The sequence below is a fragment of the Diospyros lotus genome, chromosome 7 (genome assembly GCF_014633365.1).
Source record: "Diospyros lotus cultivar Yz01 chromosome 7, ASM1463336v1, whole genome shotgun sequence".
Classification (NCBI taxonomy): domain Eukaryota; kingdom Viridiplantae; phylum Streptophyta; class Magnoliopsida; order Ericales; family Ebenaceae; genus Diospyros; species Diospyros lotus.
Window position 1 is genome coordinate 30,235,624 of NC_068344.1, and position 144,179 is coordinate 30,379,802.

At 35.2% G+C, this 144,179-nt stretch overlaps 9 protein-coding genes across 14 annotated transcripts; 4 read left to right on the plus strand and 5 right to left on the minus strand.

Moving 5' to 3' along the window:
* Nucleotides 1–13,402: 13,402 nt before the first annotated feature.
* LOC127806636 (gamma-glutamyl peptidase 3-like) lies at nt 13,403–15,068 on the plus strand. Its single transcript, XM_052344049.1, has 4 exons — nt 13,403–13,804; nt 13,941–14,105; nt 14,577–14,744; nt 14,869–15,068. Exons 1-4 carry the CDS (start codon nt 13,472–13,474, stop codon nt 14,965–14,967), a joined length of 765 nt encoding a protein of 254 aa, XP_052200009.1. The 5' UTR covers nt 13,403–13,471; the 3' UTR covers nt 14,968–15,068.
* A 3,082-nt stretch (nt 15,069–18,150) lies between these two features.
* LOC127806496 (AP2-like ethylene-responsive transcription factor At1g16060) lies at nt 18,151–21,752 on the minus strand. The gene is made up of 9 exons (XM_052343838.1): nt 21,632–21,752; nt 21,249–21,413; nt 21,060–21,142; nt 20,871–20,879; nt 20,338–20,426; nt 20,139–20,212; nt 19,983–20,033; nt 19,401–19,477; nt 18,151–18,967 (listed from the first exon to the last, which is right to left on the minus strand). Exons 2-9 carry the CDS (start codon nt 21,407–21,409, stop codon nt 18,462–18,464), a joined length of 1,050 nt encoding a protein of 349 aa, XP_052199798.1. The 5' UTR covers nt 21,410–21,413; nt 21,632–21,752; the 3' UTR covers nt 18,151–18,461.
* A 3,936-nt stretch (nt 21,753–25,688) lies between these two features.
* Nucleotides 25,689–53,651, minus strand: LOC127806021 (protein REDUCED CHLOROPLAST COVERAGE 2). 4 transcript variants are annotated; one of them, XM_052342970.1, is made up of 25 exons: nt 53,365–53,651; nt 53,209–53,237; nt 52,908–53,035; nt 52,542–52,603; nt 52,318–52,410; nt 51,259–51,331; nt 50,616–50,984; nt 49,256–49,320; nt 48,999–49,130; nt 48,817–48,858; nt 48,214–48,738; nt 47,942–48,099; nt 47,213–47,732; nt 46,963–47,025; nt 46,780–46,881; nt 44,390–44,710; nt 44,177–44,269; nt 43,995–44,096; nt 43,805–43,909; nt 42,608–42,741; nt 30,981–31,164; nt 30,065–30,196; nt 29,866–29,978; nt 28,478–28,559; nt 25,689–28,382 (listed from the first exon to the last, which is right to left on the minus strand). In XM_052342970.1, exons 3-25 carry the CDS (start codon nt 52,975–52,977, stop codon nt 26,232–26,234), a joined length of 5,691 nt encoding a protein of 1,896 aa, XP_052198930.1. In that variant the 5' UTR covers nt 52,978–53,035; nt 53,209–53,237; nt 53,365–53,651; the 3' UTR covers nt 25,689–26,231. The 4 variants fall into 4 exon arrangements, with proteins under 4 accessions (XP_052198930.1, XP_052198929.1, XP_052198928.1 ...); XM_052342969.1 differs by having other exon boundaries at nt 52,908–53,237; XM_052342968.1 differs by lacking the exon at nt 53,209–53,237 and having other exon boundaries at nt 53,303–53,651.
* Nucleotides 53,652–58,288: 4,637 nt separating this feature from the next.
* LOC127806719 (uncharacterized) lies at nt 58,289–58,859 on the minus strand. The gene is made up of 2 exons (XM_052344184.1): nt 58,579–58,859; nt 58,289–58,489 (listed from the first exon to the last, which is right to left on the minus strand). Exons 1-2 carry the CDS (start codon nt 58,815–58,817, stop codon nt 58,357–58,359), a joined length of 372 nt encoding a protein of 123 aa, XP_052200144.1. The 5' UTR covers nt 58,818–58,859; the 3' UTR covers nt 58,289–58,356.
* A 6,405-nt stretch (nt 58,860–65,264) lies between these two features.
* On the plus strand, nt 65,265–91,724 carry LOC127806590 (uncharacterized). Its single transcript, XM_052343973.1, has 6 exons — nt 65,265–65,635; nt 75,813–76,088; nt 76,169–76,342; nt 76,472–76,578; nt 83,724–84,052; nt 90,843–91,724. Exons 1-6 carry the CDS (start codon nt 65,477–65,479, stop codon nt 91,442–91,444), a joined length of 1,647 nt encoding a protein of 548 aa, XP_052199933.1. The 5' UTR covers nt 65,265–65,476; the 3' UTR covers nt 91,445–91,724.
* Nucleotides 91,725–92,947: 1,223 nt separating this feature from the next.
* LOC127806591 (autophagy-related protein 11) lies at nt 92,948–105,190 on the minus strand. 3 transcript variants are annotated; one of them, XM_052343977.1, is made up of 6 exons: nt 105,018–105,190; nt 103,420–104,874; nt 99,571–101,251; nt 95,980–96,197; nt 94,491–94,704; nt 92,948–93,232 (listed from the first exon to the last, which is right to left on the minus strand). In XM_052343977.1, the coding sequence occupies exons 2-6, from the start codon at nt 104,361–104,363 to the stop codon at nt 93,158–93,160; spliced, it is 3,132 nt and encodes a 1,043-aa protein (XP_052199937.1). In that variant the 5' UTR covers nt 104,364–104,874; nt 105,018–105,190; the 3' UTR covers nt 92,948–93,157. The 3 variants fall into 3 exon arrangements, with proteins under 3 accessions (XP_052199937.1, XP_052199934.1, XP_052199935.1); XM_052343974.1 differs by lacking the exon at nt 92,948–93,232 and adding an exon at nt 93,265–93,917 and having other exon boundaries at nt 105,018–105,187; XM_052343975.1 differs by lacking the exons at nt 92,948–93,232; nt 105,018–105,190 and adding an exon at nt 93,265–93,917 and having other exon boundaries at nt 103,420–105,011.
* A 10,643-nt stretch (nt 105,191–115,833) lies between these two features.
* On the plus strand, nt 115,834–126,052 carry LOC127806149 (serine carboxypeptidase II-2). Its single transcript, XM_052343235.1, has 10 exons — nt 115,834–116,269; nt 117,022–117,129; nt 117,813–117,908; nt 118,008–118,100; nt 119,557–119,642; nt 119,726–119,989; nt 120,964–121,097; nt 123,578–123,673; nt 124,570–124,675; nt 124,772–126,052. Exons 1-10 carry the CDS (start codon nt 115,993–115,995, stop codon nt 124,931–124,933), a joined length of 1,422 nt encoding a protein of 473 aa, XP_052199195.1. The 5' UTR covers nt 115,834–115,992; the 3' UTR covers nt 124,934–126,052.
* LOC127806150 (uncharacterized) lies at nt 125,877–130,419 on the plus strand. Its single transcript, XM_052343237.1, has 5 exons — nt 125,877–126,049; nt 126,867–126,940; nt 127,207–127,310; nt 127,455–127,520; nt 129,806–130,419. The coding sequence occupies exons 1-5, from the start codon at nt 125,877–125,879 to the stop codon at nt 130,061–130,063; spliced, it is 675 nt and encodes a 224-aa protein (XP_052199197.1). The 3' UTR covers nt 130,064–130,419.
* A 398-nt stretch (nt 130,420–130,817) lies between these two features.
* On the minus strand, nt 130,818–134,771 carry LOC127806148 (pentatricopeptide repeat-containing protein At4g30825, chloroplastic). Its single transcript, XM_052343234.1, has 2 exons — nt 131,534–134,771; nt 130,818–131,255 (listed from the first exon to the last, which is right to left on the minus strand). The coding sequence occupies exon 1, from the start codon at nt 134,427–134,429 to the stop codon at nt 131,619–131,621; it is 2,811 nt and encodes a 936-aa protein (XP_052199194.1). The 5' UTR covers nt 134,430–134,771; the 3' UTR covers nt 130,818–131,255; nt 131,534–131,618.
* Nucleotides 134,772–144,179: the final 9,408 nt, after the last annotated feature.

Consider the following 144,179-nt stretch of genomic DNA (forward strand, 5'->3'; position numbering starts at 1 on the left):
TTAAAAAATCATCGCTAAATTTAATTTTTTAATGAATTTTGAGGCGATTTTTAAAAATGGCTACAAATATTAATTTAATTTTAATTTTAAATTATTTTTTTTTAATTTAGCAAAGATTTTCGAAAATTGCCACTAAATTTAATTTTTTAATGAATTTTGCGACAGTTTTTAAAAACCGCCACAAATGTTAATTTAATTTTAGTTTTAAATTATTTAATTTTTTTTGAATTTAGCTACAATTTCTCAAAAATCGCCGCGAAATTGAATTGAATTTTTTAATTATTTAATTTTTTTTAAATTTAGCTACAATTTTTTAGAAACCGCCGCAAAATTAAATGTTTTACAAAATTTTGCGATAGTTTTATGAAACCACCACAAAATTTTAAAAAAATCGCCGCAAAACACCATGTTTTGCAGCATTTTTTAAAACTACCACAAAAAAATTGTCGCAAAAAATCAATTTTTTTATAGTGAACCCAATGCGTGTAAATGCATTAAGAATTGCCATCAACCATCGTGGTCGGTGGCTTTTGGCAATAAGAGGCAATCACCCAACACTCTTATCTTCATTGACTAATATATCCAAAATTTAGAATTTTTTAAAACTTTAGGGTGGGCATTTAGAAAAAAATAATTAAAAAATACTAAATTATTATATATAATAATTTTTTAAAAAATCCAGGGTGGGCAGTTGCCCACCCTTAGCTGTATGTGGCTCTGCCACTGTCTAAAATCTTATGATTCGAATTTACGATATAATTTTATGGATGATATTTCGATCTCACTTAAAATCTCAATTTTAACTATCTTGACTTTCATAAAATAAGTATAAAGATATAAGATGTAAAATAAAGATAAAGATATAAGATGTATAAATATATAAGATGAAAAGAAAAGGAAATAAATAAAACAGCACACAACAAAATTTATAGTGGTTTGGTTCAACCAGTTTACTCTACTCCCTTAGCTTTTCACCAAGGATTTTAACCAACTCACTAGGTAGCTTTTAAAATGAGATCTGCTACTAATCACTTAACAGTTTTTTAAGACTCAGTTGAAACCCATACCTTTCTAAAGGATTAGGCGAAATCTCTTGACTTGTAGGGATCAAGCGGAACCACAGAAAACTCACAAGAAGTAATGGTGAAAATGATGCAAGAGAAACTTATAAAGAAAAATCACTCTATTTGTTTTTACAACCAATTGAAAATGAAACCTTGAGTAGGTTTCTTTGGGTTAAGACTAAAGTATAAAGAATTAGAACTGCTACTTTTTTCTTTGGTCTTTTTTTCCTTTGTATACTTGTTGATGGATATCTATAGAAAAAACTTTCTTTTCTCTCCAACAAATGATTAGAATTGTATAAGGGCTCACTTTAGGATATCCCACTAGCATAAAAATTTGAAAAGAGGTCCCCACAAAATTGATACAAATATAACTCAATATGGTTACAACCCTAATTTACTTATTAACAACCGTCCAAAATATAGATTACAACATCATTCAGTTAACGTTCTCTTTGGCTTAACGCCCATACAACCCCAAAATTAAAAAAAAAATCACAAATTAAAACACAAAATAAAATTACTCCAACAAGCTCTCAACACAGCTATCCAAGGACCTTTTTGGTTGGGACATCTTTGTATATATACTTTACTCAGTGACTTCAGCTTCACTGGACTCACCCCCAATAATCTCTTTCCCCTTACTTGGAATGACTCAAAGAAGCATGGTGAGCTATAAAGCTCAACAAGTATAATATATGAAGCAAGTGGGAGCATTTGAATCAAGGCATGAATAATTGAAATCGAAATAGATTAGAGCTACACACAACAATTACAATAATTAATAACATGTCTCACAACTATATATGTATCAATCATGCACCCACTTCATTATTCATATATGGCCCTTGGCCCACATATATCATATCAGCCCTTAAGGCCTAAAAATACATAAACAATCATAGCCTCAATACATTTATCAAATCGTGGCCGGAGATCCACTTACCGGGCTTAGTTGTAGCTCGCCCACATTGAGTGTTTTTCCACATTATTTTTGGATGTCATTTTCCCTCGCAAGGAACATAGTAGTCGCGCAAAATAATAGGTACGCAAATATACATATCCAACATAATTTCATACACATGGTCAAATTCTCATCACATTCATATAAGAATAATTTAATACTTTTCCTTATCAACCATACTTAGGCAACTCCAATAAAATTCCATAACATCTTACAAAATTTAAGTCTTGCCCATTTTGTATCCATAAACACATTGTTTTATTTCACCCATAATTTAGATTTATTAATAATCAAGCAGGATGTATAATTCATTTATGATTCATTTATAATTTAATTTTCTACAATTTTGGGTAAAATGGGCAATTCTAGACATGAAAAGTCAACTTTTAGAAACTAAAAAGTCAACTCTTGAAGGATTGAAAGTCGACTCTTGGAACGCCAAATGCAAAAATTTGGCAACGAACAAAATGCAACCAAAACAAAAAATATTCTTGTTTTAATTCAATCCAAGAAAAACGTCATTCCTTGAAAGAATATGGAGTGAAATAAAACCCCATTGAAACTCCCAACAAGACTCAACAATTAATTTCAAAAAAATCTACAAGATTTAGTGAAAATGGAAGAAAAACTCACAAAATTAAAAAACGGATTTTTAGTACAAATCAAAGAGATAATGAAGTATATAACTTGACTTTGAAGCTGAAATAAGAGAATTATAATTTACATCAACCAAAAGAAAGGCAAATACAAGAAGAACTTGCATTAAAAGAAATTAAAAGGAAAAAAACTTGTTTCATCAAGAGTAGTAAAATGGAACTTGGAGAAGAAGTAACTTGTTAGTTGCTACAAATTTCACTCTTTAAAACTGCAACTAAAGAAGAAGAAGAGGAAGAAGAATTCAATAGGGAAGAGGAGAGAGAGAGAAAGGGACAAGGGAACAAAGCAGGAGAAAAGTAAGAAGGGATTTCAGGAACAAAGCAGGAGAAAAGTAAGAAGGGATTTCAGGGATGCCTATTGCCTCCCCTGTAATATACTAGTATTTTGAGAATAATAATAATTAATTTTTTATATTTAAAATATTTTTGACATGCATTAGAGATTATAATTGAGAAAACTAATGTGCTTAAAGCTAGTGAGCTAAGTTAAAAAAATTAAAGGCTAAGTAAAATGGGCTTAGAGTTAGTGGGTTAAGTTGAAAAAAATAAAAGGCTAAGTAAATGGACTTAGAATTAGTAGACTAAGAAAGTAAACTTAAAATTAATGAACTAAATAAAAGAATAATCTATTCAAAATAAGATTTAGTGAAAATAATTAAAGTGACAAAATAATTAAAGATAGTAGGTCACTACAATTATGCTAAACTTAACCTCTTCTATAAATAGAGAAAACTTGAAATGTTGGAGGGCTTGAATTAGAAAGAGAAGATTGTAAGAAAAAAATATTTGAAAGTGAGAGAGAGATTTGAAAAAAAGAAAGAAAGAAATAGAAAAAAAGAAAATATAGAGAAAAATATCAAAACAATTCTAGAAAAATCCTATAGGCTAGGTTTAGTAGTTCATGTAAAAATTTGTGACAGAAGGCATTGTTGGATACTCAAATCGAGGCTTTGTCGTAGTATAGAAGAATACCGAATAGCTCTGCAGGAATGTGAGTTATTTTCGAAAATTTCTTCAAAAATTTTAGAAATATGATAATGATATTTTAGAATTTTTTTATTATAAAATTGGAAGAGAAATGCATGATTGGTATTTATTATGTATTTTTAAGGCAATAGATGCTTGAAAATCAAAGAGAAAATGAGAAATAAATAGAACATACATTCTGAAAATTATGAGGAAATTTTCGGGGCTTAAGAATATTATTTTAGGAATTATTGTGAAGAGAAATTGAGAAAATTTTATGAGAAATTATTTATTTCATAATCTTGAGGAAATAATAAGAGGAAATGGGAGAAATTAGGAAAATTAGATAAAATCATAAATCTAATTTTTTTTAAGTAATTATGATGCTCAGGGTATGTCAAGGTTCATAATTGAGTATAATTAGAAGTCTGACGCGAATTTGAGGCAAAATTACGCTAGGGGCAAAATTATCTTATTGCTAGGTAAGAGGTACTTTTCAACTGGATTTAATTTTATGAAAATACTTGGTTTGTAAGTGGTTCTACCCAAAACTCAATTTTACGTAAATGATTTTATCATGTTGTCATGCCTTGATGTGAATATGTCATGTAGATTGCATTTATATGCTATGATGAAATGTGCATATGTACACGATGACGTTATTAATCATGCATTCGCATAAGGATTTGAGAGTACGACCCGGAACTGCTGCTTTGCCAAGGATGCATCCATACACCTCGGCCTGGTAAGGAGGTTGTAAAAATGGGGAGTAGCCTTAAGGTTCGGTCAGTTCAAACCGAAATGATATGAAACATGACATTTTGCATCCATGCACGAAATATGATTTTTTTTACCCTTACTTAGATGATTCATCATCTAACTTGGACTTTGCGACTGAAATATTCAAACATTCCAGATGAAGATTGTAGCAGAAACGAGGATGAATGAGACATGAAATGGCACTTAGCAAAATGCATGATGAGTTGTATGATGAGTTGAATGTATGTTATGTAGCTCATGTATTGATATTCTGTTACTTCGAATTCTGAACGTTTTGAAAAATGATAATGTAAAACCCTATTTAGGGTTAATATTAGTTAAGAACTTATGTTATGTATTAAGTCATGTTGAGAAATTTATATTTCTGTGATGTAAGAACTGATTTATGATTAATGTTATGATGTTAGGTTCGATTTTATCTTCTACATTTGATATTTATGATAATTCTCCTTGGAGATAAAAGAATGAAAATTTTGAGATGGATAAGAGCAATGATATGATTTAGTCTTAGTTTTTATTTAAAAAAAAATTATTATCCCAGAATTGTCTTGAGTTTTAGCGCGCTTGTAAAACAAGGCGTTACATCCCCCCCTACTTATACTTTCCCAATTTTGCCCCTCTTACTTACACACACATATTTTCATGCCCTTTTATGTCATTTTACTTTCTTTTTTATTTTTCTTTTCCCTTTTTAATTTAATCTACTTACAACAATTATCATATATATATATACACACTATATATATACACATAATCTCACTTTTATAATTTTGATTTCCCCCTTTTTTTATTTATTTTTATTTTTATATTATTTATTTATTTTTACATAAAATATTACCATCACTTTCCTCAAATAGTAGCATATTTTCACATATAAATTAAAGACAAAATATTTTTTAGACCCAATAACAAGTCATTATAAGAATATACAAATATAATACTAAAAATGTGAGGGAGAAAATAGAGCAAAATATGTGTATACACTTGCAATGGCTAACTCAATGGCTGTAATTTTAAGTTTCAGCACATTGTTATTCGAGTACAAAGAGTTTATAATTAAGTATTTTTTTATCTTTACTTGACTAAACAAAGTTTTTAATCGACTAAATTTTGTCTGTACTCAAGTACAAATAGTTTGTAATCAACTAATTTTGAAATTTACTCTATTACAAAACTTTTGTAATTGATTACAAATCTACTATAGAAACATGAATTAATTACTCAATTACAAATCAAATTTAATCAATTATAGATCAACTTTTACTCAATTACAAAGGAAAAATACTCAATTATAAGAGAATAATACTCGATTATTTTTAGCATTTATTCGAGTGGATTAAAATTATAATCGATTAAACTTAAACTCTTACTTGATTACAAAACATTTGTAATCAATTACAATACTACAATAAAAACTTGCAATAATTACTCGATTAGAAAAGTATATTTAATCAAGTAAAAAATCCATACATACTCGAATACAGTATAATTTGTAATCAATTGTATGCTATACAAAATTGACTTACTTGATTATATATAATAAAATTATACTCAATTAATATGATGAGTGCAAAGACTTATTTGCCTAGATCAACACTTTACTCAAGTAACATAAAATTTTTACTTGATTAATTTTTTGATATACTTGATTCATTCTAAGTCTTACTCGATTAAAATTTAATCAATTTTCATCTCAACACTTCTTATCAGCATCAACATCTAATATATGACTTAACATAACATATTAAGCCAAAACATTTAAAACACAAGTGTTGTTTGTGAAAATTGATTAAAACTAACTTTTCAATTACATTCATTTGATTATATAGGAAGTTTTAATGGACTAAGATAATGAAATATTATCATGGAATTTTACTATATATTTTAAGAAATAATAAATTGAGTACATAGATTGCTACTCAACTAAAAATATTCATTACTTGATCAAAGAAAGATTATTCTACTAAGCATACAATATGACACATTCCATAGAAATACAATTAACCCAAATAACTATTCATTCACATATACCTTATTAAATACATACACATAGGAAACACACAAATAGCTTACTTACTACTTGATTGAGACAAAACATATAAAAAGATTACAAATATGTTGAGCATAACATATGTTACTCAACTAAAAGATTTTATTTTCTAGAATAAAATAAAATTCATTCTATGTAGCTTAATCATCAAATCACAATAACTTGATCAAATACTATTAAAATCAATAAGCTCTAAATTCTTTCAAATATTTAAATGATTTTGCTTATCAATTAGCAACAATCATCTAAATGACAAGTTCTACAAGTGTTTTTTCTTAAAATTATCATAACATTGAGAACCTTAGGAATTTGATATTAAATATCAAATAAGCAATATAAGATATCTTATGAGTATATGATCATTTACAACAAGAACTTGATGTGACCCACACTTTTTGAATCACAACATAAATATTGATAAATTAGGACAACAAGTTTAATCCTAAGTTTACCTTAAGAACAATAAACTCCGTAAGATCCATAAGATACTTATGCAATATGGATATTTAGAATATCCCTTGAAATCCTGAATAACCTATTAATATATTAAGCATATTAATAGATAATTAAGGAACAAAACAAGCTTAATCACAAATAAAACATCTTAAGATTATTAACACAGCCTTAATATATTCTTAGGAAATATGAGGATTTAACATATCCTTAAGGATAAAATTATTTTCACATATATAAAACATATCAATAAATCTATGAACATAACATATCAAGATTCTTTGAGTTTATTCTCAAAGCATACTTAACATAGAACACGACTTACATTAAAATTTTGCATAAAATAATCATCATAAAAAATTAAAGAACAAACTCAATAATCTCTCACTTTTTATGATGATAAAACTTTAATATTTAAGATAACATTTACCACTAATGTTCCACTAAACCTTCTCCCCCTTTTCATCATTAGTAAAAAGGATAGAAGTTTGATACCACATAAATCATATGATACCAATAGAAAGAAAAAACTTTCTTCCCCTTTTTTTAAATTTTCATTTCTTTGAGAAATAAGACATCAAGAGACAACACTCCCCCTAAGTTCATGCCTAATGCTTAATGAATTTTTAAGATAGATATCACTTGAGCATGGAAAAATATCAATAGAAAGATACATAAGAGGGAACCAAATTGAAAATTATATAGGAGAATAGACAAGGTTGGATTCTCCCCCTGTTTAAATAGTGTTCTCCATTTTTATAAGTGAGAAACACAGAATTCATCTTTCAGAAAATATAGGTTGCGTTCTCTTTGCTAGTTTTTTAACCCATTTTGAGTTTTCAATTTTTCAATACACTAAAAACGCATTTATACTTTACTATTTTCAAAAACAAGAACAAATTTTGTAAAGAAACCCTTTAGCCAAAACATGCTAGAAACGCGGAAAACACCTAGCTAGCCCCCCCACCAATCTTGCACAGACCTAGCAGCTCTCATCTCTCTCATCTCTTCTTTCCTTTCTCCTTTCTCTTTCTTCGATCGTCAACTGCCACCGCCACCGCCACCGCCACTGCCACTGCCATTGACCACACGAGTCCCCCATCACCATCGTCGTTAACCGCGCCTGCCACTAGCGACGCAAGCCATTGTCAACCGCCTCCCATCGTTTCTTGCTAGTTTTGTCTCCCCTCTCCTCTTTCCTCTCTTCTCTTCCTTCTCTTACTGGTTTTTGGGTATGTTGGTCGATGGACTTTTGAGTGTCTAGTGGTTGCCTCTAATAGCTAGAAACCACTGGCCACTGTAACCGGTGGTGACTGGCAATACATATATAGACGGGTGGGTCGAACGTTTAAACTTAGATCTAAGGAAATTTGACTGTTGGATCTTGCTGATTTTTTGGTATGTTGGTTGATGGGCCCTTGGGTGTATGATGATTGCCTCTAATCACCGGAAACCACCGGCCACTGTGGCCGGTGGCGACTGACAATGAGTTTTTTCACTTGTGGCCGAAAATTAAAAATTAAATCTTCGAAAATTTAACTATTAAATCTGTCACATTTTTGTGTATATTAACCCCATTGGCTTGCAATTTCTAATCGTGTGAATCTTCGACCGGCGGTGGTCACTGGCAATAGAGAAGATGCAGGGCGTCGAAGAAGAAGAAAAAAGAAAAAAAAAAGAGAAAAAAGAAAAATTTATTATTAAATTTTGAAAATAAAATTATATATTTATTTAAAATTTAAAAAATGTAGTATATCTATATTATAATTAAAAATATAAGATAACATATAATATATTATTAAGTATATAACTTAAATAAAGTTTGATTAGGAAACTAATCATAAATATTTTCAGACAGACACAAGCTCACAATAAGATAAATTGACAAATTAGGTAGTGTTTATTAATAGATATGGGGTGAAAAAGTTTATATATGTGAAGTATTTTAGATGTTTATAATTTTTAACGTGTTTGTTAAATTTATCTGATGATTCTTATAAAAGAAGTCATGTGACTTTTTATCTTGATTTTTTAAGATATGTTTATTTTTTTCTTTCCTTAAGATAAGCATATATATCTTAGTCTTTACAAATAAGAAAAAAAAGGCGTTTGTGTCATCTAGTGTATTTTAAAAAATTTAATAAAAATCTTAAAATATTTTTCAATCTCATCTTGACTATTCATATTTTGGTTTAAAAAATATTTTAATTTTATCTTAATATTTTCTTATCTTAAAAGAGATGGGATGGGATTAGAAACTAGGATAAAATGAATTAGATACCTCTATTTATTAGGAACAGAGACATTTATATAAGTTTGGTTGAAGCTTGGTTAAACAGGATACTCAGTATCATCGCCTAGACTTCTGAGACTCGGCCCATTTTACAGGATAATAACAGATCTGTTGGGTTAATCCTAAACCTCAATGATTTGGATCCGTTAACTTTCTTCAATGGAGACCGAATATCAGGCACGCAATCCCTCCCTCCTGCTAGCTTCTTATAAAGTCCCTGTCGAGCTAAGACTAGTCTTTCTCAAAAATGAGTAATTTCACGTTTTCCCCTCATCAAATATTAAAGTATTCAAGATGTACCCTTCGATCTTGTGCTAATTATCAAGACAAGGAATTTATAATAATAATAAAATAATGTAAAATAAGAAAAAGTCAAAAAGGGGAAGATAGATAGATAGATAGATCAATTCGTAATTTATTTAAGAGGCTTCTTTGAGATCACATCATCTGTTTAAAAAGTCGACAAAAAATATTAATGAAATATATTTAGAACTGTCTTTTGACTCTCTCTTGTTTATTTATTTGAAAATTAAATTGAGGGGAACACCGATCGACCCTTCCGCTTGACTTTTGATAATTGTGCGCATTAAGTGACGCACAGTTTGACGTACAGGAAAAATGGAGTGAAAATATCGCCTGCTTTCTTCCTGAAATCGGGTCCCTTGTGTACTCTACTCTGGGTAATGCTATTTGTACATAACACAATGTATCGAATGCGATAAAATAATCAATTTATCTATTGGGTTGCACTATTTGTACAGAAAGGGTTCACAGAACTCTTTCACAGACTCAATAACTCACGATATATCGCGAGATTTTGACATCAAAAAATTACGATATATCACAATTTGTTCACTTTATTTTCTCTCTCTCTCTCGTCGCCCGCCTCGCCCTCTCCTACAACCTCATCGTTGCCTCATCCTCGCCTGCAATCTCACCGCCTCCCGCCTCGTCTCCTTATCGCCTCTCACCGCCTCGTCTTTGCGCCTTGCCGCCTCGCCTCCTCATCGTTGCAATCTCTAGCAACTGGCGACCACTCAAACCAATCGAGGTGCAGTGGGCGGCGACAATTGGCAAGCGGCGAGGGCGATGGCGAGGCGCAGAGACAAGCGTGAGAGAGAAAGCGAGGCGAAGCAAGGCAAGGCGAGAGAGACAAAGGAGAAAGAGAGCAGTGGCGAGGGCGATGGTAAGGCACAAAGGTAAGCGCGAGAGAGAGATAGAAGAGAGCAGAGCAGAGCAGTGACGAGGCGAGGCGAGAGAGAAAGAGTGTGTGTGTGTTGGGTTGAACTCAGAGGTAATTTGGTCATTTAATAATTCTGTAAAGCTCTCTGTACACCCCATCTGTACAAATAGCTTTATCCTTATCTATTTGATAAGAGATATGCTATTTATACATAAGCTTGTTTACAGAAACATTTATAGGTGCGGGAAATTGACGATATTTTGTATCATGGTAAATTGAAAATATTTTGTATCAAATTCTCGCAAGAAATTGGATCCAATTTGCATATGAAAATAGAAAGTGGGATAGACTAGCGGGCAATCGATTTTGCCTTCTCCTTTGCTCTAGCCACCGTTCTCCACTCTTCTCCATCGTTCTCCATTAGCGAAGGCATCGACCATCGTGCTTCGAATTTAAACCAAAAACGGACTAGTCGTTGCATTAGTGCCATCGCCCCTCACCTTGACAGAGTCTATCGTCGTTCCTAGAGAAAAAGGTCGACGTTTCTTGTGAAGATCCAGTTATCCGACCTCTGAAAGTCAAATAATTTACAGTTTTACAAAAGTTGTAATCTGTCTCCAATCTCCATTTGCCATTGACTTCATCTTTATTACATGAAATCCGTCTTTTTAAGTATTAAATTTACACACCCAAATAACAAAATTTGATCGATAATATCTAACTACTAAATTTACATACTGAAATATGTCCATTTTGCTTTACTGAAATTTTTGTGAACTTTTATTTTATTTGGCTCATTACGTTCACGTGAATGATACAGTGGATGCTATAACTAAAAATAAAAATATTTAAGATTAAATTATTGACAAATACATATTTTAAAAATAAAATATATTTAATTGATTATCTTCTTTTAACTCATCAAAACAAAAAAGATACCCCTTAAAAAACATAAAAACAAGGCATCATGCCATCATCCATAAGAAGTATGTAAGAGAGTGACATTAGTCTCAAGATAAAGGTCAATTAGTTGGTTGATAAGTTAAGATTCGTATTAGTAGGTCATAGATTCGATTTCTTACTCTATCCAATGAGATAAAATTTTCACCTGTAATTTATCTTCTTTGTCAAAATCAAAAGCACGAATGACGGGGGATCATACAAGAACAATAATTCCATATAAGAGAGCGAGATAGAGCCATCCAAATTATTTCCTACGTGAAAAATTTTAATCCATCCCCTAGTTTCTTTCATCATAACCATAAGGCTAAGAGCCTCCGTAACCAAAATGAACAGAAAAAACAAATGAATAGGACAATATAACCTGTTATAAGATCTACGAAGTTGTACAAACAGTGTTTTGAGTCCTCTAAGGGAGCCAGTCTCAATACCAAATTAAAGACTCAACCATGAAATGGCATATCATGACCAGATGAATGGGATGAGATAAGCCAAGATACAACAAGTGCACTACCAATTACACCTTACTGTCGACCAAAAACAATATTCAAATCGTTATCATCTTCTTAATCAAAATTCATACATCCATAATTAAATTGGATTCTCTAATTCAAAGAAAGAAATTAACACCATTCTCCTCTTTTAAGGAGTAGTCGGTTTTTATCGAAAATAATAATACAGCCACAAAAAAATTAACACCACTCTCGTCTCGGAGGCGAGACGGATCCGGCAGCTGCTGGAGAAGGCGACGCGGCGGCGGAGGCGAGAAGGGTTCTGGCGGCTGCTCGAGAGAGGGGGGAAAAATGGAGAGAGAAACTTTCATCCTTTAAATGAAAATATCACGATATTTTCATTGTCAATTTATCGCGATATTTTTCTGTGCGTCAACCCGTGCGTTATTGGGTACGTACAAGTAGCAAAATTGTTCCTTTTACCTAACCATCTGCTTTTATGCTTCTCTGCTGCGAGGATTGTTTATTTGGTCAAAATTAGACAGGACTAACCCTAACCACATAAAATCAGAAAATTTGAAATAAATTAAAACGGGCTGATCCAGTCTAATTAATCCCGTCCAGTCTTAATTATGTATTCTTTTCTAATTAGTAATTAGTAAAATGATTTCTTAATTACTTTAAAATGAAATCGTAAACATTAAATTGTCTTAAAGGATCATTTTAAAGTAAGTATATATGCAGTGGAATTTGTGTCAAAATGGCAAATTGGTATAGGATTACATATAGAGTTGTATAGAAGATGCTTGTCTTCTATTTATTGCCATATATTCCTTCATGCTTTATGTGGCTCAAACTCATAGTTTTTATCTATGTCGGATGGCTTCCATCAATACGAATCTAACCCACCCTCTACTTGGTTTGTTTGTGTTTTTTTCTTTCGGAATTGGTTTAAGGTAGCAAGAAAAGAATAAAATAAAAATGTGACTTTCCTTTTTCTTGTTGTAAGGTAATGGAAAGTCGCCATAAATATTGACCTTTTTGTTTCATGAGTTGAAAGTATTATCTTTTTTAAGTTAAAATAGAGAGAAAGATTAATCTTACTATATATATTGTGTTAATATTTATTTTTATTTAAAAAACAAAAATTAAACTAGGATTAACAAATGTCACATTCACAATCTTTTTATTTTTTAATTTATATATACTATAAATTATACGTTGTGTTTTTGTTTAGCAGTATCTATTTTAGATTAAATTTATTTATTCTCTCATGAATTTGGACGGAATACAAGGTGATGGGAGTAACACCATATAGCCTTTCCGCCCCCATCCATTTGTATTTTGACTTTAATGTGGTCTTGGTTTTGCAGAATCTCTGTAGTGGAGGACAAGCACTCCAATGGAATTTAGGTTGTCTTATGAACTAGCTAGGTTAATGAGATATCGTCATTTTAAGGAGAACCGAAAAGATTATTTATCTCCGCTTTGTAATTAATATTTACTCAGAATTGTGACGGATGCCTTTGCGTTTACATGTAGTGTCTGGCCTATAAATACGCCGTATCCAACCTTTCCATGCTCCAAACAACTGGTTAATATTCCTCTCAAGCATTCATCCATACAGTTGAAGCTTATTCCCAGAATTTCATGGTGATCATGGGGATCAAAGAAGAGAAGAGATACGGGTTGTTGCAGGCATGCCAGGACTCAGAGTATGTGAAGAACGTGTATGGCGGCTACTTCAACGTGTTTATGGCAGCCTTGCGAGAAGAAGGAAGTGGGGAGAGATGGGACTTGTTTAGGGTTGTTAATGGAGAGTTCCCAGACATGAATGAGCTCGAAAGCTATCATGGCTTTGTGGTGAGTGGCAGCCCTCATGATGCCAATGGCAATGACTGCTGGATTCTCAAGCTTTGCTTTCTCCTGCAAACCCTGGATTCCATGAGAAAGAAAGTTCTTGGCATTTGCTTTGGCCACCAGGTACGTAACTATATAATTACACGAAGATCGATGGAGAATTGTATTTGTATTTGTATTTGCATTTGCATTTGCATTTGCATTTTTCTGGAGAAAGACTAAATTAAATTAATGATTTTTTAAACATACATGTGTGCAGGTCCTAAGTAGAGCACTGGGTGGAAAAGTGGGAAGGACCTACAGTGGTTGGGACATTGGGTTGAGAAGTGTGAAAATAGTGAAGAGTTTCTCCCCCTGTGCCTTTCTTGAAGGCCTGGATGAAACCCCTCCTGCCCTTTCCATCATTGAGTGCCACCAAGATGAGGTCTCTTAATGTTCCCCCCTCTCTCTTCCATGTTTGATTATATATATTTATCATAAAAAAATATATAATTATTACACATTTTTTATAAAAAATAATTAAACACTCTTAACTTTTTTATAGAAAAATATGTATGGTATAAACATTTAAAGTTTATTTCCATATAATTTATTTTTCAAGGGGTGGGGTGGTTTTTGTTTTTTAGGAAATATTACCTAGAATTAAATTCTAAATAATACAATTAAACACTCCTTAATTGTTAAGCAAACACAAAAAATCAAAATAGAGAGGACTATATGATTAATTCCGCATATTATATGGTCATGATTAATTTTAGGAATACCTCTCTTGGGTGTAAGAATATATATTAGGAATAGTTTTTAAGGGTAGGGTAGGGTAGGGTAGGGTAGGGGAGGGTAGGTATCGTTTTGAAAATATATATATATATAAATAATTGACGCGAAGTGCATGCAGGTTTTGGAGGTTCCAGTGGGGGCAGAAGTAAGAGCATATTCAGACAAAACAGGAGTGGAGATGTTCAGCATTGCAGATCATATTCTGGGGATTCAAGGCCATCCTGAGTACACCAAGGACATTCTTCATCATCTCATCGATCGTCTCCTCACTAATGACTGCATTGAGGTCGTCATCATCATAATCCAAAGTTCATATATAAATATATATATATATATATATACATATCACTGATTAATTCATTCTTCAATTAATTAATTAATCAATCAATCAATTCTTTATATGGTAGCAGAAAGGATTCGCCCAAGACGCCAAGTCCAAATTGGAGACAGCTGAACCAGACAGGAAACGCTGGGAAAGGATATGCAAGAAGTTTCTCAAGGGCACATAAACACAAGCCATATACCTATACATACATACATATGCATATTCTCTTGTTCATCAATTACTGTTGTTTGTTGGTAATAAAGTCTTGTTTTTTCTTTGGAGCTACTCGTGTTTTAATTTTTAGTTTTCAATTTTGAATTTATTTTTAATTTTATATTTTGAATATCTATTTTAAAATTGCTAAAAACAAATTCCTCTTCTTTGTAGCATTTTTTATATTTTGAAAATTTTAAAAGTGTTTATGATGAAAATAATCAAAATGACTTTTTATTGTTTTAAATTTTTTTTATAAAAAATTTTTTTACTTTTGAAAATACGTTTTTAAAAATATAAAAGTAAACACGATTTCCCTGTTTTAGAAAATTAAAAATTAAAAACGAAAAAAAAAAACAACAAAGAAAACAAAGCCTTAGTATCCCTAGATGGATTTTATAAGTAGCACATACAAAGGAGGCAAAAAATGCAATATATTCAATCCCTTTCGAATCTGATGATGAACAAATAATTAATTCATGTTGTTTAACCTACAATCAATCAATAATCCTTCAAGTTCATAAACCAGGTTGATGGAATATGCCACAACATGCAGGCCTGCTACTAAAGGTGATCTAGGAATTGATTCAAAATGAAAGCTTCAAATGGACTTGATGTGTCATCACAATTGGTTGATCCAAATTGGTTGGATCATTTACGTATGCATGTGATGAGGATACACCATATATAAGGTGATTGCCATTAATAAATAGTCGAGATATTTATTATATATCCAGTGTGCACCTCAGCGATATTATGACTGCCAGTTTTTACTTATAACTAAAAAAATTGATATATAATTATTAAAGGGTTATGTTAACTTAAAATATTTGTTAAGGTGCATTTAATTTATTTTATTTTTTGTTAAGTTACAATAATTTCACATTATTTTTAATGTTTAAACACTTTTTTTATTAGTAATAAATATATAATATTGTGAAATATTTTATTAATCAACAAAAGCGTTTGAAGGTTAAACACAACTTACAATATTATTACAATTTTTCTAAAAATAAAATACATGAAATATAATGCCTTGATGAGGACACATGTTAACATAACCCATAATTAGATAGTACTGTTTTGTTAATTTACATGGACTTTAAAGCAACTTATCCATATATAATAAGTTAACTCGTTACATGCCCAAAAATTTATTGTTTTGTTGGATAATCAATTTCAGATATAAAAGTTTGGTTCATGTACATTTCTTAATATAATTTTAATTTATTTTGACTTTAATACCACTTATACAATATAAACTATCATTAATTTAAAAGTATTAATTGAAGTTAATTTTAAATTAAGTATGAAATTAATACAAATTCTTGGCACCAATAATATCCATCCCAGGGGACCTCTAGCAAATAAATGGAATTAGATATTGCATGTGTATATTGTATGGGAAGATTGGAATAATCTGATCAATTCTCCCACAAGAGCTAGCCTTTCGGAGAATATTAATTAAGCTATTTCCTGCCTTTTGTCATTTTCTTCTTTTCCCCTTGCTTCATTTGTGAATTGGGACATACTGGCTTAAGAATCTACCATATATATGTATGTATGTGTGTGCGTTACATTCGGATCGTATATAAAAATTAGAAGAAAAAAATTATATGATATGAAAGAAATGTGGGTTGGTCTCAATAAATCTATACTCATAATCCCACAATATTAAAAAAAAAATCTATTCAATCAGTGATGGCCTGTTTTTACTCGAAGAAAAATGGAAACCCACGTCAAAATATTTTTTTATACAGGTAAAACTATAAACCCTTATAATTCTTACAACTGGAGATAATTGATGATAAGCCCTTTAAGTCAATAATATTAATTAATTTTATCAAATCATGACACATTTTGTAAATATATGTACAATATATCCTAATAATAACTCCATTATATTCTCTCTCAAATTTTTTCTTCATGTTATAGCTGGTACAATATCTCGATCATTGTATGCCCCACACACACACACATATATATCACTGAAGAAGGTAAGCCATGGGCCCTTGGCCCGTGGTCAATCCACAAAATCATAGTGGTGGTTCAACTTCAATCCAGTATATATATAGAAATTGGAAGAAAATCCAAAAACACAAAACTGAATGAGTAGTTATTTTTTTGGTCATTGAAAAAATAAGCAAAATTTTAGAAAAGAGGGAATAATTAAAAAAAACTTTGGGAAATATTTGAGATTGACGGGCAAGGGCACAAAATTCATTGTATAGTAACGGGGTTAAATAAATTAACTTTTATTTTTTAAACGAGTATGAGATAGTAACCTAAAATAATATTAATCGACAACAAACAAACTCCAAACTAGCCAAATCTAAAAACCTCAAAAAACTTGCAGCATGGAATTACAACAAGAAAGGAAAACAAATGAGCATTGATGACAACATTAAGGAGTTGAAACCTGAATGTTATGGACTTTCACTCAAATAATAAAATAAAATAACAAAACTGAATATTTTTAGGTCTTATATAAGATTTTCTGCAATGGAAAGAGGTAGCGTTAATTAGAAAGGAAACTCAACAAATGAAACTATCCTAAGGACACTCTGTTCTCTGCTTCAAACAGATGTACTTAGTTTCTTTAACTATGCCCATCCAAGCCTTTTTCCTAGAGCTATTACTATTGGAATTAATAATTTTGGTGTTCTCAAGAAGTCTAAATTCACATGTCTCTGTGTTTTAATTAAGTGCATGTAGAAGGTGAATGGATGTGTGTATCTTAATATAGTACATGTATTTAGTATTAAATATAATTCATGCATAAAAAGATTAAAATGGTGCATGTAGTTAGTTTTCAAAGAGTAATCCATATTTTCTATATATACTTCAAATTGTATAGAGATAAAAGTGAATGAAGTTAAAAACCTCTTCCATATATTCTTCCTCCTCCAACAATTACTAGCTTAAATAACAGTCAGTAGTTTAAATTGTATTTAGAGTATGATATCAGTTCATTCAAGATATTGTTAAAATAAAATTCAAAAATGGATGCATAGAAAATAACAGTAGTATTAACAACGTCTAACATATATATAGCATAAGTATTAATTTATTCCACTAATAAAAATCGACCCCTAAACAACAAATTAGTCCCGGATATCAACATGCATGGTCTATAACACTGATAAAAGGACCGATGAAAATTAAGTCTATTAATTATTGAAAGAGAAGATACATGAAGAAATTACATGTTTTGCCTTTTATTCTCATCATATATACATGAAATGTGCCAGTTAATATATAACTGGCCATCCTTCTTCCCATGACCATGCATGAAAATCACTTCTCAAATACTCAAATTTGAGCATTATATATCATCATTATTGGTCGACCCTAACTCACAAAATACAGATACTTAGTCTAAAATTAGTCATGGAAATTAATTAAGATAGAGGCTCTTCCTCCATGCATGCATTCTCTGGCTAGATTATTCATTTATTCCACTAATCAAGCATCAAACATCAGTGAGTTGAGCTCCCCGAAGAAAATATCATGATCTCCTTCACCATAAACACCAGACTGATCAAAGTAACTTTGTATGTCATCAGGAAATGCATTGCATTGTTGTGGATTAGACTCTTGAGGCATTATGGAGGGAAACTCGGCTGCCGTGGTCATCTCCATCATCTCCTTAAATTTTGATGACTGAAGTAGAAGTCCGAGGGCTGACGTGGCAGTGCCTGGCCGAGCCTGATTTGGAGCAGAGACAGCACCCGCGATTGCAGCCTGATCTTGGTTGTGGAGGTGGGCATTTAATTCAAGTTCATGATTTCGGGCCATGATAGTATTATCTGGGTTAGTCTCAATGTTAGGGTTTAGTTGATTATTGGTATTATTGTTGTTAGGTCTTAGCCATTTTATATATCGACTAAGGTCAAAATTTGTGACAGCATTAAGCCCCCGATATTCTATGGCTGCAACATCATATGCAATTGCAGCCTCTTCTTGAGTAGCTGCAAAAATAACGAACAAGATCATTTAAGCACAATTTAGAGGGAGAAAATATACATGACATGATTTAATTAATTGTAAAATAAATATAAAAGAAAAAGAGCGCGTAAAATAGTTGTCGGAGAGTTGGAATTCTACTAATATTTTGAGGATTGTGGAATGGTTAGGGTTGGTGCAGCAACCCAAACTAACTGATGGTGATTGATAGCTTACGTAATGTTGATAATTGAAACAGGGAAATTAGGTTAGTTCTAAGTAGCTGCTTGCATGGACAGTACAGTTGACCAAGATATATATGCGTGATTAATCTATATTTGTTTGGCCATGCTTATACATAAATCATGCAATTAGTACCAGTTGATCTCTGACACGACGATGATAGCTTACGTAATGTTGATAATTAAAGGTGAAGGATACATATATATATATAGATACCATATGTCCCCAGATAAAGGTATTTGTTGCCAAACACTCTTCCAATCCTGGCTTCCCATCTTCCATTGTGATGATGTCTGTTCACGACATGAAAATGAAGTAAGTTCAAGAAGGAAGATTATTTTCCATCTTCAATTTAAAATTAAATTCAATAATCTTCCCTTAAATTAGAAAAACAAGAATAATTAACCTACTTCCATACTAAAAATGTAATTAGAAAGGTTTAAACTTTCAACAATAACTATATAACACAGTTTTATGACCTGCTTAATAAAATCTTTCTTTAATATCCCCGAAAAATAAAACATTCCGTGACCTTCTTGTGTGAAGAATCTTTGTATTGTGCCAAGTGACAAAATTTGATCTTTAATCAAAATCTAGGGTTTGTAATTATATAGGGTAAATTTTCATGAAACATTAAGAACAAATATTGTCCAAAGAATAGCCTAATTTATCGAAAGCACAAATATGGTACCACAAAACAAAGACAAATTAATTCTCAAAATTCATTGCATTTAAAAAAGAACAAAACAATTATCAGCAAAAAAAAAAAAGCAAGTGATCTCTTTCATATTTAATTACTTTGCGACTCCTCTGTATTTGGAGACTCCCCGAGAAAAACCGCTGCTTTTCCTGCAGGGTATTAACAGAAAAATTTAACTAATTAATTAAAACCAAGATAAATAATTGAACTATTTCTCTTTGTTATAGCCTTCTGCAGTTAAACTTAATAATTACCTTCTCAATGATCCAATATACTCCTCTCTGGACAGACCCTCCATTTCCTTGAGCTCTTCTTGATACGTTGACACCTACAGTAATTAATTAAATATAGTTCATCATTATCTTTGCTAATTTTCCATGCAGCAGGTTAATTAACGAGATGAACAAACTTTTGTAAGAAAATTCAGCTATTTGAAGGAAAATAAGTAATTACTGGAAAGTTAAGAATGGTTTCTCGGCCCCAATATTTCAGTGCTGCTAAATCATAAGCATGAGCAGCTGCGTCTTCATCGTTGTAGGCACCTGATGAGAAACAAACAACATTAAATATGTGAAAGAACAAGTTTCCAGAATCGAAACACCCACAAGATGTTTCCATTAGTTCTAAGATTATTGCTATATTTGAAGAACAAAACCTATCTGAAAAATGAGCCTATATACATTTCCTTTTTCCTTTTTTCTTTTTTCTTTTTTTCTAGATGAAAAGGGAATCCAGTCTCAAGGGATATCATGGCCCGGGACCTGGAACACAACCGTTTCTCTAGGTTTTATCTGCATCCGAAGACTCCTCTTAGGAAGAGCCGTGCCTGCTGATTACATATATATATATATATAACTGTTTTTAGGGACCTTCTTACTCTCTCTCCCCCGTTAAACTTGTGGTTAATATGATAATTTTTACGCGTTTCACAACTACAGCAAAGAAACCAGATTCATGATCAATATCGTGTTGATCACTCTACGTACCGAGATAGACTACATTTCATCAGATTCCACCGAACCGATCCCCCGAATGACCGCCGGCGCAAAACAAGAAGAAAGAAATCGATCAATGTGATGAATATTTTTAAAAATTAACTAGAATTACAAAATGCAAGTAAAAATTCCAAAAAACTAATTGATTAATTAATGAGGCGATGATCATGAACAATTAACCTTGTCTTCCCTTCTTGTTCTGGGACTCATTCCAGCTGTTCTTATCCCACAAATGAGCTTCATACCTTCCCGTCCATCTGTGCCTGAACCAACCCACATGGTACCAGAAACCAAACTAAACAACAACAACAAAATAACAATCAAAAGAAAAGATTATCAAAATTAAGGAACGAAGCCATCATCGTCAACCTCGTAACCCCTCTGTAAATGGAACTACGCTGAAGCGGCGAGTCTCTGGGGACAGTCTTTCTGGTCCTCTTGGCCTTCTTGATCACGGAGCCGGGATTAGTGGTGGCCTTGTTTGCATTGCCGTTATTGCTGTTGGTGTTTTGCTGTGATAACTTCGCCATGAAACTGCTATGCGGGGTGGTGAAAACAAATTACGAGTTGGACACAGTGAAGGAAGGATGATAATAATAAGATAGAGATATATATATATAAATAGAGAGAGAGAGAGAGAGAGAGAGAGTGTGTGTGAGTTTTCCAAAGAAGAAGAGGAAGAGGGGGATTTAAAGAAGGGATTAAGAGAATTAATGGGGTTCGGAAGAGTTAATTAGTGTGCGCTGGCAAACCGGAGGAAGCCGGCGATGGAGGCAGCTGGAAGCCGGCTGTTATGGTCTCTTCCCTCTTGTCCTCATTTGTTGCATACGTGTTTGTGTTTAATTCGATTTTCTCTCTTCTCTTCTCTTTTTTCTTCATTTCATCACAAACTAATTAAATTTGAAGCAAATCAGTTGTTAAACTAGCTGCTAGTTTTGGATATTACTTTCCAAAAACATTGTTTTCCCACTGCCTAGAGGTTGCATCAAAGTCAACCCTCTTAATTATTCAAAATTATTTGTTTGTTTTGGGTTTTATCGCATTTGATTTGAATCTAAATAATAATATTTATAGACTCTTCTCTCATTTATGTTAAATAAGTCTTTTTATAAGTTTTAAATTTATAATCATTATCTCAAACTGGTAACATCAAAAGTTTTAAAAAGTTAAACCCAAATATTATAATGAAATTGACAACAAAATATAAATATTGCATAAATATTTATTTTTCTTCTTTATTTATAAATTTTAAATTTTATTCCTTATATTGTACTTTTATTTGGCATTTGGGCACAATAATAATGTATGCAGATGAATAAGCGCTTAACATATAAAATTAATATATTTTAATTTTAAATAATATAAATATTATGAAAAAAAATTAATTATAAAGACCAGATACTATTTCAAAGTAAATCTATAAACAAGTCACAAACGAGTTTATAACTTATAATAAATAAGTTTGTCCATAAACCCAGATGAATTGAAGTTTAAAATTCAAGCTTAACTCATTTACTAAATAATTTTGAACATATTTAAATTAAATTAAATTTTGAATTGTCGGTGAAAGATTATGTTCAAAAAAACTTATAGTAGTCTCCTTTGAAATTAGAGTTTAAACTTCAAATTTGAGATGGTAAATTTTTCGTCTCTAATTAATTCATCTCAAATTTGAGATGAAAAATTATCAATTTTAAAATCTGTTTTAAATTTGAGGTGAATTTTTTTAATTTTCAAATCCGTCTCAAATTTAAGAAGAATTTTTTTTCGTTTCAAAAATTTACATCTCAAATCTCATGTTTTTTGTAGTGATATAGAAACGAGAAAATAATAATGATTATGAATTCTCACGAGGGAAAAGAATTTTTTCTAAACTCTACTTATTTAATAAATAATAAAAGGGAATTAATTTGTGGGTTTTTTTTAATCAAAGGAGGGCTTGTTCTAACTAACGATTAGTATCAGATTAAAAATGAAACATATAAGGAAGTAGTAGTATTTATAAATTATTTTTTATTGTTTTCAGTTTTGAAAGCAATTAAAATCAAGAAACAAAAATTAAAGTAACCTTATAGTATGTGCTAAAATGTTTCCAATGTGACAATATTTTCTCTATTGTGATATAAATGTGACATTCTACTATATATATATTGTAATAATAATAGTGCGAGTGTCATATTATGTAAAGTTAAATGAAGAATTACAGTAACGACTCTGTAAGTATTTTTTTATGTTAAAGGTTGTTGAAACGAAAATTCACAAATTAAAACTATAAAATTGGATTTTAATGGGATGTGCTTTTTGTGGGAAATGAAACATTGAATTAGAGGGTAATTGTAATTGACCCCAACTTCACTATGTTTTTCCAATCTTGTATATATATTGAGTTTTTCTAAAGAAAATATTATTTATATATGAAGTTATTTTGTAGATTTTATTGTACCCTCAATTTTTACTGCATTATACATTGTGAGGTTATAAACATTTTTATATTCTTAATTTAATAGAGTGCACAATAAAATATACAATAAAATGAATAAATTTCCATCTACAAATAATATTTTGGATGTTTTTTAAGTTAACAAAATCGCGAAGAAAAATAAAGTTTTAAACACGTAAGGATGGATGGGGGCAGTTCAACTACACTGACAAATTCAATCACACCATCTATGGTTTAATTAACCAGAGAGATTTGAGGAAATTAATTAATGTTGTTTTCTAGCTATATATTTAATTGTTGACATATATTGAAGATTATTTCTTTTAATTTCCACCAAAGACTTGGCCTTTTGTTTGTACGTTTGTTTGATCTTTTTAAATTTTATAAATACCAAAAATTATTTGATTACTTACTTTAAAAATTTTAAACACAAAAAAATTATTTTCATTTTACTTTTTAATTTCACTCAATATTTTACTCACACTCAACAATCAGTGTCGATTTCCTTTTCATCAAAGATGTCAAACGAGTTAATTTTAACTCGACCAAGATCAATTCATAACTTGATGGGTTGAGTTAATCTAACAACTCATCGATTTGAAAATAAAAACTAATAATACTATCACTTAATTTTTATTTTATAAAAAATTAAAAACAAAAACTAGGAAATTAATGACAACCATCTCAAATGTACCTGACCGACAGGATTTCATAAGATTTACACTTATTAAAACTTTTTTATAGTTGACTTTGATCTCTCCATACCATATTTCCTGCTTTCTACTTTACCTGATCAACTTTTCCTTTCATTTTCCTTCTTCACAAACAGCTTTCAAAGAACCAACTTCATAATCTCCTTCCCTTTTCCTTCTCAAAGTTTCATTACAAATTCCATCAAAACAAAACAAAAAATCATAAACAATTAAGTGTGCACCCACTTCATTAATCTGATTCAATATTCTCACTACTGTTAGAAGTTCTGCGCCATGAAGTGGGTCCTTTGGTGGATAGATCCACATGTTTGATAATCTGCCAACCAATTAGATTGCATAGTCATAGCTTACTAAAGTATACGTGTTTAAGATAATTAAAGATTTCGCTTCATCAAATTAAAAGTTGAGAAGATAATATAACAGCGGTTTTGGAATCAACTTCCCATAAGATCGAGCTACGCAATTCAGATTAGAGTGACCTAATCATTAATCAAAGAGAGAGCTGCAAGAGATGTACTCGATTAAAGACAATTATTTCATATGTTTAGATGCATTTATTTCATTTTCCATGCACGGTCAGACCCTACAATGAAAGCTTCAAGTGCATGATTATGTTGATGACTTAATTAGTTACATCTTAGGCACAATTAAGGTCATTTTACATAGCAGCTCAGAGGTCTCATGTTCGTGGATAAGAAATTTCTTAGGTACACTCCCTTCAATTAGCAATTCCGGCAAGGAACTCGGGCTAAAATGGCAAGAAGAGTATGAATCAATCTGTTACACACAAACAGAGATAGCAAAATCTCCAAACACAAACACACCGTCAAAATCTCACACAAATGAACTCACACGAACTGAAAGGTTAAACGCAACCAATATTAACAGTATTTCAAACATAAACCAGAAACAAGAGGCGCAAGATTTTATAGTGGTTCACCCCAAAAATAGGGCTACGTCCACTTGAGCTCCGGTGAGAAGAGCTCACTTCCACTAAATAGATTCAATCTGATTACAGAAAAACAATAACAAAACAACCCTGATTTTCTAAAACAGCAAGTCACAAAATCACTTACAGATTAGGAGCTTTCCTTACACAACACAAAATCAGGATGCCCTTGCAGAAGACGAACTATACAGCATTTACAGAGAGAGAACGAGAGAGAGAGTAAAAGATGAAAACCCTAGAAAATGACCGACCCTCTCCCAACCCCCTCCTTCAAGCTCGTCTTCGATGCAATCAGAAAATGGCAATCTCGAGGCGAGATATAAACGAAATGAATGGCTCGGATTGCCTCAACAAAAGCAGCGCCGATGGTCTGGATTGAATCGTGCACAAAGGAGCAGCAGCAGGCAAAACGACAAGAGATCAAGAGCTATGAGAAATGGGCTTGGCCCAAGTTGGCTGCATCTTGCGGCCCTCCAGTGGGCGCCCAAAAGGGCAGCCCAGGTTGCCACAAGAGGCCCCCCAGACTTGGGCCTCTTTTATGTTTCACAAAATATAACACAATCAAAGAAAGTAATTCCCTTTTCTTCCCTTCTATTTCTTTTAGATGAGCAAATTTCTTGGATGCAAGAGAAACAAGAATGATACGAATTTCATCTAATTGGCAATACAACCTATATTTTTCAGATACCAGCATGCTTGTTAGATGATTCAAATCAACAAAAATCTAAAACCATGGGTATTACATTAATAGTTGGCTACAAGAAATGAATTTGAAACTTTGAAAGTAAACAAGTTCCCGAGTTCCATGCTTAATCATCACTCAAAACAATATTGTCTTAAAAAGTACAAATACCTCGAGGTTGTTCTTGTTAAAAAACTCAAATCAGAGAGAGCACCCTTGCCGTGTAGATATCTTCCCTGCACCAGCCTAGTAAAGACTCTTACTCAACATCTATGCGCTCCTTTCTGTGAGGCAATTATACAAAGAAGAAGTTGCATCACTAGGTTTTGTCACAGTTGTTGAACCATGCCTTGCAAGAGAGTTCTTTAAACTCACTAACTGCTGCACAATTACAAAACTAAAGCACATCAGAAAGTCATAGCTTCATCAGGATTTGTAGCAGTCGGTCCTGCAGGCTTGGCCAGAATAGGGGTTCTCCAACTTGCTAAATGCTTCTTGCAGTCTAAAATGTCGTTTTGGCCTCTCTTAGAAATTATTGAGCTATGAACAGACCACTTCTAATATTAACTCACCTTGTACTCTCAATAACCTCAGCTTCACTGTCACTATAATCTCCCCAGCATTTAGTTGGCTTTTCCTCAACTGCTTCCTTACTAGAATTTTCATGTGCCCCGACCATGAGCACATCTCCAGGTACCACAGCTCTACCTGTAGGCTTTTCATCAATCTCAGGGTGAGATTCTTCATCATCTCTAGATTGAACATCCGGTGTTTTCTGTTCAATTGACTCGTTACAATTTTCCATTTTGGCTGAAGGTTCTTCTGTGTTGTCCTCTGCCACAACTGTACATTGGTTTTCAGCACTAACTTCAACAGTGGAAACTGCTGGAGATTCCACTGGACTACTCGGAGAAATGGGGAATCCATTTTGCACCACCGGAATGCAACCATTTGGTGACAGTGGAATGCCATTTGGGGCTAAAGGGTAACCATTTGGGGACACAGAAATACCATTTGAAGCAGCCAAGTAACCATTTGGAGACACAGGGTAGCCGTTTGGCACCCAAGGCTGCCCAGGTACAAATTCAGCAGCATGCGGATTCATGATTCTTGGAGGGCTGTAGCGGCTTCCATCCCCATTGTGCTCTCCATTGTGGAAAGTAGGCTTGTTACGTGGAACACGATTTCCGGATCTGCTATATCCGCCAGACAGCCGTGGACCATATGGGACCCTTGCTGTAGCTGAATGATGAGGTGATCTACGAACAGGGTTGACAGGAACAATTGGAGGAATATTCACCGGTGGTGGAAGAATTCCTCCATGATCTGTATAGCCAACCATTGGAACTGAGCCAAACACTGGTATTGTGGATGGATTAAAAGGAGGTGCAGCTGCAGATAGCTTTTTGCTGGTCTCTCTTCCTGCTTCCACCTCACCATGTTTCTCTGCTTCCGTTGGCAAGGGACTGGAACTTGTGTCTCCTGAATTTTCTGCTTCAATTGGCGAGGGACTAACACTTCCTTTACCATTAGGTAGATCGGGCAAACTTTCCCCAACGTTTGTTATGTTTTCTTTCTTAATGGAGCCATCTTTTTCTAGCAAGAAAGTTGCATTTTCATTTAAAACTTCAGAAGCTGCTGTGCATCCGTCGACCACTGTTTCCAACTCTTTGCTTCCGGAAGCAGTGGAGTTTGAATCATTAGAACTAGAATCCTCAAGTCCAGAAACAGAAACACATTCAGACTCTGTTTCTTTGCCTCTAACTGCCCCACTCTTTACCGCTGCAACTTTGTCTTCTTGTACTCCATCTTCCGCTGCTGCACTGTTTAATTCCTCTGTAGGTTGTGCTGATAAAGCATCATGAACTTTTGTTTCTTGTTCTTCATCAGGAAGATTTTTCTTTTCCTCGTCAGAAACCAAAAGTTTTTCCTCATCAATGGGTTTCTGAACTTTTTCTTCCTCCTGAGTTGCTTCTAGCACAACCATTTCTGTGCTATCCTGAGGACTAGATTCTATGTCAGAATTTTCCTTTGGTGACTGTTCAGCCACTGCCTTCACAATAGAACCAGGAGGAGCCAAAGCAACTTCTTTGTACGAGAAAAGTTTGCCTGCCATCTGAACACTGATTGAACTCGCCACTGGAGCAGACTTGGCAACTTGATCAGTTGGAGCTGGACTAGTAGGGGCTGACTTTATGTTTGTAGATTTTTCTGTACCAGTAGAATTATTTAATTTTGGACTGAAGCTTGCACTTTTAACAAACTTCTTCTGAACAGGAGATGCAGACCCCGCTGAAGTAGCAGGCTCGTTTGACAGCATCTTTGGAGATGTGAAATTACCAGTCTTGCTACGATATCTTGCTGACTGAGAAACATTGGTAAAGTTCGTATTCAGTTTCGCCAAGCTGGGCCTCCTTGACCCAGAAGACTTGCGACCTGCAGTTGAGCGACCTTTCGGAAAAGCTTCTTGCCATCCTTCGTCAGATGTTTCATCCTGTGCTATGTCATCATTTTGGTTCAATAACTTCATATCTCCTCGAATGAGACTAGGCTTCTTATCACTAGATTCTGCAAACTGAGATTCAGATTTGTTCTCTTCTCCAGATTTGTTTTCTTTGTCACTAGAACTCTCCAAAGCAAGATGGCTAGGTGATAATATTTCATCCTTCTGATATTCATCTGTGAAAGATTCCCAGTTTTGTCCCAGTTTGCCTTTAACCTGTAGGATTAAAGTAGAAATTTGATCTTTTCAGAAAACTGGCAGGAGAGAAGATAAAAGAGAAAAATCTGGAGAATAGCCAGGAATTGTGTGACCTTTGCACGAGCTTGCTTTTTTTGAGCATCTCTTGCTTTCATATCAGCATCTGGAGTTATATAATCCAATAGGTCCGATACACTGATCCAAGAAGGGAAAGGAATTTATTAGAGTTACTGGGATGTAAAATAAAGCATCATCAATTGTCCAACTACCGCTGCTGTGTGGCAAATGAGTATCAATATGAGGCAATTAACAAGAACAGTCTCCTTTGTTATTTGTGTATTCACGGTTCTTCTGGAAATTACTCAGTGCAGAGTACAGAGCACCACACATTCCAGAACTCCAGACAGAGGGAATAACTACAGTATTGAAAGCGCGACAGAACAGCAAAAATAAAGCTCACAAATATGTTCATGAATAAACTAACAAAAACCAACCAACTACTCATAATTAATAAGAAAATTTGACACAATGATCTACATATTAAGCTATTTGTATACAAGAATGTCTATCATGGGGTGTGCAAATTCCAGAATCATAGCAGCGAAGCAATATGTGAAACCCATTATTTATGGTTGATAAATAGGGGCAGCAACCAGGGGCTTTCTTTGGGGTCCTTCAGTGAGCCCAACCCCAATGAGAACACCATCATCAAAATTCATCCTATATCCATAACAAGAAGGGCATGTGCTGGGTCCCATCGGGTTAAAACAACAATCACAAACCTTTATCCCATTAGGTGAGGTCAGCTACATGAATGCCAGATCTCCAACCATTTCCAATGTCAGGTCCCATGGATTTTTACTAATATTAAACTGTATGACTAACCAAATAATCAGTTATCAAAAAAATGTAAAAAAACATGTTCAGAAACTAACAAAAACTTTTCATATAGCAAATGTAAAGTGAAACACGATGCTAGGCAAGATGAAATAAAGGGTGAGATAGGGTGAGATTATAGTATATAGGAGGAAATCAGTCTCATGATCTCATTTTAGTAAGGGTCCAATGTGGGACTACTGCAATGCATCAACCCGTTTACTTTTTAGATAGGAAGAAATGATATTCCTTCATTTCAGATTCAATGTGGAAGAACTTCGTCCCATATGGTTAAACAACTGTGATGTTGTTATATATAACCACCTCACCACTGCAGAAAAGTATGTTTAAAAAAAAAGAAAGAAAAAACTTTTATTTGATTTAACTGACAACTTGGGTAGACCCCTCCATGGGAGGATCCCACCCTGAATGCTCACTGGGTTTAACTAAGTCATCACAAAAACACCCATGCCATGATTTGAACAATATCTAATTAGAGAATTTGAACTACAGTACCTATGAACATCTATCCAGAGTGTTTGCACAAGCATTTGAATGAGTTAGCATAATTCTTTCCCTCAGGTCAAATAGTCCAGAAAAGGGAAAGCAGAAGAGGAAGCCAAACCTTAAATGGCCTTTGCTGGAGATTGAAGCATCTGGCTTTGGAGTACCATTTCGGGCAGCCTCTTGCTGCTCCAAAGCCTTGGATTCGAAGTATTCAAGCCATGCAGCTGCATCCTACAGAAGCTCCAAATAAAACTCAGGATAAGGATTACCATGTAAAATTGTGAAGGCCACTTACTAGATGTAAAACAATATGTTACCTGTGTACGTAGATCATCTGAGCCAAGTTTTGCCTGTAGAATCTGTAATGTTGTTTGTTCATGCTGAACGCTCAAGGAGTAGGCCTCCATTAAAGATAAAGCAATTGCGATTGCATGATAGCTGGCAGCAGTCTGAACAAGCAGATTTTGGCGTTAAACATGATAAGAAGTTGAAATCTGAAGTCCAACTCATTGCACAAATATATATATATATATATATATAATAATAGTAAAAAGGAACATTCTTTCTCAGAAAAGCATATGCATCCAACAATGATTGATTTAGGTGATATCTTCTCTGCCAAAAAGATATGCCTGTGGATTACAACTGACAGGTTAATATGTAACCAAAACCGATGAACCAAGTGATCCAGACATATTTGGACTCGGCCTCCAGCCTAAGCAATTACTGTTCCCAAGTGTTTCACATTTTCTAAAGCTGGTCTCAGGATGTTACAATTTTCCAGAAGAAAACGTCCAGCAGATTGGGTGGTCTTGGATCCAGCAGACCCATACATCTTGCCAACTTAGATACAACATATTTTTGTCCTTTTCTTGCTCTAGGAATCCAGTACCTCAAAAACAGTCTATAAGACAGTGAATATACTCATAATCAATGTAAATAAAAAAAAGAAAACAAACATAATTAGGTCTTCAATTTAATGGTCAGGACAAATGTCCTTTTGTCTTCTGCAAGCAAAATAATGTTTTTTAGCAATCTGCCAGGTTCCAACGAGGGTTTGAAACATTCTCTTGGAAATACAATCTCGACCATAAAATGAGATAGAAGAAATCCTAACGTGAAAGCCAAAAAAATCTCTGCAGTGTTTTTCATTTCCAATACATTTGCATTATTGAAGCTGCAAATCATAGTCAATTTTAATGCATTATCAATATTGGATAAGTGGGTGCTTACTTGAATGTGATCAGCTCCAAGTAGCCTTTGGTTACACTTGAGAGCCTCATGAAGATATCTGAGGGCAACATGTACATTTCCCAAACCTTCTTCCATCATTGCTACATTAATGTAGGTGGCAGCAGTATTTGGATGAGATGGTCCACATGTTAGGTGTAAAAGATACAATGCACGATTTACATACCTAGAATGGAAAAATAGCAAATTTGAGCAACACATTATTCATGGGATGAGCATCAGCTCAATGCTTGAGTATAGAACATTTATTGTTAGTATTGACACACAAACAACAATGAGACTTTGAAGAAATGTGCAAAAAGTATTTAAGACATTTTCTGGTATTAATTGTTGGAGTTGAAAATTGTGCTATCACCCTAATAAATATATATAACAAGTTGTCAGTTTCGCAGCTAAGAAGTGAGGGTCTATTTTGCAAAAATAAATGTGCCTGCTGCATATTCGTCTGATATCCATTCTAGATGTTAACTATCAGATATGGCCATTTTATATATCCAATAAAGGGAGGTAGAAAATTACTTCAAACAACTAGAACTTTTCCAAGATATTTAGTATGACATCCGTTGCAATAGTTTCAGAATGAGCAAAGTCATCATATGCAGTACCATACATTACACACACATGAATAAACTAAAGGATGCAGAAACAGGAAAAGGGGAGATTATAATTAGCTATCATCATGTCTTAAGAATGTAGAGTTAGATGAAGGCAGCCTCCAAAAACATAGTTATAGCCAACTGCTACACCAGTGTTGATTTTGTAGAGCCTCTTCCTTGATCATATTTACATTGTACCATTCTCCATTGCATCTAATTTTATTTATCATCATTAATAGAGGAGATTTTTTTTTTTTTTGTAAACATATAAATTACAGAAAGAAAGTACAATGAAGGAATTTTTATCAGAGGTCAATAGAAGATCAAAAAGACATCCAATGAGATTATCATCTGATAGATTTTGAATGGAGCAGAAAGATCAAACCCAATTCAGCGGATCGGGTTAAGTGTCTCACCCAAACCAATGTAAAGATGGTGAATATTATCTTGGAGAGGAGAGCAACAAAACTTATATATTCTTGTAGGCAGATGAAAATGTTTGGAGCAAGACTGGAACATGTCCAATGTTTGTCCAAACTAGGTACTTTAATATACAAAAAGGGTTGAGGTGTAAGTATCTGCTTACATAAAGGTATGAATAGTTATTTGGAAAGTAATTCAATGCAAAACAGCAAAGATAAAATTGATATCAAATAAATAAAATTTATCAACCACATGTTTATACGATTGTAAATATGCATAATGTTTCAACACAAATAAAATTTTAAAAATTATCATTAACAATGGCAATTATGATATTAGTGGTGAAACAAAATCAAGCTATTCTTAAAATTCAGGAAATCCTTCAAGCAAATATGGAATATTTCTTTCTTTTATTCTCTACAAAAAGATCAAGAACAAGGTTTAATAGAGGTCAACAAGAATTAGATAATTACTAGCAAATGGTCTAAATGGAGCACCTTTTAGAGATGTATTTCAGAGGAGAATGGGGAAGAAGGATAGATTTGGTAGACTACATACTTTCTTTTTCTCAAACCGTGCTATTATTTGAATCCTACATTTTAAGGACCTGTTAGACGATAACTCTCGGAATTCGTGAGAATTCCAGAGAATTAAGGGAGAACTTGATAGAATTCAGAGAAAGAGAGAATTGAGGGAGAATTCAGAGTGAATTTCAATTCAAATTTCAGCATGCCTCATTACAAGTAACCCGGTCCTCTATATGGAGGATCATGCGTCCACAACTCCTGCCAAAAGGGAAGCTTATTTACACTTGTACCCCCTTTTACAAGTAACTACCCAACTCCCTAACTGTTACACATGAGGACCATGCCACTTGCACGATATATTCCCCCTCTAGGTGCTTATACCGTGACAAGACCATTCCCCCAACCATATATTTAATAACATTTTAAAAAAAGAAAGAAAGATGCCGCCAACCAATGAGCAAAGAGGTAATGCAAATGAGAAGGTAACAAGAGAGAAATCTAAAACTGCTACATACATAGGGAATGATGGAGGACATTGGCAACAGCATCTAAATTTCATCTAACCCTAGGCATGATGTCTACGGAACCCTAGGTGTGATGCCTAGAAGATATCTCTCTTCCTCCCTCTCTCTCTCTCTCATGCACAGATTCTTTTTTTCATAACCCTACTCTCAGACCTGTTTTCAGCCCCCCAAATTTCATCTTTTCAGCCATATTTTTCCTCTAAATTGACTACCAACCCGTTACATATCAAAACCCTAGCCTTTTCAAGAATTTTTCTTAGCGTTCTAACCCTAAATAAGCCTCCAATCAGTTGTTCTACATCAGAGAAACTACTACAGCTCCCAAAGCTCTAAAGATGGAGAGTGACGCAGCGTGTAGCGCGAGTGTGAAGAAAACACACCAAAATAAACCCTTGAAAGAGCAAACTTCAATGGCCGAATCTTGACTTTCAAGAAGACGCAAAAACAAGACTGTTTTGCTAAAAAAACCCAAATAGGCTGCTGAAATTTGATTGATTAAAACTTGATTACAAACTCTAGATTCTAGACATATTTATAGTATTTGGCTAATCCAAATCCATCTAATATTTGTAAACAAAATCCAACTAAAATCCTAATAGAAATAAATCCTAATCCAACATGAAATAGAATCCTAAATCAAGTAGAAACATAAAGTAGAATCCTAAATCAAGTAGAATTCCAAAATTTAAGAAGTATTAAAATAACATTATGGCCCTACTATTTTGGTGATATTGTTCCGGTTTGGTTGGGTCAGCCTTGGGCCGAGTCTTGATTGGTGACCGCATCATTCACCTTCACTTGAGAAAAAATTCGACCTCGAATTTTGATCCTATTTGGACAAATCCACATCCGATAAGTACGAAGAGAGATTAGCCACTTTGAATGTTTAGAAATACCTATATGATTAGGCAAATCCACAACATAAGCATTGTCATTGGTCTTCTTTGGAATCTTGTAAGGACCATACTTCTTTGGCTTGAACTTGTTCTGCTTTCCTGCTAAAATCCGTTCCTTCTTCAAGAATACCATGACTTCATCTCCAACCTCAAATACCTTGGGCTTCCTATGCTTGTTGTCATGTACCGTGGGAGTATAAGGGTGATTTTGTAATAAAATGTAAGTGAGGGACGAGTTAGGCAAGAGTTACTTAGCTGCTGAGAGAGTAGTACAAAGTTTGTTGCTGCTATTCAAACTTGTACATTCCCTATAGCTGTAATCTGTTACAGCTTGTGAGAGAGAATCCCATCTATATAAGGATTCTCTCCCTTCCGTTAATGGCATTGAGAAATATTATCACTATTCCATTGAATTCTCTCTCTCTACTTCCTTACTCCTCCCTTATTCTTTCTGTTTTCTCCCTTCCACTCTCTAAATTCCTAAGTCAGTCCCTCGGGACCTGACATTCTGGTATCAGAGCATCCTTCTTGGGCGTCAAGCAACCACCATGGCAGACGGGACAAGAATGAAGCAGATGGAAACGCAGCTACAACAGACGACGACAGCCATAGCGGAGGTACAGAACCGAGTGGCATCGCTGGAACTATCGATTGGAGCGGGAGTCGATTCCAGAATCGACCAGGCAATGGAACGTTGGAGGATAGAGAGTCGTGAGCAGAACACTCTCTTTCGGGAGCAAATGATGGAACAAATGCAAATGATCGTGCGAATGTTCACTCAACAGCAGCCATTGAGGCTATCTCCTGAATTTCCTCCGCGAGACCGGACGGAGCCCATATTTCCAGGAGTAGGGGTAGAACCTCGACCAGGAGGAGCGTCGGAGTTCGAGTAGGATACGGACACAATGGGAGAAAATGTAAGGGAACGAAGACCGGGAGTAACGGCCCATCGACACCATCCGAACTATCCCACACTGAAGCTTGAGATTCCTTTATTTGAAGGAGAGAATCCGAGGTGGTGGTCGAGAAGGTGCGAACCAGTATTCTCCCTATATCAAATTCCAGAGCAGCAGAAAGTCACCATGGCTTCAGCTTACCTGAATGATACGAGAGATGCTTGGTATCAAGGGTGGCTCGCGGTCAAGGAAGGGAGCCCTTGGAGTGTGTTCGTAGAAGATTTGTGTGTAAGGTTCGGAGATAAGTGCATGCGGGACATTATTGAAGAGTTTAACAAACTCAAACAAGAAGGAACGATACGGGTATATCAGCAAAAATTCGAGGAGCTTAGATCGCTGATGATGATACATAATCCTCAGCTTTCCGAGGAGTATTACGTCTCGAGCTTCATCAGTGGTCTAGGGGATGAAGTTAGACCCATGGTGAAAATGATGCAACCGCACTCGGTGAAACAGGCAGCCGAGAGTGCAAGGTTACAGGAGATGATCGTTGATGCCATGACCAAGAAACAAAGGAATTCGGCGAAAGGGGTGATCACGGGAGGTTGGCAAGCTGGAAATAGGTTGCCACCCAGAGAAGGTGGGTTCCAAGGAAGAGGTGTATTGGCTCTACCGGCCAATAACTCTGCTTCCGCCCAAGGAGGAAGTCTAATGGAGCAGAGGCACGTAGCTTGCCTATGCTACAAATGTGGAGACAAATATTTCGTAGGCCACAAGTGCAAGAGGCAATTACTGTTGTTGGAAGGGGAAGACGAGGACAAGGAGGAAGAAGAAGAACTTTCGGAAAATGAGAAGGAGGACCAAGGAGAGATTTCGCTGCATGCTTTGAAGGGGATTAACCATAGTAAGGTTATCAAGGTTGAAGGAAAGGTCAACAGCAATCCGATTATGGTCCTCATCGATAGTGGGAGTACTCACAGCTTCTTGGATGAAGCTGTGGCAAGAAAATTGGGATGTAAGGTCAGTCCTTCACTGCCATTGTCAGTCACAGTAGCGAACGGCAGCAAGGTGTTGAGTCAGTCCGCCTATAGGGATTTCCATTGGGAGATGAATGGAGATAAATTTTCAACTGATTTGAGGTTGCTCAAGCTAGGAGGCTGTGATGTAGTGCTGGGGGTGGATTGGATGAAGGGAGTTAGTCCAATCAGTTTCGATTTCAACAAAATGGAAGTGACTTTCGAGAAAGATGGCAGCAAGAAGATTCTAACGAGCAAACCAGAGGTGGGAGTATGCAAAATTATCTCGGGTAAGAGGTTACAAAGGATACTCAAGAGCAAGTTATCATAGGTGGCTCATCTATTTTCTATCCATACCATGGGTGTTACCCTCGGGGAGGAAGGAGAGGAACTTCAGCGGGCGCGCACACTGAGCAGCACCACCCATAGTCCATGGCAGGTACATGAACTTGACTCCCTTAACATACTACTAATTGATTATAAGGACCTCTTTTCTGAACCAAGTTCCTTACCTCCCGAGTGACCCTATGACCATGCCATTAATCTGACGCCAAATACTGAACCAGTAAACCTAAGAGCATATCGTTACCCACCCAGACAAAAGACTGAGATAGAAAAACTCATAACAAATATGCTAAAGAAGTCCATTATCCAAACCAGCCATAGCCCATTTGCATCACTTGTATTGCTTGTTAAAAAAAAGGATGGGTCATGGAGGTTTTGTGTTGACTACCGTCAACTTAATGCTATGACCATCAAGAACAAGTTTCCCATCCCAATTGTGGAAGATCTCCTTGATGAACTAACCAATGCTTCAGTTTTTACCAAGTTAGATCTCCGATCAGGCTATCACCAAATTAGAATGCAGCCTACAGACATTCCTAAGACAGCTTTTACCACTCATCAAGGGCATTATGAATTCCTTGTAATGCCCTTTGGCCTAACTAATGCTCCCGCAACTTTTCAAGCGTTAATGAACAAAATTTTCGAACCATATTTGCGCAAATTCATCCTAGTATTCTTTGATGACATTCTAATTTACAGTCCCTCCTTTGCACAACACCTAACCCACCTGAAAATCACTTTTGAAGTCCTTAGAATCAATAAGCTATATGTTAAGGAGTCAAAGTGTACTTTTGCCAAGCAACAGGTTGAGTATCTTGGGCATATTATTTCCGGTTCAGGGGTAAGCACAGATCCAAGTAAGGTCACTGCCATGGTAAATTGGCCTCGGCCTCAAAATGTGAAGGGGTTGAGAGGATTCCTAGGGTTAACCGGATACTATCGCCGGTTCGTTAAAGGTTATGGTATAATCAGTCGGCCTCTCACTAACCTACTGAAGAAAGATGGATTCAAGTGGGATGATACGGCTGAGGAGGCTTTCTGCAAACTTAAGCAGGCTATGGGTGAAGTACCCACTCTAGGATTACTTGATTTTAACAAACCATTCATTTTAGAAACTGACGCCAGCAACAATGGGGTTGGAGCAGTCCTGGTTCAGGACAGCAGACCCATAGCCTTCCTCAGTCAAGCCCTTGCTCCAAGACATCTCGGATTGAGCATATATGAGAAAGAACTGTTGGCAGTGCTAATGGCGGTGGAAAGATGGCGACATTATCTTGAGGGAGGAAGCTTTGTAATCAAGACTGACCATGAGAGCCTCAAATTCTTGTTACAACAAAAGCTGCATACTCAACTACAACGCAAAGGGATGACTAAGCTCATGGGTTTGAATTATGTAATCCAATATAGGAAGGGGAAAGAAAATCTTGCAACCGATGCTCTATCCAGATGTCTTGAAGAGGGAAGTACAGCAGCCATTTCAACCATTGTTCCAGAATGGTGCCAAGAAATCGCTGCTAGTTATCTCTCAAGTGATAAAACCCGAGAACTTTTACAGCAGCTGGCCGTGGATCCTTTATCTAAACCAGGCTACACTTTGAGTAATGGGATGATTAGACACCAAGGGAAGTTGGTGATTGGGGAAGAGGAAGCTCTAAAAAAGAGAATTATAGAGGCACTCCACGCCTCTCCTCTAGGGGGACACTCGGGTATTGTGAACACCTATCATCGAGTTAAGCAACTCTTTCGGTGGCCAGGACTCAAGAAGGATGTTATGGAGTTTGTGATTAGGTGTGACACTTGTAGGCGGTGCAAACCAGAAAATGTAGCGCCACCTGGATTACTTCAACCCCTAAATATTCCTGGGGGGCCATGGGAAGATATTTCAATGGATTTTATAGAAGGATTGCCAAAATCAGAAGGCCGAGACTGCATCATGGTAGTTGTGGATCGTTTTACCAAATATGGGCACTTTATGGGACTGATTCATCCATATACTGCCCAGGAGGTTGCCAAAATATTCCTAGACCAAGTACTGAAACTGCATGGAACACCCAAAGCCATAGTTTCTGATCGAGATAAAATCTTTACTAGCCGGCTGTGGAAGGAATTGATGGGGTTGCTGGGAGTAAAACTAAAGATGTCTAGTGCATACCACCCAGAATCTGATGGACAAACCGAAAGGGTTAATCAGTGTTTAGAAATATATCTCCGGTGTGTTTGTTTCCTTCAACCCAAGACCTGGCACAAATGGCTTCCACTGGCCCAATGGTGGTATAATTCCAGCCACCATTCAGCCATCAAACGGTCCCCATTTGAAGCCCTTTATGGTTACAAACCCCCACTTCTACCAGCATTGGCTGATCACTCAACAGTGGCATCCCTAGACGTATACTTACAGCAACGGCAGCAAGCTTTGCAGGAGATTAAGGAAGAGTTGGCTACTTCTCAAAATCGGATGAAACAATTTGCTGACAAAAGGAGGAGTGAAAGAGAATTCCAGGTTGGTGATGTTGTGTATCTTAAGCTGAAACCAAGACACCTACGGTCACTACTTCCCAATCCCAGCTCTAAATTGCATCCAAAGTTCTATGGACCTTTTCTAGTGATTGCAAGAATAGGATCGGTAGCTTACCGTTTGCAATTACCAGAGGGATCCAATATACACCCAGTTTTTCATGTCTCCCTTCTCAAGAAAGCAGTAGAGGCACAACCAGCAAGCTCTATCCTACCAAACCTTCCCCACATTGAAGCTCCTCTCCGGGAACCTATAGCTATACTGGATAAAAGAGTAATTTACAGACAAGGTGCGCCAATTACTCAAGTCCTCATCAAATGGACTGATCATCACTTCGAAGATAACACGTGGGAGTATCTGCCGGACATTCTGAACCAGTTTCCGCGAGTGGCCAGCCTTCTCCATATTTCTTGTGGACAAGAAATGTTTTGATGAGCGGGGTAAATGTCATGTACCGTGGGAGTATAAGGGTGATTTTGTAATAAAATGTAAGTGAGGGACGAGTTAGGCAAGAGTTAGTTAGCTGCTGAGGGAGTAGTACAAAGTTTGTTGCTGCTATTCAAACTTGTACATTCCTTATAGCTGTAATCTGTTACAGCTTGTGAGAGAGAATCCCAGCTATATAAGGATTCTCTCCCTTCCGTTAATGGCATTGAGAAATATTATCACTATTCCATTGAATTCTCTCTCTCTACTTCCTTACTCCTCCCTTATTCTTTCTGTTTTCTCCCTTCCACTCTCTAAATTCCTAAGTCAGTCCCTCAGGACCTGACACTTGTCAGCTGTCGCCTTGTACTTCTTATTTGTGCAACTTTTGTTTAACATCTTCTTGAAATGCTTGAACTTTTCTGCTAAGGGAACATAAGCAAAGACATTCCTTCCCCTCTTAGCCCTATCTTCGTTGGCATGGGTCCAACCATCACCATGTTTGTTGCCCTCCGCCTCCATTGTATTATTACTGTTAGATTGAGGACGTTGAACCTTCCATCTTGAGCGCTTCTCTAATCTGGTAGATCTTATCATAGGTCCTTCTGCTCTCATCATCTTTCTTGATTTTAACTCCTCAACAGTTTCTGAATTCATCCATAAATTTCTCTTGCCTGGAGAAGCATTCTTTTGCAACTATTTCGAATAGAGGCTTATTCCATAACTACCAACAGTCTCTCCATCACTTAAAATATTGATGCTTGTATCATCCTTTGGTCCAAGCACTTGATCAACTATAGTGGTAGCTGCTACAACATTCTTAGTTTCAGAATCTAATTTCAAATTAATATCGAAAGCAGTTGCGCTACCTGAGTTAACTTGCTTGGGGGATCCAACACCCCTATTCACAAAGAGACCCATGTGATCATCTTGCTTTTGCAATCGCGAAGGTGAATATGTTCCTATTGCCTTCGATTCAACCATGCCAGAGCTTGAATAAACTGTAGAAGGATTTGCTATCATGACCTCCATCTCCTTTACAGTCACAAGTCGATCAGAAGAAACGCACCATCCTTGGGTTGCGAAGCAATGCTTGAGCCATCGGGATTGAAAAATACCCCAGTATGAGTTAATAATCTTGGAGTTTCTATCATGTTAGCAGCATAAATTAGACCTGAGTTTGCAAACGTTGAGGTTGCTAGGACAACATAATCTTTGAAATCAAGCTCCAAACTCATCGAAAAGCCATTCTTTAGTTTATACTCATTGTTTCCCCAATGGTTGTGTTGCTGCGCATTCCTCCTAACCCTTTTACCACTAGGGTTGACTATCATACGACCAAGATTATCCTCATCGTCACTATCATCCATCATTGGTCTTCTAGGATTAATGAGGACATGATTAATGGCTGGTCTTCCCGGTTTGACATAGCCGGCTTGATTCATGCCATTAGTCCGGTTCCGATTATCCTTAACTTGTTGTAAAACGCCCAATTGGTTGCGGATTCGCTCCAATTGCTGCTCCATTGTACGAGTTATTTCCCGTTGTTCTTCGATTGCTCTCCAAACCACGGGCAGCCCCCGATCACCGTCACAAGACTAGTTGCTACCGTTACCTTCAAGATTAGCCATCTGATTGGTTGATGAACTGCTCTGATACCACCTGACGCAGCGTGTAGCGCGAGTGTGAAGAAAACACACCAAAATAAACCCTTGAAATAGCAAACTTCAACGGCCGAAACTTGGCTTTCAAGAAGACGCAAAAACAATACTGTTTTGCTAAGAAAACCCAAATAGGTTGCTAAAATTTGATTGATTAAAACTTGATTACAAACTCTATATTCTAGACATATTTATAGTATTTGGCTAATCCAAATCCATCTAATATTTGTAAACAAAATCCAACTAAAATCCTAATAGAAATAAATTCTAATCCAACATGAAGTAGAATCCTAAATCAAGTAGAAACATGAAGTAGAATCCTAAATCAAGTAGAATTCTAAAATTTAAGAAGTATTAAAATAACATTATGGCCCTACTATTTTGGTGATACTATTTCGGTTTGGTTGGGTCAGCCTTGGGCCGAGTCTTAATTGGTGACCGCATCAGAGAGTAATAGTCATGCGTACTTATACAGAAGCCCTCGACAAAACACACACAGTAGCTAGAGGAAAACTTTGGGAAGACATTTTTCTCTCTCCCAAGGCCACAAGTGTGGACAATTCATTTTGAAAGTTGTACCCGTGTCTAACATGTATTGTATATGGATACCTATCAAACACTTAGGGATACATGTTGGACATGCCAAATAACGTATTCTATTTTTATTAGTATTTTTATTTGTGTACATGTCTAGGACAGATGGAAAACACACATATTCATGTATTGAACACAATATAGACATATCTAAGGAGATGAAGGGAATTTTAATAGAGTCAAACTCTACAAGCACAATAAGTTCTTGGCTAAAGACTAATAAAAACAATTAAGCCTAATCTACAACTCCAAGAAGAATTGCTACTTTCTCCTTTTTCTTGTATACTGAATAATGTTTTTGTTGTCGTTATTATAGATTTAATATTATCTTTAGGTTTTTTATCCTAATTGTTCTCCACACCATTATAAAACTATGACATTTACACCGGACTAGTGGAACTTTTGAATATTGTCAATGCTTTCTAGTTATTATGTTCATGAACTCTACTAATTATATATATATTATATATTATTTTGTTGTATCCCTACTGTATCCAGATCCTTACTCTTCTACATCACTGTATACCATGTGCTTGCCAGTACCTGTGCCCATTCACACACCTATATCAGTGCTTCTTAGCACATCCCCTTACTCTCTTTTTATGGAGCCATACAATCAGAAGCATTAGCTACTTCAGATAACAGCAAAGTCACTCGCAGGTAGATTGAACTAACAGAGACCAGAAGTTTTAAGAGTCAAACCATACTGAACCATGAGAATTAAAATCCTGCTAACTAGAATTACAGCTACAACAATGTTGATAACACTAAATGAAAAGGCAACTGTAGGGGAGGGCAGCTAGATATTCGTCCAAGTGAGAGGACCTTGAAGAACAATTTACTGCCTTTAGCGAAAGATAGGGATCCTCTAGTTCAGTGAACAAATGGAGTTTCAACCAATTAAAAATCATTTTGCTATTTTATCTACCAATAGAAAAGTAGACCCTTTGCTTCCCTCATTTTCCTGATAAAATTTAATCTTAAATTTTAGGAATTCAAGTAGTTCATCAGTTAATTCTATAATAAGGTTATACTGCATATGTGTTTTTTGCCAGGGAGGCAAAATAACACTCAATAGACAGGCATTCAATCAGAAAATTACACAAATTGACACACGATAAAGAACACAAGTTTTAATTCTCTTGTCAATATAAAAAAAATCATTAATATCAAGAATTCTTGGGACATACTTCAATGCCAGTTCTGTGTGCTGGAGCCGGTAGTAAAAAACAGCTAGGTCTCCATAACTCTTCATTGTATCAGGATGATCTAACCCAAGTTCTCTCTCATTGATATCCAAAGCTTTTTGCTGATAGATGGTAGCCTAGTTAAAGTAAATGAGGTCAGTATAATCAATTACAAGTCAATCTTCATCGCAAGATGACAACTGTGTACAATATTCACAATAGTAATTATCAAGTTCAAGTCGAAATGAAATTCCGGTAACTTGGCATTCAAAATTTGAAATTTTTGTTTCCTGTACTCTCCTTTTAGTCCTCCATTTCTTATCGTATGCCATCAAATGTTGCCTTGGTGATGGAAGCACAGAACAGTAGAAGAACAGGGAAGACAAGTAGAAGAAAAAAGAGAAAAAGAAGCATGGGGGGAGAAACCAGTCAATGTTTTCTATATAAATCTTTTAATCTCCTACATATATGTACAACAGTATAAAAAACCAATTAGAAAAAAAACAATACAATTCTAACACATCTAATCTAAGCTCCTAAATTGACTTCCTCCCATTCACTAGGAGTTCCTTGCAAAAATGTTGCCTACTTGATATGATAGGTTATGCAATATAGGTAAGTTTTTACAGCCTTAAAGCTCTGGAGCTGGATGAGAGGACATTGTGTTCTTGGAGTTATATGAGGGATGCAATGCATAAACTACAAATACCAGCACCTAACTACACTTTCAGAATCATACTGAACCACAGTGAGGAATTTCTTCAGTCTATTCTATATGCTGGTTAAACATTGCGGTTCCTTGTAGGCATGGGTACCACCCATTGGTCATGGGTTTCACTAAATCACATAGTGGACGGCATGGGTACAGCATGATATGATGTGACAACTGATGAGACAGCAATACAAACATATTTGATTATTTGCCACCCTTTTCTTTCCATTGACCTCATAGTCTTGGTTTGATTGAATTTTGTGAAACAGTGAAGATATACTCACAGAAAGGTCAAACCTGATTAAGTTTTCTATAGACTTGGGCTGCTTGAGGCCACTTTGGCTCATATCAAGGGCACTCTTTACAAATTTGAGGCAGCATACAAAAAATTCATATTTTAAGCACTTCAGTTTATTTAGATCAAATCATACAAATATCAGGGATATACCACCCCTGCAGGGGCATGAAAGATATAAAGTAAGACAAACCTGATTAAAATCCCCAGTATGGTAGAGCACTACAGCCAAAAGACTGTATGCTCCTGCCGTCATTCGATGATATGGCCCACAAACTGACACGAGTTTCGAGAGTGCCTTCAAAATTTAACATATAATATTGGTCCAGATAAATTTGAATTTATAAGACAACTGCCATATTACTAGAGAGAGTATATGATACCTTAGTGCCATAATTAACAGCATCCTCCAACTTGCCTTTGTCCAGTGAAGTCTTGGATGACTCCAACAGTGTACGGCCATCTGCAGATGAACATGCAACATGCTGTAGCAAAAATTAAAATTTGTTAACACTTACTGAAAATTGTACAAAAATTCAACACGTAATCCTAATATGCATTTTACCTTGTATACAGGAACCATGCTTATAATATCTGATTTCTTGAAAGGAGTCACAGAGTCCATATCATAATCTTTGGGGATAAGCTCAAGCCCAACCTGAAGATAGATAATTCCTTTTCAAGTTTCTCAACATAAAGCAAATTCGAAAAGTAAGATCGATCTCCAATTCCCCTAACCCTCTCCCCAACACCCCAAATGGGAAATAGTAATTCATACCTTATGGCATAGTCCACGAAGAATTGCAAACTTTCTCAGATCCAGTTGGCTTTCAGTTTTCCAGTGCCACCCAAACCTCTTCAGAAGGAATATTTCCACCCACTTCCATTTCAAGTTATCATCATTAATAATGTCTGCATCAGGAGTTTCAGTTGATGGATTTCCAAGCAATATATTTAAACATGACGCTATTGATCCAGCCAAGTCAGCAACATTATTGACTGCTGCTATAACAGCTCTTAATATGTGTTTGTATGCTCGGACAACCATCTCATGTAGGCAAAGAGACTGTACATGAGGAAGCTTGTCTGCAAGTTCAACCTGCCATTATGAGAAGGGAACCATCAAAATAAGTTTTAAATTGCAAAGCTACCTAGTTTAGTAATTAGAGATCTTATTTGTGACTAGGTGTGTTAAAAGAATGAGCAAAAACCGACTATAAAACCAAAACAATAAAGAAAACCCATTCCCATGTTAAATTCTTGAATGGCCAACTCATCTAAAACTTTAGGCATTAGAAAGAAGGGAACTTAATCATTTACACTTCAGAATAGCCCTTCACAAATGGCTATGCAAATATTAAGGTTAATAAGTAGGCATGAGATTGAATATAGGACCTTTATCTACTTTTATATCATATTGAATTGTTAATCATTGTCATTATCTAAGTTTAAGTTGCTACAAAGAGGAATCATTTCTCTCTTCAACATCCTGATGGAACAGAAAATCCAGCTCTAGATATGTTAAATATGAGAAGGATGAATCCCAGAATCACAATAGCATGAACCCACAAATTGTGAGCGCTTGCAAGAGCCTTGACTAGTGTAATACTTCAATTATTATTTAAATGGCTTAGTAGCATTTGTTTACAAATTCAGAAACCCAAAATTGTTATACTTAAAAGCCTACTTCTTTTTTCATTTTCACCATTGAATAGAATGTGGACAGCCAACCCACCTAGTGGAATTAAGGCTTAATGTGCTGTTTTTTTATTGAATAGAATGTGGAACAGCACGCTGTGTCAACATAGCAAGTTATTAATACACCAAGTTAATTGATCAAAAAAGTATGCACTCTAATAGAATCTTTAGAAACAAGGAAAGACACACAATTTGGCTCCTTTTCCATCTAAAAAATTGAAGAATTCCATAGTAACAACTAAATGTTAATAATAAAGAAAGATTAAACTGTTCCTAGTAGGTGTGGTGGGTCCTTTATGAAAACATGGTTAAACTCTATTTTCTTTTTTTCTTCTCTGACAAGGTTAGGATTAATAAGGCTGAAGATAGAATAGTGCAAACTAAAAAGTTCTTAGATTCCAATAGTACAGATGAAAATGAGAAAATACCAATGATGAACTCTATGTAAAAGGTACCAATCAGGAAATGAAAAATGACTTAATCATGTCCATTTTCTGTTTCCATATATCTTTTCTTTTCCTTATATTTTCTAAATGTTTCTAATAACTACCCAATATTGCATTATCAAATATATAAATGACTCTTGTTAGATGTCAATCTTTTTTGACAGAAAATGTAAATAGAATGACTCTCGTTAGATGTTTCTGGTTGGTGTTCATGCAACTTAATGTTTAGAATGTTGGAAATATAGAAATTTAAGTTTTTCACTACTCTTTCATATCAGTGTCCCTCCAATTTTGAAATTTAGCAAAATTTTATTTGGTTTGAACCTAATACATGTTAACAAGTGTATACACTTTTCCTTGATAAAATTAGATTATATGACATTAATTTAAAATTGAATTACTTGCAAATTGCTTAAGTATACCCTTTATTTGAAGAAGTGTAGGGAACCCAAAAATTTATTATTTAAGCATTAAGCTTTTATAATCATTTTATAGGAACTAGTTTCTCTTTCCAAACATTTTTTCTGTGCATTTCCTTTTTTTTCCCCCGGGGGGTGGGGGTGTTTGCCTTATGCATATAAAAAAATAAATGGCGAACTACAATTCATGTAGCCAACCCAAGGGATTAAGGCTTGTTGTGTTCTTATTGTTGTTGGTGTTGTTTTGTTGCCTTATGTATTCAAATTGCTCATAGAACCTTTTTATTCCCAAGCTAACAGAAATAGCACATAAAATAAAATTTTGATCCTTGCAGCAAAGTACCATGACATCACGTATTTAAAGAAACTATTAGTTTTGTCTGTTAAAGATGCATGTCCTCTGCAATTGAAGAAATAACATTCAATTCCGTCAAGCAAAAGTCCACATATAATCCCCCCCCTCCCCTCACGGACACAGATTTTGGTTGTTAAGGAGCCAACAGGACAAAGTTAAAGAAAGTTGCAATAGTCAATAGCAACGATAATTGGAAAAATCAGGAGTCAGGAAAAGATGAGAAAAATACAAAATCAAATTAAGCCATTACCACATGGCCCAAGGAACAAATTTGCAAACCCCTGGTATGCATAAAATCTGTCAATGTCCTTCCATCAACTGGTGAAAGTTCAAGTGAACCAAAATCTGCCACCTAGAAGTCAAACTTGAAGCAATCAGATAGTTTCTAAGGATTCCAAGGACAAATGTAAGTACCTATTCATAATGAACCAACCAGTTTTGGAAGTGCGGTATCAGCGTAGTATTTATGTGCCATCTCAATCAACTCATCAGGTGACTGCAAATTCATAGAAGAAAAAATATGCATCAAGAAGCTAGTGGCTTATCAAGATAGAAAGAAATGCATTTTCTATGAAATATGGATTCCAACAGATTCAACTGCCTAGGTTCATCTGTTGCACAAATGAGCTAGCTACTGGATCAGTAACAACAGGATAGCAATATTTCATTAAAAGCAGGTAAACCTTAAGATGAAGCCCAGTTTCTGATTCCTTAAGGCGCAAATATGCTCCCTCAGGTAGTAGCTTTTTCCACAATATTTCCTTCTCCTCATCTTGTTTCTCCACATCTTTCTGATTAGTGGTTTCTGATCTTTTGTTGACATCAAGGCTTTTTACAGAAACTTCCTTTCCCTGCTCAGTTTTGCTGCTTCGGTCATCTGTTTTCCTCTTAATTTCCTTTAGCAACCCACCATTCTTTCCAAGACCCTTGACAGCTGTCTCAACCTTTGCTTCTTCAGCTTTCTTGGACTCAGTTTTTCCAGAAGCTTGATTCTGCAAGTGTTGAACCCAACAAGCTCCCAGCTCCCATCTTATAAATCTTGTGTGTTTATTGGTTTCTTCCTCCAACTTAACCAAACTGTCACAAAGAACCCTCCTCACTAATGATCTGGCAGAACGTAAATCTTCAAAATCTGCACTCTGCAATTTTTGAGCTGCACTAGATGATTGGGGTGTTGATGACTTGTGCAATAGCATTCTCAAGCTGAAAATTAATCAACACGGTAAAATCACTAGCAAGTCATATTAATTTAAACAATTAACCATGTGACAAGCATAGAAAGTGATTATGCTTGCCAATCACTCAGTATGTGGGGTGGGGGGATGAAATGAAATAAGCATGTGAGGGGTTATCATCACTATTTTGGATCCATAATGACCCATTACTACTAAACCCAAGCTTAGGGCACTGACCTATTCACATTCAATGCATTAGCGCCTCCTTCAGGCTGGTCCTCAATTTCAATGTCTTCTGGCACAGGCTTGCCCTCCCAATTTACCTCAGACACAACTTTCACAACAGCAGTGTAGCCACAGTGTCTAACAACAACCACACCTAAAGTAGAGGTATCCTGAACACCAATATATGAATAAGGTTTTAACATAACCAGCATTGAGCAATTACGGTAACTTGTCATAAGTTAATAATTAAAAATTTTAAAAAAGTATCAAAATAATTTACTCACATGGACAGTCGCACTCTCATCTGCAGTTATCCCTTTAAGTAAGTTTCTCTTAGCAAGCTCTTCTCTTGACATTCCAAGAACCTCACTCCCATCATTTTTACCATCCAACTTTGTACTTGCATCAGGCACATCTTTTGTAACCCTAATGTTTAAATCTCCAATTTGTTCCTCAAACAAAACTGAAGGAGTGAATTCTTTTGTTGAGTCATGGTGATTTTCAACAAGATGTCTTATGACAGCAACAGCTTTAAGGACAGAAACGTCGACAAATAAACTGTGAAGTAGAAAGGCCTTCCTGTCTCGAACCTGTCTTTCTTCAGGTGTCTTACAAGGCATTGTTGCTAGGATTGCGAACTCTTTTGCCCACTGCCTATAATCATGTTTACCATCTCTTCCTTGTCCACCCCCATTTCCCCACCAGTTTTCATCTTCCACAGGGAGTGGGGGAAAAGTCGATGAGTTGTCAGCAACAACTGGTGGGACAACCCATGTGTTTGCTCGAAAACCATAAGGTAGGTTTCCAAACTGAAACAACAAATAACTGCATATTCATTTCTCTTTCACATTATTTTCTTAAGATCAGAAGAATTATTGTAGAAGTACCTTATTGTGCTCAGTGAAAGCTTTCATGAGAGCCTTGTATGCCTGCAAAGATAAAATAATGTAGACAATGAGAGGAAATTTCAAGTTAAAAGTTAAACTAGAAGAAAAACTAACTCCTCCAAGTTAAAGATCCAAAATACAAAATAACTGCAAATGCAATATGACATAACCAGTTCACTCACAGCATCAAAAACCCGGCTTATCTGCTGCAGCAAACCAACCAAAGAGTGACTCAAGAGAATACGTTTTCCAGCAGGATAAAACCCTTTATGGGAAGCAACAATTGTTGTTGGCTTTCCGCTGCAAACCCGGACCTGCATATACATTTGTACACCCGGCCCAACAGAGTTCATATTAGTAAACCATCACCACCATTGGTTGCACAAAATAAACTGGCTTAAAAAGATATTTTAGTAGCAATTAATATGGGGATCCTCACATCAATTTGAAAGAAATCATCTTCTGTCTTATCATCAAGGAATGGGCGAGTAGATTTTCTAATGTCTGCAGAACCAAAAATCAATTTACGAACACCATTAACGAACAAGAAGATGGCAAGTGCAAAGTAAGCTAAATCATTTGCAAGGAATCTACCAGAAAGAATCCAATTTCAATAACTGTAAACAACCAATAAAACTACAGAAAACCCCAAATACACTACAAACATCAAAAAAAATATTATGACTATCACAAGTGATGAACTACACACGAGAGCTGTTGTAACTCTAGAGAGCAATAGTAAATGGGCCCAGAAAAAGGAGTCTAGTCTTTTGAAAGCAAGAAAGACAAAATAAATCTATAGAACAAACGGGCATAAAATAAAACTTCCAAATGGACGTTCAGTGAAAAGCAAGGAACTACACAGGAAGAGCCATGGAAAACAGATCTGACGTCAGTTGATGATTTGAACATGGTAAGGAAATGAGAAGAATCTCAGAATTGTCCACAAGAGAACAAATTCAATATAAAGAAACCTGCATCACACTTGCACTTTATTCAAAACAAAAATGCGTGTATGAACAACATGATACAATAAAAGGAAAGAAAGATCAGCTTTTTAGACTTAATCAACAGAACGCACAAAATATATCATTTTTCTTGACATCTAAATAACAACCTGTTGTGTCCATGACGCTGGAAGTTTCATATCCTGTGATCCTTTTTTTCACTATTTTTTCTTACCAATAAAGTTCCCAGGAAATCAATGTTTAACTTCTGGCATGAATACATCAAATCTTTTAGCACAATAAGTTTTATACACACTTTTAAGCCTCAGCCCTATGAAACAATAAAAGTGTAACAACTGGAAATGAAGATTGCGATAAGGAAAACACTCCTAAGCTGTTTGGTTGCAAATGAATGAAGAGAAAATAGGAAGGAAAAACTAAAAATAGACAATGAGAGTATTTCTCCAATCTACCAATGTTCAAACAACTACTCTGCTCAGTTAAGTTCAACGTTAATGCTACTGAGAAATAAATTCAACTTTTACAAATTCAAAGTTAGCAAAAGTATTATTTTCTTTTCATATTTGCCGGATTCGCCTATCAACAAAACAACATCTTAGACTTTACATGTCTATGTTCTATCATCCGAACAGCATTTTAGGCTCGACATTTCCTCCATTTTCTCATCAACCGGACACATAACTTTGAGTTATCACAATTGGACTGCATAAAATGTAGATTTTACAGTTTACAAACAAGTGTTACTCGTACCAATTGTAAGTGATCTACGTATGCAGGTCTCTGTGTAATTAACCAAATAATGACAAGGAATAGATGAACAAAATAACTGACATTGAATCGGCGGAGTGAGGTGAGAGAAGGAGAAGAACTCGTAGAACTGCCCGAGCCTCGGCGGCGGGCACATAGCCGCCGCGATGTCACCTTTCTCCGCCGCCTCGCCGCCGGCGGAACCATCTTGCCTCGGCGACTTGGCACCTTGAGCGCCTCCCTTGGGCCGCTTCTCTCCATCTCCTTTCGGCTTCGCATTGGCTTCGCAACCGGCGCTTTCCGGACCGGCATCGGCCTCGTTCGGACCGGGATCTTTCGAGCCGGACTCTTTAGGGCTGGCCCGACCGGAGGTTTTGCCGAAAGAAATAGTGCACGCGACGATGTCCAGGAGTCGCCTGACGTGCGCAATCGCACGCTCTTCCGTATAGCCCTCTGTGATGAAATCCAAATATACCCCTTAAGTTTCTTGTATGTAAAGGACGAGAAGATGTTACATTTGGCTAGGGGAAAAGCCGACTGGAGCCGAGTGAAGGTGACATTTTAACCCTGCATCGATGCAGGGGTAAAAATGTCATTTGGGCACTCGGCTGCTTCAGTCGTTAATTCATTTTATCAAATTTATCATTATTTTTATTTAGATTTTGAGAAATAACATAACATCAAATTATAATAAAAGTAGAATTGTGAAACAACCAATCATAGCTACCTTCGACCATGGTGAGGTGGCATGGTTTTAAAGACATGATCTCTATCGAATCCTTCAACATGGGTCCTCGAACCTGTCACAATTTCAAGTGATCAAAACAAAATATGAGTCATTTTGCTCCTTCCATGACCTAGTTCAAATGGCCTACACTATCCAATTTTTGTTTTGAGTCGAGTTCTTTGTCAATGTACCAAATAGAATATTTGGTAAATTTAAATTTAATTGAACTTGTGCTAAATGTATTGTAGATCTAAATTTAATTTGAATATTTTGACTTTATTATTTTTGCACGATCTCCCATCACTCGTGTTCTCGATTTTGACAGAAAAAGTTCACTCGTATTCTCGATTTTGACAGAAAAAGTAAATCACAAGTAAAAATTTTGTCTCACTGCACAAGATAAAAAATCGAATCCATAATTTATTGATGCGAATATCACCTTATCATAGTCCAATCATTTGACCTGTACTTTGTCAACTTAATTTAAATATTTTAATATGATAAATATGTTAAATTAAATTTAAGTGTTTCTCCAAATTGTAGTTACAATTGAAACTTAACAAATTTTTTAAATAGTTTTATTTAATTAAACTCAACTCATCTCACTTAATCTTATCTCAAATGTAAAATTACCATTAAAAATGAGTCAAGTGAATATATAGAATCTTCAAATTCTCTATTTAAATTAATAAATTTGTATTATTCTATATTTATAATTCAAAATTAAAAAACAAAATCTAAGAAAATAATTAATTAATATGGCTAAAATGAAATAAGAGAAGGTCCCAACCAATCCAAATTGACACATTAGTATCCCTCGCGCCACCATTAATGACAATGAGGATTCCTATCCCAAGGGGAACAATGACGCGCTATTTGCTAATTGCTGGCTTAAAAAACAGTTTCTTGAATAAGTGCATTAAACGCATTGTTCCCAATGATCATAATTCCCACGTGACCTTATATAAATTGATATTTTTATAAAAGCTTTATACAAATAATAATAATAAATTAAATATACGAGGTTATTAAATAGGCTACTGGGTACAGAACTTTTACCTCGTGGGACAAGGAGTAATTTGTGAGATGACATGTCTCGACATGAACGGCTAGGAGCTTCCTCACGTCTAAAATCCTGTCCGTTGATATGCCCTGCGATCAATGGAAGTAGGAAGAGAGATAAATGCGCGGAGCACGGGAATAGTAACCTCTTGTTTCTATCCTTGCACTCGCCCACAGCCAAGTACAACCCTGTGGGGGCGCTGGGACCGCGGTGTACTTACCTTAAGTGTCACTTGCGACTCGTCGGGCGTTTCCACCGTAATTTCAATCACCGTAGGCAAAACTGCACCCAATGAATGCATTGTCAATTTCACTGTCTGATTGCGGAGAAAATCGAACAGAAAATCAAACAGAGCAATAGAGTATGAGTAGTTTGGATTTTGTTTATTTGAAAGAAAAGTAGTCTTAATTATCAGTAGCATATATGCTTTGTAATATCAGAGATGGAAAACTGGGTTAATTTTAGGCTGTCTGGCAGCCCAAAAAACAGGAGAGAAAAGGCAAGCAACTAGTAAGGAATGGGAGGTGGGTTAATTTTCCTTGGGTTTTTGGGCGGCCAAACAGGAAGGTAGAAGATAGAAACTGACCTTTCTCCTCCTTCTTCTTCTTCTCTCCTTTGGCTTTGTGGGGCTTTGCCTTGCCTGTCTTGGGAGCCATTTCAGCCTCCAAGCTCTGGGGACCGACTAAATCTTTGCTATTTCAATCCAATCAAATTCTGACGGCAATAACAATGCGATTAATAGTATTTATCGAATCAACTATCCCACTTGACAAATTAAGCAGGCCCAGACCGAAACTCTTCCGGAGCCAGGCAATTAACCAATACAAATAACCTCAAGAAACAACCCAAAAAAGGCTTCTCAAGAACCAATGCTCATTGAGCTGTACCCAGAAAGGAAAATGGAGCAGAAGAAGCGCTGCAATGGAAGATGAGAAAGAAAATGAGTTGTATGCATGGCCCAGCAGGAATTTCAATTACTACCTTTTACATGACAGAGAGAGGCATTAATTTCTATATATATGTATATATATATATATATATACACGGATGTATTGTCGGCGTGAAGAGATATAAATGAAGAGAAGATGAATATTGTTTCTTCTTCTTCTTCTTCTTCTTCTTCTTCTTCTTCTTCTCCTTGCCTTTTCTTGGCGGCTTCAACTACCCAGAGAGCTTGTAGGGCTGATGTTATTAAAGGAAGTGAAGTGAGAAAGATGGAGTTTTAGAGAGAAAGAGAAAGAGGGGCGTACAGGTGTTGTCACTGGATATTGAGAAAGCAATTGGATAGGATAAGGTAATCTAAACCTTCCCTTCCCTTCCCTCTTCGTACCCTCCCCAGCCGATTGTAAGGCCAGCAATTTCAGGCCCCTCATCTCCCTCCCTATTTCTACAAATTTTCCATACCAAATAAATTACCATTATTTTAATAATATTTTTTAATCGTGACGGATTTGAACTCTCTATCCAACGACACCCATATATTTCATTGAGGTTTGGAGGTCAGGTCATAGATTTAAGTTAATTAAAAAATAAACTCTTTACTAAGTAAAGATTAAGATTCTGTATAATTGATATAAGAGAGAGTTTCGGGTACTGAATTTACATTTTTTTTTTTTCCCGTTGAACTCTAGTTAGTGTTCAATTTTGTTTTTATGATTTATAATTATTTAGTGAATTAGATTAAGATTTTGTTAAGATATGTATTAATTATTATGTGAGAATTTTATGTGGGGCTATGAGCAGCTTTGTTGTTGACTCTTACCCAAAAAGAGTGAGAGTGTCTTGGATAGTTATTCAACGGGCCAGGTTAGGCCACGTTGTTCCCTTCTCATCCTACATTTCTGCTTCATGCTCTGGCGTTCTTCACTATAATTATTGTTTACCAATTATCATGCAGTTTTCAGTGATTAATATATATTAGACAATTATTTGGCTATTTAAGGTGGCCCAGAGGTGACGTGACGCTGCCCCGGGCCTCTAAATTGCATTCCAATTTTTTTGTTTGTAATGATTACACCGACTCCCTTATTGAGCTATTGTTACACCTTCACTTCATCCTTTTAGATATGGGCCCTTAATTATGATTATAATATTGTTATTTGTTGCTAAGAGGTTCGTGTGGCAGTAAATCATCGGTTCAGTGATAAAGTAGAAGCCCTTAATCTTAAGTCACAAGCTAATTAATTCTTGTCATGTACAGAGTTCTTTTTATATTTTTCTTTTAACTCATTATTAGATCCATTGAATTTGTATTTGTTGTAGTTTTATAATTTGTACTTTAATAATTCAATTGGTTATGTTCTCTATTAATGAGTCGAGTTGATGAATTCATATACCCAATAATTGGAAAAAAAAAAAATTTAAGTGAACCCAGCAATCATATATGAGTTTGAATTGGGTGTAGGATCCACACATGCAAGACCATAAGCACTCCCAGATGGTTACATATTTTAATCATATATTCGAGGGAGGGAAGGGGGGGAAGAGAAGGGGGCATGGCATCAACCGACGTGCCGTCCACACGACCAAGTCTGGGAACTAATTCAAAAGGGGGTGATCAAAAGGTCCTTTTGTTGTTGTCTAGTGAACATCGCCGGGTCTATCTTTGTATTTCGTGTTTGTAGCATTGTGTTAAAAACGGACGTAAAAAGGGACGTTTGGTTTGGTCGCAGCGAGCACCAAATTAATGAAATCAAGTGCGTTGATTAACTTGTGTTTAATTATGAATGGACAAAACCTCATTTTTGGTAATCCACTTTGTGGCAAAACTCACTTGATTGCAGCGTCTGTCTAAAAATAAATCAAGATCATTGGATGGAGATGAATTTGGGTTTGAACTTCGTACCTAATGATGGGGAGAGTATTCATTGTATTAGAAAACAAAATTTAAAGTGAAAGTGTTTGTGATTGTTTATGATTCTTTCTGGCTTTAATTTTAGTGTTTGTGACTGTGTAAGATTCATTTGATTTGAATAGAATTGACACAATTGAAATACACTTACGTAAAGTAACCCTGAAATTAATGCAATGATTTTTTTAGCAACTCTTTTTTTTTTTAAATATTGTTGAATCTTAGAAACCCTAATCCCAGCAATTAAAGGGATAACGATTCACAATATAGTGTACGAAAAAAAATATCTCTTATACTCTTAAAAGTAACATAACATAAAATTTAAAAATATGTTTGGGGTAGAAGTGTGCAAACAGTCAATTCAGTCACTAAATTAACCAAAATTTAATATCCAAAAAAATAAACCGTTATACAAAACTAAACGAAACTGACTCAGCAAACCCTAAAACCAAACTAATCAAAAAAACCAAACAAAATTCTTAAAAATTGAACCAACCGAATAAATTGAACAAACCCAAAAAAAATTGAAAGATAATCGAACAAACTGAACTAATTTTCAACCTTACTATTGTTGCCGACCACCCAGTCAATCGATGATTCCAATTGTTGCAATTGGTCATGGGATTCCCCCAACTGCGATGGTTCATATATCTAAAAATAAGTTTGATCCAACGATTGATTTTTTATAAATCTAAAAATTAATTTTATTGTCAAACGACTCAAAACTCGTTTCTGGAGAAATATCGTTGGACACCGTCCATAGTGGATTCTGACGATCGAAATTGATCACAAATTAGCTTTGGCTTAGCGACCCACAGACCCAAAAATCAAAAATATTTAACGGTCAAATTTTAGTAGATCTATGTTTTAATTAATGTAGAATACCTACCCACAAGAATGTTGCCAAAAAACTTATCGAATGGGCCAAATCCCATATGCTGTAAATCGCTAAAGGAAACAAAGGCGGCGTCTAAGGCAATGGTGGCTGCCAAGATAGTGTCGGTGGGCTAGCATGGTAGTGCAAATCATGCAATGGAGCCAATGACTTGTGGTGGGAGGAAACACTCGAAATGAGAGAGAGAGAGATGTTGGTAGCAATGATTGACAAGAGCAAGGTTGGATGTCGTTGGCGTCGGAGGTTGAAAAGAAAGTTCAACATCGACATTGGAGAGAGCGATGGAATCAATCGGAGACGGCGATGAAAGACTAAAGGGAAGGGTCAAGCCAAGAGGAGTGCAGAAGAACCAAAGCATCAATTTAGTTATTCTGACATTATGTCTGTTTTTCTTTTTTTATACTGGGTCAAAAACGACGTTGTTTTATAACTTCTATAGATTCGGTTATTCCAACCTAAAAATCAGACCGAAACTAAAAAATCAAAATTTAAAAAAAAAAAACGAACCGAACCAAACCAAACTGAATTTTCACAGAAAAATTTTGATCAATTTAGTTCGATTATTTTAGTTAGATTAAAATTTTTCACATCCCTATTTGGGAAGGTGAAAAATAATGAAATTAAAAAATATATATTTTTATTTTAAAAAGTGAATTAATGATAGAATAAAAAAGATTAGATGGACCTCTTTTCCATCAAGTGCGTGATTAACTTGTGTTTATGAATGGATAATACCTCATTTTTGGTAGTCCATGTTATGGCAAAACTCACTTGATTCCAACGTCTGTCCAAAAAATTTTATTGTGGTAAGCGCATTTAATCAAGATGATTGGATCGAGTTGAATTTGCGTTTGTACTCGCTAGTTATAAATTCGTATCTAATGATAACATTGTATTAGAAAAAAAATTTAGGGTAAAGTGTTATAATTCAATTCAGAGGTCAAATTAATTATTATATTTTAAAAATGATCAAATAAATCACAGTATTTTTAAATTTAGAATCAAATTGACTATTATATTTTTAAAATGACTAAATTGTGATTGTTTATGATTCTTTCAATTTGGATTTGTGTTTAATTTTAGTGTTGGTGACTGTGTGACATTCATTTGTTTAGAATAAAGTTGACCCAATTGAAAAACATTTGATAGTATAAAAACCTTATGAAAAATGTTACATTTAAATGTGTTTTTGATAACATAGAAAGTACATAAAAAAAAATGTCACATTTAAGGAATTGAATTTCATCTTTGGTGTTTGACACACTATATTTTTCATAAAATTAAATTCCATGGTACAACCATTAAAGCATGTTTTTACCTCTTTTCTATAGAAAATTCTATTTAGGGGAGATGATTTTTGATTTTCATGCAAATTGAAAAATGTTTTCCTTTTTTACTATATATTAATTATCAAACACACCTTTAAGGTATTGAATTTCATCATTATTGTTTGACACACTATATTTTTTATGAAATTGAATTTTATGATACAACCATTAAAGTACGTTTTAACCTATTTTCTATGAAAAATTTCATCTAGGGGGTTGGTTTTTATTTTCCATGTAAGTTGAAAAAAAAATTTAACTAAATACTATCAAATGAGGTTATGGATGATATTTACCATAATATATGGGTAAACTAACTCTTGATCCAAAAATACAATGATTTATTTAGCAACTCTTTTTTTTTTTAAATATTGTTGAATCTTAGAAACCCTATTAATCCCAACAACTAAAGGGATAATGATTCACAATATAGTGCTTGAAAAACAAAAAAAATGTCTCTTATACTCTTAAAAGGGACTCACAATATAACATAAAATTTTAAAATGTGTTTGGCGAAGTCAATTAATAATAGGATAAAAAAGATTAGATGGACCTTTTTCCATCCAATCTTCTTCAAATGGGAATTTTTTTTTTAAACCAGAGAAAGTAGAATAAAAATAAACTCATTTATTCATTTTCTTTATTTTCATCCTACCCATTCATAATACATTTTATTTTATTATTAATATATCCCAGTCTTAAAACTTTCCTCCACAAAGGATTAGAACCCACCCTATCCCCCAACACTAACAACAACATTATTGTGGATGACTGATCGTTTTTCCAACTTTTCACTGAGAAATGCCTAAACGAAGATGGTGGGTCCTGACATGGTACTAACAAACAATTTTCTTGGCCATCTAATTAATTTCTAAGGAAAAAGAAGGCACATAAAGAAAGAAAAATAATCATAATTGCTGTTTAAATTAATGGCATATATAGCTGTGAGATATGAATGGAGATTTCAAGCCTCGTTTTGCTTGGAAAAAGAAAAGATGAGGAAGATGCACAAAGGAACCACAAAGAATGCTCCAAGCTTCAGCAAGTCCTCAGTCTCCCTTGAGATCACTCCAATCCTTGACCAGTCTCCACTGTAACTGCATGCGCGCAGAAAGAGACGATAATTATAAACTGCTATATGTATATACCATTACTATAAATCAGTGCGAGTAGTGAGTATGATTACCCGGCATCGACGAATCCCAACCCAAGCACTGCGACTGCAGTCTGAGAAAGAATCTTGCGTGAAGAAACTTTCATTAATGGAAAACCGGGTTGCTGTTTACTTTCCCCGGAATTCTCGGCCAGATCTCTCTTTTGCGCGGCCACAAGTGCAGTGGCTCTAAGTTTTCTGGCATTTTTCTTAGCAACCAAACAAGAAAAGACGTAGCTGGAGATGACACTGCTCCTTTCTGTGACCAGCATTTCCTTAGTCCTCCCAGATCCTCCGTACCTGCGTTAAGTTGGGTGGCTATCGTTGCGCTATCATAAACTGAAAAGCCCGGGGCAAACTCGTCATTTACGCTGCGTACCAATTTTTTCCCATTTAATGGGGCATCCAGCGAACTCAGTCAATTTAAGATGTCTAATGGTGTGGGTGTAAGTAAACTGAGAACAAAATTTGATCAAATAACTTTTTTTATAAAAAACAAAATTATGTTTGTAAATGTATGTATATATGTATACTTATGTGAGTATATTTACGAATGCATATATGTCTCTGAATAATTTGATGAATGTTTCCCTGCTATTGCATTTCTTGAAAAAAAAAAAAAATTATGGATGTATGAACATATGCATGTTTGTGAGTAATTTGATCAAATAACTTTTTTTAATAGTTTTGTATATTAAAAATTATATTTATAAAAAAATAATATATTTTTTATTTATGCGTCTCCTTCGCAATTTTCGTTTCTTACTTTTACTTTATCATTTCTTTATTTTCATTTCGTATTATATTTGTCTATCGCTTTTGTTTTTATTTTCGTGCAATTTTTCTTTTTTTATTATACCCTATTACTGACGTCCTCAGTCACCTCGTCCTGAAGCTATAGTGACGAGATAAATTAAGAATATACCTCACTGACAAATTTGAACTAATGATCAGAGACCGAAAAGCACCCAATTGGAACAGCCTTTGGCAGTGGGGATGTGCCCTGGGGTTACATAATTAGAGGTTGATTGTTAGGCTTATCCCTATTTTCATGAGATAAGTTATAATTGATATTTAAATTAATTTAATAAAAAATTAATATTACTTTCAGAATACAGGTTAAATGGTTGGATCATGATAAGTGAAATTCATACTAATAGGTCGTAAATTTAATTCATCGCCCTGCACAATAAGATAAAATCTCTATTTATAATTTACTTATCTGTCGAAATCGATGATACGAACGACGGGAGACTGCGTAAAGATGATAATCCCAAAAGTTAATATTTAACGATATAAACTTGAGTAGCCCTTTTTAATTGAGAATTTGAGATAAAATAATGAATAGACATATTTTTTTATTTAAATCAAATAAGAATAAATATTTGTTATCTGATAAAGGTGTCAAACGGGCCAGAAGTCCAAAGGTTAACTCAGCTTGTCCACTTTCTAGTCCAGCCCAGCAAGACCCGTTTGCCCATTACTATAGCAAACGGGTCGTGCTGGGCTGATCCAAGGAGACATTATTGTGCTAAGACGTATGTGATTTGTAGATAGGCTTGACACGGCATGGCCCATAACTTTGGCATGACCAATTTGGCCAATTTGAAGAAAGACTTTTTAAAAAAATATAAAAATAAAAAAAACTTTAATAAATTAAAAATCTTTACACTAATTTAATTTATGAAATTAATATTATATTTAATATTTATTTATTTAATCATTACTCATTAGAGCATCGCGCATTACTCCGATTAGTAATATTATAATTAATTATAATAAATTCAATCTAAACTTTGTCAATTATGGATCCAATTTAAAAATTTAAAAACATTACGTGAGTTTAAGTTTACGAGTTTAAATTATAATTTTATTAATATTTAGATAATTTTACATTATAAAATTTATATATTTAATTAAGAGAAGTTTAAGTAAAAAATAGCTCAAACACAATATTTTTTAACTTCTTTAAATTCAAGCTCATCATTAGTCAACTTGTTATCATTTACTTAATAAATAAATAATATATTTCTATATGCATTAAATTGTATTTTTGGGTGAAGAAGAACAACAAAAAAATAATTCTTGTATACATACATACATATATATATAATATATCTCTCAATCTTTTTTCAATTCTTTCATTTCTTTCTTCAATACACCATTCAATTATAGGGATTCCCTGCAAGAACTCCCTTCAATTATCGGGTAATTTACTCTTACATTTTTTTATATCTTCTTTTGACTCTCAAGTCTAAAACCCTTAATTATTTAATTAATATAATTTTTGTAACAAAATATTCATTCACTACCATATTTAGTCTTCACTAATCCCGAATTACCCATGAAAATATTTATGTAATCTAAATATACCTTCCATAGATGTCTCTCTGAGTAGCATTTCATGTGCAAATCTCCAACATCATTAGCCTCCATTTCACTCCCTTGTATTTTTTTGATGATTGAAGTGTCACATAGTGGAGGTGGATGCACTATTCACTAAATTTCACTTAATAAAAAATGCAACTCTCAAAATCACAAGACTAATCAATGTTTGATAGCCTCTTACCCTAGCCAAATGAGCAATCACCACCTCCCCAACCCTAGCTACCAATTGAGGAGCCATCCACCTTAAAGTGCAAGCCTAAGTACAGGAGAACCAATAATGTTTATAGCGTATTTGATATTATTAATATAATTGACAAATGCCAAAGAATATTATGCAAATTTTGTAAAAAAATAAAAATAAAAATATGCATCTCAATTGGGAGACCAAACACTTGCTCAAACATGCTAAGAAATACAATGGTGGTAATTTCAATGCATCATAATGACAACTATAACCCGATAAATATATAATCTCTCAAAACAATTGTCAACTTGATAGATCTAATTTAACAAATTTGATAATTAAAATAAAATGTTTGTTTTTATTTAGAGAGAATAAAATGTTCAAATGGTATGGTTCACATATACTACAACCTGCAATTAGAGAGTTTTGAAGAAATAATAACAAAATTAATGATTGAGATTGTATCTAGAATATCAAGAAAAGTTAAGAAATACAATTCAATGAATTTAGTAGAAATGTATCGTTGATGTTTAACATTTGATATGACGTTGTGACAACATCCCACTATATATGCGTCACATTCCATTAGATTGATGAAGAACGAATAATGGAAAAATAAATAATTAGATTTCATTTATTAGTAGAATAATATAAAGGTAGTCTAATTGTAAATAAAATTAAATAAACTAGTTATAATTCTAATATTGAGGATAAGACAATAACAATCTCGTTTGACAATGCTAGCAATAATGATTTTGTCTTTAAACATCTAAAACACAATATTCCATTAATCTTAAGTGAAACAATATTTTAAAATAGACATGCATCTTAAACTTGTGTGTGCAAATAATCTACATGAATACAATGAATTATTAATTAAAATAAGGGGTGTTTTATCCTTAATACATAGTGGAGATACTTGTACAAGGGAGTGTAAATAATTAATTATTGAATTTTGTCTATCATGTAGACATATAGATGCTCAAAATGAGGTGGAATTCCACATTTTTGTTGTTCTAAAGAATAATACTTTATAGACAACAGTTCAAACTATTTTAAAATAGACAACCTTAAATGTGTGACAAATATAAGATGGTGATTATGTACAAGTTAATATTATTATGCGTATATTAGAAACATTTTATAGTATAACAAAAATATTTTTTAGCTTCGAATATCCAACAACACATATTTTTATTTTTAAAATATTTTCAAATTTCAATTGTTTTACTAAATATGGGGCATCAAAGGTGCATGACCAATTTATAACCCAAATGAAAATAAAATGTCGAAAATATTAGATCGATATCCATGGTAGCTATATTATATCTCACATAGAAATGGGAAGGAGTAAAGTTTTTTTTTTGAAGTTTTATGAAATGACTATAGAGTTAAACACACAAGAACAAAAAAAAATATTTAAAATTTAATTTTTGATATGTATAACTTATAAGATTTTTATTTTTGATAATAAACCATCAAATAAAAGTTCTCCTTCACAAGTGAAGTTTAAAGGATTATTAAAATGAGCATGATCTAAATACTTTAAATCTAAAAAATTAAATGACATATCATAGAAATCGAACGGATTTAATGAATTTAAATTATATTTAAATAGGATAATTTATTTTTCATAAAAAAGTAATAATTTTGATATTTAATTATGGTGGCATTAAAACCAACACACATATCTAGTGTTGACATTAAAACCAACATTCATGCCCTGACCTTGAGATCTACCAATCTCTGTATTGTCATTAGAGTCAATTTTTTTGTAAGAAACAATATGAACCTAAAGAGGTTAAGATTGTCACATTTAATCTTATAAATATACATATATTTTAAAGACTAGTTGGATGTCGAATTTAACCACAAAGAAATATAAGTGATAGATGAATCTAAAGAGTATAATGGTGTTGGAAGATAAACAAAAAAAAAAATAGTCTATCTTCCATTTTAGGAGGGAGATTAGACACAGTCCAATTATCAATTTAAAATTATTTGATGTATTTTAATAAATAATTATTTATTTTTATTTTTATTTATTATTCTCTCGTCAAATTATACTAACCCAAGCACTACAACTTCTCGAGGTCAACCTTGATAACAATTCTTTGTAGGTATTTTTAGCAGGAGGTTGAACACTACTCAATGATCAAATTATTTTTTTTATAAGATTTAATAATTTATTATTCCTTTACACCTAATTATATATATATTTATATATATTAAACTATACTAATTTAAATATCAAAGTGCCATTGGGGGTAATCCCAAGACAACTTTTTGTAGGTACTTTTAGTATTAAGAGATGATAGACATCTGATCGGTTTATTTTTTTATGTGATTTAATAACTTATTTTTTTCATGCCTAAATTATATATATATTTATTTATTTAAACATAAAATAACTTAAGTATAGAATCATTAAGGGCAACCTCAAAGGTATTTTTTTGTAGGTACTTTAGCATTAAAAGGGGATTTGACACAACGGTAGTGATTGATTTGATTTTTTGTATGTAATTTATTAATTCATTGTTCCTTCATACCTAATTATATATATTTTTATGATCATAACTCTTGAGGGCAACTCTAAGAGTAGCTTTTTATAGACACTACAAGATACAAGATGTTAGAGAGGTTAAACCATACAAAATTAAAAAATTAGATAATTTACTATGAGTAAAATTAATAAATAAAATAAATAAAAATATTTTTGAGATTGCAATTTAAATTTCAAGACCAAAAAAATTTGAACTACTAAAATGGTTGAAGATTTATTTAAATTTTTGTAAACAAATAAAAATATCTTTAAATTTGTTTTATTTATAATTAATTAAAATACTTGTAAAATATTTTCTAAAAATATATTTTTTTAAATCAATATAGGTCAACTCATTTAGCCCAAACGCTAGACTTTTGAGATCTTGTGTGGCATGATTTTGGTCTATAATTCTATCTAACACAATCTTTTTATTATGGAAATAAAAATCGTGTCAGGTCTCATTTTTTATATATAGATTGAGTTGGCAAGATCTATTTTGAGATGTGGTTAAACTTGACTTGGCCCATAAAAACAAAAAAAATTGAACTACTAAAATGGTTGAAGATTTATTTAAATTTTTGTAAACAAATAAAAATATTTTTATTTATAATTAATTAAAATACTTGTAAAATATTTTCTAAAAATATATATTTTTTAAATCAATATGGGTCAACTCATTTAGCCCAAACTCTAGGCTTTTAAGATCTTGGTTGGCACGATTTTGGTCTATAATTCTACGTAACACAAATTTTTTATTATGAAATTAAAAATCGTGTCAAATTTATAATAAGATATATTTTAAAATGTGGTTAAGCTTGACTTGGTCCATGAAAACAAAAGATTAGAGGGGAATGGGCTAGTTTAGGCCAATTTGCCTGTTTTGCGCCTCTAATTATGACCAAAAATAGAAGATTAAATTTATTATTGATAGATATAAATATAGACAAAAATATTAAGGATACATATTCTGCCATTCTTAAATTATTAGCCAATAACTGGGGTAACCATGCAAGTGATGATTCCACGTGTGGGAGAATAAGTATATAATATACGTATATATCTTCATTTTCTTTTTTTGTTAAGCAATAAGCATATATATTTAGTTTCCTAAAAAAAAATAGTTATGAGAATATTTGAATTTTAAGTAAATTATACTGTTGGTATTTTAATTTGTATAATAAAATAATTATTGTAGTTTAATTTTATCTTTATAATTATTAAATTTTAACTTTATTTTTTAAATTTAATATATATTAATATAAACTTAAAATTTAGGTCCTTGGGACATCTACTAAATTTTATGAATTATATTATGGATTATATAATGTAATTAAAATGTATAAAATATCTCTCATCTAAGGTAATGAAGTAAGGCGACGTGAAATGACTAGGCACACGAGTAAAATACTCCTCACCAAAGGCGATGAGATAACACAAGGTAGTGAGAAGCAATAAAACGCAAATGATATTTTTATTATTTACGAATATAGATTAGAGTGTAGCTCATAAAATACTAATAATAGCATGTTAAGTTAAATAATAATGAATATTCGTTTTCTCTAGGAAACTATATACTCAGTCTCCTACCGAAAGGGTTTTGAACTTTTGAGATTCTCTGGGTTTTATTTTATTTGTGCGGAAACTTGGAGCAAAACCGGACGCGTCATCGATGCCCTAGACTGGGGATCCACTAGGGTTTCGAATTCCTAATTCCAAATTCCAAAACAAGCTCAAAGAATTTTCTGTCTACTCTCCATTCTCTGTTCTCGTTGCGGTGTGTTTGGGAGGAGTTCGAATCCGTGGTGTTCAAGCTGATGGTTCAGTTGAGGAGATCGGTTTCGAGTTTTCAGCCGGACCCAAGCGCGGCTAGCGTTGGCGGTAATTTTCCAGTGAAACTGCAGATTGAGGACTTGTTGGAGAGCGAACAGGCTCCCCTCCATAAGCGAGCCAAGTGCTCCACGCCTTTGAACGAGGTTGGATTTTGTTTTCCCTTCTTGTTATTATTATTATTATTATTATTATTATTATTATTTTGGTGCTCTCTTAAGCTATCGGTAAAGCTGGGCACCCAGTGACAGGCCTTGGCAAAGATGATCAGCATATTTTATAGCGCAAGCGCTGCGATCTAATTTTCTTTTCCTTCCTTTCAACGCGGTAATGATCATTTATTTGATGCTTGAACCTGGAAATTTGATGCCTTACTATTTCGAGAAATGAGACAAGGAGAGAGATTTTTTGGATTTTTGGCCTATTTGCCTGCTGGGAAGTTGAGCAACTGGTGATAAATAGTAGAAACAGATCAGTAATTGTAAGCAGCATGAGTTCGCTAGAGTTTATGTTATTTCATTTTAAGCATAGGACTTGTGAATTCTAACATTCTTGTCTTTTGTTCCCACGTTCATTTCTGAGCATAGGATTTATTGCTGCACTTTTGAATTGAAGCCGTAGAAAATATGACAAGTTTATTTTTGCATTTTGTGGTCTGTGTGATTGCAAGGAAGGTTCAGAACATGGTGAGAGGTAGTAGCAAGGGTCTGGCTGTGGCCCTGTGATAGTGACTGGGCATGTTTTTGCAGTAAGTGAAACGTGCTGAAGGTGTTGGATTTTCAAAATGATAAATTCATATAACTAAAGTATTTATGTATTTTGAGAGGAATGAACTCCACTGAATGCTGATAATGGATGATGTTAAGTTCGCTACATTGTGGTTAACATAGAAAGATGTTAGTGTAGAGAGAAAAAGGTGGTTTATGGTGGGTTTATTGGTCATGGCTAAGACTTGCATTTACTTCTATAGAGGTGGCCTATTGTTTCATATATACATGTTGTATGCTCTACACTCAATGGAAATAGCCATTGTCAAATTGCATCTTATTTTTTTTTCTTTCTACTGTAGGCAACTTTTGTAGACTATTTACAGATCCATGTCCATTGTGGGATTTTAAATAAATTAGAGTAATTACGATTTTAAATAAACAAGTTAAAACTAATTATGGAATAAAACAAAAATAGATTGTTTTATATGCTTTATCTAGGAGAGGTGGGGTAGGGGAGGGAAAGGTACATAGTGGAATAGAATGGAAAGGAAAGGGAAGCAACATAAAAGTAGTTAGTTTCCCCTTGTTTGAGAAGAATGAGACATATAGGAGAGTGATATATTATCGTTTTATTTAGATAGAGAATGAAAGGGGAGGGAACGGTAAAGTATCTAAAACAAAATAACTAGGGTAACAAATGATCTAAGCCGAGCTATAAAGCTCAGGCTTATTTGTTTAGAATTTTATCATGCTTGAGCTCTAGCCTAAGCTTGGGACAAGCTCAAAAATGAGTCTTTGGCTTTGTTATTCAAGTTTTGCACTGAGTGGCTGGAAATTTTAGAAGGACTCGGTTATATTAGGCTAATATGCGGTAGCGGCAAATTAGGAAATAAAAGGCTAATTGCATGTAAATTTAAGTGAGGGGTAGATAGGGCATTTGTCCGGGTATTCTCTCATTGTAACTTTCACCTCTTATGTCTATAAATAAGAGGCGTGGGGTAGTCTGTCGAGAGCTTGATATACTGATTGTAATCATTGATTGTGAGAGCTGTATTGCTAGAGAAAAGATAGAAGATATATATTTGTAATCTTGCAGTGAGGGTTCTTGGTTTTTTAGTGAGGATTGTAGGGTGTGCGAGTGATTCCTATGTACTGATTTCATCAAGTTTCTAGTGGATTGCTCTCTTTGTGAATGCTAGATGTAGGACTGGTTTTAACCAGTTCGAACCAGGATATCAAACTAGGATAAATCTCAGTGCATTTTGTGGTTTGATTGCTCTAACTCTAATATTTTTTATTTCTTTAATTTTATGTTTTTGTTGTATATTTGAATCAGTGAGAGAATGCATAAACAGTGGTCAGATTTGTTGGTTTATTGGGTGAATTCTTAGACCGACAGTGCTCCCGATTGTAACAAATTGGTATCAACAGTGTTCTAAAACGCGCTAGGTGCTAGTTGAGCGCCTGACTGTGGTCTAGCGCCTAGGTGGGGCCTAGGAAAATTGTTGTGTTTTTTTTTAACATTTTAATGTTATTTTCAAGTAAATCAAAGTTGGAACAAGTGAAATAATGGAATTATGCATGAGAAAACAAAGACAGCTTGCTGCATGCTACTTGTTGGCTTTGTTTGTTGCTTGCTTGTAAGTTACAAATATTAAAATATTCAAAACATTAAAATATCTAGAAAATATGCTAGACCAGTTTATTTGTTTGGCATAGAAAATATGACAAGTTTATTTGTTTGTTTCTTACAAACATGGTTTTAAACGCAGCCTAGGCCCCGTTGAGGCATTAGGCGGCCCTTGGTAGATGACATGTTGATTGCAAGCCAATCACACGTGGAAGTCCAAAATTTAAAATTGAAGTTGAAATCATCATTTGAAATGAAGGAGGTAGGAGAGGCTAGGAAGATTTTAGGAATTGAAATATCTAGAAATAGGCAGCTAAGGAAGGTTCAGCTATTGCAAAAGCCCTATTGAGAAGCTCATTAGGAAGTTCCATATGCTTGAGGCACAGGAAGTCAATGTTCCTTTTGCTTAACATTTTAAGTTGTCCCACATGTAATCACCAAGTGATGAAGATAGCATGAGTGTTACAAGTAGGTTCATGGCTAATCTGGGAAAAGACCATTGGATAGCCATTAAGTGGATATTTAGGTACCTAAAAGGAACAATCAATATGACATTAGTTTATGGTGGAGTTAGTTTAGATGAAGAGCCTAACATTTTAGGGTTCATTGATACTAATTATGCAATGGATATAGATAAGAGGAGATTCTATACAGGATATGGGTTTAAGTTATGGAACTCAACCATTAGTTGAAAAACCAATTTACAAACTGTAGTGGCTCTCTCCACCATTGAGACTGAGTATATAGTTGTTACTAAAGCTATAAAAGAGGCCTTATGGTTGAAGGGTATTGTTAACTATAGGACTGATTACCTCACAAGAAACCTCACTTCGAGTGAATCAATTCACAAATAGACTAACAGATATTTCGAGTGAATCAAAAATAATAACAAAAAGTAAAAGAGGCAAGAAACTTATCCTGGTTCAGGCGTAAATTGCCCTACATCCAGACTGCCGAAGCTTGACAGAATCCACTAGAAAGCAATGAATTACAACACTCTCACTCGCACACACTTGGCTATCAATCGTAGCTTTCCTCTTGAGAATCTAAGGACCGAGCTCTTTGCTCTCTCTCTATTCTCTCTAGAGCCCGTGTAAGACTTAGAAAAGAATGATTGAAAATGAATGAATGAATGAGAACTTATCCGCCTCTATTTATAAGATATAGAGGCAGTTACAACAAGGACATAAAAGCAAATATAAGAAATAAAAAAGGGACTACCAGAAACTAATTTATAAGAGTTAGTTCCATTACATTTTAAACTCATAAAATATAAAAGACAAAATTATTTCTAACTACATTTAAAACCCTCTCCCGATGATTTGAATGCTAACTAATGCAAATCCTAACAGGTATGGTAGGTGAACTCCTAGGGAAAGATATTAAGGCTACTTTAATGTGTGATAGTCAAAGTGCTATACACTTAGCTAAGAATCAAGTTCATCATGAGAGAACTAAGCATATTGATGTGAGGTACCACTTTATTAGAGAGATCCTTGAAAGAAAGGAAGTGGATCTAATTAAGGTGGCTAGTGAGGATAACACAACTGATATATTCATGAAGGCAGTGTCTATGGCTAAATTACTCCATTGTTTAAGACACTTGCAGATTTCTTGTGTAAATGAATGGTCAGTTTCTGTTTTTGCAAGTTAAAAGGATGAGCAGTTGATGAAATCAGTTTCTGGATGATACTCATGCAAAATGGTGGAGAATTGTTATGTTTTGCATTGAGTATTGGAGATCTAGAAGGAAGAGAGATAGATCCCGGTTTGATCTTTGGCGCAAGTCAGTTAGTTGACTGCTTAGTGGTTTAACGATCACTATTAGTTGAGGGGCAATTTAGGTATTGTTATATCTTTTTTAATTCCCTTGTTATATCCGCCCTTTTTTGCCCTTCCTCCCTTGTCATCCTAAATGGCCTGCTTCATTTCAGGTCTTTCCTCACTTCTTGCAGCAACCAGGCCTAATCGTAGGGCCTTAGCAGTCTTATAAATACCTCCAGTATGCTAGCTGCTCTTTGTATAACCATTAGGCTGTCGCCTATGCTTTCTAGAAATAGCTTCTAGTGCCGTTTCATGCAGCCGTGCCGTTTCATGCAGCCTCGCCCTCTCAACCGCTTGTTCTACTGTGACGGGACACATCATTTTCACAATATGTCTCAACATTTCGTTAAGACCATTAATGAATTTCAACACAAAGTAAGATTCTGTTATACCTAGGGACACTGGTAGTCACTAGATCCCACAAGAAAACCAATCAAGACACACTTAGATGAGAATATTTAGGCGAGAACAATCCTCTCACACCCTCACAAACCCTCTTGGATTTATTTGCCAATCACATAGCAAAAAATTATATGAAACAAAAACAAGAAAAAGGGAATTGAAAAACAGGACAGAAATGCAAACCAACAAGAAGAACAAGCATATTATCTTGGTTCAGAATGCCTTTGGCAAACCTACATCCAGCCTTCAAACACCCACTAAGAGCAGCCTTCTTTATTACCAAGAATGATCAGTACAACAGCTTGAGTAATTTCTCCTATTCCCGAGTACATCTAACACTCATTCTCCTAGATTACAAAGCTATCTTGCTCACTAGCCTCTCTCTAAATGAATCTTTGCCCGACACAATAGAATGAGAAATCTACCTCTCTTGCTACCCCTTGCCCTATATTTATAATAGTGGGTGGATATCCCAATGAAAACTATTAAATATTTACAGTTTAACCCCCAAACTATTACTAATTACATATTGGGAAGTAAAATTTTATTCAATGCTTCATTGGCCCTCAAAATACACTGCTTTCACTGATCTTCTTATCCTATACTCTAGACAACTTTTAATAGATTCCTTTAAGGTTGGTTGGAAATTAAGCATCCGTGCTTTCAATTTCTCAAATTTGACCTTATAATCCATTACGAACCCTTATTGCGTTAGGCTATTGAATTCATCTCATCTCTAAGTTGATTTAAGGAAGCATAGTACTTCTTAGAAAAACATTCAATTGGAACACTAACCTAAAATTTCTATGAGAATAGAATCATCAAGTCATCCCACTTTCTACTAACGTCCTTGATTACTTTCCTCGTTGCATCACATTCTTCCTTAAATGTTTTCCCAAATAGCTGTTCACTTTCAAGAAGTGCTTCGGCCATCTCGACAAATGCAATCCTTGAAAATTCACTTTTGTAAATTGATCTGCTCCGTTGCAATCTTTCTGAAAGCACAATCGGTTTTTGTTGTTGCCAAGAATCGATCAGAAATCACCTGGGTCTATACTCAATCAACTTTGTTGTGGCCTCCTAAGGGTTGCCTACTCTTAGCTTCCAAAGTCATTGGAATTCTGTTTGAAATCGCATCACATGCAGTGACCTAGATCAATTGGATAGTCGATCGCCTCACGGTAGTCGCCTAGGAGAATTGATCGCCTCACAGTAGTTGCCTAGGTCAAATAGCCAAGAATTCCTCCTCCTTCGCCTTTGCAATTCAAACCTAGAGGTGCTTGGCCTACTTTGCCTTCAATTTCGAGCCCAAATTAGCATTGAATTTGATTCTGAAGTTGCTTCTCGATAATTGCCTGGATGTTGCGTCGCAATCTGGATTGGAAGTCAGCAGTCTTGATTGCGTTTCAATCACAATTGAGACCACCTTAATGAATCGCACTCGCTGGTGTTTGTTGATGTTCACATTCGAGCCTAGATTTGCTTCTGATTGCATCTTCCTCCTCACCCCAACCTCAATTCCGCAGCCAAGGACTGTCGGTCCAAATCACAGTTGGAATTCTCTGTTAAGACCCTAGAGTTTTCTAGGGTTTGAATAGGAATTTAGAAGAAGAAGAAGAAGAAGAACAGAATGGGGAGGGAAACAGAACCAAAAAAGGGAGAATGAGAGAGAGAAAAGAATAGAGAGAGATGTATGGAGAATTGGAGAAAGATAGGCTAGAGAGAGCGAATATGGAAAACATTCTTGTATTATTGGATAATTCCTTCAGCTATTACACAAGCTTTCTTATAGGCTCTCTCCTAACTCCCTAACAATCATTCAGCTAACTCCTAACCCCCTAACCGCTTACAACACAACCCTTTGTTAGTTATAGCCCCATTTGTCCCTTATACCCCTAGGTTCCTAACATTCTCCTTCAAAAATCCAAACCCAACTACTTACAAGTTTTCTTGAATCACAGTCGATTATTGAATTGGCTTGTTCGTGGATTTGCTACTAGAATCACCAATCGCCGATCACCCACAGTCTAATAGCGATTGTGATAAATCTGATCGCTCGGAATTGCTTCACCCCAATGTCACAACTGCTGTTGACAAGGCGGGAATGCCTCGCTCCACTTCACAACTTTGAAACTAGCTTCCGATAATCGTTGGCTCACTACAATCCCGAAGATCGCTTATCTACGATCAACTTCCAGAAATCAGCAGGCAAAGATCTTTCGAGAACTGGTGGCTCTGATACCAAATTGTCACATTCCTTAAGTTACGTAGGGTTGAGATTGGAATTAGGGGGAAATCGGAATGAGAGAACTAAAAGAAGGGAGAGAAATTAGCAGAAAAAGAGAGAGAAATCAGAGAGAACGGAGAGAGGGATAGAGAGAATTAGAAGGAAAATATTTCAATATCATTTCACATAATATCCCATCCTCTTACAAGTGCCTTTTTATAGGCATGGCTGACTGTCAACTGAATTCATAATAGCACCTATGTGCTCCTAACAAATTGCAAAATATCTCCTAACAAACTATTGTAACCCTATTATAATATTGCCTCTCTATTGCACCTAAGGTCATGACAGATTGTATTTATACTTATATATTTATTGTCATTGTTTTTTTAGTGTTTACACAAGATATTTGTGCCAAACTATAAAAAAGTAATTGTAGGATTTTATTAAGGTTAATGATTGTGTTTGCTTTTTACAAGAATAATAAGGATAATATAATTTCATCATTGATTCTCCTCCCTCCTCCCTATACCCCAAATTAAATTGTATGAAAAAATGAGGTATGGAAGGAGACATACTTCCTCTCCTCTCCCCATTCCTTCCAATACAAAAACCTCTCCACCATGGGTGCAAAGTTTTACCTACCTATCTCTCCCCTTCATTACCTCCCATTCAAACCATTCCCTTCCTACCCCTTGGTATCACAATCTAGATTATGCATTCCGAATTGTGGTTCTTTTGTGTCTTGGGATTTCAAGGAATGCAATTCGGATCCACAAGAATGGGTTTGCCAAGCAATGCATGAGTTTAGTTAAAACAATTAAAAACTAGGGAAGAAACTTGAAGCTAGAATAATTCTCAAAGAAGATTAGAGAAAAGAAAGCTTGCCTACAGCCTACCTCACTTTCTTGTATATTCTATTGCATTTTTGAATTATATTCAAACCTAGCAAACAAACTTTTATAATAGCAAAGTATCAATCTAACCAATTTTGACTTGAGTGCAATTATAAAACTTACGACAAACCAAAAAAAGAACCAAGTAAGCCTTACCCTTTTCATACCATAGAATTAGCATACTGATGTACCACGTACCTATTCCTGGAACATACCATGTTCTTGGTAACTATGATTCAAACAAGGTGTTGAACTTTTTAATTTAAGAATTTTAAACTTCAAAACTTTTTGTTAAAATTTGCAGCAGTTAGTATCGATCTAAATGAAGGAGTCTCAAATAGGGCTAGAAATATGATTGTATTTTATGTTTTAATGAGTTAAAATGTAATGTAACTAGTATCTTTTGAATTAGTTCCGGAAGCCCTTCTATTTCTTCTTATTTGTCATTTTAGTCCCTTATTGCAACTACCTCTATTAGTTATAAATAGAGGTGGATAGGTTCTGTTGAGGCACCTAGAATTCTTTCTATTGTATTCGCACACGGGAGCCTTAGAGAATTGAGAGAGCTAATGCTTGGTCCTTGTATTCTTGTGAGAGAGGCTATTGATTCTTAGCCTAAGTGTGTGCGAGGGAGATCGGAGAGGAAGTGCTGTATTCTTGTGTCTTCGATAGTGGATTTTGTCGGCATCTTCTGGCAATTTGGATGTAGGGCAAATTCTTGTCCGAATTAGAATAAGTCTTTTTGTTCATTTACTGTTATTGCTTGTTATTTTGTTCTTTTTTACATTTCTTTTGTTTCTATCACTATCGGGAAAGGGTTTGGATGTGAGAGAGTGTCTATTTGTGTGAGGAAACTGATCCAAGACTCAACACTTTTTATGAAAAATTAGAGGTTTCTAAACCATATTAATACTTTTTAAATTTTTTTCATGTATATATAAAAAATATAACTTATTATATGTCGCACATCAGCTGTGCTATGTCCAAATCTTTTAGAAAATTATTGTGTAGGTGTGTCAATTTCATTTTGTGTTTTTTTCCTGTTTCCACGCTCCTTTTTAGTCATGAAATTGCTTTGGTGCCTTGTCATGTTCTTTCATCAGAGAAAGTATTATAGTAAAAAGAAAGAGGAATTGGGCCCATCTCTTTAAATTAGTCAAAGCTATGAATTAATTGTGGAGAGAGAAAGAAATAAAATAACAAAAAGAGAAATTGATAGATTTCAAATTAGCATGCCTGGCAAGTTTAAAAACGGACACAATAACATAGTGGCAACTTTCATGACACCAGTAAAGAAAATCAAAGTTGGAGCAAACGAAGAGCATAGGCACTAAAAAAAAAACAGTTTCTCTTTTGAGACATGGATAACATGTGTCATTGGCATTTTGGCTGAGAGAGTTGTGGTTTATCAAAAAAAGGAAGGGTAAACAAAAGGAGCAGGCTAGCACATTTGACAAAAGTAAGCAGACAAGCAAAAAATTCTTATATAAATTTACTCTTCTTGTAACAGCTTCTAGTTTGATACGTGGGTAACACATGTCATTGGTATTTTGGCCGTTAAAGTTGGGGTTTAATGAAAAAATAAAGGTTAAAAAAAGAAGGAATTAGGCTAGCAGGTTTGACAAAAGTAACCAGGCAAACAAACATATAAATTTATTTTCCCCGTATTAGAGAGATAGTACTTTGATTTCTAATTTCTCATCTGTTTCCTAATTGTGTTTTTGAGCCTGCAATTCATTGGTTGGATTGGGAATCTAATCCATTAAAAACTTCTTATTAAGCATCAGCAATTCTGAGGTGGGGAATCCTGTGATGTCTGGCATGCAGTTTCTAGGCAACCAAGGGTCAGGAATTTACTATTTAGTTAGGTGAAGAATTAATAATCTATAACCTTCTTGTTATGATTTTTGTTCCAATCCTTCATGTCAAGTTTGGCACTTGGAAGCTTCTCAGTACAGCCATTAGAGTGCATTTTGTGTATTGGTTTTATGATAAACAAAGACAATAAATAATTTTCTTTTCATGGAAGTTTTTGACTTTGCCTCTATGAAAACAGCTTTTGTCATTTTTGGGTCTTGGCCATGACTGGTATTCAAGCTAACTTACAATTTGGTCTGATTTAGGTTATAGCACATTGTAGGGGAAAAAAGGCATTGTTGTATGGTCTGAAATGAGATTCATCATTGGAGTTCTCTTTATTGGAGGTTCTATGTATGAAATTGCACTTTTTTTATCTGTTGGTTTTTCTTTTCTTTATTTTTTTGGGTGGGGGTGGGGGTTGTGAAGTAGTGTTGTACAAGGAAGACAAAGATGAGTTTGCTGAATTTTTAGCCCACCACAGAGACCAAAGGGTATATTGAAAATTAAGAACTTTGTTCTTTTTTTTAAATGAATTTGCAGCACCATAATATATTGCTACAAGATGTTTATACTTACAAACACTTTTGTTCATTTGTTAATGAAATATAGTGTCAAACTCATTCTATATGGTGTACTCATTTTTGATATTTTTAGTCAACTTTCTGAAACTCTCACAAAGTTTTCAACATTTATTTTTCTTTTTAACTTTTATATAGCGGCATTTTACTATTTGAGATTGTTTTTTTTTTCATGACCTCGTCTACCAACAAGCAGTGGAGCACTGGAAACAATGAGTTCCCTGTCCCACCTTCACATTACAATCCACTTGATGAGCCTAGTCCTTTAGGCTTGCGCCTGAAGAAAAGCCCCTCATTGTTGGACTTGGTACAAATGATGCTCTCCAAAGGTAATACCTCTTCCATTGCTTCTGCACCAAGTGAAAAATCAAGAGACAAGAAGGATGCCAAGGGCTCCAATGCTTCTTCTACTGCTGAAAAACTGAAGGCCACAAATTTTCCAGCCATGCTTTTAAGGATTGGAAACTGGGAGGTATTCCATGGACTTTGTGCCCACTCTTTGTCAAATGTCTGAAATCCTATTCTACCAGCTAAAGCTTTATCTGCTGGCAGTTTTTGTCAAGATTTGAAGGTGATTTGATAGCAAAATGCTACTTTGCTAAGCATAAACTTGTCTGGGAAATCCTTGAGGGCGGCCTGAAGAGTAAAATAGAGATCCAATGGTCAGATATCATGGCTTTGAAGGCGAATTGTCCTGCTGATGGACCTGAAACTTTGGCTGTGACGGTGATGCATTATATTTACATGCTGTTGATATGTGCTGTCCCTGTCAAGGGCAGAGGATATCCAATTTTGTGGATATTGTCTTCTTCCCTAAATTGTTGACATCAACACTTGTCATCTTTTGTGTTGCAGCTGGCTAGGCCTCCACATTTTTGTAAGGAGATCAACCCGCAGCCTAGAAAGCACACCTTATGGGATGCATGTGAAGATTTCACTGATGGACAAGCCAGTATACACAGGTAAAATTTTTGTTACTTATTCTGAGTTAAGGGACTAATAGGAAAATGATCTAAGTAGATTGCTTAATTTTTATTATTTGCTTGAGAGTTGGGAGAGTGTGATTTGTCTTTAGGTGCTCCTAATGTTTCTTCCATGTGATACCCCCCCCCCCCCCCCCCCTCCTCCTCTTTCTCTCTCTCTCTCTCTCTCACACACACACACACACACACACACATTGATTGATGGAAAGAGATGGAAAGTTTTCTTCAAGGGTAGCTAAACTGATTTGTTTGGATAGTGTAGTGGCATTCACTCCAGAGTCCAGATATTGCACTGATTCAAAGTCTAACTCAATCTCTTACCTCAAGCTGAAGGTTTAGTGATTGAGTAACTCCAGAATCCAATTTTCATCGCCTGATGAAACTTTAGGCAGTTGATGCTTTGTCTGGGCTTTTGACTTGATTCTGTACTGGGCATTGACCTTGGTGTTTCTTCAGGTGCTAAGACAGGTGGCTGATGCAACGCCTGATGGTCTCCAAATGCTTTCTTTGAGAAAGCAATTTTTTTCTTATTCACTTACAAAATGTGATTTTCAGAAAGCAAATCCTTATCTTCCTCATCCAATAACATAAAGTCTTCTAATGACTCTCTCCTCACCAAAAAACCTCTCTATTCCACTTCTTAAGACCCCTTCTTATAATTTCAACTTCCTAAATAGGCCAAAACCAGGATACTGACAATAGCTTTTGTGAGAAGTCAGAGGTAGAACTCCAACCTGAAAAGCCAGTTTAACAAGTGGAGGGATCCTCCTCCTTATATATAGCACATGTCTCCTTTATTAAGGCGATGTGGGATTCTCACACTCTCCCCCACGCCGAAGCTTCTCCAGTAACTGATATATACCCAAGTGATCAGGCAAGGTACTGGTCCATGACTACAACCGAGGGTAGTCCCCCAGCCAAGGGTTGGCTCTGATACCATGTGAGAAATTAGAGGTAGAACTCCAACTTGAAAAGCCAGCTTAACAGGTAGAGGAATCCTCCTCCTTATATATAGACCAGGTCTCCCTTGCTGAGGCGATGTGAGATTCTCACAGCTTTCTCAGCAACTTTTGGTCAAACCCACAAAAGTAACCTCTCTATGTTTAATGTGCACAATGTATTGTCCCAAACATGGCCATGAACTTACTTTCTGTTTGTAGCTGGATGCCTGAAGCATAAGCTCTTGGAAAACTATATCTGAATCAGCTAAAGGAGAGTGAATGTGGCAACTCTCCCAGCCCAGCCCACAGGAAAGCTTCATAGTTTGATAAAAAAATGTTTCTATTCATACTATTATAGTTATTATTATTGTTTACATCGATAACTTTATTTTACAAGTTTAATCCTATTGACTGAGGGAATTTGTCTTGGTACTGAACACAATGATGTCCCATCTCATCCTCAAGCTTTAATCTTTTATCCTTTTGTTCTCCTCTTCTTAATATTGTCTGGCTTAATGTTAACCTAGGGTTTTTAGAATTGAATCTTTAGATAAATTATTGCCTCTCTCAACCGCATACACCCTCATGGATTGTTAATGAAGAAAGAACAGAAACTGAATAATAGAATGATAAATTGAATCAGAAATAGGAACAAGAAATCAAACCACACAATTGAACACCAGTTTATCCCTATTCAGATTGCCCCTTAGGACAACCCTATATCCAGCCTTATAATCCTCCCGAGCAGCCTTACTTTATCGAAAACAGATCAGTACAGCAATACCCGAGTACACCCTCAATTGCTCGCCAAGATTACAAAAGACTATCTCTTCTCTCTAGCCTTTCCTCTCAGAACGAAACAGAAGCAGTACTCGCAGAGAAAATGAATTATGTCACTCGGCTAACCCCTTGCCCCCTTATTTATAGACTAAGAGGGCGGACATCCTAATATAATTACCGGTATTAGATATTATCTGTTTAACCCCCAAACTTAACTAAATTACAGTTAGAACAAAATTAAAACTGTCCATCTAAACATTAGCCATTTATTACAATTGCCTTCACTGATCTTTTAGGAACTGACTTGAGGCATACTTATCACAATACTCCACCATTTGCCTTGAGTTCAATCCATCTGCCAAAGCTGATCCTGCTCTCCTCTGGGACTGCATGCTGAACCTGATCACTTAACACAACAAACTTTCAATATATTCAAACAATGTTGTAACTTGGACAAAGGAATTGGTTTGGTAAATATATCAGCTGCATTATTTTTTCCAGCAACTTTAATTGGGTCTACTTCCTCCTTCTCAAGGATCTCCCTAATGAAATGATACCTAACATCAATATGTTTGGTTCTTTCATGGTGGGATTGATTCTTAGCTAAGTGAATTGCATTTTGGTTATCACATCTTAACTCAACCTTAACATTTCTTCCCAGGAGTTCACCCACAATACCTTTTAACTGAAAACCTTCCTTGATTGCTTCCATAACAGCAATGTATTCAGCCTTAGTGGTGGAAAGAGCCACCACGGGCTGCAGGTTGGTCTTCCAGCTAATGGTAGAATTCCATAACTAAAAAACATATCCATTTGTGGATCTCCTCCTATCTAGGTATGCTGCATAATCAACATCTAAAAACCCTAAAATGCAAGGTTCTTCTTCTAGTTTTGCTCCACCATAAACTAAGGCCATATCCAATGTTCCTTTTACATACCTAAATGTCCACTTCACAGCATCCCAGTGAGCCCTACCCGGATTGGCCATAAATCTGTCAGATGCACTCATAGCATGGGCCAAATCTGGTATTGTACGGACCATGTTGTACATTTGGTTGCCCACTACATTTGAGTGAGGAATCTTACTCATTTCTTTCATGTTTGCTTCACTACTTGGGGACTGCTCATGGGAGAGTTTAAAGTGTTGTGCAAAGGGGACTGAAACCTCCTTTGCATCCATCATATTAAACTTCTTAATCAACTTGCTAAGGTATGCCTTTTGGGATAGGATACACTGTCTATGCTGCTTATTTCTCCTAATTTATATGCCCAATATCTTTCTAGCTTCTCCTAATTCTTTCATTTCAAAGGCTGATCTCAATCTCACCTTTAAGTTTTGAATTTCTATGGCTAATTGACTAGCAATCAGCATATCATCTACATATAGGAGAAGATATGTTGAGATCTTACTAGGCATATGCTTGAAATAAACACAGCTATCATATGCACTCCTTTTAAACCCTTGGACTATCATAAATGAGTCAAATTTCTTATACCATTGCCTAGGGGATTGCTTCAATCCATAGAGACTTCCTAAGCAAGCATACTTGCTCTCTTTTCCCTCTAACCTCAAATCCCTTAGGCTGTTCCATAAGAATATTTTCCTCTAACTCTCCATGTAAAAAGATTGTGGTGACATCCATTTGATCAAGAATTAAATCTAAGTGTGCTGTTATGGCTAACAAGATCATAATTGAGGTATGCCTCACCATCGATGAGAATACCTCATTAAAATCTATCCCAGATACTTGAGTGAAGCCCCTGGCCACTAACCTAGCCTTATACCTAGGATTATCTTCTTTCCCATCACCTTCCTTAATCTTGAATAACGATTTACAGCCTACAACCCTCTTACCTAAGGGTTTATCTATTAACATCCAAGTCTTGTTTTTTTATGAGGGACTCCATCTCGGATTGCATGGCAACTTGCCATTTCTTGGAGTCTTTAGAGTGCATTGCGTCTTCAAATGTAAGAGGCTCCTCACCAGCTTCTCCTATTGCACTTGAAAGTGCATGGGAAACTAAATCTGAATGCCCATACCTAACTGGAGGTCTCACATTCTTCTTTGCCTATCTCTTGCAACATTATACCTCTCATGGTCTTGCTCAATCTCTATGCTAGATGGCTCTACACTCTCTCTACTATAATCTGAATCCTGACCTATAGGACTGTCTATTATATTTTCTGACATCTCTTCTTCTGAATTTAGGTTTATAGGGCTATCTAAGACATTTTCTAAAGGTCCTAGTTGCTGTTCAACTTCCACTGCTTTAGTATTCCCTTCATTTCCCTTAGATTTATCTAAGTTTATGTCTTTTATAGTAGAGTTTTCATCAAAGGTCACATCCCTAGATATTATTGTCCTAGGTAACCCTGATTCTAGAATCCAGAATTTGTACCCTTTTACACCAAAAGGATACCCTATAAATAGACGTCTTTTGGCCCTTGGTTCAAGCTTCCCTTGCTTGACATAGACATAAGCCAAGCACCCAAACACTCTTAAGTGATCCAAGTTAGGTTTATGTCCACTCCACATTTCATATGGGATCTTAAATCCTATAGCAGCTGAGGGAGGTAAGTTTATAATATAGGCTGCTGTGTTTACAGCTTCCCCCCAAAAAGTTTTGGGTAATTTAGCATGAAAAATCATGCATCTAACCCTCTCTAGCAAGGTCCTATTCGTCCTTTTAGCAAGCCCATTTTTCTTTGGATTTCCCATTTTTCTTCGGATTTCCAGGAGCTATTAAATGTCTTAGGATTCCATTTTCTTTTCATAGATAGTGAATTCCTTATTACAAAATTCTAAACCATTATCTGTCCTAATGATTTTAATTTTGCTTCCTTTTTGGTTTTCTATAATGGTTTTCCATCCCTTAAAAACCTCAAAAGCGTGGTCTTTTGACTTAAGAACATACACCCAAACCATCCTGGAAAAGTCATCTATAATTGATAAGAAATACTTAGCTCCACCATGAGTTAATGTTTGGGCAGAACCCCACAAATCAGTTTATATAGTTTTAAGGTGCTTTAGATGAATGTATGGCAGTTTTGGAGAATTTTACCTTAGTTGATTTCCCAAATATGCATGACTCACGTTTATCTAAATCTGTAAGTTTCCCTTCTCCTAATATTCCTTGCTTAGATAATTCCCTATGGCCTTGCTCACTAATGTGAGCTATCCTAAAATGCCAAAGCCTTGTCTTATCACAGGCTTTTACCTCAGTGGCTGTAGCTTCTCCACACATTGTGGAGGCTTGCAGCACATAGATTCCATTATTTAGGATTGCTCTCATGCTTATTAGAGAGCCTCTAGACACCCTTAGGACCCCACCATCTCCTCTATAAGAGTAGCCGTTTCTATCTAACTCTCCAAGGGAAATTAAACTTCTTTTCAAATCAGGAACATATCTTACAAAATTCAATGTTTTAATAGACCCATCATTCAGTTTGATCTTTATATCTCCTAGGCCTTTAATCCTACATTCATGATTATTCCTTAACACCACCTTACCCCCTTCTATTTCTTTAAAATTCAAGAACTATTGCCTATGGGGTGACATGTGGAAAGAGCACTCGGAATCTAATATCTATACATCTTTATCTGTATTTTCAGACACTACAAGTGCATTGGCACTATCATAGTCATATTCACAAATGGATAAGGAAATTTCAGACTTAGGTCTATCTAGGAAATCCTTCTTTTTCTTAGGACAATTTCTCTTAATATGTCCTTCCTCATGGCAGTTATAACATTTTATAATTCTCCTACCATTCTTGGATTTTGACCTCGATCTTCCCCTTTGCATAGGGTCCCTCTTATCGGTTCTAGACGTAACTGATAACACATCCCCAACTGAGTTCTTTCCTTTCTACCCTATGTTGCAATTCCTTTGAATTCAATGCCCCTATTACATCATCTAGGGTTAGGGTGTCCCTGCCAGTTTTAATATATCTACAAAAGTCTCATAATTTTGGGAGAGAATGTGACAAGACTAATGCATTATCCTCATCATCATATTTAACATCTATATTTTCCAGATTTAGACACAGTTTATTAAAACTGTCAATGTGATCTTGTAAACTTTGACCTTCATTCATTTTGAAGGTAAAGAACTTGGGATTTAAATACAATTGGCTTGATAGGGTCTTGGTCATGTAAAGACTTTCTAATTTAAGCCAAAGCTCTGCTGCAGTTTTCATTTTAGACACCTCCCGCAGTACCTTATCCCCTAAACTCAAGATTAACGTATTATAGGCTTTCTTAATGATTTCTTTCTTCTGATCTTCCGAATAGGTTCCAAGCATTTTCTTTTCCCCATCTAATGCTTCTTCCGGTCCTAAATTCCCTAGCAAAGCTCTCATTTTCATTTTCCAATGGCCAAAATCATTCTGCCCATCAAAATTTTCAATATCATATCTAGTGGCAGACATTCTTGACACTTTTTCTATGACAACAATTATAATGAAATCTTGGCTTTTCTTGATCCTAAAGACTGGCTCTAATACCAAGTTGTTAACCTAGGGTTCTTTAGAATTGAATCTTTAGAAGAATTATTGCCTCTCAACCGCATACACCCTCACAGATTGTTAATGAAAAAAGAACAAAAACTGAACAACAGAATGATAAATTGAATAAGAAATAGGAACAAGAAATCAAACCACACAACTGAACACCGATTTATCTTGGTTCAGATTGTCCCTTAGGACAACCTCACATCCAACCTTAGATTCCTCTTGAGAGCAGCCTTATTTTATTGAAAACAGATCAGTACAGTAATACCCGAGTACACCCTTATTGCTCACCAAGATTACAAAGGACTATCTCTTCTCTCTAGCCTTTCCTCTCAGAACGAAACAGAAGCAATATTTGCACAAAAAATGAATTATGTCACTCGACTAACCCCCTGCCCCCTTATTTATAGACTAAGAGGGCGGACATCCCAATATAATTACCGGAATTAGATATTACCGGTTTAACCCCCAAACTTAACTAAACTATAGTTGGAATAAAATTAAAACTGCCTATCTAAACATTAGCCGATTATTACAATTGCCTTCACTAATCTTTTAGGAACTAACTCGAGGCAAACTTATCACACTTAATGCTGACCCTTTCTTCACAAAATGCGCACAACTGCATCTATTGCTTCTTGATGTGTGTTACACCTGTTGGTTGCCTTTTAAGTTTCATATCAGACATGTATTATTCTTTGTATCATAACTTTCTTGTTCTATATGCAACCCACTTATCTCAAATTTTGTGTCAGATGCCTTTAGTTAGGCTTGATACTTAGGGATACACTTAATGGTTTTTGTAGTTCCATATCCAACACACTTATATCATGTTTTGTGTCAGATGCCTCTTTAAGGTTTGATAATGAGGCACTTCATTCTTTTTGTAGGCAACATTTTCTGCAGTGTGAACAAGGCCTCCTAAATAAACACTATGAGAAATTAATCCAGTGTGACATGCATCTCAATCTTGTTAGCCAACGACCTGAAATGGGTTTAGATTCGCCATATTTTTTGGTACAAGGTTCTGTTCCTAAGGATTCAAATGAATCCATAATTCAGAAAGTTGATGAATTGGAGACCACTAAAGGATCTTCCTTGTCTGGCTTTCATCATGTACCGTCCATATCATTGTCTTGCTCTTCAAAATTTGAACAGCAGGATTCCGTTGGTGTAATGCTGGACTATTTGTCTCGAGAAGCGCCTCTTCCTAGCTCAGGTAAAACAATGAACTTGGGATTCCTTTTAGCATGTTGAATGACTATTTTATTCTTGTAGTTGATTCTTCTCTTTATCCTTTACTATGTATTTATATTTGATTGTTCTTGTGGTTATAGTTTCGAATGATATTTGTTTAAACTAAGCAAACACAGAGTAAACTACCCAAATTATGAGTACTTTTTTAGGAAAAAAATTGGCAAGTATATAAACTAAACAAACACGGAATAAACCATGTGTCAACGATTGAAGTTTAAAGTTGGATGATTGGCTATCAAATAGAAGAGGATAAGGAGCTGAGAAGATAAAGCCTTATTTGTTTTAAGTCTTTTAATCTCTTATGTAAATTTGTAAATTATAAAGTTATTTAGTCCTACTAATTAGGAGTGTAATATGTTCCTAGTTTTTAGGAGAATTATTAGGAGATTTCTTGTATATATATTAGCTTACACACAGAATGGAAAATCAAGGAATTCTATTCTCTTGAAAGTTCCTTTTGACATGGTATCAGAGCTGGCCTTCTAAGGGGCTCCTTTTTTCGGCCTCTAGTGCCTTTCTCAAGCGTTCGTTGCCACCACCTTAGGTGGATAATCAAGGCCTCCTTTGCCTATGTTCTTCACCCGATAAGCCCTCTTTGGCTCCTTTTTTCCTTACCTGATCTTTGATCATTTATTCCTTCACCCGATAGGATAGGATGTCTATTGCCTCTTAACACGAATCCAACACCAAAGACGATGGAAACCAACAACACCACGAAAATTCTATTTGCTAGAACGGGTAATACAGGCAATGGAGGAGAGTTCCAAAATCTCTAGGTAGCCTATCGATTGAATGGGAACAATTATTTGAAGTGGTCCCAATTGATCCGTACTTTTCTCAAGGGAAAAGGGAAACTAAATCATCTCTTGGGGATTGGTCCTAAGGTGGAAGATCCTATGTTTGCAGCATGGGATGAGGAGGATTCTTTAGTGATGTCATGGCTATGGAATTCAATGGTGCTGTAGATAAGTGATGCGGTGATGTTCTTAACAACTACAAAAGACATATGGGAGGTAGTTAAGCTCACCTATTCCAAGGTGAAAGATGTTGCACAAATCTACGAAGGACCACCAAACAAGGGGTACGGTCTATCACTGAGTATGCCAATACATTGCTAATTTTATGGCAAGAATTGGATCATTACCAATGCGTCAAGATGAAATACAGTGAAGATGCAGTAGTACAAAAAAAGGTTTGTGGAGAAAGAAAGAACCTATGATTTCTTGGTTGGACTTAATATGGAGTTTGATGTGGTAAGAGTTCAAATTCTTGGTAAGGAGGATTTACCCTCTTTAAATGAAGTAATCTCTATAATCCGGGCTGAAGAAAGGAGAAGGGGAGTGATGCTGGACGACTCTCCAATAGAGAGATCAACACTAGTACCACTAAAGGCTCCTAACATGGGTTCTAAAGAGGAGAAGAAAGTTGGGGATAGAGACTCTTTATGGTGTACCTTCTATAAAAAACCTAGGCATATCATAGAGAGATGTTGGAAGTTACATGGAAAACCATCCAAATGAGGACAGTTGGGGGGCCAAAGCCAAGCCTACAACAATGACGACAACAGATCCAGCCTTTATCCCACTATATGGGGTTGGCTACATGAATTCTAAACTTTCATGTATTTCTGTCTTTTGTCATATCTTTATTTAGGCCCATACATTTCATATCAAACTTTAATGTCTCTCTCAAAATTTTCTTGGATCTGCCTCTACCTCTTTTTTTGACTAATTGTTTCATTTCGTCAACTCTCTTCACATGAGCGTCTCTTGGTCTCCTTCTCAAATGACCAAACCATCTTAGTCTAGTCTCTCTCATCTTCTCCTTGATTGGCACTACTCCTACCTTATTACGAATAAACTCATTTCTAATTTTATCTTTTCTTGTATGGTCGCATATCTATCTTAGCATCCTCATCTCCGCTACGCTCGTCTTTTGTTCATGCTGGTATTTGACTGCCCAACATTTTGTGCTATACAACAAAACTGGTTTTATAGCTGTCCTATAGAATTTTCTTTTCAGTTTTAATGAGATTTTACCATCAACAAGAAGCAGCCAACAAGAAGCATAACAAAAAGGATCAGAACAGGGAGAAGGCTTGGATCTCAACCGGGTAGAAATCGAGAAGCTAAGGAATTTCCTAGAATCTCTTGACAAAAAAAAAAAAAAAAGGTACCTGTTCTCTTGCACTTACAGGTATTTCCTCTCATTCTCTTACCCTACATGCTTTGGACCCAACCTAACTCTTGGATCTTAGACTCTGGGGCAATAGATCATATGACCCCTCTTTCCCATTATTTCATTACCTACCGCCTTTGTTCAAGTTCCAAGAAAATAACCATGGCAGATGGGTCTTTAACCACCATTGTCAGCCAAGGAGATATCATTCTCAATGAATATCTTACACTCAAGAATGTTCTCCATGTCCCTAAATTATTCACTAACCTTATTTCCATTCAAAAACTGGTCCTGGACAACAATTGCAATGCTAACTTTTATCCTACTTTTTGTGAAATTCAGGGACAGGAATCGAAGAAGATGATTGGGCTTGCTAAGTCTAGGGCTATCCTATACTATCTTGTGGGACCAAATGAGCTGGAGAAAAAGGAAAAGGTGAATTATGTGTCATGTTTGGTGCAATCTAGTGGAGATCAGATTTGGTTACATCACTATCGCCTTGGTCACCCCTCATTTTTTACTCTTAGGGTCATGTTTCCAGCTTTATTTAGGGGTCTTGATGTTAAAAATTTCCAGTGTTCAATTTGTAAATTTGTTAAACATAAGAGGCTGACTTATGCTTCATCGAATAAAGGAACTTCTATTCCATTCTCTCTCATTCATAGTGATATTTGGGGCCCTACAACCGTTTCCAATATTTTTGGGGCATGGTGGTTTATAGTGTTTGTGGATGATTGCACCCGAGTGATGTGGTTATTATTTATGAAAAATAAATCTGAAGTGAACACTATTTTTCCTAACTTCTATAACATGATTAGTACTCAATTTGGAGTGAAAATCAAGAGACTAAGTTCTAATAATGCCACAGATTTCTTTAACCAAACCCTATCAAATTTATTCCAACAAAAAGGGATTATCCATGAGTCTTCTTATTCCTATACTCCCCAACAAAATGGGTTAGTCGAGAGAAAAAATGGGCATCTATTGGTTGTTACTAGAGCACTCCTTTTTCACCACAATGTTCCTAAAACTATTGGGGAGAAGTAGTTCTAATTGTCACATCCCTCATCAATCAATTGCCTTCCCAAACTCTTGACTCTCTCAGCCCCATGCAACTCCTAAGCAAACACTTCCCTGATATTCATATCCCTAGTTGCTGGAAACCAAAAATTTTTGGGTGTATATCATTTGTCCATATTCATAATCCTCATAGAGGCAAGTTAGACCCTTGAGCTCTAAACTGCATCTTCATTGGATACTCATCTACCCAAAAAGGCTATAGATGTTGCCATCCCCCTTCAAAAAAATTCTGTGTCAACTGAATGTGACTTTTGTAGAAAACATGCCTTATTTTAACCATTCTCATAACAGCCAAACAGTCACAGACAGAGACCCAATTTCATCTTTGCCTAATCTGGATTTTTCTTATTATTTGTCTTATTCTGGTCCGGTTAATTCTAAGGATTCGTCAAATATGACTCAAGAGGACCCTACTCCAAGTACTACTCCTCTACAAGTCTATTCAAGACGGAAGCAACTGGTTTCTAGCCCTATGCATACCCAAGAATCCAATTCATCTCCTGAACCTGATGCTAAGAGCACTGACAGTCTCCTTGAAATCACATCAGGTAAATCTCCTATTAATCCCTCTGGATCTATAACCGAACATATTAAACCTGTGAGTGAGCTTGAAATCTCTCAAAGTGATCATGAATGGCCTATTGCTCTTAGAAAAGACACTAGGACTTGTACCAAGTATCCATTGCATATGTTTTTGTCCTATTCCAATTTATCTAGCCCACATAAAACCTTCCTGACTAGCCTGCATACCATACCTATTTCTAAGCACTTTATCGAAGCTATAGGGGATGAGAGTTGGAGGAATGCCATGGAAGTCGAGATGACAGCCCTTGAAAAAAATCAAACTTGGGAGTTGGTTCAATTACCTAAAAGAAAACATCTAGTGAGATGTAAATGGGTTTACACAGTCAAATATAATTTTGATGGGATATTCTACAGATATAAGACAAGGTTAGTGGCCAAGTGATACACTCAAGTATATGTCATATATTACTTAGACACATTTGCCCCTGTTGCAAAGCTAAACACAGTTCGAGTACTCATATCTTTAGTTGCTAATCTAGGCTGGCCATTGCTGCAATATGATATAAAAAATGTCTTCTTGCATGGAGACCTAGAAGAGGAAGTTTACATGGATTTACCATTTTGATATAGTCCAACTACCTAAGATCATGTAGTGTGCAAATTGAAGAAGGCTTTATACGGCCTTAAACAATCTCTCAGGGCTTGGTTTGGCCAATTTACGAAAGTAATGCTTACTCTAGGGTATAAACAAAGTCAAGGAGACCATACCCTCTTCATACATCACTCGACCACATGGGGAGTGACAGCTTTACTTGTGTATGTGGATGATATTGTTGTGACAAAAAATGATGAAGTTAGGAATAAACTTAGGGAATGCCTAACCAAGGAGTTTGAAATTAAAGAATTGGAAAGATTGAAATACTTCTTAGGCATAGAAGTTGCCCACTCAAAAGAAGGCAGTTTTATTTCACAACAAAAATATATTGTGGATTTGCTAACAGAAACCAGACTACTAGGTTGTAAGGTAGCTGAAACTCCAATTGAACCCAATCATAAATTGGGGGAAGTCCCAGAGAATAATGAAGTTGACAAGGGGTCCTACCAAAGGCTAGTGGGAAAACTAATTTACCTAGCTCATACTTAGCTGGATATTGCATATGTAGTGGGGGTGGTTAGCCAATTCATGCATAATCCAAAAGAAACTCACCAAATGGCAGTTTGTAGAATATTGCATTATTTGAAAGGAACATTGGGAAAAGGCATTATGCATGACACTTGAAGCCTCTACTGATGCAGATTCTGTAGGGTTAGTGGTGGACATGAGATCTATATGGTAACCTTCTGACTAGAAGAAGTAAGAAAAAAGGTGTAGTGGCTAGGGCAAGTGCGGAGGTACAATTCAAATCTATGGCTCTAGGAGTTTGAGAGTTACTCTGGTTGAAAATACTACTAGATGACTTGAAAATCATTTTGGTAGCACCTATGAGACTCTATTGTGACAACAAATCAGCAATAAGTATTGCTCACAATCCAGTCCAACACGACAGAACTAAGCATGTTGAAGTGAACAAATATTTTATCAAAAAAAATTGGATAGTGGCTTGATTTGTACCCCATATATTTCATCTTGTGAACAGTTTGTAGATATTATAACTAAAGGGTTACCCGCAGCCATTTATCAAAAGATGACTAGCAAGTTTGGAATGGACGATATTCATTCTCAATCTTGAGAGGGAGTGTCAACGAATGAAGTTTAAAGTTGGATGATTGGCTATCAAATAGAAGAGGATAAGGAAGCAAGAAGAAAAAACCTTATTTGTTTTAAGTTTTTTAATCTCGTATAAATTTGTAAATTATAAAGTTATATAGTCCTACTAATTAGGATTGTAATATGTTCCTAGTTTTTAGGAGAGTTATTAGGAGATTTCTTGTTTATATATTAGCTTACACACGGAATGGAAGATCAAGGAATTCTATTCTCTTCAAAGTTCCTTTTGACACTATGTTAGTGTTAAATATAAGCCTTGAGGCTCTTGATATTTTTTCGCTGGTCTTAGAACATGTATTTTGTTGGAAATTTCTGATTTCTTTATGAAAAGTTCCTGTTAAGCTAAAATAAAAATGCAAAGATTCCTGAACCTTTTCCCACTTGCACAAGTATCACAGCAAGCATGGAGTTTAGATTCTTCAGAATTCTCAAGTAATTACTGCTGTAACCCAGTTATCTTGCTTGCAGATAAGAGAAAGTTGTGCCTTGGCATGGTCTTAGTTACAGCCTTTCTGCATTTCATCATCTCCAGAAGTCTTAGTTATCAACAATAAAACTGGAATTCTGGTTATTTTTATTGTATTTCTTGGTTGGATGCCCCGCGCCCAGCGGGGGGGGGGGGGGGGGTGTTAAGTCTGTGAACATAGTTCTTTGCTGCTGCTTGATTAAGGTATTTGAGATAGGATTTATGCAGTACAGTTAATGGGGATGCTTCAAATTATAAAACAATTTCTAGTGACCCAATCCCACATTGGTAATCTACTCTGGTTGGATAATAATATTACTTGGTCCCGTAAACCAATCAAAGTTACCTTCTGCTAGCGCTTTTGGTGAGGATCCTCAAGTGTCACACAATTAGCCAGTTTTTAGGGGGGTTTTTTTTTTTTTTTCATATTTCCTTTTGTTGTTCAAGTATGAATCAGTATTAAATACTAGTGTTGGTTCTATTGCTTAAATGCGTTTTCAGTCATATCAGGAAAATTATATTATGCATTATTAATCATAAAAAGAATTAAAATATGCATGTTGACTTATTCTATGTTTTTGTGGCCTTCTTGCCTTTGTTTTATGTATCTAGGCTAATTATCATTAGCAGTATGCATTCAGAAATATTTGTCTTTATAGTATTATTGCATATGTAGTTTGTGCAAAAGTATTATCTATTTCAACTGGCCACTGATTTTTACTTGGTAATTGTCAGTGATGGACCTGCATGGAATTGATGGGAATAAAAGTCGCGGAGGAGCTCGCTCTCTGGCACAACAGGATCAGGAACAGTTAAAAAATTCAGGGCTCCATCCCTCCATGTCCATGAGTGATCTTGTGAACCGCATTGGAAATTGTATTTCAGAAAGAATGGGCTCTGTAAATTCGACATGCTTTAAGGATGGATTAGAATATCAAGGCATACTGGAGAACGTTGCGCAGAGCCTGCTGAGCGATACACAACTGACAACAGCTTCAGATGATAACAAACTTATGGCCCGAGTCAATTCACTTTGCTGCCTCCTGCAGCAGCAGGACACTGCTACGTCACCAGGGGTTCAGGCTGAAAGTAAAAGTCAGCTTATTGAATGGAACAAGGCTTCCGAGTCAATTCATGAGAGCGAGGCTGGAAATGAGTTTAGGGTTACGGAAGAGTACTCCAAAGATGATGCTCCTGGCTGTAACCAGCAGGTACCAGCTATGTCGAGGAAGGACTCGTTTGGGGATTTACTGCTTAATCTACCGCGAATAGCATCTCTGCCAAAATTCCTGTTTGACATATCAGAAGATGATGATGATGAGAACCAAACGCGATAGGGCCGGAAAGTCCTTGGTGTAATATTGCATTTTATGGTTGGATTTCTGTCTCTCACCATATGTGGTGGGACTGTGGACTTTGATCTTTTTCTGGGAGCCCATAGACCATGGCTATTGGCTGGTAGTGGTAGGTAAAAGTGAACATTTTGGACGAGGGGAGCTCTAGGGTTCGGAAAATACTCTTTTTTGATGAAGAATCCTGGGAAGCTCTATTTAGAAGAAGAATAATTAATGTGTCGGATTAGACCATTCTCAAGATTTATTGATGTTAAAAAAGTTATGAATCGTGTTTTCTGCTTGTCATGACTACTATGCGCTGCAGGAATTATCTAATAATCACATTTGGCTTGCGACTCTACTGGTACAAGTGACAGTAAAAGTCAATTTAGAACCGTTATTGCATGAAGTAATTTGACATTGACTTATTTTAGGCACCTGGCCTGGTGAGGATGATAGGAGTTATAAAAGGGAGCTGCTTAAACATTATTTAACTCATTTGACCTAACTATAACCATTTATTTTTTCTAGCTCCAGCTCTAGGCCTCTTTGAAGGCATGGAATGGAATGGCAAGGGATGGAAATATTTTTTTTTTTTTTTTTTTGCTTGTTTAAGAAGCCTATTAGTAACTGAATAGAGTCAATCGCTTTTAAATGATTTTTTCTCTTTTAAATTAAATAAAAAAATATTTATTTATTATTTTCATTTAATTATATTACTTACTTTTTTCATCATTAATCTTTCGTTCCATTTATATTTCATTTGATGTCATTATTAAATTTATCTCAAACGAAAGGCCCCATTTGATTAGTTGAAGTGAAGTAATTATTTGGTAAACTGATTTAAGTTGAATTTAATTTTAATAATGATTTTTTATTAAAACAGTTAAGCTCACCTCTAAAGCACTCACTTATAGTGAGTTGAGTTGACTTAAAAGATTTTATAATCTTCCCAAGACTTTATTACCACGTATCACATCATATTATTTACCACATAAATGACATCAAATTCACCTGAACTCCAAACAAGTGTAAGCTCGATGTCAAGCCAAACCTCGGCGGAAGTTGACCAAAAACCTACCACTATTTTTAAAATTCTAAAATAAACAATGCCCTTATTTAATAAATTTTTTATGGCAATAAAATATAGGAATACGTTGCATAAAAAATAATTTTTAAATTGGGGAGGATATATATATTGTTCAACTTCAAAAAACATAATTAACTACCATAAAAATTATAAAGGAATAAGAGCAACAGAAACAAAAGAAGACGGGGTGGGGGGCTCAGGCAACACTTTATTGGCTGTTGCTGAACCTTCTTTGGATCAGAAAGGTTCAAAAGAGACGAGGCAAAAAGAAGCAAAAGATCATCTCTGGACGAACCAAAAACCAGAAGCATCAACACCGAAAAGAACACAGCCAACCTCTCTTTGCTTTTTAAACTAAAATTTTGGAAACAATATTAAAAAAAATAAACTAAAAACAACAGGGTTTCCAAATGGAAATAGGCCCTAATCATTCTATGCTCAGCCCTCAGCCCTCATAATCAAACAAGGTCTCTGCGGGACGAGGAAAATGACAGTTTCAAAATGGCAGGACGAAAGACAAACACCAAGTAAATTGCCCGGGGGATTAAGTCGGTCAAATAAACTATTTGGTCTACTGTTTTCAGCAGATCAACACAAATATTGCACACCAAAGATTCAAAAGAGAATCAGGTAGGAAACAAGCAAACATGGTAAGTGGAGGAATCATAATCATAGTTGACAGAAGAGCACTCGGTCCAAACCTGCAAAGAGCACAGTTTCAAATAGTCCGGGCTGAAACGAAAAGTCTTATGTTACATGCATAGCCTACCAGGGGATAAATATTCACATTGTATGACAAGTCAAGAGAATGGCTGGCTTTATATACAAAGAGGAGATTAAACCAAATCAATCATCAGCTGTACATAAGGGCAAATCAACTCCAGGAGGAAAGCAGCATGAGGATTTAGCTATTAGTTAAAGGTTTCGAGTTTTATATGTATGTACAATTTGGTTTCTTCCATCATGTCCATCTTCATTTTCGCAAGATCAGGAAGGAGGCTGCAAGTGAATGGCGGTATCAGGTAACATGGCTACTGTCACTATGAAGTATTCACAGCCAATGGGGAGACCGTATGGGTTGAAAGTTGATCCTGAATTCAAGGTCAACCGACTGGTTCCCGTATCTATTTGATCTCTATTAGGGTCTGCTTGAACCGAGGAAGGTTGTGGTAGTCTTACAGTCTGCCGTTCAATATGCACTATCTGACCAATGATATAGCTAGGGCGGTTCGGGAGATGGTCCAAAAACAAGGCCACGGATTCTGAAGACAGGTAGTAGTTGGAGCAATTCCGACTTATTGCCTCGTAATGCCCAGCAGAGTTGAGGACAAATGCAGCAATCTCGTGGACTTCCAGGCGGCCAAAAGATATCTTCTCCTTGTTTGCCTGTGACATGATGATATGGTGCTTTGTTTGGACTAAGCAAAATGCAATAAATAAAGAGGAAAATAGCATGAAAAGCTTTTATCAAATTGTGTTGCCTGTGGGAAGAGAGTCAAAACTATAACTTGGGATCCATGAGTCATCTAAGAAAGGATATATTCTAACCATTTGGATTTCCACTAAGCAGAAGCTCTTCAGTGGTTGAAGTGGCCAAGAAAGGGCCTTTACTAGGAATTATGTAACAAAATTCTCTCTTTTGCCATTATGCTGACAACACTAAATTAAGCATTGTGGGAAAGAACCATGCAACAACTCTGTTGTAGTTTTCAGGATAGCAGATGGGGAAGTTATACACTTTTCCCCAACAACTGCCAATGAAATTAAGTAAAATATTTACAGCATTAAGTAACACAGCTACATATCGGACATAGGTGATCAACTGATAGCTATTTCCTATTTATCAGCCATCTAATTGGTAAAACAAAGAGTTTCAGAGAGGCCCAGATTTAACCACCTTTGGTTATGCAAGGAGACTATAATAAATGCAAATGACAAGAATGTTAACTAGACACTTACCTGCTTCTCATGTTGATGCTTCAAGTACAATGTGTTGACCAACTCTTTTTTTTCTTCCAACTCCTTTTTCATTTGCTCTTTTGTAGATTCAGCCTTTGAATATCTCTCAAGCAGCTCTGCCCGATGCCTAGACAAGACACCTACTTTATCAGCAAGTACCCGGATACATTCTCTAAATTCAGCAGTGCCATCGTCTTCAGCATCACTAACAGAACTGAAAGTCATAGGGAATGCCATTTAGTCGACGCCAATTGGAATTTATTTGGTAAAAAATAACTGCATTATAACAGGGTACACTAATACTAATAAAATTTCAACAAAACTCCTAGTTCATGAGTTCAAAAATTTAATCTTCCTGTCAGCTTTGAACCTTTGATAACTAAACTAAAGGTCCAACTCCTCACCAGTAAATGAAACCTAGAAGTGCAGCACACTGATCCTATTGGATAAGACCACAGATCTACCATTGCCACTAAATGAATATTTTCCATGGTCAAAAACTAAAACAACAGTTATTTATCATATGATGATAGTAATAATAATGGTGGTTAATTACAGAGAATCCTCTACACCTATTTACCCGCATCACTTAACTCCCTGAACTGTAAAAGAGCATATTTAAACTGCCCCTAGTACCAGAGAAGAGGTGAGGACACCATTAAATAAAGATGTAGAAATAACAATTCTGGTCATCTCAACAAAATGGTTAACTACAACCCCTTATTTATACATTTATACCACTTAACCGTCTTGAACTAAAAATTGCACATTTAGAGCCCTTAATTTTATTTAAAATCCCATAGATAACCTTCTGAGGGTTAGAAGCTACCTAGCTCTCAATTCCATATATGATTTTTTTTTTTTTCAAGAATTCTATTTTGATCCATGAACTTTCAGGTAAACACTATCAAATGAAGACATTTATATTGCCATCTTCAGCTAACAAAAAGAGATTTTAATTGAATCATCAACCATTGTGAAAAAACAAAAATGCTCTTCTGGTACCAAAAGGGCTGCCATTTTCTTATGTTTAACTGAACAATATATTCTTGGAAAAAGGAATGTTAGGATTACTAAAGCCACTGCAAAACTTTTGTTATATTAGAAAAAGGAATTTTAGGTAATCTTCAACACGTGCAAGTCACATATCTGAAGTCTTTTCACTTTGTTAGATAATTATAATAAAAAGGTTATTTATGGCATGTCAAATAAAAATAGAGAATGTAAGTGTACAATGGTGTAGTCTAGAAGAAATAAGTGATACAAAGGGTCCATTGACAGGGTCTACACTCCTATAACAACCCAGCCAGTGCATAGGCCACACGTACCAAGTCCTTTCACGTGAGGCATAAAAGGATTGGAAGAAATGGAACTTTGAGAAATGATACGATGCACCAACCACTCACATGATCCAGGAATGCCACAAACATACCAAAAAGGAGGAAGTGAGAAGACGTAAATGGTAGGAACAAATTTTTAATCAACTTACTTGGCCAAAGAGTGAGCTAGAGCACGCAGTGACTCAACAAACCCGGCCACTCCACCAGACAAAACACAGGTCCTTAATCTTTCAAAAAGGCTACGCATCTTTACAGCAGAGGCACGCAGTGCACTATATTCTGAGGCTCTCCTATCAGCAGCACAAAGATTTGTTTGGGCTTCCTCTCTTGCTTCATGGAGACAATTCTCTAAATGAGCACAATTCATCTGCAAAAATGAGAACCAAGTTAATTAGCTGTTGACTCACATTTATAACAGTTACACTAGTTATTTCATTATTCACCTCTATGTGATATGAACCTCATGTCAGGTGCAAACATGAAAAAGTAATTTGTTAACCCTTTTAGTTAGATTTGATAAGCCAAATTTCTTCCCCCGCCCAAAAAAAACATTTACATCAACAATTAGATTCCAATATTTTTCATGACAACAATTAGATTTTAGTAACATAAATTAAGAAATACCATTCTAATATGGATCACTAAAACATCCTAACAACAATCTTGGCAACCTGTCATTCTTCTCTGAACTAGCAAGCCATTTTCTGTGAGATGTGGAAAAGACAAGCAGAGTACAGCAGTAACAGAAGTAACTTCATATTATGTAACAATAACATAATCAATTGTCAACTCAGAAGCCATGATATACATTTTCAACACAAGTCTCGAGCATTAATGGCAAGGATAATCCTATGATTGCCCAATACAGTGAAGAACATGATGTTCTTTCAGGGGCAGCCAGTCAAGTGACTGGATAGAAAGGAAAAATAGATGATTTAAATTTTGGAAACTGATTTCAGCTCATTCCTGATGATATGGTTTTAGATATTACCTCACTGCTCATACTGGAAAATATGTGAAGCTAAAAAAATGTTCTCTTAGATGCACCATATTAATGTCCAAGTATGTCCAATGCTTCAGAATTACAATACTTTTTTCACAACTACATATTAAACCAAAGTAGCAAATACCATTCTCGGTCAGCACATACCATAACACCTAAAAATGACACACATCATATTTTAAACTGCCTTGTGCATTCAGTCATAGATTCCAATACCTGCCTGTAACAAAATGAGATCGATACCATATAATTAAAACCTTGGCTCCTTCAGTCATCAAGACTGATTCATGCTATACGCTCTCTCTCTTTCTATATACACAAAAATGTGCTATTTCACTTTTTGACATGCAATTAATCTTTTGAATTTGTAACTATAATTCCAAATTTTTTACTATAAGAAATATAAAATCTCTACTGGTACATAAAATGGGACCAACAGTTACCAGAAAAACTCCTATTTTTAAGTTTCAAATTGATTAGGTTGTCTTAACAGGAATCTAAGATATCCCCCTTGGCAGTAACAGTAATTAGAAATTCGAACATGAAAGATAAAAGGGAAAACAGGAGGAAATCTCATAGAAGATTTTGTTCTTCTCTGAATTCATTACAGAATGAATCCTGACCGTCACTTTAAATGCCATGCCACCACTCAGTTCAACCAAATCACTATCATCTAACATGAGAACCCTAAAGGAAAAAGGGTTTATACTATGACACAAACCAGCTATGCCTTAAGAGGACCAAATAAACACCAAGAACTTCCCAAACTTTTTCCATATTAAACCAATTGAAGGGCTTAAAAGCAAGACTAGTACCATTAGACGTCTTATTCAAATCACTTATTTCTTATTTTTTAATCAAACGCCAAAAACATGTCAGGATTCCTAAAATTATCCTTTTCAGAAGCAAATATTCATCAAGCTTCACTCCTAGAGGTCACCAAAAATACCCCAACTAAACAGCACTGATTTTTGTACACTAGTATATAAAGGATTGGTCATATGCACCCCCCCCCCCCCCCCCCTCTTCAGTTCCATGTAGTGTATCTTTGCTTGTTAAAAAAAGCTATAAAGAATTTAAACAAGGGTATGCTTAAAGACATTTAGAGGTAAAAAAAAAAAAATTCACAGAATCTCATAACAGAGTGTCGTTTCTCCTCTTTTTCCCTCAGATGGGAGGAAAAAAAAGATCAAGTCAGAGACTGAGGAAGGCGAGAAGAGAAGAATAAACATGACAAGAACTTGATGATTAGCATAACTTCAACAATTTCATTTACAATGATATTGTAAAAGGATCATAAAAATCTGTGTTCATGGTTAAACTTTCCAAAATAAGACTAAGCACTGGAGGTGGGCAATCCCCTAGCCAACACCACCAACAATAGCTCAAAATTTTACATATAACATGGGTACAAATACCTTACCATACCAGAGTTATCCAATACATTAAATTACATTTTTTGTTCTGGCTGGAATACCGATTGGTACTAGTGATACTGACAACAACAATTGGTACCGGACAAAATTAACATGGCATGGCAGCCAACAGAAAGACCCTTGAAACAGCATCCCTACTCCTATCATTGTAGGGGCACTCACGTCCCTAGTGTAATGGGAACGCTTGTGTCCCCACTTATATTATATACTACAATAGTATTATATATTATATATGATAATTTTGTAAACTATTATATATATAATGGAATATAATATAGTATATAGATTAACCGGGCATTATCATTTGTATATTTTCTTTTTTTTTTTCCTTGCAAATTTGATATTATATATATGATAGATAATTTTGTAATGTATATATATTATGTAATATAATATAATATACAAGTATATTAATCTGGCATTTATCCTTTATATATATATTTGCAATTTTGTGGTGAAAAATATGTTATGGAAAAACAAAAACAAAAGAATGGTTCCTTATGTTGTATTTAAAGATTGAAAATAGGAATAACATTTTCTTTTTCTACATCTTTTTGCTACAATTTAAAATTTTTAATAGCACATTCATACGTGCTATATCATCAAAGGGTGAGCCTTGACAGCAACAAGGTTGTTCCTTTGTGATTGGAATGTTATGGGTTCAAATAGGGGAAACAACCTTTTTGCAAAAAGACAAGGGGAAGGCAGCATACAAGTACAATCCTCCCCCAACCCTCGCAAAAGGGGAAAGTCTAGTGCATTAGGGACGCCTTTTTTTATGCTGCATCATCAATTGTATATTTAACTTTGTATACTGTGCATGCTGATTAGAGTGCATTGTCATATTATTACTTTAAATTATTTGCTTATATAGTTTTGACAAGAATAATAGTTTTATATACTTCTATTCCATTTTATAAATAAAATTTTATGATAATTGTATACATTTTCATAAAATATGCTATTAATTTATTATAGCAATAAGGTATTGGATTTGTCATTTGTATAATAGGTACTGATAGTACATGTACCATTTTGGATATATATTGCTATATATTATACCATTTATCCTTTATATTATACCAATAGCAATATATATCCAAAATGGTACATGTACTATCAGTACCTATTATACAAATGACAAATCCAATACCTTCTCCAGTACGGTATTGACAACTATGCATATAACCTAACAGAAAAGGTTTGATCAATAACCCAAAAGATGAAAATGTTTATAAATCAAGATTCAGTCAGAAATTATTCCAGAGATATAACACTAATTTTCATTCCATATCTGATACCTGAGATTCATCCAGAAGCTTCTGACTTCCTTCCAGCTCCCTCTCAAGCTTTGCAACCTGTTCTGATAGAGCTTTCAGCATGATTTCTGTTTCACTAAGCTGACGAGACTTGTCTGCAACAGCATTCTGCAATTCCAGCACAAGATCACTAGAAGCATCTTTAGAATCTGAAGCCTGTTCAGCTGTCATTTCATCAGGTAAATTATTTATTGGCTCAGACATGCTCTCAGCAGTGCAACTGGTTCCCATACCCAACTCTGCAGTCAAATTATCTTTCTCATCTTTGACATTGGCCCGCACCTCATCACGAGGTACTTCAAGCATTGATAAATCTAACTGAGGATTTAGCATTGAAGAGGAATCTGTCATGTTCTCATCCAACCCTTCTGAAGGTTTGCCTGACTGTTTAGCAAAATTTCCTAATTTGACATGTAACGAATTAGAGGCACAAGAAACCTCATCCATGGGTTCACTGACACAAGGCATATTGGCTTCAGCATCAGCTGAAACTTCTGATTTGCTATCACCAGCCTTTGAAGTTGAAAGGGCAAAGTTCAATAATGTCTTATCAATCTGAAGCCTATTTCCTTGCTTATATTGGTCAGACAACCTCTGCTCTAATTCCTGAATCCGATTCTCATAGGACTCGCACTGCATTTGCTTAACCTTTAGCATTGATTGGAGGTGTTTCTCATACTCATCCTTCAGGTGCAAGGCTTCAGCTGTCTTTTCTGCTGCATTTTTCAACAAACTATCAACTTTACTGTCATCAAGTGATTCATACTCAATCTCAGTGCTGAAAGAACAAAGGCGAGCTACTGCAGAAGCAAGTTCAGCTTTGAGTTTTGCATTTTCAACTTCCAACTTGCTAGTTCCAGCAATCTCTACCAAGTCAGAACCATCTATTTGCTCCTCTGAATCATATTTCTCAGGGAAGTCAACAGCATTCTCTTCAACTTCAGCTGAAAGAGAACTATTGTTTGACATGGAAAATGATCCCTTTAAACTACCATGCTTTTCATGCTTCAATGAAAGCCCTAATAAATATTCAGGAGCATAACAGTCTAAATCCGACATATCTATGTCTAGCAAATTAGTGTCAAAAGGAGTTATATTAACATCACATTGGCTAGGAGTGTCATATAGTCCCATGGAGGCTAAAATATCCCTAGGAATAAATGAACCATGTATTTTCAGAAACTCCTCCCGTACCCTGACTTCAGTCTCCCTCTTTATCGCAAGCTTTTCAGCCAATTGACCAGCCATACCCATGTAAAGTTTCATTGAAGCCTTTCTCCTCACTATTTCTGCAAGGCAAGCTCTGTAGGCAGGGCCTATCCCACGAACAACCTTCAAAAGTTCAAATTGATTATTTTGATGCTTCATCGCTTCTGAGAAAACAGAAAACTTGTACCGTATGCCTTTTATAGCATATTGAATATATGCAATGTTCTGCATGTAATTATGCACAAAGCTGTTCATTTCTTCCTTTTTATCCTTGCAGAAATCAAGCAGAATGGAAATCGCACGGTCGCAATCATGCATCTTAGGGAGGTAGCTTTTGTCATGGCCATCATACATTGGACCCAAGGCTGAAACTGCATCATGAGGACGGAGGGAAGAAGACAATTGGCTGGTCACACAGTCATCCACAAGTTTCTTCACTGTATTTACGTCCTTGCTGCAAAATGCATTTGAGTACATAATTTCATGAATAACATGGATAACATCCCAGATATACATCAGACAGAAAATATAGACATCAACCAGAATGTTGTACACCTTAAACTACGTAAAAGTAAAGGATGAAACATAGCTGAAAGATAGTGTAAAACTTGTTGAATCAAACATAGCTGAACCCACATAGTGGGTTTAAGGGTTGATATGTCCTCATTCTTAGGAAGTGATCTTAATAATAGTAATACGAAGTAACATGCTCTTCTAACAATAAAAAATGGAAAATCTTAATTATGACTGATACTGGAACTAGGCCAACTAGCTATGAACATTTCCAAAGGTAAAACTGCTCTATTGGTTATTCTCCAACTAATATGATTTCCAAGAAAATTAGATCGAAGATATAAAAACAGAAATTGCTTTAAAAAAAAAAAAAAACAAAATTTCAAACTTTTTATAAACTATAAAGAGCTATAGCTATAAAAATGTTAGGTGATAAACTCCATCGATCCCTCAATTGCTCGTGCATATGGATGTTCAAGCAGACCCTGCAGAATTTTGAATGTTGAGAATCACTTACTCAGCCAGGACAAAAGATTGCCTGGACACCCTCCTAGAATTTGAACAACCTTGCTTATTCAAGCTTGGCTGGCAACTAACTAAGCAAGCTCTAACTCAGTTTGCTCAAGGGTTATACATGGAAACACAACAATTGAACATCGAAGGAGGGGAAAGAACCAATAAGCATCTTAGTATGAGCTCACAAAATGTTAAAAAAAAAAGGGAAGAAACAACCATGAAGGATATTTACACAATTCCTGTAAAAGTATAACGTGTTTTTCTGGTATCCCTTTCCTTTCCACATGGACAATGCTTTTCTTAAAACATCTTTTACATGCCTGAATACTAGCTAAGGAAACAAGAAATGATAACTCGTTTGGTGCAGACATAATAAAACTGTACAACCCCCTCCCCCCCCAAAAAAAACCCTTCCACATGTACATCTCTACTTGCCATAAAAAGAAGACAAGCACTAAACAGTCCTCTAAACTGCTTCTAGCCATTTGAAGTGACCACAGAAGCCTAGAAAGGTAAGGACTAAGCTAAGCATATATGTTTATATATAAAAGCCATAGAAATCTATTTGGGTTTGTGTTTCCTTCCATTCAAAGTCTTCTAAACAGCTTCTAGCCATGAAGCAACCACAAAAGTCCAGCAAGGCATGAGGACTAAGTTAAGTTTATATATTGGCATATAAGCTGTACAAAATTCATTGGCGTTTTTGTCTCCTTCATTCTCTAGATGTGCATTTTGGACAGAAAAAGTAACAAATTTTAAGAGACTTGGAAGAATACTAGTAGTACCATGCTGAACTACCCTTCATTCCGATTTTTTCCCCATTCTTTTCTTCCTTTGCCAAATGAGGGACAATGTTGGATAAACTCAACTCCAAACATAACAAAAAAAAGTATGTTCAATACTCTACTACTCATCAAGATGCAGGCATGAACATCAAATCAAAGCAGGTCTCTCCCAACAAAGATCATATAAGCATACTTGAACACCCCCCCCCCCCCCCAAAAAAAAAATAATAATAATAATAAATAAATAAATAAATAAATAAAGCGGCATTATATATTTTAAAAAAAGGAAACAGTGACCAAAAAGATCACCTCCAGACAGAGTCCAACCTGAAGGCCCAGTGTCCACACATGTACATAACCAACTAGATTATGCAGTAGGAAAATATTTGTGAAAGCAGAGAATTACTGACCCTATTACATAGAACTAAGTTCAATGGGAGATAATATGAACTATGAAGGCTAGAAGAGCAAAAGAAGGAAGGATACATTTTTACACACATCTAGTCTCACCATCATGGCCTTGTGAATATGAGCATAAAAATGGATAAGAGGACCAATTAAAAGGAAAATTCAAAAATCAATCACTCACTCACTAAGAATAACATAAAAGACTGTAGCCATATCAGCTCTCAAAAATGACCAGTGAACTTAGACCATGTAAATATTTCAAGAAAACTGGAAAGCAAGTGATAGTCAAAAATAAGATCACTCCAACAAATAAACAGAAGGAATTCTGAAGTCACCAATCTTGTGCGTCTGTGTGAATATATATATATATATATATATATATAGAGAGAGAGAGAGAGACCTCAAAGCTTGCATTATACTTTTCTGTTCACTAACATAACGCTGGTGCTTCTTAATTGTAACTTCCAAATCCCTTATAAGGAATGAAGTTTTGCTAGTAAACAAATGTTCAGCGCTGCGCTTTAGTTCTGCAAATTCCTGTTTAAATTCTGAAACCTTATGCTCAAATTGCCTGTGTGAGGTGCTACATTCCTCTTTCGCCTTTCTCAAGTTCTCTTCCCTCACAAAATCAAGTAAGCATTTGCGAGTATCTGTTTGTAAAGCAGGGTGAAGTTTGCAAGATCTCAATTTCTCCACGTCTCTGACAAAATTTGACAGAAGATTCGAATGGCTGCGATACTGCTGTGTATAACATTTAATGAAATCCATGTAATTTTGGTGAAGAACCCTATAGAAATGGTCCAGATTTCCCCAAGCAATCTCCAAAGCCCTCTCTTGCACCTTCTGCTCCCTCAAGAGTCTCTCACAAATCTCAAGCTTTGCTTGTGTGCGGCTGTAAATCGCATCCCCACACTGATAGTGGTACCTGAATTCCCTCTCATATGACGGCAATGCCTTAAGCGCAGGGTCCGAAGCATCATCCAGCTGGTGAGGGTTGTGGGAGGAGGATGGTGATGGAGGGTCGGGTATGTCAATGATTTCAACTTCCTCTGGCGCAGGAGGCATTGAACTACATCGCATTCTGGCCTTATTGAACAAAAACACCTCCTGGTCATCAGATGGTAATTTATAGGCCGAAAGAGGCTGCTGCGATTGAAGCTTCGTTTCCAAGCACAGAAGCAGTTGATCATTTAAGGGAATCCCATATGCGGATTGTATGAACTGCTGGACATCCTTAACAAGAGTATATTCATCACACTCCAGCTCAAATGAGTGCCCATTCTCCGCAATATGAACCAGAAGTTTGCCCCTCTGGACCACAGTTCCAGAAACATTCGAACTCATTATGTCCCCTAGAAAATAATGGATTCCCACACCCACAAAACAATATCAGCAGAGTCTGGCAACCAACACCGCCCTGCTCAGACAAGAAAGTTTCAAGGCCAAAGCCTTAAAATTGTCGAGCATAGCTCTGAGATAATGTCAAATCGTCATGTAAGTAACCAATTCAACGATGAACACTACAAGTAATTCACTTCCTCCCAGATACGCCCTCCGCCAAGTAGAAGGTAAATTCCAAACCTCAGCACTGATAAACCCCCAATTTCTCAGAAAAAATCCTACGTTTAAACTTGAATCCCCAGCGAAACGCCAAATATCTCAGATCCACTTAGCAAATCAGCAAAAACAGCCAATTTTCCACAGACCACCAAAAGTTCTACGAATAAACCCTAATTACAGCCGACCCACCCTAGAATCTGCAGAGACGCCCCCAATCCCTGCAAACCCACAAACGATACAATCGATCAGGCCCCGACTTCGCAGCTCCCGACAAATAAATCGAATCGATTAGTTCCTGCAATCAGACAAGTGAATAAACATCGAGAAGAACCAAAGACGAAAAGCCGAAAACAGGATTCAAAGGGCAATCTAAAATGCCGGCGAAGCTAATCAGAAGCGATAAAGGAAACGTGAAGCCAAGGATTGAGAGAGATTTACTTGGCAATGGGTGTGAACAAGTTTACCACGAAACCCTCAGCATGATGAATCATTATTCATTCTTTATAATTGCGAAGCTCCGCTATACATACATGTACATATATATATATATATATCTATATCCATATATACACACACGGTTCGCTCTCGCTCCTCGTCATTGTCAAGCAACCTTCTGATGAGAGGAACAGAAACAGTACCATCTGCTCCTTCACATCGAATTTTGGGAAGTTTCTGTTTTTGTTTTTGTTTTTTGTTTTCTAAAACAAAATTATTTTCAGTTTTTTTTAACATCAAATTTAATTAGAAATTATTTTTATCTTATTTTATAAAAATATAAAATATTTTATCTACAAAAATAATTACATAAAGAGTATTTTTCTGATAATATCAGAAAAAGTATATCACTTTGCCTACCGATAACCTTTATCTATTATTTTTAATTTAAAACTCTATTATTGATTGATATTAAAAAAAATAAATTACTTCATCTTCAGATGAAGTTTATCTATCTATTAATTGTAATTTAAAACACTATTATTGTACCTGAAAATAAAGTATATTTATTATCAATTAATAAGAATATTTTAAATTTTAAAACCTAAAGAAACAAATACACATTATTTAAAAACTAAGAAATTTATTTTTCTTAGAAACAATATATTATACATATTCTTTAAGCAAAAATTATGTAAAAAAGAAAAAGATTGAATATTTCTATATAAAAATAATATTTGCATATAACATTTTAAATAAATATTCTTAATCAAAAATATTTTATTAAAAAAATTAATATGTAAAAGTAAAATACGTGTAATTTATTATCAAAATAATAAGAATGGAGGCAGAGATAGTTTGGGGCTAGCCGAAGATAGCTTGAGAATGTTTATTCCTAAAAAGAAATCATTATTTATTTATAATCATGTAGATATAATTTTTTATTTATAATTAAATTTTCTTATTTAACAATATTTATGAATAATTATTCTAAACAATTATGAGAATATAAGCTTTACTCACTCATTATCTTTTTAAGATTTAAGAGAAGAGAGACATCTCAAATTTATCAAAATTATGATAAATTACTATATTAAAGGAAGTTAGCCAATATCAAATAATTATCCTTGATTTTAAGAGATAATCTTTGTTAAATCAAGTTACTTAATCTCGAATAAGATTAGTTGCTCTTAGATTTGTAAAAACTCTACACTCGACTAAACAAAACTCTCGTAAAATATTGAAGTTTAAGGAAATCTAAAATTAAACTACTACTAATGGCCTAAACAAAATATGCACATGTTAACGAAATTGAATTTCAAGGATTATCAATTTATTTACACAAAAAATGATAGTATAAATTTGTCTAACAAGAGATGAAAATTATTATTTAAAATTTATCAATTCAAATATTGTGACGAGAACTCGTGTCATCCTCTAACAATATATTTGGTCGTAACGATAATTTTTAAATTCATCATAATTGCAACAATATAAGAAAATTTCACTATGCTATTGAAAAATAAAAAATTCTAAATAAAAAAAATACCAAAAGATTAGGATTTTTTTTTTGGGTGGTAATTTAGTCTTTTAATATTTTTAAAACTTGAATTCACGTGATTAATTTGGATTTTTTATAAGTCAGAAGTAATAAATAATAATAATAATGGCAAGTTGTCATGTCGGCAACATCAAAGCCTGCAAAACAGATACGACTTTGATTCGAAATCTAGTTTTCTTTAATCAACACGTTTTAATTAAATTGAAGGCGTAAGCGTCAAGAAATCAAATTGAACAGAGTGGCAGCTGGCGGGCTCACAGATAATAAATCCATCTGTTAGGACCTGTTTGGGTAATTAGGACGCAACCAAGGTGTTCTTTCTGGAAAACTAACCCTTCGTATATACTATTGTGTTAAAATATCTTTTATCAAAAGGGAACATAAAATAAACATTTTACCGTGGAGAATGATAATTTGATAGTATTATATTTGATTTGTTCTTTGATGTTGACTTAACACTGTCGGGTCAAGGCAGGCAACAATCAAAGATGTCGGCGCCAAGGAGGGGGGAGCGGGTTGGAACCCAATTATCTTCTCACCCACTTGTTAACATGAGTAACAAAATAAATCAAAGTCGTTCTATAGAATTTAACGGACTTATTGAGTGGCTGACAAAAAGAGATAAAAAGATCATTCTGTCTTTATTCACTTTATAAATTTGTAAAGTAAATCACTACCCCCTCTATACGTTTTTCTTGTCATGATCGTCGATCATCTTTTTGTCGCGCCTCATTGTAGTCGTCTAGCCTTGTCTCTGTCACTTCTCTGTCATCGTCGTCTTGCCTTGGCTTGCCGACAGTCGATGTAGCGAGGCATGGCGATGATAGCAGAGAGGCGACAGAGATGAGGACAGGCGACTGCAATTAGGCACGACGAAGAGGCGATCGACGGCCATGACAGGGGAAACGTGCAGAGCAGGGGGTAATCAATGGGAGAGGGAGAGAAAGAGCATGGCGTGAGGGCAAAATGGTCTTTTTATCCCTTTCGATAAATCCGTCGGTGGGCTCTCTAGCATTTTCCCAAATCAAATCACTTGATAATATTAAGGTATTTAAAAAATAAATGTTATAAATTTTAAAAAATTGTGTAAGTTTTGATAATCATGGTCTCACCTCACATGCGAGTATAAAGTCACTAAAATTTTAAACGTATTTGTTAAATAATTTTATTCATCTTAAATTTGAACATAAATTTGAGTTGAACTCAAAAATTAGGCTTGAGTTTATTTATTTGAAAGCTTGTCGAGTTCAAGCCAACTTATAGATATTAAACTAGTTTTAAGCAAGCGTCGCACAAGTATTTTCATGTGTTTTAATTTAAATGTTATTATAAGTTTGATTTTTAGACTTATTTTTGTAGAACATATGGGCATGTTTTTGTAGATCGTATAAAATTAATATATGTTGATATATTTTTAAATATTAAATAATATCACAACAAAAATTTTTATTTATAAGAATATATAATATTTTAAAATAAACTCAAAATAATTTTATAAACAACCTTATAAATGACCCTCTAATGAATTTGTACATGAGTCTAAACGGGCCAAACACCTTAAAAATTAAGCTTGTTCACAAACTCAAGTTGAACTCATTTAAGGGGTATTTGTTAAATAAGATAAGAAAATGTCATATATAAAAAATATTTCAGTTATTTGGCATTTTTAATGTGTTTATTAAACTTATTTGGCCATATCCAAAAAAGTTATCACATGATCTCTTATTTAATTCTTTTAAGATAAATTTATCTAATCTCTCCCATCAAATAAATTTATTTGACATTTTGCAAATAAAACTTAATTACCTATATATCCCTTATAAAATAGTTAATGTTATTTAATATAGTTTAAAATTTTAAATTTATTAAAAGAACTTATTCTATAATTAATATTATTTAATACATTTTTAAATTGTCATATGTTTTGATAATTTTTAAAATTTAAATGGCATTATTCTTCTTATCAATTTTTAAAATTTAAATTTCTCTCCCTCTATATATATCTTATTAACTAATATAATTCCTTTTACCAATTTTTAAATTATTTTATTCAATTTTATATTTTATTATCTATTATGAAAATATATTTTGCCCATTTTTAATTATCTAGGTGGAATTATTGTAATTTCAACAATAATTGTTTTTACTTTTCAACTCTTTTTAAATCTATTTTTGAATATGGATTTAACATTATTTTTAATTTTTTTGACAATTCGTATTAATCGTAAATTTGTTGTTGATGTTAACAAATAATTTTGAATCAATTTGGTAATAGAGATATTTTAATAAAAAAATATTATTTTAGTGTTTATCATATATATTAACAAACACATAAAAAGAAAAAAAATACAATTATCAGTGAATTTTAAAAAATTTAACAAACAAACTGATAAAAATCTTAAAATACTTTACAGCCTTATTTTGATCATTCCATATCTTGATTCGAAAAGCATTTCAATCTTATCTTGATGTTTCTTACCTTGTTCATTTTAACAAATGCCTCCTTATTAAACAAGCTTAAAAATCAAATCTAATATTGTTAACAAACTTGAATGCATTTTAATCAAGCTAAGTTTCGAGTCTATTCACTTATAGTCCTAATCTCATATAATTTAAGTGAGAAGATAAATTGGATAAGTGTTGCTCAAATACATGAGATGTAAGATAAAATCTCTCGTGTAAAATTTATTCTGATCATAAAAGATTGACAAAAATAGCTATATGAGATTTGATGTGTAAATAAAATTTCTCAAATGTAATTGTATTGATGCAACCTAGTTCAATATAAATCAAGTGTCATTAATACACAAGATAGAATTTCCTTAGATAGAATTTTAAGAACAACTATACGAGAAGCAAGGGCCCAAATATTATGAATTTCATAATGATCATTTTACAAGTTGCGTGGGATCTGGAATTTTACATATAAAATTATCTTTATCTCTTCTAAATAAATTTATTTAAGATTTTACAAATAAGAAAAATGACTCATATGAGTGTTGTCGTCACCTCTGTCGTAGCCTATTTCCATTGTTGTCAAAATTTCAATCCTACACGTACAATTTTACGTGTCAAATATCTCTAAACAATTTAATGTGATTATAAAATTGAAATTGAAATAAAATCAGAGTTAATCGTGATTTAAATAATTAAAATCGTTGAAATCACGATTTCAATGATTTTTTTTTTACTTGTTGGAAACTTAGAGACGAAATCGAATGTTCTTATAGATTATTAAGCTTTTGTAATCTAAATTCAGGGTTTCCATCTACAAAGTGCTTTGCGATAAATCCCTCAGGTCAAATCTATTTTTGCCGTCGTTCTCCCTTGTCGGACAATTGCTTGGTGTTTAGTGCCACCATCAATTGACTATATTCATCTTCTGCCATCATTGATTGACTCTTACTTTTTGCTGTTGTTGATTGACTCGATTCACACACAAATCAATGTAGTGTCACTGTGAGTTCGTGAAATCGTGTTGCCATCGATGCTCAGTGCCACCATTCCTCTCCATGCAACATGAACGTCATTCCCCGCCATTCTTCTCAGTGCAACACAATTGGTGCTCGATGCCATCGTTACCATAAGTTGGTAACAACTCTGATTACTTGGTGTCATAGGTGGTGCATGCTATTGAAATTAATAATAAGGAATATTAATAAGGTTGTAATAATTAAATAATATTATTTTTTAAATAAATTATATCATTATAAATATATATTTATATAAAATAAAAGATATTTTTAATTATTTTTAAAATTTTACGATTCAATTTTATGAATTCTCATTCGATCTCACTTAAAATTTCAATTTTAACAACCTTATCTGATTCACCTGCCACCGTTGCCTTCGCCACAACCTACTTCGCGTGTCGTTGTTGCCTTCGTCACAAACAAATTTAAATGAATCTGGGAATATGGATATTTTGATTTAAAAAAAAATCCTTATCTTGATATTCATGATATATATTTTAACAAATATATGAAAATAAAAATACAATTCACAATACATTTTTAAAAAGTTAATAAATAATTTAATAAAAATATTAAAATTATTTCAAATCACATCTTCATCATTTTATATATTGATTTAAAAATATTTTAACCTTATATAATATCTTGTATTGTTTATTTTAACAAACATTGCCAACCAAACAAACAAGGCCTTGGTTGTTATCTTATTTTGTATATTAATTTAAAAAATATTTTAACCTTATATAATATTTTATATTATTTATTTTAATAAACGTTACCAACCAAACAAACAAGGCCTTGGTTGTTGTCTTATTATTATTATAAGCTCTGTTTGGTGTTGCTGCCATGCCGACCATGGTCCCCCCTCCAAATAAATTTTGGCAGCTTTATTTTCTCGGAATCCAAACATCAACGAGCACTGAATATTGTCAACTTTAGAAATTATTCGGAAAAACTTAAAATATATAAATAAAAATAATATGTTAATTATCCAAATTTCAAGCAGCCCTTCTGAGTTAATGACTGCGATACTCACGTTGATCATTATCTTTTTGATAAAATAAATAAGAAAAAATTGTGAATGTTACTTTATCCAAGTTTAATAGAAGACTTGATGAATATATCAATATTATATATGTAACTTAAATTAAAAAGTGTTGTAGCCTATTCTATCGAAAGAAATATATTTCTTTTGATAGAAAAAACTCTCCCCCAAGAATAAAATTCACCCGAGTATATCCATCATGTCAAGCATTGCATCACATTCACCTAATTGTGTTACTCTCTCGAGGAGTAGTATGAGAGATTTTCTCTCAAACAATTATGCCTTGTCATTGCCTCATGTAGTGACAACCTCCCTCTAAGGCATTCCTTTTAGTTAGTGATAAATATCAATATGTAATAACAAAGCTAATGTTTAGTAGATCTGACATGCGAACAAAGCATGAGAATGTTTAATTTAATAATATTATAGCTTATTCATTGGAATGTCTTTTCTTGCGGTATTCTCGGTCCCACAACTTTTAACATGGAAAATAAATTTGAATTTGATTCATAATAGTTGCGCAATGAGTGAATTCGAATTTGAGAATCCAGATCGCCCATCACTTTAAAAACTACTTAGATAACTTCAAGAGACTATTATAAGTTATTCCTTGTAAAATTTATATTCATGTGAGTGTGGTAAGTTATATTTTAGAGTTTTTGATCCAAGAGATATTTTGTCCATTTAAAAGTTGTATTATCATTAACTGATTCATTGAGTTAACAGATTTTATCTTAATAACATATGATGGCACTAATTATGAACTTATAACCATATAGAAAGTTATCATAAGGTGTCTAGGAGAAGATTCAAATGATTAAGTTAAAAATATGCATAGAATAATTATAATATGACAATAATAAGGGTGAGGTGCTTGGATTAGAGGTGCTTGGCATTTTATACCTACTTAATTAGAGGTGCTTGGCATTTTATACCTAGGGGAGCATAACAATAATAAATTCTATCTAGTTTGGATTTATTGGCAATGGTAAACAATTAATACCTCGGTTCTAACAAATATTGTTCTTAGTCATCTTCGAAGAAGTGATAAAAATCTAGGCGACAAATAAGAAATTTGGTCTCGTACATGTCACATTATGCATAGAATCACATCCTTATAGGTATAGTTATTTGAGAACTTTTATGGTATTTAAGGACATTAAGATCTTATGTAACACAAAATAATATTTTATATAATGTAATTGATATATTAAGTAACAAAAAAATTAATGTTAATGTATGACAAAAAAAATATAAAACATGAAAGATAATATATTTTTTATATCATGTAAATTACTCTTTTATATTGTACAAAAATGTGAATTCCATAAAATTTCCCTTGGGTTTGGCTCTTGGGCCTATTTGATTGGCTATTTTTTTCATGAAAAATAATAATTTTTCATCCAAATTCTAGTTTTTGAAGTGTTTGATTGACCAAATTTTTTATGAAAAATATTTTTCATATTGCAGTCACGTAACCCTCAATTCTCTTTTTTGTTAGAATTGATTTTTCCATGAGGGGTTGGATTTCATTTTCCATGGAACCACATAGTTACTTCCTCTTCTACCATCGCCCACCAATGAAGAGCAATGAAGATCGCCCATCGGTGGTTACAGCGGCCATCGATGATGGGCAGCGACGGCGATGGCCGCTGCAATCTACGATAGGGGGAGGTAGGGAGCATAACTAGGTTTGGGAGTTGGGGGGAGAGAGAGAGAGAGATGGGCAGCGAAGCTTATCATGAATGCTTTGAAAGTGAGTTGGTCATTCCATGGCAACACCTCATTGGAGTCGAAAATCTAGTTGACGGATGTCTCATTTATCTCCTCTCCTTCTTCTGGTGCCTTCTTATTCTCCAAGTCTCGATTAGAGGGAATAACGATGCTGTTCTCATCGACGCTTTGTGTTTGCCTGGCCGTGCTATAGGATCTCTCTATTCTTCGATGATGGTAGCAATAGGGAGAGGTAGGGAAAGAGGGAGAGAGGGAGAGGAGACAGGGAAGAGACAGATGAGGGTGGGTTTGGAGAGGGAGTTTCATAAAAGAAATAAAATTGTAATCAAATATTTTTAATTAATAATTTTTACATAAACCTTAGTCTTGACGCAAACAAGTATAACAAATTGATTGAATCGGACCTCTACGGCCGCAACAGCCCCCACCAGGGACTGCAGTGTCAAATCGTCAATCACATCGTAATAATTGGACCACGTGGTTAAGCTGCTGATAGCGCCGCTGCAACCAAACATACGGTGAGGACCACCACCGCCTCGCCACCCGCCACCGCCGAACCTGAACGGCAACTTGTCGAATTGGCCATGCCTCCGTTTTGTTACTTTTTGGGGGCTTAATGTCTCGTTGCCCATATCGGGAATAATACATCAGCAAGAATTCTAGTGGCCCAGAATGGAAGCAGAGGTGTGGATCTACAAGTTCATGTCATGGCCATACGTTTCGTTTGTTTTCTTTTAGCAACAGGATAAGGCTGCTATTGTTTCTCAACTTTGCTTTGCTTTTTGCTGGTTTCTTTCTTTTCATATTTCAAGGTTCTTGTGCAATGATGTCAGGGAAGTGAGTTGCAAGAAAAATGCTATTTTTATAGTATTCTTATACCAACGAAATAAGAATACTATATAAATAATATCAAACTTATATAGTTTATTTAGGTGCTTTTTGCTTGTGCTCGCTATGCTTTTGAGTATTTTGGTTTCTATAAATTTTAGATTATAAACTTTTGATATTATTGTCTAGATTTTAGACTCCAAACTCAACCTAATCAAACCTCAATCTGATTTTTCTTTACAATACTCACATATTAAAAATTAATGCTTACACATTAAGATTAGAGAAGCCACATATAATCTTAAAAAATTATTTTGTAAAGCTTTAAAATATATCGATCATTTGGGTATTTGCATCCTTTTCCAAATACCTATGTTTTTTGAGCAACATTTTTCACTCCATAAGTATTATCATAATAACATGTAAATCAATCCGATTGATCAACACCTTTGGTATCGTTATCAGAACAAAAAATGCCACAATCCTGCCAGAGGCTTGGTCTGGGGAATGCTTGTTCAAGCCCGGCAATGAGGGGGCGTTTCTGTTGTCCCAGGCCTGTGGGCTAGAGGATTGAGATCTCTTGTCTTAGTCCACAAGCATGCCCATCAACACGGCTGAATCATTGCCCATTCAGATGCCAATTGAAGAATGCATTACTAATTCACTCTTCAAGTACCACTTACATGCAATGCAGAGTCTGACGGACACAATGCCTCAGTACAAATCATCAAACAGCAAAAAGAAAGAGAGATGGAAGCAATCTTTACCCCTTTTTGGCTACTACAGCAAAAGGGAAACAAGACAACAGAAATTTCACAAGTGAAAAACTTTTAATGTTACACAGGGAAGTATCTTTGGCCCTTCTAAACTATTTTGTTCTTTTCTTTGCTTGAACATTGACTTTGGTATTAAATATCTCAAAATGACAGTGGGATGAGAGATTTCTATCTATATTTTTTCATTAAAAGTTTTTGCACGGTGTTAAATTTGAGTATATTTATTGGTATTCTTAAAATTTTACTAAATTATAATATGTAATCTTATAATTTATAAAATTTATCTCCCAGACAAATAATTGTTAAGGAATTTTATAAATTTTTAGAATGTCCCGTGTAATGTAAAGTTGAGGTTAATTTGATATGAATTTAGAATAGCTTAATTACAAAAAAAAAAATAGATAGTCTGTATTCATATCAAACTAGAATGTTATAAATATTGTTCTTAGGGTATAGATTAAGTGGTTGGATCATGATAAGATGGAATTTGTATCAATAGGTCATAAGTCTCCTTGTCCTACGCAGTGAGATAAAGTCTTTATCTGCGATTTATCTCGTCAGTCGAAATCGAGGACATGAGCAGCGGGGAACCGTGCAAGAGCAGTAATCTCAAAAATGTTATAAATGTTGCCCCTTGAGCATAGGTCAAGTGATTGAATTACGATAAGTTGGGATTCGTATCAATAGGTTGTGGGTTCAATTCTTTGCTCTGTATAGTGAGACAAAGTCTTCACTTACAATTTACCTAGTCTGTCGAAATCGAGAGCATGAGCGACGGAAGATCACACATGAGCAATGATTCCAGTAATGTTATAAATGTTGCCCCCAAGGTTGGGTAGCTTTTGCTATCTTTTTTTCCATTTGGATTTTTTATGCTTCTAATGTTTTGGGGTTTCATGACAATTATATACATGCTAATCCGATGCCCACCCCGCCTCATATTCTGTTAGAATGGTATTTTTTACTAATTTATTAAAGTTGTTAGGTTATAATAAATTGAAATTTTTACTACTAAGTTATGGATTCAATTTATTATTTTACGCAGCGAGACAAAGTCTCCACTTGTAATTTACCTGTTCTACCAAAATCGAGAACACGAGAGACGGAGGGACTGGGCAAGGTGGGGGATTAATTTCACTTCTATTTTTGATAACAAGTTAAATGCATGATTAGATTGTATGGATTAATTAGAAAGAAATAGGCACTTCAGGGCTCTACAATCCATATAAATCTAGGCTTTTCTTCACAACTGATGCATAATCATCTTTACCAAATGATAATACAAATTGGCTAATCTTGTAAAGATAGAGAACCTGTTTATGGGTGCCCCCACGTAAAGGAAAGTTTCCCCACCAACGTCAGCACAACAAACAAAGCAAACGAAACAGTTATCATTTTTTAACATATATAATATTGTCCCCCAAAGTGCTTTTCCCCTGCAAGAACCCATCAATTTATACATATACATGCATATATCTCCACCAAGTTCATATATTTCACCTCCCAATCAATCCCTGAAACCCTATCCCTCTTCTGTAGCCTTCACTAAATCCCCATTAAGATGCTCAATTTGAAATGGGGTCTTCTGATTTGTTTGCATATTTTCATCAAAAGCATCATTAATGGCAGTTGTGATGCCAGTTTCTCTTCAGATCCACACACCCAGCAGCAGCTGGACAGAGTTATATCGCTTCCAGGCCAGAACTTTGATGTGGGATTTGCACACTATTCTGGGTATGTCACGGTCAACGAGGAATCTGGGAGGAACCTGTTTTATTGGTTCACTGAGGCTGCTGATGATCCTTCTTCCAAGCCTCTGGTTCTTTGGCTCAATGGAGGTGAATCTTTCACTTATAAATACAACTTTTTTTTTTCTTTTGGTTGTGTATGTCTATGGCTGAGTTATCTTGTTTGGATTTTGGAACTTGGAAGGTCCTATATTGCTTCGTCCCTCTATTTCTCTGTTCCTCTTGATATGTTTGTGCATGAATTTATTTCATTTTATACATTTGAACGAGTTTTCTATCCCATGCGCTTAAATACTACTAGTTTGTTTTAAGACCAATAGAAAATGTTTGAGCCTAAAAACTAGAATAATGCTATTCATGTAGACTGGAGATCCGTCTCCAGTCTAGATGAAGAGCATTACTCTAAAAACTAGGGGTAGTAAGTCAACCTTGTATAACACGGTGTATTTATTATACCTTATATTGTACCTTATGTAAAAGGCCTATTCGAATAAAGGTTGTAAGTATATGTGTGATTTATCTGCGTATTTAAATATGGTTATATCCTTGCTTTTGTGTATTTATGCATGTATTGCATGTCTATATGTGCGAGCAATTGCTTGCAGGGTTCCATGTACTTGTGCGCATCCATTAATTTATATACATATGATGTATAGAGCATGCAATTCTTAACTTGATTGGTTAAATAGGTGAGTAGTTTGATGAGAATTCTAGAAATTTCAATTCTTCTCTCCTCATTCGCGTGATATGTTAGGATATAATTTTTTGGCTGTGCCATGTAGTTGATGTCATTATCTAATATTATTAAATATGTCTGCTGAGCCAGTTTCTGTTTCTTTTAGGGCCTGGATGTTCTTCAATTGCCTATGGGATGGCTGAGGAAATCGGACCTTTTCACATTGAGAAAGATGGGAAGACTCTATATCTGAACCCTCATGCTTGGAATCAAGGTATTATAAGCTATTATCATTTTTCCTTATATTAAGATTAGAACAAAAGCATTGACTGTTTTCTACACTCTCCTATGATTCATGATCATGTGCTGAGAAGCAATTTCGTTGCAGGAATTGTGTCATTCTACTGCAATAAAATATATCTAATATATTGCCTGTTTTCCTCTGAAAGTGCTTGGAAATCATAAATCTCATGTATCTGATTAGCAACTTATGGTGGGACATTGTTTCCCACCTGCAAATCCAAAAGTTATCTCCTGTTTGATGAGAAGTGATTACAAAGTGACCATCATAAAGTGTAATGGCTAATGTGTTTTTAGGATTCATTATGGGCCTGCATGAAGTCACACATAATCACATCCAATAGGCACAAGACATGTTAGTTTTCCCTTTGACGAGGACTTGTAGTATATATAGCAGTATCACATCATTAGTTTTGGTATTGCAATTTTTTATACATGTTATTGGTAATGCAATTTTTTATTTTCCATAAGCTTGTATTTTCTACAATGTCTTTCATATTTGTGTTTTTTCTTTCCTTGAGTGTTTGACTGAACCATGTCTGAGTAATTTATCCGCAGAGTATTGATTATGAATATTGGCTTTCCAGTAACAGTATAACTGCATACACTTATTCTTGTGATTTTTAGTAAGTGTTTAATTACTTCATCATTTTGCAGTTGCCAATATACTATTTCTCGATTCCCCTGTTGGAGTTGGTTTTTCATATTCAAACACTTCATCTGATTTGCTGAACAATGGAGATAAAAGGACCGGTAGTGCCTAAGCATTTCTATTTGTTGCCCTCCTGCTTCCGAATATCTATTAACATTGCCATGTTACTGGGCATTTATTTCTCGTCCTTTTTGTCGCAGCTTCTGACTCTCTGGAGTTTTTGCTAAAGTGGTTTAAGCGTTTTCCCCAATATAAGGGAAGAGACTTCTACATCACAGGAGAGAGTTATGCAGGTTGGTGCTTGTTAGTTCACTGTGAAAGGGACGCTTTGCTAACAATTGTTGAGGAATACTGTGGTGAAAATTGGTGGTATTTTAAGATATTCTCTCATTGTTACTTGAAACATATGGTTTTATAGATAAAGATGAGATATAGATGGCATATTGATTGTTGCCACAAAACAAGGGAAGAAATGAAGTAGAAGAGATATGCAACTGGTTAATGTATCTCAAAGTATAGGAAAATAAGATGGGGAAGGTTTGAAATTAGAAATGACACGCTACTGCAGTTGTAGCCTAGTGGTAGGTGGTAGCACTGGTGAGCTTGGATGTTCTGAGTTTGAGTCTTTTGAGCTTCATTTACTCTCCAACTAGTTCTCTGAGTGGTATAATCTTACTTATTTAAAAAGGAGATTAGAAATGACACCAGCAACATTCACAAGCCTTCATCCTATTGGGTGGGGTCACTATGCTACATGAAATTCTAGACCTCTAATCATCTCTATCTATGGCCATATTCTCTAAGGCTTGAGATTAGAAGTTGTATAGAACTTCAAGCGTATAATTGATATTGTATAAATTGTTAATTCATTGTAATTGCAGAACCTCCCTCCACCTCTTTTAGGCAATATAGAGAAACTCTGGTTCTTGAGTTTGGTACTAGCACTCAATCAGCAGAATACAGAGGAGAAGAAAAATTAAGAGGAGCAAAAAACTGAATGAAGAGAAGTAGACAACAGAGAAAATTTTGGTACTTTTTATTTTAATGGTCGAAGGAAAGTTTAAGCAAAGGAGAGAAAGGTAAATATGCTTTCTTAACTGGTAGCCTAAAAAATAATATAAAGATTAGAAATAAAAATAGCAGATACAAAGAATAGAAAGGTGAGAAAGGTTTTCTTTTTCTCTCTGTACTTCTCTTTGTTTGCTTGGATGCTTTCTTTTCCCCCTGAACAACTATGCTTTGGTATTATTTTATAAACCCTTCTAATTGTCTTGTATTTATTGGCCTCCCTTAGCCAATTACTCACCAATATATATTTATAGACAATTCTTAGTCTGATTACTACTGTCTTACATGTTTATTTCTTAGAAGACAGGATCGAGATTTGACTGTAGAAAGAACCTGAATGCACACCTGGACCCTGTAGAAAATATTGTAAAAACAACTAACAATTAAATAAGTACTAAATAATTTACCTTAGAAAGGTTTTTCTCAATCTAGCAACAAATGAAAAGAGTTTGTTCTCATAATTGTGGTCTTCTAGACATTGATCTAGGCGTTATCATTTAAGGAGGTATAGGTTTGAATAAAAGTACAAGACATGGTAAAACATTCATGGGAAGATTTTGATGCATGTTTATGCCCCAAAAGAGCACTACTACCTTGCCAGTGGCTTGATCTGTTCCCAATATTTTCTGGAGCCTCATAGAATCACTGATATAATCTCTTTGAATGCTGTGTTACTCTCAGGACATTATGTTCCCCAGCTAAGCCAGGCCATTGTGCGATACAACTTGGAAAAACAGGAAAGAATAATAAATTTAAAAGGTTACATGGTATGGGCTTTTCTTGGAAGTGTTTCTTTACTTTGTTCCTCTCCAACATGAAGATATAAAAAACTAATATATGTGTAATGCAGGTTGGTAATGCTTTGACAGATGATTTACATGATCATTTAGGAGTTTTTGAGTTTATGTGGACAACTGGTATGATTTCTGACCAGACATACAAGCAGCTGAATCTTCTATGTGACTTCCAGCCATTTATACACTCCTCAGAGCAGTGTGATAAGATTCTTGATATTGCTAGTGAAGAAGTTGGAAATATAGATCCATACAGTATCTACACACCTACATGCACTGCCAACTTTAGATTGTCAAGCCCACTTTTGAAGAGATTGCGAGTACGTATGGGCCTTCTGAACATATTGAACAGTTTATTCAAGTTACTCATAAATGACTATTTTGATCTTCATGAGTTCTTTCACGCAACATGGAAGTTCATTGCATTAGGCTAGTTGAATCAAATAGATTTGCACAATCCTTCTTGGTATGAACCATTTCAAAGTTTATGTTATTTACTCTACAAGAATTTTCAGTAACTCCTGAAGTATTTTAACCCTTCCTTTCTGTTCCACGTTTGCCAGATTTTAGTTTGATGGTGTTAGCTTATCAAGTTTTTAGCTTTCCGACAAATTTATATGGGTGGTTAGAAAAGAATTCCACATGAATGTGGTTCTTTTTTTCCCCTTTCTGGTGGCAGGGAATGGGAACTGGAAATAAAAAGAACTTTTTAACCATCAAAGTAAGCGAAAAAACATTTTGACTTCTCAATTGGTCAAATTCGAAATAAGTACCTCCTTTCTTTGTGAGTGTCTGGAACAACCACTTTAAGCACGATTATTATTCAGATTTTTACTTGAAAAGAAAAAAGAATATCATTCAGATTTTGAAATTTTTTTTGTCATTATACCAAAATAACCAATATTTCCAAAAAGTCAGGAATCAAATAATTGGGGAATTTTCTAAAAAATATTATGATGATCAAAAGAAGCTGCAATACAAACCAAAAATGGAAAAACAAATAGAACCATATACTGTTGCTCAATGGTAGTATTTGGTTTGGTGATTGAGATGCATAACAAAATGTGTTTGAAAGGCACTTGTTCAATCCTTTTGTAACTTTAGACTTTAAATCAAATAACCCAAGGTTGTGTGCTTTACTTTTCTGTTCTCTAGATAATTTAAGCTTCCATTTACCTGTTATAATTGCATGTGGTTTTCTTTGAGCTTGAATTTATTACTAGGATGAAGGTTTCTGAATGCAATTGAAGTTTTGAGACCTCATTAAGGGATGAAGTGTACTTTTGTTTGATAGATGGTTGGTACCGTTGGCCGTACATATGATCCATGCACTGAGAAGCACTCAGTTATCTACTTCAATCAACCAGAGGTACAAAAAGCACTTCATGTTCGCTCTGCAAATTCACCATCTAAATGGGATACTTGCAGGTAACTCCACTTGGTTTAAATCGTCAACCTCAAACTAGTTTAGGGATAAGTTATCTGGTCATCTTGAATCCATTCCCTTGTTGATTGTGTTTTCATGAATTGACTAGTAATTAGTGGTACCATCTCATTTAAGTAACATGTTTATCTCATAAGTAGTGGAAAAAATATATGGATTTTAAGTAAAATTTTGTAAATTGCATAAAAATGATAAAGAATTTACATTCTTTGAGTCATCTCTCAATGTCATTCTTTAGCACAAGTATAAGAATTTGATAAGATAATCACCCTTTATACCACGAAAATCACAATAATCGGTAATGTATATATCTCTCTTTATTAAGCACTTGTGTCTTCTCTCATGTTGCTCTCACTTTATCTTTATGTTCAATGATAGAAAGAACACTGTAATACCCCAAGAGCCCAGAGAAGTTAGTATATATCGAGGATAGTGTAAGGAAAAAAATAACACTAGTTGGATACTTTTTGGGCTGAATGTAGGTAAAGAATTCCCGAGTTAAGCGTGCTTGAGTTAGGGAAGCTTAAGGATGGGTGACCGCTTGGGAAGTTCGCGTAGGCCCATCAGGGTAAGTTGTTCTGATCCTTCCTATTGCTCGATGTGGGATGTTACAGGTGGTATCAGAGTCGACTCTTGGTGAAGGCAGTCCGATGAGGTCGGGGAGTGGCGCCGGGGCTCGAGGGCCTGTTCAAGGAGCGGCTTCTGGCAGGTTTCTAGGATGACAATCTTCAAAGGGGAGAAGATATGGGATCAGTTGTAAGGTCACATGACGAGGACGTCATGTGCTTAAGGGGGGGAGAATGTAATATCCAAGAGTTTAGAGAAGTTAATATATATCGAGGATAGTGTAAGGAAGGAAATAACACTATCTGGATATCTTTTGGGCTGAATGTAGGTAAAGAATTCCCGGGTTAAGCGTGCTTGAGCTGTAGAAGCTTAAGGATGGGTGGTCCACTGGGAAGTTCACGTAGGCCTATCAGGGTAAATTGTTCTGGTCCTTCCTATCGCTCGATGCGGGGTGTTACAAACACACACTCTTCAAGTGGAGAAGGTGTAATGGTCTCCCACATATATAATGCTAAGATGACCCTACCCATTAAGAGTCATCTTAATCAGATCTTAACTACTTCCTCCTAGATTAGATGAACTTGATCTTTACTTATGAATTCACTGTTCTCTAGACTATCCATATGTATACAAATTAATGATGCACACTTGAAAGGTTCATGATTTTGGCCATAGTGCCATTCATGTATGTGACTATATAAATGTACATTTGTGACTTTGATGTCATGCATATTTTGGCCATATACATATCATACATGTCTTCACGACTTTGGTCAATGACTATAATGTATGCACGTATCCTTAATTTTTATTGTCATGAAGTCTACAATTTCCCGACACTGAATATTGCTTGAGTTGTGTAAGTTGTTCCTTATGTAAACGAGGGTCTTGCGAAAGTTGGCCATCTTGAGGAGACCATTAAAAACATGTTGAGGAAGAAGCATATACAGAAGCCACCAAATCTGTACCTAGATCAAATGTAGATATTAAAGATATATTCTGATCCTGACTATCTGATTATGTTCTAATTTTGACTGTCTGATCAAATTGATATTTGCAGTTACATTTTCATGGCCATCACATGATATGTAACTGGATAGCACTATGCAAATGTTTATAGCTATTAACCCGAATGATTTAGAAATCCTGGATTTATCTGTTTTGAGTAAATAGCTCATTAGAATGGTTTATATTTTAAAAAATGTCAAACAACAATAACATATCCAGCTTTTATCCCACTATGTGGGGTCGGCTATATGAATTCTAGACTTCCATGTATTTCTGTCTTTTGTTATATCTTTATTTAGGTCCATATATTTCATATCAAATTTTAATGTCTCTCCCGAAGTCTTATTGGATCTGCTTCTTACCTCTTTTTTTGACTAATTGTTTAATTTCATCAACTCTCCTAACAGAAGTGTCTTTTGGTCTTCTTCAAACATGACCAAGATGTCAGTGCTGCATAATTCTTTCTAGTGGAGAATTCTGTAAAAATTTGGATATAGAATTTGGTGTGTAAACTTATGTGGTATCTAGCTTACTTTGACTATCTAACCAAATTGTTACTTACCATACTGGCATTTTTAGCATCCAAATCCAATGGGCAATGATAAATCAATGTTGTATCTAGTATTTATAAATTGTAAATTTCTCTTACTTTCTGTGGATTTAAACACACACGAACACTGCCAACAAGGACTCCCCACACCTTCTTCCGTGGGTTGGCTGGTGATAACATTAAACTCTAGCAGCCATTGTTTATTTCCTAGTATAAATTGAAGTTTCTTTTGCTTTCTTGGATGGTACCATGTTACAGTAAGTAATTATTTTTGACTCATCAAGGTGGACATGGATTCATGTTTTGATGATATTCCACCGCATTGTTAATGTTTTGCAGTGATCTGGTAAATAATAATTGGAAGGATTCCCCTACCTCAGTGCTCGACGTTTACCGTGAGCTTATCCATTCAGGACTTCGTATTTGGGTTTTCAGGTACTTTCAATATTTAACATAACTTTTCATTATCATATAGTGTATGCGCCATACTTTGTTGCTGGCAGTTGAGTTTTGTTTATTCTGATTCTCTTCTTATTTTGCTTGCCTATCAATTGAATCATCGGTATTCAAGCTACCAGAAACCAACTCTTAGATTTTACCATCGCCACTGTTACCACTGCAGTCAATCTCCAATTATTTCCTTCAATAGTTTTTGTCGGTTCTTTGTTGCCCCGTATTCCTGTTTGATCCTATTTGTTATTTGATTCACTTCAGCTCTGCAAACAATGCCATTAATGTTTAGTGAGTGTAATCCATTTACAATCATACCCTTGAGAAAAGTAAAATTGAGATGGTATATGGGTATGTGACAAGCATTAGCTAAAGGTTTGTGGTTGAGCATCAGAGTAATCCCTGTCCTTGATAAATATTTAGATGACTAATTAGTGACATTGTCACCCTGCAATTTAGAGTTCTCATTTTTTAGTAACTTCCACTCTATGGATGAATCCTTGAACCAGTTTTGTAGAGTATCAGAGTAATCCTTGTCCTTAATAAACATTTACTTGAATAATTAGTCACATTGTTACCCTGAGACATAAGTTGTCATTTTTTTTTAGTATTTTCCAACTAAAGCAAGAAATGAACTTCCATTGTATGGATGAATCCTGATTCACTAAACCAGACATGAGGTTGATTCCTAGGTCTTTTCTATCTATTGTCAGTCTATTTTGTCCAGTGAACCCTAGAGATACGACAGAGTCGCCAACTTGACCTTAAAATTTGAGTCTTTTTATTCCAACCCGGGAGCAAGAGATGATCTGTATGTATTGACAAAAGGGGGGGAAAATAAAGAGCTTGAAATGACAAAAGGTTCATTTGTTCCGTGACAGTGGCGATACAGATTCTGTAATTCCAGTTGCATCCACCCGGTACAGTATAAACGCTCTCAAGCTTCCAACCGTAAGGCCATGGCGCGCTTGGTATGACGACGGGCAGGTACCACTTGCTAGCTGCTTGCTTCTCATTCATTTTGTTGGGAAGAAATCTTCAAATAAATCCTTAACATTCATTCATCATGCTGTGTGGGGACAGGTGGGAGGATGGACGCAGGAGTACGCCGGCCTGACTTTGGTCACAGTGAGGGGAGCAGGCCATGAAGTCCCCCTGCATAAACCCAAGCAAGCCCTCACACTCTTAAAATCCTTCTTGTCGGGAGGCTCTATGCCGGCATTCGAGAGAATCAGCGACTCTTGAAGACGTTATTTTTTACTTCATAATTGCGGGGCTTCAAACTTCTTCCCTGAAATGGAAGAAGAAAGAACAAAGAAGCTTCTTTATCACACATTTAATTACTTGATGCAACCAAACATCTACCATTCCTCAGTTCATTGTGCACTGTCACTTTTGTGATTATTTCTTCTGGCCAGTGGGCAGTGGCCACTTTCTTAGAACTACAAACATAAAAACGAAAACTGGGGTCACTTTCTTAAGAGTGAGCATTTAATAATTTTTACTCTTTTAACTTTCTGATTGAAGATATCTTCTTGTTAATAAATCAAGTTATTTTAATCACAATTCTTTCACTCCTTAAATTTTCATTTACAGGCCTTAACCTCGAAGGGTTAGGGTGGGTTTGGATACATTAATTAATTAATGGGGTCATTATTTCCATTTTTAGAGTACAGTTGATAAATATTAAAATTTTTCATTTAATTCAATGTTATTATTATTGGCTTTTCAACCTCAAACCAATTTCAAATTAATGGGGTCTTAAATTAAGATTCAATAAGTTAACAAGAATCTTGGAATTATTATTCTTGTGCATTTTTTCGTCGTTTGTGTTTTTGATTTCGACAAAGAAAGTAAATTACAGGCGAATTTTTGGTCATTGTCTAAGTTGAGTATCGAATTCGTGATCAATTGATATTTGTTTCAGCATATCATTTTGTTTTAAGTCCTAACATATCACTTATCAATTATTTAATTTATGTTTTGGAAGCAAGCTAAGCAGAATCCTAATTATTATAGAGAAAATGAGAGAAAAGAGTCAATTTTTTGCTTTTCTTTAAATTGGGAGAAGGAGAAAAGAAATCAAAAAAAGAAATAAGAAGTTAATTTATTTTACTTTTTTTGTATTAATTTCCTGGACTCCGAGAAGGAGTTGCAAACAGAGAGTCTTAAATCTGGGCTTTTACGAATGAATGAATGGGTTCGTAGTCTGAAATCGAGGCCCAAAGAGAGAGAGAGAGAGAGAGAGAGAGAGAGAGAGAGAGCGAGAAGACTCTGTGGCGAAGCGGCAACCATGGTGGTTGCCTCCGGAACCAATACCTTCGCCAAGGAAGTAGCCATCCGCAAGCGCATCGCTAACATGTACTCCCTTCTTTCCTTCTGTATTATATATACATTCAATATATATGTATGTATATGCTTCTCTGTATCTGTATATACAGATGTCATGGGTGTGTTTGAATAGTTTCGGTGGAAAATGTTATATACATATATTTTGTTCTCAATTAAGGGTTTTGTACTTGTTGAGCTTGGCTCTACAGTGTAGTTTAAGAAACTGTTGGGGATTGGTTGCAATTACAAGAAGGTGGCAGTGGGAAATTAAGCTCCGAGAAGGGTGAACTTGTTTGGATTTGTGAAGATTAGATTATTGAATTCTGGCATTTGGTTTGTGGGGTATATACGAGGGAAGAAAGGAGGGATGGCGTTGGAGAGCTGGGGTGAATTTTATGTAAGATTGAGGAAAAGTGGTGCCCTTGTTTCACAAATGACAATATTTCATTGAACTTGATTATGGAATTCTATGCTCAAGTTAAAAGAAAATGATGGAAGCCCATTATGAATTGGATTTACTGTTGCCAATTATGAATTGTTTCTTTCTTTTCTATGATTCTTGTTTATATCTACATGGAGACAAAAGGCCAACTTTGGAGGACCCATTCTTTGTCAGCTAATTGTAAAATAGTTTGCTTATGCTGGTTATTCAAGTTCGTTCTGTTTAGAACTATCTGTTGATGAAGTTTTTGGCTATTGATTGATTTGGAACAATTAGGAACGAAATTGTTTAACGTTTTATGAAGTGCAAGTGAGTTCCATGCCTTCAAGCTGTATTTTAACGCACTCAAAGCCTTATTCTTTCTGTAGTTTGTATTATTCATTTCTGTTATGAACAATTCCACAGATATAATAAAAGAGGAGAGGATTTCCCATCGTTGAGAGACTACAATGATTACTTGGAAGAAGTGGAAGACATGAGTAAGTTTTTATTAGTTCTATATAATAAGAGTTCCCTTTCATTAAAAATTCTTTTCTCCTTGGACTACAAGTGTTGCTTACTATATATATGGCTTTTTCCATCCGCTTGAGTTGTGACAACTCTATTATTAGGTTTTTTTTATCCCCTCTTGGAATGTGGGAGGTTCTTTTCTTTTTGTACCCTTTGGCTTCTCTGAGCTTCATTATATTTGCTTCTGGTAATGAAATGGTGTCTTTCTTACTGAAGAAAATGCTTTCCATTTCAGTATTCAACTTGATTGAAGGGATAGATGTTCCTGCTATTGAAGCAAAAATTGCACAGTACCAGAAAGAAAATGCTGAACAGATAATGAATGCTCAAGCTCGTAAGGTTTGTTTTCAAGTTATCTGGATTTGTTGTATGAATCCTGAAAATATTTCTTCTAACTCATTTCTTGCCAAAGGTGGTGAATTTTGTGACATTTTCTGCAAGATACTCTTTAGACTATTCTTATTTGTATTATTATCTCGACAGGCTGAAGAATATGCAGCAGCATTGGCTGCAAGCAAGGGACAATCTGCCCAGCCTGATAGTGATGCGGTGTGTGCATTATTATTTTTTGCCTTCGGTTATTGATAAAGATGCCTCTCCTACTTAATATATTTTGATAATAAAATATGCATTAAAAAGTGCCTCAAGAGGATGCAACCATTGTAGACACTCATGGTCTGCCAACCAAAATCAGCCAAAGATGAAAAGACATAAGAATCTAAGAGGTATCAATATTGATTTGACACTCCTGATCCATGGTTGTCCTTCAATCAAAATCAGCCTCCTGGTTCTCTGATCTAGGGGTCCCTCTGGTCTCCATGTTGAAGGACCTGATTAGAATTGAAACTCTGATTGAAGATTGATCTTTGATTAGGTTCTACAAGATGACTGTCTTCAGTTATTTGCATGGATTTTCTCAACATGAGTAACAAAATGATTGAATTGGTCTGATGATTTAATGACTAGAAGTTCCAATATGTTAAAATTTTGTTTTTCACTTCTACTGAATTTTTATATCTGCTTTCTTGAAACTGAGTTCAGCAAATCTGCGAACCTGTTTGCTTAAAATTACTGGGAAAAGATGGGTTGTTGGTGCCATTACATTTTTTTGGATATATAGTGGATTTCGTATATTAAGTTATGAAGTTGTTCTTTTCTTAATTTTTAGAATTGTTCAAGATTGAGTTTTGAATAAACAAGTGAAGAAGCTTTCTGTTTTGATTGGAATTACCAGTTTAGTTGCAGTTTTTTTTTTTTGGAGCAGATTATTTTCACTTCTATCTTTTGTTTTCTTCTTTAGGATGTTGGTTCTCTTTTTTCATGTTTATTTATCTCTCTTAAGCTGAACTCACATAGTGGGATAAATGCTTGGTATGTTGTTGCTCTTGTATTTCTCTCTGAACTTCTTAAACATCTCTTGGTAGCAAGATCCTAAATATCAGTGGACAAGAGAGGCTAGAAATGTGTCATTGTGTAACTTATAAAAGAAAACCTAGTGATAGTTCCTGGATAAGTGGGTTAGTCACTCCTATATATCTTCTAGATTAGATGCCTGACAAGTTAGTTTGCTGATACTGCATGTGATTAGATGTGTGTGGATAGGGTTACTTTATCTCTGGAAGAAATTTATATTACTGTGTAGCAATGGATGAAGCTGTTATGCTCAGAATTCAAAAACGCAAATATGGAGCTATATGAACCTGTGTTCTTGAATTCCTTTATAGTTGGTGATTAGGTTTTTCATAGTAGTTTAGATACGCCAATGAATGGGAAATTCCACTGGTACCGTATATGCTTTAACCAGTTATGGAGTGATGTATTTTACTAGGGAAAATTACACTCAAAAGACAAACACACCCCTAACATTTGGGAAATAACCGTGACTCTCAACTCTAGCTACACTTTCTCCCCTATTGTTGCTTCATTGATGTTAAAATTTCATTATGACGACAATACATTTTCTCTCCCCCTCCCTCTCTTCTCATATGATGAACTACCCAGAATTTGGTTGTTTTTTTGGTCTCTCTCTCTTCGGTTCAGTGATGGTTTAGCCATCATCGAACCAGAGAGAGGGAGAGAGATCGACAAACTGTGAAATTTTGGCTAGTTCACCAAACAGAGGAGAATAAAGGGGGAGAGAAAATTCAAGAGTATTTTTGTCACATTAGCGATTCTAACAATGATAAGGGAGAAAAGTGTAGCTAGAGTTATAAAATCAAGATAAGTCACTGTCATTTCTCAAATGTCAATGTTGCGTCTGTCTTTTTGCCAAATCTCAAGGGTGCTGAGTGTAATTTACCCATTTTCCTATTATTATCATGGCATTCTGGATGAATTTGGAACTAGTCGGTCAATTATTGGAGGCTTGGATGAAGCAGTAGATGGCGTTAGTATGGACATACTCCTACATTTTCCTTTGTACATTACCTGAAAAGATGTGGATTTGTGTTCTTACATTTGCTTGTCCTTTGTTTGAGCATGTGATCTGTTGACTTTGAAAATTCTGATCTGTATCGCTACTAGATTATGTTTATGGTTTCATCATCATTTGTGAAACCTTTTAATATTCTATCTTTCTTTTTTTGGATCCCGTATTCTCAAAGACCATATTATGTGGACGATCTTTTTTCAGCCCAATTTTTACAAACTTGCAACCAGATGAAATCTGACTAGTTTGGAAATAAGGGTCATATATATGGTGGATAAATGCCATATTTCCCTTTTTCTTCCTTAAAATTAGTGTAGTATTTGGATAAATGAGCTTGTCCGAGGAATTTCTCTTGCAGTAACTTTGTTCTTTATTAACTCATAGTCATGCTTTCATTATGTGGCAGGCCATGACCTCCCAAGGAGGGGTTGGTGCTAGCACACAGGGGCATTATGCCCCGGCAATTGCTGGGGGTACAATTGCCCAACCACGACCAACACAGCCCGTACCCATTGGATCTAATCTTGACATGCAAGGCTATGACTATGATAACGAAGAAATGACGAAACTTAGAGCAGAAAGAGGTGGAAGGGCAGGAGGATGGAGCATTGAATTAAGTAGGAAGCGGGCACTTGAAGAAGCCTTCAGTAGCATTTGGATTTGAGAACATATAGCCATCTGCCTCGTATTCTCCATTGCTTGCTCCTTCAAACAGGATGATGATGAGTCGTTTAGACATCTGAATAGTATTGACTGTATGTTTGTGTTGTTACTCATTCTAGTATAATGGCCTTTCATACATACATGAAAGCTGCAATTGTGCTACTTGTATTCTGGATTATCCATGTAAATGTTGCCAGGCTTTGCAGTAACTTGAGCATAGTTTTGTCTTTGGTTTGCAAGCATACAATCTTGGCTTATAAAGTGCATTGTGTGGTTTGTGGTACAGATACAAATGCAGAATTGCCATGAATGCATAATAGACAACAATAATGAACTCTTTCTTTTCGTTGCTGGACATGTTCTTCCCTTCTTTGTTGTCAATTCCCATACATCATGTTTCCATTGTTGCTAGGTTGATTTGACAAAGATTTAAGGTCCTTAATTTTTTTTCCTTTTAACTTTTGAAGTAATTTATGTTTGTTCACCGACTTTTCTTTTGTTAGATGCAACAAATACAGCACTCATGCATCACACTGTATTTACTTTGAAGGCAGTCGGGTACCAGTCATTTTTTCATGTACTATCAAGCAGTCGGCTGCAAGCATATTTCACATCATGGATGACATGGCAAGTAGTAACACGCCCCAGTGGCGGTAGCCATTAAGAGTTAGGCTTAAATAATGAATGGATTAAAGGTCTTAATTTGAATTGTCGTGTCTTGGACAAGATTTGTGTAGTTGCATCCGATTCTAAAGCAGCTGGGTTTAAGAATTTTATAAGCTAATAATGCCATCACTAATGAGTTGTCGAGAGTTATTAATACTAACTTAAATGGCTCGTGTGTGGAATGAGCAACGGTGTCAAATTGGGCAAGACTCATTCTGCACATGAGAGTCTCAAGACACTTAACCCCTTGTTCTAGGGGACAAAGTAAAAAATAAAAAAATAAAAACCAGGGCTAGCTTTGGGCAGCCAGATGTAGTAAAAGGAGGGAATTACCATTTGGTAATTTGGATAATGTGAGACTCAATTTACAAGGCTTCATGAGAGGAATCTGGGTATCAGACTTGGGACAACTGATGTTTATTGTGATCAATAGAGCAAGTATCCGACAAAAACCTTCACAATCACTATTCAGGCAAATCCAATAGAAACCATCTTTTAGAAGCGAGGATACTGAAGGCCCCCAGAACCTGCAAAAAACAAAAATAAAGCACAAACTTAAATGACGGGAGGAAAAATGTTCAAACGACTATCATTTAATAAGAATGAAGCTTTGAACAGGAAAATGTTCAAATAACGCTCTAGAAAAAGGGTATCTTGAAATAAGAAGTGAGGGCTCTTTCTTTTTGTTGGTTTTAAATCTTAATCATCAGATAAGACCAGAGCAAGCAGCAGAATGAAGATGAATACATAAAAAAATAAATAAGTTTAGGGAATTAGTTTCTGAAAAATAAAAGAAAAAACTCACCAATTCTGCATTTGTAGATGTCCAGTCCAAGTGAAGTCTGTTGTTGAGTGAAGGCAACTATACATATAAATTAGTTTGATGAACATCATAAACCCATCTGTTTCATCCACAAGGACCACTTAACAGCCTCTAAAAACTTATCGTTCTTTCGCAGCGCTGTGATCAGGTTAATGTAGGTTACTCTGTTGGGTACGATCCCATTTTCTCTCATTTCCTTCACCAAAGCCACAGCCTCTTCAACCATTCCCGCTACTCCATACGCCTTTATCAGCGTGTTATAGCCACACAGATCAGGTCCAAGACCGGATTCTTTCAGTTCCATTAGAACGCTAGCAACTTCCTCAATCCATCCTTTCTCTCCATATATATTGATCATAGTATTGTAGGTATAGTGATCAGAACCTGAACCTGATTCTCTCATTCTCTGCACAACTCTTCTAAAATTCTCCATCTGGCCTGCTTTCCCATAGGCATCCAACATACAATTATAGGCTTCAAGAGAAACTGAAAATCCATCAAATTGCATACTTCTGACTGTTGATGACATGTTCGTTAAGTTCTTGTCTCGCCCGTATGCTGCAATAAGAGTATTATAAGAGATGACATCAACCAAGCCTTGTTTTCTGGCCAGCCAGAACACCTTCCTAGCCTTTCTAAAGAGCCTGGATTTTCCATAAACGTGGAGCATAACATTGAAGGTAATGGTATTAGGTGCAAAACCACGCTGAAGCATCTCATCAAACAGCCTTGACAGCTCATCGACTGGCAATGCACGGGCGCAGCAGTTTATGACGCAATTGTACATTTCCTGATCCCAAGTGATTCCGGTCTTAGAGATTTTGTAATAGATCTCTTCCAACTTATCCAGCATGCTACATTCTTGATAAACGCGGAGCATATCTCGGAGAAGATAGACGTCTGGAGCAATGTTCTTTTGCTTACCCATCGCATCTAAAACAGAGCAGGCAGCTTGCAAATTCCCAGCTTTAACAAACATTCTTACTACAATGCTAAATGCAATCATGTCCATTGCTATATCCGAGGATTTTAACTTCAGATAAAGGTCCTCGGCTTCTCTGAACAGATTCATGGCACTATAAATGTCTATCATTGTGCACACAATGTGCAAGTTAGGCTTGTCGTCGGATTTTGGCATATGTGAGTATATCTTGACAGCATCTTCGAGACAACCCAAGTCCTTGCATGAGCAAATCAAAAGATGGTATAAGTTATCCTCAAAATCCCGATCTTTCCACTTCTTTTCTTGTAGAACTTCTATTGCATCATCCGCCATGCAGTGTTTTACATAAGTCACGACCAGAATAGAGCATGATGTCTGGTTATTCAGAACACGTTCATAAAAGGGACCTCTCAGAACCAGAGGCACTTTATCAAGCCTTTCAGCTCTCTCATAGGCTTGCAAAAGAATACCAAGGACTGAAGCATGAGGGCAACCCATCCTCATCATATCTTCTAGTGTCATAATGGCACCCTTTTCATCCCCATGCTTAGCTTGTAGATTGATCATGGTGTAGAGGTTGGATGAGTTGGGTTTAAATCCTGCCCGTTTGAGTTCCTTGTAATACCTCCATGCCTCCCTGTAATTGTTGACTCGACCCCACCCTTCAACCATGGACCTGTAAGTTGCTTCATCAGGCTCTAGTTGAATGCTACTCATCTTCTGGAATAGGTGGTTTGCAGCCTCCATTTTTGATATCTTGCCATATCCGGTGATCAATGTATTGTAAGCTATTACATTCGGCGAAAACCCAGCTTCCTGCATCGAAACCAACACCAGCTCAGCATCCTCCATTTTGCCTTGCTGACTATATGCATTGAGTAGTACCAACCAATTCTCTTTATTCAAGATTACTTCATCCTCTCCCAGGAAGCTAATAACTTTCTCCGCTTTATCATATAACCCCAAACGGGTATAGATTGTGATCATTGCTGAGTACGCAGACTGACATCTAAGTCCAAAACTCCTCATTTGAGAAAATGCAAACTCTGCCTCCTCAACATTCCAACCCTTCTGATAAAGACTCATGAGCATGCCAAAAGTAGCCTCATTAGGCCGAACCCCATTCTCCAACATCATATGAAACCACTTTCCACAAACACCCACATGCCCCCTTTTAGCACAAGCATAAATAAGTGTGTTAAAAACCTGAAAATTCAGTTCGCAAACTGAGTCACTAGTCATTTCTCGAATCATTGCCTCTGCCAGATCCCAGTCCTCTTTCCTACCAACAATTCGAAGAGCCAAGTTATAAGCAGTTACATTCTGCTTCAACTTTCCCTTACTTCTCATCCACCCGAAAAACTTTTCGGCTTTGCTATCACTACACTTCTCTAGCTGTTTCAAAACAAGGTTGCAACGCTCCAAACTCAAGTCATCTGCAATAACATCAATATCAGCATCAGACACATTTTCATCAAAGGCAAAAAAATCCAAACTGCCTTTCTCACTTACAAACATGGGTTCACTTTCTTGTTCCCTCACGCTACGATTCCCTCTAGAAGAGAGCTCCAAATTCACATCTCTAATCACTCTCTTCACACCCCTAAACCTTCTCCACACATTTCTCCTGCCCCTCCTAAACTCCTTAGCCAAATTCAGGTCTTCCAAAACCAAACCCTCATTGCCCAAATTCTTATTTGCACAACCAACAGGATTTTCAGCTTCTTTTGAGCCTGGAATCTCCAAAAACGCGGTATCTAACCGGGAAACCCTAGTTTTCTTGAGCTTGCCTAAAGGGCTGTCGAGATAAACGCCAGTTATATGCAAATTACCCACAAAAGCAGAGATTGAACGCTGACCCAGCAACTGGGAAGAGCCAAATGTGGAGCCAACGTTCTTGGGCTCCAATGAAATGGAGAAATTGAAAGAGGCCATGAGGTGGAGTGGCCAAGAATGCAACTTTCTTGCGTCAATTCATTGGAACTCGACGAAATCCAGGGCAAAATAAATATAAAAATTCAGACCCAACACAATATTTGATCAGGGGAAATGAATTTCTTGCAACTCAGTTTGATCGAAATCGAATTTCTGAGAAGAGAGTTTTGGGCGACATACCAGAAGGAAATTGGGAGTCCGTTGAGATAATGGACGTTAAAATTAGTGGACGAAACATGACCGTTAACTGGACCGTCCTCTATATTCTCTCACTATCTACTCAACCAAGCTTCTGAAGACTTGTTTATGCTTTTCAATTCTAAAAAACAAAAGTGGAAAATTTGAATCTTGATATGGCGTGATACTGTACGTCACCAGTAGATTGAAGCTTTATATTATGTTATTTGTATCGGATAACATAATATTTAAAAACGTTAAAATTAGAGAGAGAACGTGAACCTTATTCCCTACGTGATCGCATTGGACAAATTGACGCGAGCAAGCTCAATGCAAATAAGGGAATATTTATGTAAGGCAAAGAGAAATAGTATGCTGTTTGATACATAAGACCAGGAGCATGATGTGAAGCAAATGTCTTATGTCTCCCTCCCAACCCATCTCAATTAAACCAAAATTTTCTAATTAATTTGAGTTTAAAAAAAACTCATAAAGACTGAGTCTGTAAAGTATAACTAGATATCATTCTTGTTTTAATATTATTTTGATTTTGATCACATGGTCAAATAAGGTTTTAGACATGTTGAAATGGATTTAGAACTAATTCAATATAATTTAGATAAATAATTGGAGGATTGGTTCCTCCAATTCCTATAGAGATGAGATTAGGATTGATTTTTTCTCAATTAAATTTGAGTTTAGGGATGAGTTTAAAATATTTGAATTTGGAATGAAAAAAGACATTCTTTGTCCCGGTTCCTGCCTAGCCCTATTGTCATTCCTTGGCTAGAAAAGGGACATTTCAGTCCCAAATTATTAAATAGTTAAAGAACATAGAATTAACTATAAGTGCATCACTAAAAATATGTATGTAGCTTTTACGGATATAGTGCTTAGAGTTTCATATAGAGTATCGGAGTTTAAATTAATGCGACTTGAAAGATAAAATTATTGTTAAAAGATACTATTTAGTTGAAAAATAATAATAACGTTAAAAGATAAGTTCTGCATAAACTGTATTGAATGTCCAGCTCTAAGTGTGTATAGACTGTGTTCGTATTCAAATTTATCCAAAAAATATATTAGGAGAAATGTCATGTGTCCTTAAAAATTAGCAAGGAGAATTTCGAACACTCACTACAAGAGGTTTGATTTTTTCCGGCGGTTAAAAAACTGCCGGAAAAAGCAAAAAAATCGCCGGGAAAATTTTTACCGGCGGTAATTTTATCCGTCGGAAATACGTCCGTCGGAAAATATTACCGGCGGTTCTCAACCGCCGCGAAAAAAAATTACCGACGGTTTAGTCAAACCGCCGGTAAAAATAATAATTCCCGGCGGTTACTAAAATCTGCCGGCAAAGTTTTTTATTTACCGGCGGCTTAAAACCGCCGGTAAAACATCATTACCGGCGGTTTAAAAACCGCTGGTAAATTAAAACCTTTACCGGCGATCAAAAAACCGCCGGTAAAACATTATTACCGGCGGTTTAAAACCGCCGGCAAATTTTTTATACCGGCGGTTTATAAAACCGCCGGTAAATCCGGCTATTTTAAAAAAACTGCCGACGGTTTAAAACCGCCGGTAATAATATCATTACCGGCGGTTTTTAAACCGCCGGCAAAAGTGTTCACAACGATAAACCAAAAAACCCACCGACGATACTAAAAAATTTTTTTTTACAACCTGTGTGCTTGTATAACATTAATCAAATGCAATCAAAACCTGTATAACAAAAAATCACCAACAATTTTAAAAGATTCACCGACTACACACAACTAGTATAACAATTGTATAATAGATCTATATAAATACCATTACAATTTCAAAAGATCAATCTTGTCACGTCTCATTACTATTCCATTTTTGTACATACAAATCAACCCTTAAACTAAAACATGTCCAAGTGACCTCAAATAACCCTTGACTACACCACCATGCTGCTTCAACCAAAATTGCATATTATATTTTTTCGATCTGCATTGAAAAACAATAAATCTATAAGTATGTGCATTAACTATGAAATTGCATAAAACATGTTCAAAATTGCATAACTATATACAAAAACACTTACATTTGAAACCCTCCATGGTATTGTAGTTTTACTGTTATTAGCATCCCTCAAGACACGCATCCCAGAAAATTGTCGAGGCAATGGATATAAAGGTTTCAGCACTTTCTGAATACTAATTTCAACAAATTCATTACCTAGCTCTACTCCCCCTACAGATTTGGTCGGATCAATGGATACAATGATTGCCTCAACAACAATATGGCGAGGTATTCGTCCATTCATCAAGTGAACAAATTCACTAATCTGTCATATCATACAAAATAATAAGAATTACTTAGTATATAATATCATGAGTATCCATGAGAATGATAACAAAGCAAGGTGTTCTTTTATTATTTTTTCATATTAATTTGGTATCTTTTGGTATGAATTTTGCGTGACAACAAGACATAAAACCATTTCTTAACGTAGATACTAAACTTCCACTTCCTAATCTAGCATGTAACATAAAACTTGCAACATCAAGAAACTATCCTGCAAGCAGTCAGAATTATTTGCCCATCATGGCTCCTTGTCATTTCTACCGGCTATCATCGGTTATTTGACTTTTTAAAGTTGAAAATTGACCTGTTAATTAATTTTATTTTATATTATTAAAATCATAGAATACACATACAATCTAAATTGTTCTTTATTCTTTAACATTAATATATTAATAATATTTATTAAGCTTAACATTAATCAATCAATCTGGAGCCTAACGCTATAAGGCAACAGTTTGGATTTGGAATGCTTATCCTTGGGAAGATCATAAAAATGGAAGCCAATATGGCTACAACAATTCTAGTAAGAGCTTTCTTCCATGTTAATAATAATGTTAACAATCATCAAATAAAACTAAGCAAATTTCCAGAATGCTTTGGCCCAATCCAAATTAATTAAGCACAGTTAAGTCTTGTTAGATCACGGCTTTAACAAGGGCTTCCTCTCTTACCAAAAGACAATACACAATTGTGAGAGATAGTTATCAGTGTGAAAAGAATGCTGCCAAAAAATCATGCTAGCTGAAGTTACTTACAATAAAGAACATGTTCAAGGTTGTTAAAATCGGAATTTTAAGTGGGATCGACAAAGGGTTCGTAAAATCGTATCGTAAAATCGAATCGTAAAATCGTAAGATTTTAGAGATAATTAAAAATACCCTTTAATTTTTGTAAATATATGTTTATAATAACATAATTTTGTAGAAAATGAATTAATATCATTTAATAACCTAATTATTCCTTATTATAATTGAAAAGATGATATTTCCAAAATATAGCTCAAAAACTAGCAGGTTGGTATAGGCAATTTAAAGGCAAAATATAGGTAATTTAGAGGTAAAATATAGTTTAAAATTCTTTAGAGGATGCTTCCAACGTCTTCTATTAGATTTAGATTGCAATTTTTTCTTGATTTAACATTGATTAAATCAAGTAATATCCCGATTTGGAGTTGGGTGGTCCATTAATTAATTACTTATTTGTCTTGATTTACTTATGCAATCAATGTTAAATCAAGTAAAAATTATAATTTAAATCAAGTAAATTGGAACTTATACAATTAATGTTAGATGCTATGTGACATTGGAACTTATGCAATCAATGTTAAATCAAGTTCCAATTTAGAGGCAAAATCTAACAATTTATTGCATAAGTTCCAATGTCAGATGCTATGTGACATTGAGACGTTGAAAGCATCCTCTAAATTACAACTTAAATCAATGGAGGTCTTTGAATCGTAAAATCGTTTGGGGATCTCTGAAGCGTAAAATCGTAAAATCGTACATGTAAAATCGAGATTTTATAGGATTTTATCCCAAATTGGATTTTACATGGGATTTGAATCGTTTGGGGGTCTTCGAATCGTAAAATCGTAAAATCGTACGCATAAAATCGGGATTTTAACAACAATGAACATGTTGCACAGAAATGGTCATTAGTTCAGTTCCCAGCTGGAGACACAACTAGGACATGAATGTGAGGTTTTGATGATGAGCTCACGTGTTGGTGTTGGGTTGCTTATTTGTTAATGTATTTCCATCTAAGTAATATAAGTATGTTTGTTGTTTGTTAATTATGTATTTGCAACCTATTGTTATCTTTGTTATTTGTTAATGAATCTCCAATTGTGCTTCAAGGTTCTAGAATAACTGATCAATCTAGGAGTGAAGTTATTAGTTATTTATGTTCTTGCCTTCTCTCTTCTCTTGGCTTGCCATCTGTTTTATGTTCTATTTATTGTCTTTACGATACCATTAAAGAAGAATGCTCATGGAACAATGAGCAGAGATCCTGCTTTATTCAACCATTTGTGCAGCTCAAAACTTTTGACTGATCATTAAGCATATTATTGCTCTTCCTCAATTGATTGCAGCTTTGAGTTGATTAAATGTTGAGATCAAGGTTAGAGAAGTTATTCATCATTGCAAATGCAACACCTTTTGTAGCATTTATCTAGAATTCATGTTTGTTTGATTAGACAAGTTTTATGCCAGATTCATGATCAAAGATCAGTTTTGCTATTACACGTGAAACCAGGGGATCAGAGATGCCTCAGAGATAACCAGTGGAGCAAGATCAGAGATGTCAACAAGACGAGCCAAGGAGGAAGAAATGGCTTGGAGGTTAAGCGAAGTGGGAGAGCAGCTGGAAGCAAGTAAAGCCAATGAAATGCAGCAGAAGGGGAAGCTGGAAGCTGTGGAAGGGGCCAAGGAGGCACTGGAAGCTGAAATGAAGAAACTGAGAGTGCGGCAGAGCAGTGGAGAAAAGTGATCGATGTTGAAGTGTACACAAGCTTTGTTGGTTCTCCCAGCCTCGGTGACGATACAAATTATGGTTTTGGGAGCAGAAAGAGGAAAAGCTATGGTATTAGAATGTTTAGGGACTTGTGGAAGAAGTAAGAGCAAGCCCTCTTGAAAGGGTTTTGATCTTCCAGGCTGGTAGAAACAAGGATTCCATTCGATGTGTGATCTACCAGGGAAGGTTACGAAGAATTAAGAAATGGCCAAATGGGGGTGCTGGCCCTGAGCTGGCACTGGCAGAGAGTGAAGAAAGGAGATGTTTTGATTTGTCCTTTTAACATCTGGTTGAAGTGTTTGGTGGCCAAATGGTCTGAGCTTTTAAGGCATTGTCACATGGGGTGTGAGAAAGCAGGAACAGTGCTCTGCGTGTTTGTTGGGGATCTATGAAGAGAAGAGAAGAGAATTTCATTGTCACATGGATGCATGGACCCAACTTTCAATGTAAATTACGTGTCCGAGATTTGATAAAAGGACAGATATATTCCCAACATATTTAAAAATTCCTTAGATTTTCGCTTTCCCCTTTTTTCGGCAAACTAATTGAAATCTCTCTCTATCCCTATGCCTATCCCTCCCTCCTTTTTGACGAAGTTAGTTTGTGAGAAAATATAATGGTATTTTTGTCATTTTAACCAATATAATGGGAAATCTCTCTTCTTTGCTATGTAGTAGTCTTCTCTGCTAGTGTAATGGTGATTGATAAATCAGTTTGCGTTTATATTGGTTTGGCCTCTTGGGTCATCATCATCATGTACACAAACACTATTATTAAGCTCTTAGATCCTCAAAGATGGCCTTGTTTTGCTGCTCTATCAGGTTTGATTAAGTTTTGAAGGCCACTTTATGGCACATGGACTTCCCCCAACTGTAATCCTGAAAGAAATGGCTCACTGTTGTGTCAACTGTGATCAAGGGAAAATGAACAACTATATGAGTTGATTATGTTTACTGTAGTACCACGTTATTGTGCTAAATATAATACCAATCATATGCTAATAAACGTTCATACAAGATAAGTTGGTGGCATCATACAATTAAAACATCATCTATAGTTCTAATATACATATTGAGTTTGATGATCACATTCTGGTACTGATAATCCACAAATTTCAAGCATCTAATCTATTTGATAGCGAATTACCTCTAAATGATGATCATATTCTGGTATTGATAATCCAGCACATTCAGCTTCGGGTGATGGTGTGCTTGCATGTGTAGCAGAAGCACTAGCATATGAGGATGGCTATATTTCAAAATAGTTTAGTTAATATATATAGTAAACATGTAATTTTAAATCAAATGCACTAATGAACGACATACCTGTCTCGGTTGTGGTATATTGTCTGGAGCTGGTGGTATATGTCCCATTGCCTCAAGTATTGCACGAACTTGCATTTGAACTTGACTTTGGATTTGAACTTGAAATTTTTCTTCTAGCTCGGCAGTAATTTGCGCACGCATTTGGTCATACTGCTCTTGAGGCACTTGATATTGTTGTCTTTGTCTAACCTTAGTTGGGCATGTTCCAAGTCCTCCCATCCTTACCCTGCCATGCCCATCTTTGCCTAGTATTTGAGTAAAGACATCCTCTAGCGAATCTGGAGTTTGTTCATCTGTGGGTATTTGTGACAACCTTTCATCCATTTGTTCCTCAAAAAACATTTCACAAGTTAGTTACATAAGTCGACAAGTAAAAGAAACAAAATATATCTACAACTTTCAAATTTTAGAAATATATACGATTATATATGAAGATGTAGAATCTACTATCTCTCCGCTCTTTTTGGTGTGTGTCTTTTTAAAAAGCTTGATTCTATCTGGCTCATCTCCACTTTCAATAGTCATCTAAAAACATATATAAGATATGAAATATATTAAATATTTAAAGTTTAGGCATTACTAATTAAATTATCAATAAATATATATAACTAATATCCATTCTATTCTTACCTGGTGTCTAACCTGAGGATGTGATCGCCTACCACTAGTGTGACCCATCTTTTGCTTATCTCGATTGGCACGATTTGTCACACTACGTTCCTACTTGTAATATGATATTAGAACTAAGCATAGATAATCCATCTGATATATCTACCCATACATAAATCATACATACCTGTGTTTGCTCACATCCCCAATACTCCACAAGAATCTTCCACTGTTCTGGGTCCACCCCAGGCGGTATTTTTGACAGACGAGCTGCATCTGTCTCATGGCAATCATAATGCCTCTTCAATGTGGCTTTGTATTCTCTCCATTTCTTGGAAGCATGTTGCAAGCAAATTGATTTCCATGTTGTGGGTACATCAGTGTTATCCTGCAATAATATCCTTATTAGAGTATAAAAGTTTAGAGTCAGATAACTAAGAATCAGAGATGTTATTTACTTACCAAGACCTCTTGCCAGATGCGCTCCTTATATGGTTCCATCCCCGGTGATCTCCAATCAGTAAATGTAAGGGGAGCAATACTCCTTACCATCACACCTAGTTGGGTTTCCAACTTAGTTGCCATCTCCCCAACTGGTTGTCCTTCAGCATCAAATTCAATATGAATCTTCTCCTTTCCCCACTTTGAAATTTGTCTTGATATTCCTCTTCCTTTCTTGGCAGTAGATGACATAGAGCTTGTACCTGCTAAAACATAATACCACAATAAATTCAGATTGAATTAGGAAAGAATAATAATTTTTGGTATTTACCTTGCTGACTATGTGAGTTTTGGGGGTTGGATTGTGAGTGGATCAAGTCCTCTTCAGGATGATGGAGATGTGGCGGGACTGGGTTTGGGTTTGGATGATGGGATGGAACTGATTGTGAATCATCGTGGTGTGAATCTATACTACGTGACATGGATCCAAATGGCCAACGAGTCTGCCTCTTAGGTGCCATCAATGTAATTGCCTATTATTGATTTGAATGTAAAAAACAATCTGTTAGCATATCAATTTAGGTTAAACAAAAATAACAAATCAAAACATAAAAAGCTAAAAACATAAACATATATACATACCACATCATTAAATATTATGCAAGGAAGACATATACATGCCACTTCAATATTAGAAATCATTATCATCACTGTGTGCAGTATAAGAAATGGAATTGTCGTCATCATCTGATATATCGACTAGCATACCATCCTCATCAGATTCTCCAGAAGAGTAGTCTTCATCAGATTCTCCTAACTCTGCATGTAAGGACTGATCATTGTTGATTTCAACATGATTACTAATTAAAGCATCTTCCTCGTCACAGCTCCCTACCACATTTCTTTTACCCATGTTATACAAATCTCTAGGTGTCATCTTCATGACAACGTACCATTCTTCATCAAGAGGATCAGCCACATACCACACTTGTGATGCTTGAGTTGCAAGTATAAAAGGTTCGTCTGTTGGTTTATTCTCTTGATACATTAAACAATTAAAATTTACAGTTATGAAATTCAAACTGTCAACCTTCATCCCTCTGTTATTGTCAACCCAATCACACTTAAACAAAACAAATTTGAATTCGTTAGAGTATCGTATCTCAACAACATCTGTTAAGACTCCATAAAAGGTAACATCACCACTGATAGGACGTTTATCTTTTGAACTAGCATAACTTTCAGTATTTGCATTTAGTAATACTCCACTGTTTTGAGTCATTCTTCTCCTTTCTCGACGCCTCGTGTGGAATTTGAATCCATTTACGATGTACCCAGAATACTTCCATGCCCATGAGTGAGGCCCAGCAGCTAATGTTTTCACTTCATTGGGTACATTGTGACCACTTACTTGCAATTCATAAACCTGTTTTGTAACATGTTTATAATTCATTACGCAAATAAATATATGCAAATTCTAAAATGAGTAGATATGGATGTTTAGGGTGTGGTGGCAGCATGTTAAGACTTACATGTTTTTGAAACCATGATGGGAAGTTTTCATGGTGTTTTTGTGTAATTTCACGATTGCTAGCACATCTTCTTTCCAATCTAATGGATTGTAAGTGTGTCCTGCATTGTATGCAAATGATAAGAATTATGAAATTAAAGTACACATTTTTTTTTATTATGAAATAAAATTGATTAACCAGATTAAGTTATAATAATCTTACTCTCGATAAGATGAAATTGTACTACAATTTGCTAGCACAATTTCTTAGCCTCCCGATACGATCGTGGCAATGACACTCCTTCTGGAAATGCCTCATTCAACAACTCAAGCAACATATCAAATATTTTATCCGACAACCCACCCAATACCTTCAAGTGTTGTAAACGAACAATAAATGATAATGTCGTGAAGTTCTTACAACCAGGCCATAACTCTGTTTCTGCCTTCTCCAACAATTCATAGAATCTCGTAGCTTCTTCACTACTTCCAGCATTGTTTATGGGAACTCCATGTGCATCATGTATCATTCCCACCATATCATCTCCAATATTACATTCCTGATCTTGAAATTCTTCTCGACTATGACGAGGCACATATAACTCTCCATGAACCGTCCATATTATGTAATTAGTGTCAAACCCATTCAAAATAAGATGTTCCTCCACAACATCTCGTTTATGAAAATATCTGTTAACACATTTAATACACGGACAATATATGCTTGCCCCAGGAGACTTATGTCTATAGGCAAACTGAATAAACTCCTGAATTCCTTGTTCGTATCGAGGATCTAGCCTGTTTGATATGTTAATCCAACTCTTATTCAGCTCCATTAGA

What these genes read in the sequence shown, in the direction of transcription:
- LOC127806636 (XM_052344049.1), top strand. Translation starts at nt 13,472, where the DNA reads ATGGTGATCATGGGGATCAAAGAAGAGAAGAGATACGGGTTGTTGCAG. An exon ending in GCATTTGCTTTGGCCACCAG is followed by an intron (nt 13,805 to 13,940) that starts GTACGTAACTAT and finishes ACATGTGTGCAG; the next exon opens with GTCCTAAGTAGAGCACTGGG. An exon ending in TCACTAATGACTGCATTGAG is followed by an intron (nt 14,745 to 14,868) that starts GTCGTCATCATC and finishes ATATGGTAGCAG; the next exon opens with AAAGGATTCGCCCAAGACGC.
- LOC127806496 (XM_052343838.1), bottom strand. Translation starts at nt 21,409, where the DNA reads ATGGCGAAGTTATCACAGCAAAACACCAACAGCAATAACGGCAATGCA. An exon ending in ATTTACAGAGGGGTTACGAG is followed by an intron (nt 21,143 to 21,248) that starts GTTGACGATGAT and finishes GGGTTGGTTCAG; the next exon opens with GCACAGATGGACGGGAAGGT. An exon ending in CCTTTATCTGGGGACATATG is followed by an intron (nt 18,968 to 19,400) that starts GTATCTATATAT and finishes TTATTTTTGCAG; the next exon opens with CTACTCAAGAAGAGGCTGCA.
- LOC127806021 (XM_052342970.1), bottom strand. Translation starts at nt 52,977, where the DNA reads ATGGCTCCCAAGACAGGCAAGGCAAAGCCCCACAAAGCCAAAGGAGAG. An exon ending in ATACCGCACTTCCAAAACTG is followed by an intron (nt 46,882 to 46,962) that starts GTTGGTTCATTA and finishes TTTGACTTCTAG; the next exon opens with GTGGCAGATTTTGGTTCACT. An exon ending in AAAAGCAAGCTCGTGCAAAG is followed by an intron (nt 28,383 to 28,477) that starts GTCACACAATTC and finishes TTAATCCTACAG; the next exon opens with GTTAAAGGCAAACTGGGACA.
- LOC127806719 (XM_052344184.1), bottom strand. Translation starts at nt 58,817, where the DNA reads ATGCTGGTCACAGAAAGGAGCAGTGTCATCTCCAGCTACGTCTTTTCT. An exon ending in TTGGGATTCGTCGATGCCGG is followed by an intron (nt 58,490 to 58,578) that starts GTAATCATACTC and finishes GCGCGCATGCAG; the next exon opens with TTACAGTGGAGACTGGTCAA.
- LOC127806590 (XM_052343973.1), top strand. Translation starts at nt 65,477, where the DNA reads ATGGTTCAGTTGAGGAGATCGGTTTCGAGTTTTCAGCCGGACCCAAGC. An exon ending in TAAGGATTGGAAACTGGGAG is followed by an intron (nt 76,089 to 76,168) that starts GTATTCCATGGA and finishes ATCTGCTGGCAG; the next exon opens with TTTTTGTCAAGATTTGAAGG. An exon ending in CTGAAACTTTGGCTGTGACG is followed by an intron (nt 76,343 to 76,471) that starts GTGATGCATTAT and finishes TTTGTGTTGCAG; the next exon opens with CTGGCTAGGCCTCCACATTT.
- LOC127806591 (XM_052343974.1), bottom strand. Translation starts at nt 104,363, where the DNA reads ATGAGTTCGAATGTTTCTGGAACTGTGGTCCAGAGGGGCAAACTTCTG. An exon ending in AGTATAATGCAAGCTTTGAG is followed by an intron (nt 101,252 to 103,419) that starts GTCTCTCTCTCT and finishes TGCATTTTGCAG; the next exon opens with CAAGGACGTAAATACAGTGA. An exon ending in AGCTTCTGGATGAATCTCAG is followed by an intron (nt 96,198 to 99,570) that starts GTATCAGATATG and finishes TCATTTTTGCAG; the next exon opens with ATGAATTGTGCTCATTTAGA.
- LOC127806149 (XM_052343235.1), top strand. Translation starts at nt 115,993, where the DNA reads ATGCTCAATTTGAAATGGGGTCTTCTGATTTGTTTGCATATTTTCATC. An exon ending in CACAGGAGAGAGTTATGCAG is followed by an intron (nt 118,101 to 119,556) that starts GTTGGTGCTTGT and finishes TGTTACTCTCAG; the next exon opens with GACATTATGTTCCCCAGCTA. An exon ending in CTTCGTATTTGGGTTTTCAG is followed by an intron (nt 123,674 to 124,569) that starts GTACTTTCAATA and finishes GTTCCGTGACAG; the next exon opens with TGGCGATACAGATTCTGTAA.
- LOC127806150 (XM_052343237.1), top strand. Translation starts at nt 125,877, where the DNA reads ATGAATGAATGGGTTCGTAGTCTGAAATCGAGGCCCAAAGAGAGAGAG. An exon ending in CGCAAGCGCATCGCTAACAT is followed by an intron (nt 126,050 to 126,866) that starts GTACTCCCTTCT and finishes ACAATTCCACAG; the next exon opens with ATATAATAAAAGAGGAGAGG. An exon ending in TGAATGCTCAAGCTCGTAAG is followed by an intron (nt 127,311 to 127,454) that starts GTTTGTTTTCAA and finishes TTATCTCGACAG; the next exon opens with GCTGAAGAATATGCAGCAGC.
- LOC127806148 (XM_052343234.1), bottom strand. Translation starts at nt 134,429, where the DNA reads ATGGCCTCTTTCAATTTCTCCATTTCATTGGAGCCCAAGAACGTTGGC.